Consider the following 119,951-nt stretch of genomic DNA (forward strand, 5'->3'; position numbering starts at 1 on the left):
TCTGGTTAAACCCGCAACATTGTGGAGACCATCGATGTAGGTTTACTCAAGTTACTTTCTCGAGTTATTTTTGTCAAATTTATTTTTTTCACTTTTGGCCTTCAATATTTGGTTCATTATAATTGAGCTATCTAATTTGTTTTTGTTTCAATATGGGTTCCATGATTTTATCATGATCACATTACCCATATCGCTAGTTATATAGGTTGATCCAGGTTGATTTATATTTTTTAAAAAAATATATTTCATCCAATATGTAACATCAACTAACCCTCATCAGTGTAGCTAAAAAAACTAGTTAACAAAAAATTTAAAACCCATGAGAGTTTCACCATAGCCTAAGATACAGTTTATTGTGGATTGTTATAATAAAATTACCATTTTTTTGTTGAGTGGAAAAAAATGAAGCCTTGAGGGGGGGTGTCTTGGTCTTTTTCTGTGGCTCATTGGTCATTAAAAGATTCTACGAGGGTGTTTATATCTTTTTCAATTTTTATCACAATAAAATACTATTTTACCCCCAAAGTAAAAAAAAATTAAAACAGTTGATCAGGGGCTTTCTTGACTTTTTATAAGCTTCTTAACAATAAAATACTTATTTGCCTCCAAGGTTAAAAAATTATTAGGCTGCTAAATGAGGGTTTTATGAGGTATTCAAATGTCCATGTATAGTTAAAATATGTCTTTAACCTTGGAAAATACAAAAAATAAGTTTTGCATTAGTGGGGTTTTTGTAATTTCACACGAGTATTTAATGTAATTGCCAGGGTTATTGGGGCATTTTGGTATTTTCATATTATTTTTGAATTTTTAAAAGAGAAAAGCTATTGGCGCATGTTGAACACGTGCTAACAAGTGTGTGGCGTCCGCGCTTTTTAGGCAACATGTGTAATGTTACCCGGTGGCCAAAATGAGCCTTCCATCGTCTCCTTAAATACGCTATCGTGTCCTTTTCTGTGTGGAGTGGCACGTGGCAACTGACTGTGGTCGAATTGTCATTGGTGGTTGTTTAATTTTTTTTCTTTTTCTTTTCTATCTCATGACAAGTAATGTACATCACTGTCCTCTTTGTTTCTTACTTTTCAATTCCAATCTTCATTCTCTTTGTTTCTTATTTCATTCTTTTTCCATTTATAGAAGTTTTTTTCTTCTCAATTTAGTCATTCAATTAATATTTCTTATATGTTTTTTTCAGTTATCATTCTCTTAATTTTTTATTTCATTCTTATTTCTTTTATAAAATTTTTTTTTTCAATTTAGTTCTTTAATTGCAATTTCCTATATGTTTTCTTTTTCATTCGGTCCTTTTTTTTTCTTCTTGACACTTTTGTTGAAGTTTTATTAGCTTTCAATTTCATCATTCAATCAATTTTTTTGTTGTTTTTTTTTCTAGTTTGACCATCTTTCCTTTGATTTGTTTTTCTTTCTATTAAATCTATTTTTCAATTCAATTTAACTCTTCAATTGAAGATTTTTATCCCTCTAATTAATTTTTTTTCACGCTCAATTTTTTAGATCATTGTGTAATTGAATTTTATTACTGGTTTCTTCTTTTAACATTCAATTTATTGGGGATTTGACTTGGTAATATCTTATCGTTCTATAATAGTTTTTTTGTTTAATATTGGTTTTGTGATTATTCCAGTCTCATGATTTAGGTTGCGAGTTTTGCATGTTTTTTTTAATATAAGTTTTTTTTAGTTTTTCTATTTTTGTTTTATTTTTAAGATATTATTCCAATTCATCTATAATTGTTTTTTTTCAAATAAATTTTATTTTTCAAAAAAAATATTCATTTTTCAATAATATCATTGATGTGTTCAGCCTTGCGTAATATTTTTATGGTTTGGTTTTATTTAGTCAATTTTATTTGTATTTATTTTTTAAGTCATGAGTTTTTCAGGGTGTGAATTTATCTTTCATTGATTTAAATAAATAAGTTCGATGCACACAATCAGAAGTCTTATTTTATGTGATTGAATATATGGATTTACTTTCATCTCTCATTTTTTTCAGTTTTTTTCTAGGTTATTATTAATGAATTTTTTTATTTACAAAAATTGTTATCGATTTATTTAATTAGATATTTTTATAGGCCTTTCAATTTATACTTTAAATTTTTTAATGTAAAAAACATTTTGAAATAGCATGTGAATCGCAAGTTAAATGGCTACTAATTACTATTTGTGAATGTGGTGGCATGCTTCTTGTGATAGATTATGTAGTTGATTGGACCAGTTAATAACATTAGTAAATATGTTCGGCTTTGCATAATATTTTTTTATAACTTGAGTTTATTTAATTAATTTTATTTATATTTATTTTTTAAGTCATGAGTTTTCATGTTGTGAATTTATCTTTTATTGATTTAAATAAATAAATTTGATAAACATAATCAGGTGAAAAGCCTCATTCAATATAATTGAATATATTGATTTAGTTTTATCTCTCAATTTGTTTTTTAGTTTTTTTCTTGATTATTGTTAATAATTTTATTTTTATTTATATAAATAATTATTAATTTATTTAATTAAATAACTTAATAATTTTTATTTTGAATTTTTTTATATAAAAAACACCTCGAAAGATTCCCTGATATTTTTAAAAAGAATTATAACTCAGCAAGTTAAACGGCTAGTAATTATTATTTGTGAATATGGTGGTATGTTTACCGTGATAGATTATCATTATGTAGGCAGCGTTTGGGAACGTGGCTGCGGCCGCGTTCCCAAAAAATTTAATTTTTTTTTTGTTAAAATTTAATATAGTTTGTATGTTTTGGATCGTTTTGATGTGCCGATGTCAAAAATGATTTTTAAAAAATAAAAAAACATCATTGGCATTCATTTTGATACGAAAAGTTATTTGAAAAGCACTCGTAACCACACTGTCAAACACGCTCGTAGTTGATTGGACCGGCTATAAGCTGCGGGCCACCAATTAAGACACTTGGCATGTGATTACTGATTGATTTTTTTCTAGTCATGTTCCGAAAAGGTGGCATGTATAATAATGACTGGCCACTATTTCAATGACCAGCATATCCCTTCTTGTCTTCACTTCAACGGACAATTAACCTCTCTTGATTAACTTCCTACTTAATTATTTATAAACTTAACTTTTTTAATATCTCACCTACCAATAGTGTCCCTCATCGCTAATGTTATAAACAAAAGCTATTTCTAGTCAGGTAGTATTTGTCATGTCTGAAAGTTCTTTTTTTAATTTTTTTAATTTGTAAATTAATATTTTGTTATATTTTTGAATTATTTTGATATATTAATATTAAAAAGAAAAATAATATATTATATACAACACATGTGATGTCAATAAAAGAATTTAATCGATAAAAGAAATTGACTTGTGATGTCACATCATCTTTGTATAGCCACGTCATCAGAATCACCTTGTCTTTTTTATGACGTGTAAGCGTTCTTGATAATGGAATCCAATAGAACTTTGACTCATATTATGATAATTGGTTCTGCCTGTTTGCGTTTTGGTTTGGTATCGATCAAATACGTGCATGCATTTTGACAAGAAGGCCCACTTTAGAATTGTGTTGCAAAACGTGTTTTATAAAAACTTAAATTTTCATTTTAAATATATTTTTATATATTTTTTATCGTGTTAAGATACTAATATAAAAAATAATTTAAAAAAATATTATTTTAATATATTTTTAAATAAAAAACACTTTGAAAAGTCACTTTGCAAAACATGTTTTATAAAATATAATTTTTTTATTAAAGATTTATTTTTTAGATTTTTATCGTTTTAAAGTTCTAATATAAAAAATAATTTTAAAAAATACTATTTTGATATATTTTTAAATGAAAAATACTTTAAAAAATAATCGCCACCACACTCTCAGACACTCCCTAAGTGTTTGACTTGATGACAGTATTTGTTTTTTAAAGTGTTTTTTTACTTAGAAATGCATAAAAATAATAGTTTTTATTATTATTTTTTTAAAAAAATTTCAACATCAATATATCAAAACAATCCAAAAACACACAAAAAATTAATTTGAAATTTTTTTTTTTCAAAAGCATGGTTTGACAATAAAAACTAACACTAACAAAATTTATTATTTCAATAATAAAAACTTAACATCAACAGAAAAGAAACTATTGGTTATTCATATAAATATTGTATGTTAATTTTTTTAATATATCATGTGATCAAAATATCTTTATCACCATCACTCTATCATCGTCAATTCAATTTTTATTGGAAAACTCGTGTGTTAAAATAAAAACTTCATAATGTGTTGAAACAATGTTGTATTGCAAGGAATTTTAGGGTTCTTGAATATCATGCATGCAGTGAAAATAATAAAACAAAATTATTCAGGAGTTTCTAATATCATGTTAGACGGATCTAGAGTTGTTTAGCGATTTATTATCTGAAGATTTGATCTTCTTGAGTTTTGAATAATTCCTTAAAGGTTGGGTTATCACAATCCACAAGGCGTCATATTATCTGGTCTCTAACGATAATTCACACGAACTACTAGTGATAAATCTCATAAATCCTTATTCAGGAAAAATAAATTATTATGTCTAAAGTGCTAGCTCTCTATTCTATGACTTATATAATTTTACTGTTTAACAGATAACCATAAAAAAATAAAAGGTGCCATAATCCATTTTTTGTTCCCCCCTCTAAACTTACCCTTTTCCTTTCAAAAAATAAAAATAAAAAAATAATAATAACAAGAAGATTGACAACTTAGCAAAAACATGTTCAGGAGAGTTTCAAAAATGTAGAAGAATCATGTTGGAGTTTTGGATGAAATTAGAAGCCTAATCATACCCCATTATACCCAAGACTAAAGAGACAATATGTATTCAAAGTCAAATTAAATGATTATTGAACGAATCTGCATAAAAATTAAGATCAGAGACTTAATTAGATTTTTAATAGGCCGATTTAACTTAATCATTGGCCAAATTAAAATATTTAATTAGGTGTAAGGATTTAATTATACTTTTGATAGGTCAGATTAATTTTGTTAGGGACTTAATTAGTAAAAAACCAAAAAGATTGGAATTTTAGAGGATCAAACTTAATTTTTTTATGAAGAATTGATTAAAATCAAGGATAAAATTGCAAGAAAATCAAAGTTTAGGGTCAATTACAGGTTAAAGTGAAGAAATTCACAACCAAAAATCTTTTTGAAAAAGGCTTTAAACTTCAAAGATTCAATTTGATTGAAAACATAGGTGAAATTAAACCAAATTAAAAGTTTAATGGTCAATTAAGAATCAATTTGCATAAATCCAGAACCAATTATCAAAATGAAAAGGAACTAAACTTTAGGGTTGATATTTGAGTTCGCATGAAATTAAAAGTTTAAAATCAATTAGGGATGCAATTAAAAAATTAAAGTATAAAAAAACTAAATTGAATTTTAGTCAAATCCCTAAGGATGTAAAAACAATTTGTTTTGGTACAAAACGACGTCATTTTTACCAACATAAAAACCAAAAAAAGGATGTCAAATGAATTGTCATTTGACAACTATACATCATCTTCAACCTTTTGTACCCGAAAGACTGCTCGGATGACTACTTTTTTAGGATATATAATGCCTCAACTCTCCACCAAACAAGACAAACAAGACACTACTCTGATATCCTGACACCATACAATACCCCAACATAATTCTTGTTGGCTGGTTGTCTTTATAGCCGCCGTCTTAAAGAGACTAACCCGATCAACCTTTTGCAGCCAAATTTCACAGCTTATGATGATGACTTTGGGCCAACGATTAAGATCCTTCTCGTTTGAATCAAGGGTCAAAATTTGTTCCCACTATAGACAAGATGTCTCTTTTTCATACCCTATAAATACAAGTGAATTTTGAGATTAAGTAAGGAGAACTCTGAAGAGACAATAAGCTAGAAAGTCAGCGTTTTTAACTGCCCAGCCAACCACCCTTCCTCATCTCCTTTTTCACCCCCTTTAACCAAACCATCAAAGACAACCAGCTCCTCTCCTCCACCTTATCCACAAACAACAACAACATCGCAAGCTTCCTTTTCTTCCTCTTCACAATAACCTCCAGCAACGATGCCAGGAGCACTCCAACAACATCTCAGCCACGCCAACAGACCAGTAGCAACATCGATTCTTTTCCTCTGCGCCAGGTAGTCATCCTCCTTTCCTGTGATTTTACTCCTTCATTACATGCAGGAAATGAATTAATTCACGTCATACAGCTGCTTGCTTTTGCTAACAAAGACCAAGATAGGCTGAGCCTATTTCAGCCCACCCAACATGCTTGGGAAGGGTCTAACCAATTTTTTTTAAAGGAAAAGAAAATATTGTTGGGCCTTCAGTCAGGCTAACTCGACCGCGTCGAGCTTGGGACTCGGGCCAAAGTAGCCCATCCTAAATGTCATAACTCAATTCTGGGTTATTCCCTCAAAATCAATTTTTTTTTCAAAATAAAAATCAAAAAATAAAATAAAGGTTGGCAACGTGGAGAAAGCAGACCGGGAAATCAAGCTGCAATTTTTGAAGCAAAATTCAAGGCCTAATTATACCCCATTATGCTTTTAGGATCCAGGTGTAGACTTTAATATTTGTGAGGTGTAAAATTACATGATAAAGTACACCCTCAAGTATTAAAGATAAAAGGTGTAAAAATACGATGCTAAAATTCAGACTTTAAAACGCTTAGGATTTAACCCGATCAGGTAGAGACTCTCTCATGAAGAGAGATCTGCCTTGAGCCTTAGAAAAGACCAACGAATGGAAACCTGACTTAGAAAAAACAGTGAAACAACAATGCAGCTTACCTTAGGTAGGGTGCACTGGGGTGATGCGTCTTCCCCTTGCACAACCAGTCTCTTACCTAGACTCTCGCAGACCATAGGTTCCTAGTGACCATAATACTAGGTGGTGACTCCTAAACATTAATTATAATTTTATGATTAAATCCAAAAACCCTTCCCAGCACACAATACCTCACAACAGGAGGCACGACAGAAAGCCTTCGCCGTCTCCAGACGACATCGCGCTCCCCCGCGACACTAAAAATGGAAATTGTTGGGCCTTTAGTCAGCCCAACACAATCAGACCGAGCTCGGGCCTCGGGCCCAACCAACCCATTTCTTAGACTAAGGGTGTGTTTGCCTAACACACCCTAATGCCTTTCCTTTACTCTTTTTATACATCTTTGTTTTAAGGTTTAACCAAACAAGCCTAATAAAAAGCCAAAAAAAAAAACTAAAAATTTTTAAGGACCATTTTAAAATCATTTAAGTTCGTCGCATGTTTTTTCTAATAATTTTGCCTAATATCGTGTCGTAAACTTACACTGTAAGATACATTTCTAATATAAAAAATATCATATTTTCTTTGAAATTTCAAAAAAATCAAAAAGTTTTTAAAAAACCTTCATTTCAAAAACAAAAAATATTTTGTTTTTATACATATGGCTAAATCCTAAAGTATTTTCATGCATATTTTCTAAGAAGGATAAAATCACATTTTTTATCGTGTTTTAAAAATGCAAAATGGATATTATAACTGGTTTATAATTATCCATTAGGGTTTGATCAAAATACCAAGAATCTCACAACAATTAGTTTTTTTATTCAGAGAGTTATAATTTAGCTGTAAGACTTTAATATTTGAGAGTATAAAATTATACTGTAAAATATACCCTTAAGTATTAAAGATACAATAGATAAAATAAATGTGATGCTAAATATGGGCCTTAAAACGATTAAGATTTAACCCATCAAGTTAGAGACTTCCTCACGAAGGGAGATTTGCCTTTAATCTTAGATGAGACCAACGAATAGAAACATGATTTAGAAAAATAATCAATCAACAATGCAGTTTACCTTATGTAGGGTTTATTGAGGGTGATGCATCTTCTCCTTGCACAACTAATCTCTTTACCCAGACTCTCACAGACCATTAGATTTTATAATGATCATAATACAAGCTGCTGATTCCTGAACTCTATAATTATAACTTTATGATTAAACCCAAAACGCCCTTAATTCTAGGAGGCAGATCCGTCACACGACGTTGTCATGATAGGATGGTAACTCCACAGGGGACTTGTCGGGTTGTGCTAAACTTTGTTTGTTTGATTATTTGCCTAATTATTTTGTTGGCCTGTTTAATTTAACTTAGGCATATTTTTTTTACTGCTTTAGTATGCATTTTTATATATTTTTCATGCATAAGTACATCGGGTATAGATTAATGCCTTTATGCATCTTAATTTTTGAATAAACCGAACTCTAGGTTAAGTGGAGAGTAGCGGTCTGTTGCATGACTTTCAATCGGGGTTCAGATTCATGAAACATCCAACTATGAGTTGAGCGTTTACTTGATAACGACGGTCGCACTATGCCCCAACCATTTCTTGTAAACCCTTATACTGCCTTCATGAAAGGTGGTCACTAGATAGATCATAAACCCTTTTGAGATCTGATAGTGAACTTACCCCTCATTTAATAACCTAGAACCTCCCTTTAGGGTATGGACTCCTTAATAATTCATTTTGCATTAGGGCAAACCTGGTTAAAATCTTGAACTCTACATGGGTTTTTGAGCTAAGACTATGACTTCCATAATTTTCTCTGAGTATGGGGAAAGATTCGAGATGATGCAATTAGTTGAAGAGGATTGCCCAATGACCGAGGTCGGGGAACTATCACACATGACCAAAGTATATTACTCCATGGACAATATAAAGAAGCTTGTATCAGTCTTGGAGTACGTGGATGAGACTTTGTTTGAGAAGAAGTATAAGAGAATTGCCCACATAATAAAGATCTCAATTCAAATTTCAGCAAGTCAATACATTTTTGGAATCTAGGTTATATATGTTTCACCTTCGGAGCCAATGACATGATCCTTACCATTGAAGAGGATGCCCATATTTTAAACTTCACAAATAACCCTCACAAAGTATATTTCAAATAAAAAATTGAGAACAAAATTGTCGAGGTCGTAAAATTAATACATCTAAACCAAGTTGATCAATATAGGACGTCTAATGGAGGATTTTAGTGGAAGCTGATTGAGAATAAGTTGAAGACAGATAAAGACAATGGAAAGCTAGGAGAAGAGAAATACCAAGTAGTTGATTTCGCCATCTTCAAGTTAGTTTTGTTTCCTTCAGAAGCCGTTGGGATCATCAGTATTGAAGTTGTCAACGTCTTCATTGAGTATAAATGGATAAAGAATAACTTCATCTTAGTTATCTTAACTGAAACTCTCTTATCCCTAAACCATTATATACTGAATGGAAAAAGAGCGATACGGTGTTGTGTTCCTCTACTATTTATATGGATAGTCAATTACTTAGAGACATCGAGAGAAGTTTTCAATAATTTTTTTGTTGTTCAATATTAGGCTGATTTGAAGCAAAGAGTGGAACAACCTAGATGAGAAGGCATGAGTGAAAAAATATTACGCACTCTATCATAGTAATTTCATGTGGATAGCTTATTGGGTGGACAATTCGTCATATTTTATGAGCTGTGGTGACAAATGATGGGTCCGATTGATTGGTTTAACTACTTATATTAGTTACTCACCCTCGTTACTTATACCAAAAACCGGGGGATTAGCCAAGTATCTAGTTTGTTCAAAGAGGTTAATTTTTTAGTTGAGCTAGACGCCACCAGATGTAATTGGGGTAGCTTATTTTAGTCTATAGAGAGGAACAGTAAAAAAATCCTCAACCAGCCCCAATTACTTAATATTGAGGAGTGGTGAATTATTTATGGTGCTCGGAAGCACAAGAATGAAAAGCCAAAATTTAGTCAGTAAGGAGGGATCATACACCATAATGGAACCCAAGGGAAAAAGGGTAAATAATGTTACTTGTAACCAACCGATTGACTATAAGATATAATAAACTAACAAGAATACCATAAAAGAGACTGGTCAGGTAGCCCTTATGCTTATAATCAGTCCTAGTCTTGTCATGTGAGCCACGAGCTAAGCTTAATGTTAATGGAAACCCGATTTATATATGGTGAGGCCACATCAAATTAGAGAAGGTTCAATGGCTGCTTTCTTCTAGGCTCCGTTTGATTTTGTGTTTAAATTATGTTTGAGGGCGTTTTAAAATTATATTTGTTTTAAAAAGGTATTAAATTGTTTTTTTAATATATTTTGATGATTTTAATACGTTGATGTCAAAAATAAAAAAATCAAAACAAATTTATTATAATGTATTTTTAAACTACGAACACTCTTAAAAACACAATGAATCGCAATAACAAACATTACTTCGAGGATGTTGGAGAATATAGTAGCGGTTATTTTTAGTGTTTTTTTTTATTTAGAAATGCATTAAAGTAATATTTTTTTAATTTTTAAAAATTTATTATTGATATAAGCACATAAAACAATTTAAGAATATATAAAAAAATAATTCTAAACTAAAATAATTTTTGATACCGGATAATGTCTTCCATGACCCGCGGTGGCATAAATTTCAAAGTAAAATCATCTTTCTTTTGTAGTTTTGCGCTCATGGAATATTCTGGAGCCCACAATTATTTTTCTTTAGTCTTTTGAAGCACTTCAGGCTCTTTCTCCTTTCCAAATCGATATATTAATAAAGCACTTTAACAGAGAAGGATAAGGAATGACTGGTGATTAAAAACGTGATCAAAATTGTATTTTTTTTAAATTTAATTTTTCAAAACTTTTTATTTAAAATTAATTTTTTTATGTATTTTTAAATCATTTTTATATACTAATATTGTTGAAATAATTTTTAAAAATAAAAAATATTATTTAAATATATTTTAAAATAAAAAATACTTTAAATCACAACCATTATTATACTACTAAAACCTATTAATATTTTATAAAGCACTTGGGACACATGCCATGTGCTGGGGGTGGGCGTGCATGGAGCATAATTGACCATCACCAAACTAATGTACCTTAGGATAGATACAACACAACCTTTATTATAAAGCGGTGTTCATAAATATAATTCTGTGAAGCAGGTTTGATATTTCCAACACAATTTTTAATGTTTTGTAAATTTCACCTATTTAATTTTGATTTATACTCGATCGAGTTAGATATATCTAATATATTTGATTAGGTTAAATATTTTATGAATATTATATACATTTACAAGTTAAGTTTATATTGTTAATTTTTATAGATTGAGTTTAATTAAAACTAAGATTTATGCTCAATAAATTAACTTAAAACCAATTGTAAGTTTTAATAAATAATTTAGATTTCATGCATCAATTGAATCAATTAACTAAAATGAAAAAATCAACTGTAAAAAAATATAAATAAATAAATAGCAAGACATATAACAACAATTATTTAAGTTTATTGTTATAAGATATACATGTTAGGTTGAGTTTTCTGATTAATAATATCTATTTTTTAGATTCTTTTACTAGTTATCGTCTATAATATTTATTTAATTTGACTTTAACAGGTTAGGTCAAGTTAGATAATGTAAATATTATAAATGAGTTGGTTTTTTAAACATCTCTACTTTATATTGATTTTTTTCATAGTATAGATATTTCAAACGATTTTATACATAGAATGATTTTTTATTTTGAATAGTTTTAAGAAACAATCCATTATGTTAACCTAATACATTAAGAAAAATAATTTTTAAAAAAAATAAATGTTAGTATCAATTTCTTTAACCCTGGCTATCCTTTAGCTTAACCTTTGAATTGATTAACAAAATAGAAGGTGAGATGTGCACATCAAAGATTGTTGGGTCAGCAGTGACGATATAGTATTACGATGGTTGCATCAAGTTTCCACTCCCAAGTCCACATTTCCTCATCTTATTGGTCTAAAAATGCAAGGACAATTAAATTCAGGCCTCACATGTCTCAGATGCATGTATTTATCTTAATTAAATTAGCCCCCCCTCCCACACCTCTATATATATACTCTCAGTATTTCCATCGTCTCATCGGATCAAAGCATACACAAAACCATGGAAGAAACGGTATGATATATATTTGTGTGTGTTAATTTATCTTTTAATGCATCGATCCTCTTAATTTGGCTTCTCTTCTTTTTACGTGGAGGTCCTATATATGTACAAGTTCTTGATATATAATCTCTACAGCGGATTCTTCCATGTCAGAACATGTTTTGAGTTCTTCCAATCTTTCTGTCTATAAATTTATCATGACGACGTTTTTTTATGTTTTCTATTGGGATTAATCATGGTGCGGTCCTATATGAAATGCATGCACTAACTACTACTGTAACAGAAAGTCACAACGATGGAGATTAAGGTGGTTGACCTTGGATGCGAAAAATGCCACAAGAAAATCAAGAGAGTACTGTGCGCTATCCCTCGTGAGTCTTTCTTTTTTTCTCTTTAAGAACAGTGCCAGGTTTGAGTTGTTTTTATTACCAGAGGAAGTGACTAAGTTTTGTGGATTTGATGATGTTAATTAATTAATGAACAATAGAAATCCAGAACCAGGAATATGTCGAGAAGGAAAACACAGTGACAATCACTGTGGTGGGTTGCTGTCCTGAAAAGATCAAGAAAAAAATATACTGCAAAGGAGGTCCAACTGTCATGTGCGTGAAGATCAAGCCACCTCCGGATGAAACACCAAAACCAGTGACAATCACAGTACCTGTTGTCATCACTTTTGTATGCAATCACTTTTGTATGCCAACACCTCCTCCATATTGTAGATGGTCAGAGTGTGATCTATGGGGAGATGGATGTTGTAGTTGCCGAAGTGCATATGTCTGTGAAGACTAATATCCCTCGGCGCCATGCACAATCATGTAAAGGGAAATCAAGTTTCAGAAGACCGATGGTTTGAGTCAACGTCCAACATCAACCATTGGATTCAAATCCAGTGGTCATGATGGGCCTTAGTGTTGTTGTGTTCATAATATCATCCAGTGGTCATGATGGGCCTTAGTGTTGTTGTGTTTATAATATCATCCAGTGGTCATGTTTGGTCAGCAAATATGGGAGGCTTTACTACATAGTCTTTGTTTTCTATGCTATCTTATCCTTGTATAGTCCTAGGATTTTGTCCCTTTCGATGGATGTTTTCTTCCAAAGTGCTATATATTATCTGTTTCAAAAAACCCCTCGATCTCCATCTATTCTCTCGTCATTTTTTTGCCGGATGAAATGCCCAGATACAACATCATTCGACCGTACTTTGGCAATGATGGTTTTCTTATAATATTTTTTTGTTTTAAAATATAATTAAATAATATTTTTTAAAAAAATAAAATTATTCTTGATATAAAATATTAAAAATATCTGAAAACACACAAAAAAAACTATTTTAAAAAAAATAAATAAAAAACAAAATATGTTAAAAGTTGATGTTTGAACTGCACACATGTTTTAAATATTAATATATTAAAATATATTTTTGATTTAAAAACATATAGTCATATATTGCACTGTAATGATGCCCATGTTCCTAACCAGACTCAAAATAATAAAATAAAAAACCCAAAACCTCACTTTTATAACTCCATTAAAAAGGGCCAAACTGGCTATTCATCCAAATATAATAAAATAAAAACCACCCAAAACCTCATTTCCATGGTGATGGTGATGGTCCGTGCACCTGTAACTCCATTAAAAACACAGGTTGCACCGTCGTGGTGCCCGTGTTCCCGACCAGACTCAAAATAATAAAACAAAAACCCAAAATCTCACTTCTGTAACTCCATTAAAAAGGACCACGCTAGCTATCCATCCAAAATATAATAAAATAAAAACCCCAAATAGATCTTAAATCATTTTTCAAACAAAGTCTTCAAAGAGAAACTCTTTTCACTATCTTAAATCTTCAAACCAATCAAGAAAAACATTCAAGTTGGGGTTCCAATTTGCTTCCCCGTGGATACAGTCAGTAAGCAACTGCCTGTTTTGCAGGACGTCTAATTAAAAACTGGCTATGGTGGTATTATCCCAACGCAAATTTTGTTAATTGATAATATATTTTTCATTCCATAAAACCTTATAGATAAACTCATATAATTTATAATATTTTACGCAGAGAGACCATCTTCTGTGATTAAACAATAAGGTCACCAAGGTTGGTGAGATGTATAAATATTATTGTAGGGTCACGTAAGTACTTACAATTATTGCAAATAAAAGCAAAAGGTTCCATTTTCTATGGTGATGGTGATGGTGCTGGTGCTGGTGCGTGCACCTTTATTTAGTTTTTAGTTGGTTCTTATAAAAATGATAATATTTTTATAATATATGTAATCGTGTATAAATTATGTTTTTATATTTTATTTAATTATTTTTGTATATAAGTTAATTTTTATTATTGTTTGATTAAATACAATATTAAATCTAATAAATAAAGTTACCAAATATAACTAGGTATATGGTTCATGTTACTAGATATATAGTTGATTTATTGAAATCATTCTAACTTAGTCATATAGTACACGACATATAGTTGTTAATTCCTACTAATATACCTTGTATTATTTTAAAAAATAAAATAAAATGTAATAAATTTTATCTCAGGATATATCTTGAATCTTTTCAAATTTCTTATTTAAATTCTAACCAAGCATATTAACAAAACACTAAAATAAGTGGTTAAATCATTATAGCACATACAAAAAATACAATTTTATCATTAAATATTAGATTGTTTTAAAAATTATATTTCATAAGTTTTTTTAAATTTATTTCTATTGAGTTATATATCGGTCTTATAGATTTAGTTTTTTTTTCCTTTTCAATTTCAACCTTTAAAATTAATTGAACCTAATTATTATGGGAAAAGTACTACTATATAATACACGTGATTCAACGTGTATTGGAAGAATAAATTTATGCTTTACCCTTTAAAAAATCATAAAGAACTAGCTTTCAGGGTAAAATGGTTTTTTCACAGGACTCACTTGTTATTTTAGAATTTTTTTAGGGGCATCTCAGTCTTTTCATAATTTTGCATAATTAAATTACTTGATTGCTTTTAAAAACAAAACAAAAACACTTAACTATAGTCTAGGGGATTTTATTATATTTTACTTTTTTAAGTACATTGTAATGACTCTATGACCTTTAAAATCAAAATTCTTAAAGTTTTATTGCAGTGACTTATTAGTCATTTCACACGGGTATTTTCATAGTAATTATTTGGTCCTAGACATAATGTGGTATTTTGATAAATAAAAAATATGTTGATGTGTGTGTTGCATGTGTCATTTGCTCCACGGTTTTTTGGTAGCGAGTGTGGCTTACTCTAGTGGATGAAACCATTTCTTCATTGTGTCATTCGATTGATCGTCTTGGATACCTATTCCTCGCTAAGTAGTGTGTGTGATCAATGAACCTAGGTTTGACGTCGAAAACCTTTTTTTTCTTTTATCTCTTCTTCTAGAGATTCATGTTTGACCCTCTAGATTTTTAGATTAGCCCTTCAAGTCTTTTTTTTCTATGGAATTGGTCCCTGTTTTTTTTATTGTAATTAATTTTGAAAATTAAATTTTTTACCAACTTTATCATTCTTCAATTTTTAGCCTGTTAAATTTGGTTTTTATTCTTTTGATTGTTAATTTTTTTTTTATTTGAGATAATTTTGAATTTTATTTTTAAATTTCACCCCTATTCATTTTTTTCCCTTTTGATTTCATGTTAATTCTTTTTATTGCTATTTTTTCTTTGGTAAATTTTTAAGATTAATAGCATATTTTTTTCAATTTCATTCTTAAATATTAAATTGGTTGAGAATTGAGATTTATAATTGAACTCAAGTCTATAATTTCACATGTTGTGAATTTGAGATATTAACCTAAGTTTAAAATATTTGCATGAGATTACTTGTTTTTTTTTCATATTATTAAATTAACTGAATTTATTAAACTCAGTCAACTTAATGACTTGAGTCTTAATTTTTTTTTACTTCTTTAGAAATTCTAGTGTTGCTTGAACTTTTTTCTTTTTCCTTTAAGAAAAATTTGGTTAGACCCGCGGTATTGTGTAGACAATCAATGTAGGTTTACTCTAGTCACTTTCTTGGGTTATTTTTGTAAAATTTAATTATTTTTTTTCAACTTTTAGCCTTCAATATTTGGTTCATTATAATTGAGCTACCTAGTTTGTTTTAATATGGGTTCCTTGGTTTTAACATGATCACATTACCCATATCGCAAGTTTTATTGGTTGAATCAGGTTGATCTAATATGCCGCCGTTTTAATATTTTTTTAAAAAATATATTTCATCCAATACGTAACAATTTAAATATTTTACAAGTGTTTCAGCACTGTGCATCGAGTTTATAACTTTCTTATGTATTTATATTTTTAAAAGTTGAAAAAAATTGAACTGACCCTCAACAATGCGGCTAAAAAAACTAGTTAACAAAAACTCTAACACAAATGGAAGTTTCACCTTAGCCTAAGATGCATTTTATCATGGATTGTCATAATAAAATTACCATTTTTTTCTTGAGTGGAAAAAAGTTGAAGCCTTGAGGGTGAGGTGTCTTGGTCTTTTTCACTTGCTCATTGATGAGTGTTTAAATCTTTTTCAATTTGTTTTTATAATAAAAATATTTTTTTACCCTCAAAGTTAAACAAAATTAAAATTATTTATCAGTAACTTTTTTGACTTTTCACAAGCTTTATTGCACATCACCTACCTGAGCACGGTGTGATATACTAGTCTTATCAGAATTTTACAAATAAAAAACTAATTGCAACTAAAAAGAATATTACCACTCCTAACACATCCCATAAAATAAGATAAGTGGCTTCACATTTGGTTTAAAAATTTAAAATTTTAAGTAAATTCTTAAAACTTTAATAAATCAATTATTAAATCTCAAAATATATAAAAACTTATACTTTCACAAAAAATACAACATAATTTTATTTGTTCTTAAAATAACCCATATACAAATTAAAACACTTAATTCTTTTTTCTTCTTTTTATTATTTTTGTTTTTTTATAATTTTAACATATAAAAATACATAAAAGAAAATACAAACCCAAACATCCCTTTTTATTATGTTTTTCTCATACAACCACATTTACATTTACATGTTAACAATTACCAAAATTCACCCCTTTTTATTATATTTTTCCCATACACCCACATTTACATGTTAACAATTACCCAAATTCAAAATAAATCAAACAGTAATATAAATATACACATCAAAATCTGAAAATTACAAAAAAAAAAAAAGAGCCTTGGGAACAGTACTGGAAGGCTTCTGGATCGCGGAAACAGTGGCGGCGCGTCTCATCCACGCGTCACCGCGAGAACAAACCGGGAAACATGGGGACTCTTACACCTTCTTCCACTCTTCACTTTACTGCCGGTGGTGAGGAATCCCGTCACCAGCAACAAAAAGAAAGCGCACAAACGGCAATGGGTTTTAATCGTTTCCTTCTTTTAGATCTGACCATCCTCTGTCTTCTTTCTTCCTCCCGGTTCGTTTCCCTCTGCTGGTGGCAGATCCGGCCGTTGGTTCGCGGTCCAGATCTGCTTCGTGGGGTTGAACCGATGAAGAAGAGTCAGTTGATGAGGAAAGGGACGATCTGTGAGTTCACCCGTGTGTGGGTTGCCGCTGTGTTCGGGCCGCTCCGGGTTGGTTTCGGTGGAGGCCGGTTAGCGCCGATGAGGGACTGCGGGCAACGGTGGAGCTAGCTGGAGGCGGTGGCTGGCTTCTGTGGATGCTAATCTGCGGGGAGATGAAGAAGAGAACGGGGATTGCCGGGTCTTCACCAGCTGGCGGCTGGTTCAGGAGAATGGGCTGTTGGGTCTGGAAATGGCGATGAGTAAGAGAGAATGGCGCTGGGGAAGAGAGCGGAGCTATGGAAGAGGGAAGGTGAGAGGTGGAGATGGAATGGCCGAGAGGTTTTTTTTCAAAGGAAAGGGGGGGAGGCGGCGGCTTCTGTGTATTTGTGTGGGTTCTCTGGTTTGCTTTGCCAAGGCAAAAAGGGGGGGAAGTGGCGGCTGGTGTGTAGCTCAGCTTAGGTTAGGGTTTTTTCTTTTGTTTTCTCCGCTCCTATGCCTCTAAATTTTTTTCCTCCCTTTTTTGTACTGTAGACTGGTATTTACAGGAAAAGTGTGGCTTTGCCACAATCATATTAGTCCCTTAATGTTTTTTTTATTTTAAATTTATTTTAAAACCAAACAACGTTAACATTCATTCAATAAAAAAAATTAATGATTGTAAAATTTACACATTAAAAATTAAAAATGTTTAAAATATTTTTGAAAATTTAAATTCTTTTAAAATAATATTAAAAATGTTAAAAACAATGCAAATATATCAAAAGTGTATTTTTTTGGGGTTTTACTATTTTTTTGCTATTTTTGATTTTTTCTAAAAATTTATCAAAAACATGGCTCAAAAATTAGATAGCAACAAGCTTCTTAATAATAAAAATACTTATTTGTCTCTAAGGTCAAAAAATTGTTGGGCTGCTAAATGAGGGTTTTCTGAGGTTTTAAAATATTCATGTATAGTTAGGCATGTCTTTAACCTTGAAAAAGATGAAAAATAAGTTTTGCATTCAAGAGGGTTTTGTATTTTCACACGAGTATTTAATGTAATTGCCAGGGTCATTAGGGCCTTTTGAAAATTTCATATTATTTTTGAATTTTTAAATGAGAAAAGCTATTAGAGTGTGTGGTGTCCGTGATGTTTAGGCCGTATATATGATGCAACCTGGTGGCCAAAATCAGCCTTCCATCATCACCCTAGATACATTATCGTGTCTTTTCCCCTATGGAGTAGCACATAGCAACTAACGATTGTCGAATTGTCGCTGGTGGTTATTTGATTTTTTTTTTCTTTTCTATCTCCTAACAAGTAATACACACCATTATCCTCTTTGTTCTTTACTTTTCAATCTTAGTCATCATTTTCTTTATTTCTTATTTCATTATTCTTCCATTTAAAGAAGGTCTTTTCTTTTCAAATTAGTCCTTCAATTAATATTTCTCATATATTTTTTTTAATTTCAATCATCATTCTCTTAATTTTTATTTCGTTCTTATTCCTTTTGTAAAAGTTTTTTTTCAATTTAGTCCTTTAATTGCAATTTCTTATATGTTTTGTTTTTCATTTAGGTCCTTTTTTTCTTCTCCTTGGCACTTTTATTGAAGTTTCATTTGCTTTCAATTTCATCATTCAATTAATTGAAAGAATCAGTGCATTTCGACTTCTAGAACTCGAGATATGATCTGAACACTGAACAGTGTCTGCGCTGCAGGACAAATTCTGACTTCTCTGTTGTTGCTAAGATTTGGACTTCCAAACAGCAGAATTGAGTCTTGGACTTCCATGAATATTTTAAGCTTATGTTTTAGCTTTCTAGCCATGTAAACCAAATTGAAATCCAAGATCTACAACTCCAGATATGACCCAATGACTAAACAATGTTCTAATTTGGACTGAACCACCATCTCTTTTCTAAGCTTAACCCTCTTTTTGTCTTCTCAATTTCAGTAGTTAAACTCATCAATCAATCCTTTGATTTATGTGATAGGCCTGCATTTAAGATGAATATTTACCATAAATTAAAAGTATCTTATATTATTAGATATGTTATTATAAAACATGCTTTAGTTAATAAGTTATTGATACTTCAAGTGCAGAATGATGATATAAAACATTGATAAAAATACACTTTTAAGTACTAATCATTCAGCTTCATAAAATTTTATCTTTCTTCATTAGTTTTTTTTTTAATATTAATTTTGTGATTATCTTCAAGTTTTTTATATGGGTTTATCTCAGTCTCATGATTTATGTTACAAGTTTTGCATGCTTTTTTTTAATATAAGTTTTTTTTTTAGTTTTTCTATTTTTTTTATTTTTCAAGTTATTATTCTAATTCATCTATAATTCTTTTTCAAATAAATTTTATTTTTTAAAATAAAACGTATTCATTTTTAAATAATATTGCTGATGTGTTCGACCTTGCATCATATTTTTATTGTTTGGTTTTATTTAGTCAATTTTATTTGTATGAAAGTCTTATCTTATGTTATTGAATATATTGATCTACTTTCATCTCTTATTTTTTTTAGTTTTTTTCTTGGTTATTGTTAACAATTTTTTTTTAATTTACATAAATAACTATCAATTTATTTAATTAGATGCTTGCATGTATTTTTCAATCTACATTTTGAATTTTTTATATAAAAAACATTTTGAAATAACCTATATACCTAGTATTTGTTTTTCTTAAATTATAGCCCACAGAGAATCGCAAGTTAACTGGCTAATAATTACTGTTTATGAATCTGATGGCGTGCTTATCGTGATAGATTATGTAATTGATTGTACCGGCTAATAATATTGTTGTTGTGTTCGGTCTTGCATAATATTTTTTTTATAGCTTGAGTTTATTCAGTCAATTTTATTTATGTTTATTTTTTAAGTCATTAGTTTTTTAGGGTATGAATTTATCTTCTATTGATTTAAATAAATAAAATTGATAAACATAATTATGTTAAAGTCTCATTTTATATAATTGAATATATTAATTTATTTTTATCTCTCAGTTTTTTTCTTGATTATTATTAATGATATTATTTTTATTTACATAAATATTTATTTATTTAAATTGCTTTTTAATTTATATTTTGATTTTTTAATGTAAAAAACAACTTGAAACAATCTATATATCTAATATTTTTAAAAAGAATTATAACCCAGCAAGTTAAACGGCTAGTAATTAATATTTGTGAATATGGTGGCATGTTTATCGTGATAGATTATGTAGGTGACTGGACCGTCTAGAAGCTTGAAATGAGCTGTGGCCCACCAATTAAGACACTTGACATGCGATTATTGATTGATTTTTTCCAGTCTTGTTCCAAAAAGGTGGCATGTATAATAATGACTAACCAGTATTTCAACGACCAGCTTAGCAGGACATTAAAACCCCGTTGTTTTTTAAAAATTATTAAAAAAAGCTATTTTTTTAAATTTTTTTCTTGAAATTAAAATTTTTAAATAATTTTAGATTATTTTAATATATTAATATAAATTTTAAAAATAAATTTTTTTATTTTAATGTATTTTTAAGTGAAAAGTATTTTGAAAAAAAACTACTACTATAATACCGGTAATTTTAAAGTGTTATTTATTTATAAAAATATAAAAATAATATATTTTTATTTTTTAAAATTTATTTTTAATATAGCATATTAAAATATTAATAAATATTTAATTTATATAAAAAATTAATAAATGTTTTCAAAAATATTATTTGGACCAATGATGTTATAGCAAAGGATGGAAATAAAACAAAATGAATAGCGTAAGATTCAATCAATAAAAGAAATTGACATGTGATGTCACATCATCTTTGTATAGCCATGTCAACAGAATCGCTTTGTCTTTTTTATGACGTGTAAGCGTTCCTGATAATGGAATCCAATAGAACTTTGACTTCTTCATGTTATGAAAAGTGGTCCTGTTTGCTTTTGGTTTGGTATCGATCAAAGACCGGGACGCATTTTTGACAAGAAGGCCCCCTTTAGAATGGTGTTGCAAAACGTGTTTTATAAAAAAATATTTTTTTATTAAAAAATAATTTTAATTTATTTTTTTCATTTTGAGTTGTCCATATAAAAAATAATTTAAAAAATATTATTTTGATATATTTTTAAGTAAAAATTACTTTAAAAAGCAACCACTATCATACTCTTAGACACCCCCTAAATGTTTATATTAAAGTAGTTTTTAACTTTGTGGTAGTTTTTGTTTTTTAAAATACTTTTCACTTGGAAATGTATCGAAATAATATTTTTTATTATTATTTTTTAAAATTTATTTTTAATATCAGTATATCAAAACCATCCAAAAACACACACAAAATTAATTTAAAGCAAAAAAAAAATTTAATTAAAAAAAACACATTTTGACAATAGAAACAAACACTAATAAAACTTATTATTTCAATAATAAAAACTTAACATCAACACAAAAGAAACTACTGGTTATTCTTATAAATATGGTATTTTAATTTTTTTAATATATCATGTGATCAAAATACTTTATCACCATTACTCTATCATCATTAGTTCAATCCTTATCGGAAAACTCATGTGTTAAAATAAGAACTTCATAATATGTTGCAACAATGTTGTATTGCGAGGAATTTTAAGGTTATTGAATATCATGCATGTAGTGAAAATAATAAAACAAAATTATTAGAAAGTTTTTAAGATCCTGTTAAACAGATCTACAGCTGTTTAGGGATTTATTACCTGAAGATTTGATCTTCTTGATTTTTGAATAATTCTTTAAAGGCTGGGTTGTCACAAACCACAAGCCGTCCAATTGTCTGGCTTTTAACGGTAATCTACACGAACCACTAGTGATAAATCTCATAAATCCCTAGTAAGAAAAAAGGGATTGTTATGCCTAGAGTACTAGTTTTCTATTCTGTGATTTATATAATTTGTTTGTCTAACAAAGAACCACAAAAAAATAAAAGGTGTCATAACCCTTTTTTAGGTTCTTCCTCCCCAACTTACCTTTTTTCTTTTAAAAAATAATAATAATAAGAAGACTAATAACTTAGCAAAAACAGGTAGATGAGGGTTTCAAATATGTAGAAGAATCAAGTTATAGTTTTGAATGAAATTGAGAGCCTAATCATACCCCATTATACCCAAGACTAAAGAGACAATACAGATTCAAAGTCAAATTAAATGATTATTGGACGAATCTGCATAAAAATTAAGACTGAAGACTTAATTAGATTTTTAATAGGTCAATTTAACTTAATCATGGGCCAAATTAAAAGATTTAATTAGGTGAAAGGACTTAATTATACTTTTAATGGGTCAAATTAATTTTATTAGGGATTTAATTGGTGAAAAATTAAGTTTGGGACTTAATTGGTAAAAAACCAAGACGTTTAAAATTTTAGAGGACCAAACTTAATTTTTACGAAGTGAATTGATTAAAATCAAGTATAAAATTGCAAGAAAATCAAAGTTTATGATCAATTAAGGGTTAAATTGAAGAAATTCACAATCAAAGACCTTTTTGAAAAAGGCGTTAAACTTAAAGGATTCAATTTGGTTGAAAAAAAAGGTGAAATTGAACCAAATTGAAAGTTTAATGGTTACTTGAGGATCAATTTGTATAAATCCAAAACCAATGATCAAAATAAAAAGGTGCTAAACTTCAGGGTTGATATTTGAGTTTGGCAAGGTTAAAATTGCATGAAATTAAAAGTTTAAAGTCAATTAAGGATGTAATTAAAAAAATCAAAAGATAAAAGGACTAAATTGAATTTTAGTCAAATCCCTAAGGATGTAAAAACAATTTGTTTTGGTACAAAACAACGCTATTTTGACCAACACAAAAACCAAGAAAAGGATGTTGAATGAATTGTCATTTGACCATTGTTTATCATCTTCATTTAATGTTTTATCTCTCCACCAAACAAGACAAACAAGACACTACTCTAATAGCCTGACACCATACTACACCCTAACATAATTCTTGTCGGTTGGTTGTTTCTATAACCGTCACTTTAAAGAGGCTAACCCGATCAACTTTTAATAGCTAAATTTTACAGCTTATGACGATGACTTTGGGCTAATGATTAAGATCCTTCCTATTTGAATCAAGGGCTAAGATTTGTTTTCAAAATAGACAAGATGTCTCTCTTTCATCCCTTATAAATAGAGGTGAATTTCGAGCATTAAACAAGGAGAACTCTGAAGAGAAAGTAACCTAGAAAGTCAGCCTTTTTAACTGCTCAACCAACCACCCTTCCTCGTCTCATTCTCCACCCCCTTTAACTAAACCACCCAAGATAACCAGCTCATCTCCTCTATCTTATCCATAAATAGCAGCAGCATCACAAGCTTTTTTTTTTTCTCTTTACAATAATCTCTTGCAACGATGTCAAGAACAACTCCAGCAACATCTCAACCATGCCAACAAACCAGTATTAGCATCGTTGCTTCTCTCCTATGCCAGGTAATCACCTTTCTCTCATGTGTTTATACTCCTTCAATGCATATAGGACCTGAATTAATTCACGTCCTGCAGCTACTAGCTTTTCCTAAGGCCAAGATGGGCTGAGCCCATTTCAGCCACCCAACATGGTGGGGCTAGGTCTAGCCAATTTTTTTTTAAGGAAAAGAAAAATTGTTGGGCCTTCAATCATCTTAACCCGACCAGGCCGAGCTTGGGACTTGGGCCAAAGCAACCCATCCTAAAAATGAAAATTGTTAGGCCTTCAGTCAGCCCAATCTAATCGGACCAAGCTCGGGCCTTGGGCCCAACCAACCCATTTCTTAGACTAAGGGTGTGTTTGCCTAACACACCATAATGCCTTTCCTCTTTCCTTTAGTTTTTATATATATATATATATATATATATATATATATATATATATATATATATATTTGTTTTAAGGTTTACCCAAACAAGCCTAAAAAAATAAACAAAAAAATTAAAAAAATTTAAGGACCATTTTAAAATCATTTATGGGTTCATCACATGTTTTTTCTTATATTTTTGCCTAATATGAGGTCGTAGACGTACACTATAAGATACATTCCTGATATAAAAAATATCTGATTTTCTTTGAAATTTCAAAAAAAATCACAAAAAATTAAAAAATCTTTATTTCAAAAACAAAAAATATTTTGTTTTTATGCATATGGCCAAATCCTAAAATTTTTTTATGCATATTTTCTACAAAGGATAAAATCATTTTTTTATTGTATTTTAAAAATGCAAAATGGATATCATAACTAATTTATAATTATCCATTAGGGTTTGATCAAAATACCAAAAATCTCACAACAATTAGTTTTTTTTATCTAGAGAATTATAATTTAGTTGTAAGACTTTAATATTTGATAGTATAAAATTACATTGCAAAATATACCCTCAAGTATTTAAAACGGTTAATGTTTAACCCAATAAGTGAGAGACTTCCTCACGAATGGAGATTTATCTTGAATCTTAGATGAGACCAACGAATAGAAACATGACCTAGAAAAACAATCAATCAACAATGTAGTTTACCTTATGTAGGGTGTACTGAGGGTATTGCATCTTTCCCTTGCACAACTAATTTTTTTACCCAGATTCTCACAGACCATTAGTTTTATAATGACCAAAATACTAGGTGGTGACTTCTAAACTCTATAATCATAACTTTATGATTAAACCCAAAACCCCCTCAATTCCAATAGGCAGCTCCACCACACAACGTTGCCACGATAGGATGGTTACTCCACATAGGACTTGTTTGGTTGGACTGAACTTTGCTCGTTTGATTATTTGCCTATTTATTTTATTGGTCTGTTTAATTTAACTTATGCATATTTTCTTTTTTTTGCTTTAACATGTATTTTTATATATTTCTCATGTATAAGTATATCGGGTATAGATTAATGCCTTTATGCATCTTAATTTTTTAATAAACTGAATTTTAGGTTAGGTGGGGAGTAACGGTCTGTCTCATGACTTCTAATCGAGATTCAGATTCATAAAATATCCAACTATGAGTTGAGCATTTACTTGATAATCACGATCACACTATGCCCTAACCATTCCTTGTAAACCCTTATACTGCCTTCATAAAAGGTGGTCACTTGACATATCATAAACCCTTTTGAGATCAGATAGTGAACTTACCCCTCATGTAATAACCTAGAACGTGCCTTTAGGGTATGGACTCCTTAATAATTCATTTTGCATTAGGGCAAACCTGATTAAAATCTTGAACTCTGCAGGGTTTTTGAGCTAAGACCATGACTTTCATAACTTTCTCTGAGTATGGGGAAAGATCCGAGATGATGCATTTAGTTGAAGAGGATTGCCCAAGGACCTAGGTCGGGGAACTATCGCACATGACCAAATTATATTACTCCATGGACAATATAAAGAAGCTTGTGTCAGTCTCGGGGTCTGTGAATGAGATTTTATTTGAGAAAAAGAAAGAGAGAATTGCCCACCAAATAAGGATCTCAGTTCAGATTTCAACAAGTCAATATATTTTTGGAATCTAGGCTATATATGTTTCACCTTCAGAGACATTGGCATGACCCTTACCATTGAAAAGTATGCCCATATTTTAAACTTCACAAATGACCCTCACAAAGTATATTTCAGATAAAGAATTGAGAGTAAAATTGTCGAGGTCGAAAAATTAATGCATCTAGACCAAGTTGATCAATATAGGATGTCCAATTGAGGATTTTAATGGAAGTTGATTAAGAATAAGTTAAAGACAGATAAAAATAATGGAAAGCTAGGAGAAGAGAAATACCAAGTAGTTGATTTCACCATCTTCAGGTTAGTTTTGTTTCCTTCAGAAGCCGTTGGGATCATCACTATTGAAGTTGTCAATGTCTTCATTGAGTATAAATGGAAAAAGAATAACTGCATCCGAGTTATCTTAACTGAAACTCTCTTATCTCTAAACCATTATATACTGAATGGAAAAAGAGCGATACGGTATTGTGTTCCTCTACTGTTTATATGGATAGTCAATCACTTAGAGACATCGAGAGAAGTTTTCAATAATTTTTTTGTGGTTCAATATTAGGCTGATTTGAAGCAAAGAGTGGAACGACCTAGATGAGAAGACATGAGTGAAAAAATATTAAGCACTCTATCATAGTAATTTCAGGTGGATAACTCATTGGGTGGACAATTCATCTTATCTTATAAGCTGTGGTGACAAATGATGGGTCCGATTGATTGGTTTAAGTGCTTATATTAGTTACTCACCCTCGTTGTTTATACCAAAAACCGGGGGATTAGCCAAGTATGTAGTTTGTTCAAAGAGGCTAATTTTTTAGTTGAGCTAGATGCCACCAAATGTAATTGGGGTAGCTTATTTTAGTCTATAGAGAGGAACAATAAAAAAAAAATCATCAACTAGCTCCAATTACTTAATATGGAGGAGTAGTGAATTATTTAGGGTGCCCGGAAGCACAAGAATGCAAAGCCAAAATTCAGTCAGTAAGGAGGGATCATACACCACAATGGAACCTAAGGGAAAAAGGGTCAATAATGTTATTTGTAACCAACCAATTGACTATAAGATATAATAAACTAACAAGAATACCATAAAAGAGACTGGTCAGGTAGCCCTTATGCCTATAATCAATCGTCACCGTGTCCTATGAGCCACGAGCTAAGCTTAATGTTAATGGAAACCCGATTTATATATGGTGAGGCTATATCAAATTAGAGAATGTTCAATTGCTGCTTTCTTCTAGGCTCCGTTTGATTTTGTGTTTAAAATTATGTTTGAGTGTGTTTTAAAATTATATTTGGTTTAAAAAGGTATTAATTTATTTTTTTAATATATTTTGATGATTTTAATATGTTGATATCAAAAATAAAAAAAACAAAATAAATTTATTATAATATATTTTTAAACTACAAACACTCTTAAAAACACAATGAATTGCAATAACAAACATTACTTTAAGGATGTTGAAGAGTATAGTAGCGGTTATTTTTAATGTTTTTTTATTTAGAAATATATCAAAATAATATTTTTTTTATTTTTTAAACTTATAATTGATATCAGTACATAAAACAATTTAAAAATATATAAAAAAAAATTTAAATTTTTTTTTATACTGAATAATGTCTTCCATGACCCGCGGTGGCATAAATTTCAAAGTAAAATCATCATCTTCTTTTTTAGTTCCACGACACAGTAAATTGACAATAATTGTAAATTGACAAAAAGAGGTTAGGAAGTTGGATTGAGTGGATAATTTCTTTTGGAGTTTTGCACTCATGGACTCTTTCTGGAGCCCACAATTTTTTTTCTTAACTTCTCCCCCTTGTGCCCCCACATGGCAATTGGCAGATAGCAATTGGCAGACAGCCACCCCTTTAATTCATTTACCATCGTCGCCTAATCACTTCAGTCTCTTTCTCCTTTCCAAATCGATATATTAATAAAGCACAGCATGGAATATTAAAAAAATCACAATTATATATTAAAAAAATGCCATTCCATAGGAATTAAGGGTGTTAGAATCTGTTTTCTTAAAAATTTTAAAAAATTTCTTTATTTTTTGATTAAAATTAAATTTTTTTTATATTTTTTAAAATCATTTTTATATACTAATATTGTTAAAATAATTTTTTAAAATAAAAAATATTATTTTAATATATTTTAAAATAAAAAATACTTTAAATCACAACCATTATTATACTACTAAAACCTATTAATATTTTATAAAACACATGCCATGTGCTGGGGGTGGGCGTGCATGGAGCATAATTGACCATCACCAAACTAATGTACCTTAGGATAGATACAATACAACTTTTACATCAGCGGTGTTCATAAATATAATTCGGTGAAGTATGTTGCATATATCCAACTTAATTTTTAATGTTTTATAAATTTAATTTTTTTTTTAATTTTATTAATATGAATGTCTGGATTAGTTTGTGTGCATCTCGACTAATTTCACAGATCCTGAAGTTAACGACCATGTAAACCTTCAATAGCTCTGAGATTTGTAAGATTCGAACTGGTGATCTTTATAAAGTAAATTCAGGGTCTGACCAATTGAGCTACACCACTCAGAGTTTACTTAATTTTTATTTATACTTAATCTAGTTGGATATATCTGGGCAGGTTAAATATTTTATAAATATTATATATAGTTACAAGTTTAGTATATGTGCTAATTTTTATGGATTGAGTTTAATTAGAACTAAGAATTATTCTCAATAAATTAGCTTAAAACCCGTTATAAGTTTTAACAAATAATTTAAGCTTAATATATTAACTGAATTAATTAACTAAAATGAAAGAATTAATTGTAAAAATAATAAAAATAAATAAATAACAAGACATATAACAATAATTATTTAAGTTTATTATTATAGAATATACATGCTAGGTTGAGTTTCCTGAACTGTGATATCTATTTTTTAGATTTTTTAACTAGCTATTGTCTATAATATTTATATAATTTGATATAACGGGTTAGGTCAAGTTACATAATGAAAATATTATGAATGAGTTGGTTTTTTAAAACATTTCTATTTTATATTGATTTTTATTTTCATGGTATAGATATTTTGAACCATTTTATACATAGAATGATTTTTTATTTTGAATAATTGTAAGAAACAATCCTTTACATTAACCTAATACATTAAGAAAAATATTTTTTTTAAAAAAAAAAAGTTGCAATCAATTTCTGTAACCCCGGCGGCTGTCCTTAGCTTAACCTTTGAATTGATTAACAAAATAGAAGGTGAGATGTGCACATCAAAACCATCTCTTGCTGATGAAAGATTGTTGGGTCAGCAGCGACGATATAATATTACGATGGTTGCATCAAGTTAATTTCCACTCCCAAGTCCACACATTTCCTCATCTTATTGGTCTAAAAATGCAAGGACAATTAAATTAAAGCCTCACATGTCTCAGATGTATTTATCTTAATTAAATTAACCCCCCCTCCCACACCTCTATATATATGCTCTCCATATTTCCATCGTCTCATCGGATCAAAGCATACACAAAACCATGGTAGAAACGGTATGATATATATTTGTGTGTGTTTATTTATCTTTTAATGCATCCTCTTAATTTGGCTTTTCTTCTTTTTACGTGGAGGTCCTATATATGTACAAGTTCTTGATATATAATCTCTACAGCGGATTCTTCCATGTCAGAACATGTTTTGAGTTCTTCCAATCTTTCTGTCTATAAATTTATCATGACGACGTGTTTTTATGTTTTCTATTGGGATTAATCATGGTGAGGTCCTATATGAAATGCAAGCACTAACTACTACTGTTACAGAAAGTCACAACGATGGAGATTAAGGTGGTTGACCTTGGTTGCGAAAAATGCCACAAGAAAATCAACAGAGTACTGTGCGCTATCCCTCGTGAGTCTTTCTTTTTTCCTCTTTAAGAAAAAATGTCTGTTTGAGTTGTTTTTATTACCAAAGGAAGTGACTAAGTTTTGTGGATTTGATGATGTTAATTAATGAACAAGAGAAATCCAGAACCAGATATATGACAAGAAGGAAAACACAGTGACAATCAGTGTGGTGTGTTGCTGTCCTGAAAAGATCAAGAAAAAAATATACTGCAAAGGAGGTCGAACTGTCAAGTGCGTTAAGATTCCACCTCCACCTCCACCTCCACCTCCACCACCAACTGTCATATGCGTTAAGATTCCACCTCCACCAACAACTCCACCACCATGCACATGCACATGTTGTGAAAAATGCCGCCGAGGCCCATGTTGTCATCACTTTTGTACGCCAACAGTACCTCCATATTGTCCTGTACCTTGTAGAAGGGCGGTGTGTGATATATGGGAAGACGGTTGTTGTAGTTGCCGAAGTAGGGGTTACTCTGTGTGCAGAAGTTTATATGTTTATGAAGAGTACTATCCCCCGACATGCAAAATCATGTAAAGGGAAATCAAGTTCAGAAGACCGATGATTTGAGTCAACGTCCAACATCAAACATTGGATTCAAATCCAGTGGTCATGATGGACCTTAGTACTGTTGTTGTATTTATATGAGATGTATAAATATTATTGTAGGGTCACGTAAGTACTTACAATTATTGCAAATAAAAGCAAAAGGTTCCATTTTCCAAGGTGCTGGTGATGGTGCTGGTGCGTGCACCTCCGTTTCTTTCACTTTCAATTGCTTTCTTCAATCCTTGAATATCATTTGATTGCTTCTGTGGTGTAAACGTGATCATGCTTGTTTCCTGGAAATTAAAAATGGTGCAGGCTCAGCTATGCCTGATCCAAACGAGATAATGGAATTTGGATTATTATCTTATAATCTGGAGATTATCATTGGTTGACGTTATTTGAATGGGTTTATCCATATGATATAGTGAAATTTGGATTATTATTTTATAAATTAGGATTGTACTTGGAGGGAAGAATTAATAATCCCTTTATCAACATATATAATAATCGAAGACCAATTTCCTTTTCATGATGTATAAATAGTTTTATATGAAGCCATGGAAAGCTCTCTTAATCTAGAGATTATCATTGGTTGACTTTATTTGACTCGTTTCTTTTCTATCCTCCTTTACACATTAATTAATTGGTGGGGATGACAGAAGAAGAATGCTACCATGGGATAGGTTAGCGAGCTGTCAATGAAAATGTAAGGACGCAATGGAGATTTTGAAGGGGTTAATTATGGAAATCCCCATTGACTTGTACGGAAGGAATAGTTGTTAATTATACCCTATTGGTTCATTCATAAAATTCTTGATTTAAAGATGTCAAGTTGAAGCAAAAACAAAATATTGATGTGACTAAATTCGTTTAATCAGACTATGTTATTAATAATTTGATTTACTCGGTCAATTCCTATTAAAACTTAACTGGGTCAACGTCATTGTTTTAAATAATAAAACGACATGCTTTAATAATAATAATAATAATAAATCAACCGCAATTAACTTGATTATTTAGTTTTTAGTTGGTTTTTCCATAAAATAATAATAATATTTATTTTTATAATTTATGCAACCCTGTATAAATTTTATTTATTTATTTTATTTTATTATTTTCGTGTGTGTCAATTTTGGTCAGCAAATATGGGAGGCTTTACTACCCAGTCTTTGTTTTCTATGCTATCTTATCCTTGTATAGTCCTAGGATTTTGTCCCTTTCGATGGATGTTTTCTTCCAAAGTGCTATTATTTGTTTCAAAAAACCCCTCTCTGTCAATTCTCTAGTCATTTTTTGCCGGATGAAATGCCCAGAAACAACATCTTCGACCGTCCTTTGACAATGATGGTTTTCTTATAATATTTTTTTAATTTAAATATATTAAAAATATATTTTTTAAAAAAATAAAATTATTCTTGATATAGAATATTAAAACTCTGAAAATACATAAAAAAAAAACTAATTTTGTTTAAAACACTTTTTAAATAAAAAACAAAATCTTTTAATCTAGGAATCAAAAACAAAATATGCTAAAAGTTGATGTTTGAAATGCACGGTGTAACTCGTATTTTCAAATAAAAAATACCAAAACATATTTTTGATTTAAGAACATAAATTGCAGTGTTTCCAACCAGACTCAAAATAATAAAATAAAAACCCCAAATAGATCTTAATCATTTTTCAAACAAAGTCTTCAAGGAGAAACTCTTTTCACTATCTTGAATCAATCTTCAACCAAATCACGAATAACATTCAATTAAGTTGGGGTTCCAATTTGCTTCCCGATAGACACAGTCAGTAAGCAACATGTTTCGTGGGACGTCTAAAGACTGGCTATGGTATTATCCCAATGCAAATTTTGTTAATTAATTGATAATATATTTTTCATTCCATAAAACCTTATAAATAAACTCATATAATTTATAATATTTTACGCAGAGAGACCATCCTCTGTGATTAAACAATAAGGTCAACAAGGTTGGTGAGATCTATAAATATTATTGTAGGGTTACGTAAGTACTTACAAGTTACAATTATTGCAAATAAAAGCAAAAGGTTCCATTTTCCATGGTGATGGTGATGGTGATGGTGATGGTGCTGGTGCGTGCACCTCCGTTTCTTTCACTTTCAATTGCTTTCTTCAATCCTTGATCGTTTGATTGCTTCTGTGGTGTAAACGTGACCATGCTTGTTTCCTGGAAAATATGGTGCAAGCTCAGCCATGCCTCATGATCCATACGAGGTAATGAAATTTGGATTATTTATTATTTTATAAATTAGGATTGGACTTGGAGAGAAGAATTAATAATCCCTTTATCAACATACATAATAATCGAAGACCAATTTCCTTTTCATGATGTATAAATAGTTTTATATGAAGCCATGTACGTAAAGCTCTTAATCTAGAGATTATCATTGGTTGACTTTATTTGACTCGTTTCTTTTCTATCCTCCTTTACACATTAATTAATTGGCGGGGATGACAGAAGAAGAATGCTACCATGGGATAGGTTAGCGAGCTGTCAATGAAAATGTAAGGAAGCAATGGAAATTTTGCAGGGGTTTCGGATATCTCCATTGACTTGTACGGAAGGAATTGTTGTTAATTATACCCTATTGGTTGATTCATACAATTTTTTATTTAAATATGTCAAGTCTTTCAAAAACAAAATATTGATGTGACTAAACTCGTTTATTCCGACTATGTTATTAATAATTTGATTTACTCGGTCAATTCCTATTAAAACTTAACTGGGTCAACATCATTGTTTTAATTATTAAAACGGTATGCTTTAATAATAATAAAAAAAACCGAAATCACTACCAGAAAATCGATAAATACAAACGGAAATACCGAGGGAATATTTTCATCGATAAATTTCCGAGGGATTTTACCGACGGACATATTCCCTCGGTATATACCGAGGGAATTACGAAGGGAAAAAAATTAAAACAAAGCAAAAAAAAATGATGTCAGGATTTACCATTGGAATTACCGACGGAATTTATTCCGTCGGTAAAATCCGTCGGTAAATCCGTTGGTAAACTTGTTTACACTGTTCATCATGTCAATTATAAAGAGAATCACTGACGGACAAAACCCGTCGGTATTTTCCAGAGAGCTCCAGAACTGTTCACTTTCCAATTGCACTGTTAATTGTTGTTCTTTACGGATAAAATCACCGACGGATTGAAAAGTCGTCAGTGTTATTTGGCGGTTTTCTGAAAAAATTCAATTGATTTACAATTTTCATTTAAATATTACAGACGGAATCACCGACGGACTGAAAAATTGTCGGTTTCTGAAAACTTTTTAGGAAATTGAAAATTTAAATTAAATATTACCGACAGAATAATTAAAAAAATATTAATATTCAATTATCCGTCAGTAAATCCGTTGCTAACGCGCCCCAATAAAAAGCCCGAATCCTTTATTTCACAAGAGACAAACTGATTTCTTCTTCTTCTTCTACTTCTTCTTCTTATTCTTCTACTTCTTCTTCTTCTTCTTCTTCGCTATATGTAAAAAACATCAATATCTATTTCTTTCTCTCCTCATCTCCTTCTTTTTTTGTCCATGCTCGGGTATGTCTTCTTCTTCTTTCTTTTTTTATCTTCTTAGTTTTTTTTAATTAATATGCTTTACGAAAAAAAATTTCTCTCCTTAGCTTCACTTGCAACTACGTTAAGGTAAGATTTTTCTTCTTTTTTCATGATTTTTAACCCTTTATATTTGTTTTTTATTTTATTTTTAATTGTTTTTGTTCTTAATAATTGTATAAATGTTGTTGTGAGATTTTTTTTTCATATGAGATTAATTTTTAGTTGATTTATTTATAGGATTTTTAAATTTTTAGCAATTGCAACTTCATTTTTTCATATGAATTTTTTTAGTTGATTTTATTTTTTCATTTTATTTATTTGTTGCAAATTTGTTTGAGTTGATTTTCTTATTTTTTTTCAAGCATTTTGAGTATATATTATACAATGTTGATTTATGTTAATTTAATTATTTTATAATTTTATAAAATGAATTTTTTTTAAATAATTACCGATGGAATTACCGACGGAAATTCTGCCGGTAAATTCGTTGGTAATAAAAAATATTATTACCGAGGGATATACCGACGAAATGAAGCGGGTAATTTTATTTTTTTTTATTTCCGACGGATTTACCGACGGATAAAAAATTACCGATGAAGGATTCACCGACGGAGCATTTCCGTCGGTGATGTCGTCGGTAAATTAATTACCGACGGAATATGTGTCTTACGCTGACGGAAAAATTCCGTCGGTAAAACTGTTAAATCTTGTAGTGAATTAACTTGATTATTTAGTTTTTAGTTGGTTTTTTTTCATAAAATAATAATATATTTTTTTATAATTTGTGTAAATTTTTATTTTATTTTATTCAATTATTTTCATGTGTGTCCATTTTTATTATTGTTTAATTAAATAGAAGATTAAGTCTAATAAAAAAAAGTTATCAAACACAACTAGATACATGGTTCATGTTACTAAATTAAATATATTAATCTATATCTATTTCTTAATTTTTCAAGTTTAGTCTTTAAGTATTGTTAATGATTTTTTTTATTGGTATATATACATAGATTTTTTTTATTTATAATCAGAATTTCTTACATTAAAAGATATAACGAAAAAACTTATATATATTTATTGTTTCTATTAAAAATAATAATATCTAACCCGCAGCAAAGTGATAGCCGGTATAAACTGCATAAGGTGTTACTTGCAGCCCTGTTTTAGCCTCTGGGCTTCTAGCCAGTCCTGGTATAGCCACGTAAGTGATGGGCTGATTAATACATAGATAATGGATAATGGATTGGTCCATGGCTTTCCTTGGATTCTCTACTTTCATGAGCTGCAGAGTTACGTCACCTTCGTCTGTGCCTACTGCCTAGCTAGTATTTTGAAGTCCATGTTGATGGCTTGTTACACGTGTTGGATTGGAAGAAATTACCAGTCAATGTTGATGGCTTGTTACACGTGTTGGATCCTCTTTGTTTTTTATGCTCTCTTTGTCCTATGCAAAGTGTTATTATTTGTTTCAAATTAAAAACCAAGAAACAACATCATTCGAGCGTGCTTCGGCAATGGTGGTTTTCTTTATAATACTTTTTAAAAATATATTGAAGTGATAATTAAAAAATATATATATTTTTAACCATAAACATAAAAAAACAATATTTTTTGAAATATATTAGAATAATATTTTAATTTTTTATGATTTATTTATTACTCTTAAATATCAAAATAATTTAAAAATATATAAAATTTAAATTTAAAAATAATTTTTTTAAAAAAATATAGTTCAATGCAATTTCAAACCTTAAAAGGTGTAACTTAACTGGTTAGATTTTAAGTTTGTTCTTTATAAGTTATTAGTTCGAGTCCCATACATTTTAAAGTCTCTGGAGATTTACATGATCGTTAATTTCAAGACTCGTAAAATTAATTAAGATAAATATAAATTAGCCACACAACTATGTTAATAAAAAAAATAAAAAAAAAAGAAAGAAGAAAAAAATTGACATACGCAATTTATGGACCCACATTTTGTTAACTTTCTTCTCCATGTCCACACATAGGGATGAGGAGGTAGCCATCCCTAATGTATCGTTAGAGAACATGAATCATTGGGTTTCTTTCTCATTTTCATATCTTTATAAATATTTGATGTTTGTCGTTTAGATTATATGAGGTATCCTAGGGTGATGATAGGAACTGGTAATATTTTATTAGTTATTTTATAAGATTTAATTTTAGAAAAAATATAAATTAAAAAGAGAATAATAAAAATTATGTGTTGTTAGTGTAGGACGGAGGATAAAAATAAGAATATAAAATAAAATTGTTTATGTAATAATTTTAAAATAATTTTATATCTTTTCAAAATAATAAATAAAATGATTCATGTTTTCTATGCCTCCTCAATGTATTTTTATTATCTTTACTTTTTTATTTTTATCAGGAAACAACGATCAAACACCGGCTAAATTCTTTTAAACATGAGATACGGAAATATTAATTGAAGATTTTTAATTTTATGTGGGGAATTTTTTGGGGACACGTGTACGGTTCTCATGGGGGTTGCATGGCTCATTTATTGACTTGACTAAACTAATGCACCGTCGGATGCACTACAACTTTCGACATGATTAACAAAATAGAAGGTGAGATGTGTCCATCAAAGCCAGCACATTCAAATGCAGGTTTGGAGGGTCAGCAATAAAAAATGCAACGACAATATTACGTCAGGCTTAACAATCCCACGTGTTCTCTTCTTATTGGCCACTTGATGCACGGTATTTAAACCATGGTCTCACACTTCTACGACTTAAGTTGTGATCAATCTTAATTTTTAGAAGCCTCCTTTTGATATCTCCATCTCCCTCTGGTCCGTTCCTTCACTCTGCTCTCAATTCTATCATCTCATCAGGTTCAGATCAAAGCTTAGACAAAACCATGGCTGAAAAGGTATGTGCATGGATGGATGTGGGGATTTTGATATATTTTCCTTGTTCTTGGTTTAGATTTATCTTTTATTTAGCTCATTCATTTGGGTTTTTCTTCTTTTTATGCGGTGGTCATTGTTTTTGGCCCTATGGACCTCATCTTCTTGTTCATTATCTTTACTGATCAATATCCTTCCCTGTCAGAAAGTGTTCCAGTCCTTTCAATATTCTTTTTGGCTTAGAAATTATGTCCTTGTTTTTATGTGCTCCTATTGCAGAAAGTCACAACAATGGTGATCAAGGTTGACCTTGAATGTGAGAAATGCCACAAGAAAATCAAGAAAGTACTGTGTAGAATCCCTCGTGAGTGCCTCCTTCTCAATGTATTATAACTTAGTTTGAGCTGTTTTAAGATGAAAGGAAAGTGGCTAAGTTGTTAATTTTTGTGGATTGTGAACAAGAGAAATTCAGAACCAGATATATGACAAGAAGGCAGGCACAGTGACCATCACTGTGGTATGTTGCAGTCCTGAAAAGATCAAGGAAAAGATAATATGTAAGGGAGGTGAAGCTGTCAAGAGCATTGAGATCAAGGTTCCAGAGAAACCCAAAGCACCAGATCCGAAGAAGGACGGAGAAAAGAAGAAGGACGAAAAACCGCCCAAAGCACCGGAGAAAAGCAAACAACCGGACAAGACAGCAGAACCAGTTGATGGCAATGGCAAGCCCAAAGGACCAGACAAGCCGAAAGCGCTTATTGTTGAACCAGTCCACCCAATGACATGTTGTGCTGAATGCTACCAAGGGATTAGTGGAGGCCCATGTTATCATGACTATGGTAGGCCGGCACCCCCAAGTTATGTAATTTATGGAAGGCCAGTGCATGATAGTTGGGGTGGCAGCGGCGGCTGTGGTTGCCAAAGAAGCAGTTCCTATGCGTGCAGATGTGAATATGTTTGTGAAGATAATCCCTCGTCATGCACAATCATGTGAAAGCATCAAGAATGTCGATGCTTTAAGCCGATCTCCACCAAAAATCACTGGATTTGGACAGTAGTATGGTGTCGATATGATCAAATAAAACAATAGCATTACTCATGCTCATGTCATAACCTTGTCTAGCTAGCTAATTGTCTATGTAGAAATGTTGGGGTCAGTTTTGGCTGCATATTGGGTCTTCTTCCTTCGTTATAAAGATTTTATGTGATACAATAAGGTTGGTGATCATGTGGGAACAATATTTTATTACAAGAGACGTTAAGATTTTTAATAAATTAATATAGGGGATTTTAAAAGCTCCATAATAATTGGTATTTGTATATTGATGGTGCGTCTCAGCATCTCCTTTGCAGTCACTTTCTATTAGCTTTGTAAACGTTATCAAGCTTCGCTGTCAGAAATTTAGGTCATGCGCGATCCATCTAGATAATGGAATGTGGACTGTCATGATCCTATCATTGTTCTTGGCGATAAGATTTTTCCCTTGAATTTATCACAGAATCATTGAATTGAGCAGTTCCCTTCCTTCTCGTGATTTGTTGACATATGAGATTATGTAAAGTTGTCGACTACGAAATTTATATGAGTTGCTCTCTAAAGTCTAAACACTAATATTATTGATTAGAAGAGTGAAATTCTTGTGCAATTCACAATAAAAAAAAATATGGGATTCCTATTCTCTCACATTTTAAATAAATGTTTAATGGGTTAGAAAGTTTATTTTGTTTACATTAAAAAATATAATAAAAAAACATCTGTATTCATTTTTTTCTACTAGAAAGAGTAATATTTGACACGCAGCAAAGCAATATGTGTTGCATGCAGCCCTGTTTTAGCCTCTGGGCTTCTTAGCCATTCCTGGTATAGCCATGTAAGTGATGGGCTAATTAATTCGCCCTGTAAAACATGGGCTAAGCTCAGTGTTAATGAAACCCAGTTTGTCATTGAGAAAACATAGGCAATGGACTGGCCCATGGCTTTCCTTGGATTCTCTACTTTCATGAGCTGCAGAGTAGAGGCCCAAACTTCAAATTAGATTCATGTGATTCCTCTCAGTAACTCTGGAAAGCAATAATGATTTTGCTGGGATTGTTTTTTTTTTTTAAGATTTATTCTTCATGCCATCGTATTAAAACAATCTAAAGATATATAAAATAAAAATTTAAAAATAATTTTTTAAAAGAAATGCAGTTGAACGCAATTTCAAACGGTTAGTTAAACCAGCCTCAGCTTTCAAAGTTGGCACTCATGGACGCAACTTCCGGGCCCGCAATTTGCTAACTTTGTTCTTTATGTCCACACATAGGGATAAGATAAAACGGTGAGCTACTTGCTTTACGACTTGGGCTTCTAATTTCTAATTTCTCATTTTCATATTCATGGTAAAATAATAAATACAATAATTCATGTTTTATATGGAAATATTAATTGAAGATTTTTAATTTTTTATGGGGAATTTTTTGGGGACACGTGTACGGTTGTCATGGGGGTTGCATGGCTCATTTATTGACATGACTAAACTAATGCGCCGTAGGATGCACTGCAACCTTCGAAATGATTAACAAATTGAAGGTGAGATGTGTCCATCAAAGCCAGCACATGCATGTGCATGATTGGAGGGTCAGCAATTAAAAATGAAACGACAATATTACGTCAAGCTCAACACCCAATGCCACGTGTTCTCTTCTTATTGCCTACTAGATGCACGGTATTTAAACTATGTCCCCACACTTCTACTACTTAAGTTGTGATCAATCTTCATTTTATAAGCCTCTTTTTCGTATCTCAATCTCCCTCTGACCCTCTGACCCTCTGGTCTGTTCCTTCACTCTGCTCTCAATTCTATCATCTCATCAGGTTCAGATCAAGGCTTGGACAAAACCATGGCTGAAAAGGTATGTGCATGGATGGATGTGGAGATTTTGATATATTTCCTCCTCCTTCTTTTCTTGGTTTCGATTTATCTTTTATTTAGCCCATTCGTCTGGGTTTTTATTCTTTTTATGCGGTGGTCCTTGTTTTTGGCCCTACGGACCTCATCTTCTTTTTCATTATCTTTACTGATGAATATCCTTCCATGTCAGAAAGTGTTCCAGTCCTTTCAATATTCTTCCTGGCTTAGAAATTATGTCCTTGTTTTTATGTGCTCCTATTGCAGAAAGTCACAATAATGGTGATCAAGGTTGACCTTGAATGTGAAAAATGCCACAAGAAAATCAAGAAAGTACTGTGCAGAATCCCTCGTGAGTGCCTCGTTCTCCATGTATTATAACTTAGTTTGAGCTGTTTCAAGATGAAAGGAAAGTGGCTAAGTTGTTAATTTTTGTGGATTGTGAACAAGAGAAATTCAGAACCAGACATATGACAAGAAGGCAGGCACAGTGACCATCACTGTGGTATGTTGCAGTCCTGAAAAGATCAAGGAAAAGATAATCTGTAAAGGAGGTGAAACTGTCAAGAGCATTGAGATCAAGGTTCCAGAGAAACCCAAAGCACCAGAGAAACCCAAAGCAGCACCAGAGAAACCCAAAGAACCGGAGAAGCCGAAAGAACCTGAGAAGCCTAAGCAACCAGAGAAGCCCAAAGAACCGGAGAAACCCAAAGAACCAGAGAAACCCAAAGAACCAGAGAAGCCCAAAGAACCGGAGAAACCCAAAGAACCGGAGAAACCCAAAGAACCAGAGAAACCCAAAGAACCGGAGAAGCCTAAAGTGCTTATTGTTGAAACACCAAAACCCAAAGAACCCGCCCCAAACCCTGCTCCAAACCCTGCTCCAAACCCGGCACCACCACCACCTAAAGCTCCGGAACCAGTCCACCCAAGGACATGTTGTGCTGAATGCTACCATGGGATTAGTGGAGGCCCATGTTATCATGACTATGGTAGGCCAGCACCCCCGAGTTATGAAGCTTATGGAAGGCCAGTGTATGATAATTGGGGTGGCGGCGGCGGCGGCGGCGGCGGCTGTGGTTGCCAAAGAAGCGGTTACTATGTGTGCAGATGTGAATATGTCTGTGAAGATAATCCCTCGTCATGCACAATCATGTGAAAGCATCTAGAATGTCGATATTGCCTTAAGCCGATTTCCACCAAAAATCACTGGATTTGGACAGTAGTAAGGTGTCGATATGATCAAATTAAACAATAGCATTGCTCATGCTCATGTCATAACCTTGTCTAGCTAGTCAGTTTTGGCTGCATATTGGGTCTTCTTCCTTCGTTATAGAGATTTTATGTGATACAATAAGGTTGGTGATCATGTGGGAACAATAATTTTATTACAAGAGTTGTTAAGATTTTTAATAAATTAATATAAGGGAGATTTTAAAGCTTCCATAATCATTGCTATTTGTATATATAGTGATGGTGCATCTCAGCATCTCCCTTCCATTTGCTTTCCATTTGCTTTCTTTAATTTCTGACAGTAACTGATCGATGGTTTTTGTTTTGTAAACGTTATCGAGCTTCGCTGTCAGAAATTTAGGTCATGCATGATCCATCTAGATAATGGAATGTGGACTGTCATGATCCCATCATTGTACTTGGCGATAAGAATTCTACCATGAATGAGCAGTTCCCTTCCTTCTCTTGATTTGTTGATACGAGATTATGTAAAGTTGCCGACTACGAAATTTATGTGAGTTGCTCTGTAAACACTAGCATTATTGAAAATATATTAAAATAAAATATATAATTTTTATTTTTCAAGATTTATTTTTCAAGATTTATTCTTGTACCAGTATATCAAAACAATCATATATATATATATATTAAAAAATTAAAATTCTTAAAAAATACAGTTGACCGTAATTCCAAACGATTAGTTAAACCTGCCTCAGCTTTCAAAGTCGGCACTCATGGACGCAACTTCTGGGCCCACAATTTGTTAACTTTCTTCTTTATGTCCTAGCACCTTTATGGTTAAAGTGATGAGATAAAACGATGAGCTACTTGCTTAACGACTTGGGTTTCTAATTTCTGGTTTTCATATCATTATATATATAATTATACAGATTTTTGTCGTTTATATTATATGAAGTATTCCATGGTGATGATAGGAATTAGTAATAATTTATTAATTATTTTATAAGATGTACTTTTAGAAAAAAAAAAAAAATACAAGAGAGAGTAATACAAATATCTCAACTTATTAATTATTTTTTTTCTTATTATCTTTTTATTAAAAAATACAACTAATTACCTTACATGTATCATAAAAAATTAATCGAATTTGGACAAGTTGTTAAAGAGATATGTGTTCTTATGTTTACTTTATTAATTCAAATTTTGAAACAGAGGAGCTCGTTAATTAGAATTATACCTCTTCAAATTATGTGTTGCTAGTGTAGAACGGAGGATAAAAATAAGAATATAAAATAAAATTGTTTTTTGTAATATATTTAAAATAAATTTATAATTCAAGTTTTCTATGTTTTTATCAGGAAACAACAATCAAACACCGGCTAAATTCTTTTAACATGAGATATGGAAATATTAATTGAAGATTTTTAATTTTTTATGGTGAATTTTTTGGGACACGTGTACGGTTGTCATGGGGTTTGCATGGCTCATTTATTGACATGACTGAACTAATGCACCGTAGGATGTGTCCATCAAAGCCAGCGCTTGCAACGCAGGTTTGGAGGGTCAGCAATAAAAAAGAAAACGACAATATGACGTCAAGCTCAACACCCAATCCCACGTGTTCTCTTCTTATTGGCCTCTAGATGCACGGTATTTAAACTTTGGTCTCACACTTCTACTACTTAAGTTGCGATCAATCTTAATTTTATAAGCCTCTATCTCCCTCTCACCCTCTGGTCTGTTCCTTCACTCTGCTCTCAATTCTATCATCTCATCAGGTCCAGATCAAAGCTTCGACAAAACCATGGCTGAAAAGGTATGTGCATGGATGGATGTGGAGATTTTGATATATTTTCCTTCTTCTTCTTTTCTTGGTTTAGATTTATCTTTTATTTAGCCCATTCATTTGGGTTTTTCTTCTTTTTATGTGTTGTAGTCATTGTTTTTGGCCCTAAGGACCTCATCTTCTTTTTCATCATCTTTACTGATCAATATCCTTCCATGTCAAAAAGTGTTCCAGTCCTTTCAATATTCTTCTTGGCTTAGAATGTCCTTGTTTTTATGTGCTCGTATTGCAGAAAGTCACAATAATGGTGATCAAGGTTGACCTTGAATGTGAGAAATGCCACAAGAAAATCAAGAAAGTACTGTGTAGAATCCCTCGTGAGTGCCTCCTTCTCCATGTATTATAACTTAGTTTGAGCTGTTTTAAGATGAAAGGAAAGTGGCTAAGTTGTTTTTGTGGATTGTGAACAAGAGAAATTCAGAACCAGATATATGACAAGAAGGCAGGCACAGTGACCATCACTGTGGTATGTTGCAGTCCTGAAAAGATCAAGGAAAAGATAATCTGTCAAGGAGGTGAAGCTGTCCAGAGCATTGAGATCAAGGTTCCAGAGAAACCCAAAGAACCACCATCTAAACCTAAAGAACCGGAAAAGCCGAAAGAACCTGAAAAGCCTAAGCAACCGGAGAATCCCAAAGAACCGGAGAAGCCCAAAGAACCAGAGAAACCCAAAGAACCAGAGAAACCCAAAGAACCAGAGAAACCGGCACCAGTCCACCGAAGGACATGTTGTGCTGAATGCTACCATGGGATTAGTGGAGGCCCATGTTATCATGACTATAGGAGGCCAGCACCCTTCCTAATCCCAGCTCTAATCCCGGCACCACCACCTAAAGCTCCGGAACCAGTCCACCCAAGGACATGTTGTGATGAATGCTACCATGGGATTAGTGGAGGCCCGTGTTATCATGACTATAGGAGGCCAGCACCCGCCCCAATCCCAGCTCCAAACCCGACACCTCCACCACCACCACCACCACCACCTAAAGCTCCGGAACCAGTCCACCCAAGGACATGTTGTGATGAATGCTACCATGGGATTAGTGGAGGCCCGTGTTATCATGACAATGCTAGGCCAGCACCCCCATGTTATGAAGCTTATGGAAGGCCAGTGTATGATAGTTGGGCTGGCAGCGGCGGCGGCTGTGGTTGCCAAAGAAGCGGTTACTATGTGTGCAGATGTGAATATGTCTGTGAAGATAATCCCTCGTCATGCACAATCATGTGAAAGCATCTAGAATGTCGATATTGCTTTAAGCATTTGGTCAGTAGTATTGTGTCGATCTGACCAAAATAAACAATAGCATTACTTATGCTCATGTCATAACCTTGTCTAGCTAGCTAGTTGTCTATGTTGAAATGTTGAGGTCAGTTTTGGCTGCAATTTATTGGGTCTTCTTCCTTCGTTATAAATATTTTATGTGATACAATAAGGTTGGTGATCATGTGGGAACAATATTTTATTACAAGAGATGTTAAGATTTTTAATAAATTAATATAGGGGATTTTAAAGCTTCCATAATCATTGCTGTTAATTTGTATAGTGATAGTGCATCTCAGCATCTTCCTTCCATTCACTTTCCATTTGCTTTCTTTAATTTCTGACAGTAACTGATCGATGGCTTTTGTTTGTAAACATTATGAAGCTTCGCTGTCAGAAATTTAGGTCATGCATGATCCATCTAGATAATGGAATGTGGACTGTCATGATCCCGTCATTGTACTTGGCGATAAGAATTCTCCCATGAATATCACAGAATCATTGAATTGAGCAGTTCCCTTCCTTCTCGTGATTTGTTGATATATGAGATTATGTAAAGTTGTCGACTACGAAATTTATATTAGTTGCTCTCTAAACACTAATATTAATGATTAAAAGAGTGAAATTCTTGTGTAATTCACAATGAAAAATATGGGATTCCTATTCTCTCACGTTTTAAATAAGTGTTTTGTGGTCAGATCTGATTTCGAATGTGTTTGATATTATGGTAATTATTATGATTATGGTTTGAAAATTAGTTTTAGTTGAGGTTGGTTTGAAAAAATAGGTGTTTGGTTAAAACTGTAGTTAAAATTGAGGTTGAACAAAAAGTAGTTTAATGTGTTTGGTTAATAATGCTTTTAAAATTGAGGTTATAAAATAATTTTAAAAAATATATATTAATATTGATAGTTTTTAATTTAAATATTATAGATTTAACTATTATTATTACATCATGAAATAAATAAATCTTTATATAAAATACTTTTTATTGGTTCATTAAAATATCTACATTTCCATTACATATGAAATACATCCGACAAGGACTACAATTTTTCGAATAAAATACAATTAAAAATAAAAATAATTTTTATTTTTTATTTTACTGGGTCGGACCCGGTTCAATACATTTTGAGTTTTGAACTGGATCCGGTCCGACCGAAACAACATGCTACATTGTTCAATGCTACACTGTTCATCTTGCCTGGCGTTTATAGAATGAATGAATTAGCATGAACAACATAGCATGCTACACTGTTCATGCTAATTAACAATGTAGCAACGAGAGGCAGGAACGCAAGAAGCATGAGAGAGGTAGGAACGCAGTGAGAAGTATGGAATTTCAGCTTCAACAAAACAACGTTTTCAACACTGATAATGATAGGACCTACATATAAAAATCACAGCTGATTTTATAACCAAACATTTCAATGCAACTGTTACATACTAAACACAACTACAAACGTTGAGCCAAACGGTCTTTAATAGAATCTGAAATGTGAGTTTGTTATATTAATTCACGGGCCTGTGAGTCAATTTATGTATATTATAAAATAATATTATTTTGGTTAAAAAAATTTAAATAATGGTTTTTTTGAATAAAATTTTTAAAATATCTAAGTAATTGACCAACTTTAGTCTCATAATCTTGGATTGATTCAACATCCATTTTAATTAAAAATAAACAACTTGGCTCGAGTAAGGTTTTAAATCAACTATCATTATATATATTATTAATTATTATTGTTATGTCGTTAAATTTAATGATTCATTGAAATTTGCCAAGTGTTTATCATTTTTAATATAAACTAAAATAATACCAAATTATTTTTTAATTTAAAGATTTAGATATAAAAAACATGAAAAATGCAAAAGCAGTTGTACCAAAATAAGTGGCGTAAAAAGAAAAAGAAATTTTAACGTGGTTTTTTCCATCAGAAAAAATGTACTTTTCTAACTAATAAAGGGAGATTGACGTGGCAAAGGATGCCCTTTTTTTATTTCACCCAAAAAAAAAGGTATTTATTTGCTTTACTAACCAGTCTCGACACAGAAATTGAGCTTTGTAACCCATTGGAGCCACCAAACTTTATGAATGATGCTAGCTTTATATGTAAAAAAAAAAAAAAGTAAGATGTTTGATCATTTTACAGTACATTAAAGTGAATTTCACACGTCTTTTTTCTTTTTAAAGTATTTTTTAATTTTTTTATTTGAAAAAAAATTAGATTATTGTTTTTATATACAATGAAATGATATTATATGGATAATTTTTTTAAAAAATACTCTTAAAACATATTATATGGTAGGTGGCAGTCATCATTGAAATACAATGAAATGATAAAATCAATAGAAATTTAAAGGGATTAAGTCCCATCTCATGAACTTGCCTACCAGTAGCTTCGAGTGGAAGGAAGCTCCGGCCATACCTAAATGGCTTTATTTTGTGCTTTCAACTTTTGGAAACCCTAGCTACCATGCCAACCACCTACTTATCGTCTTGGTTAAGCCTTACATATATAAGCATGGAATCTCAACAAAGTTGTTTGTATCTTTCATGGCTCAAATAATCTTTCAATGGCCAGATGACAAACACAAATTATTATAATAATCATATATGGTGGGATCTGAAAAGATTTGCGCCAAAGAATACATCTCAATCATTTATTTAAAAATATTTGAATAATTACTATAATTTTATATCGTTAGCGCTAAAAAAAAACCTTCTTAAAAACATTAGCTAATAAAAAACTATGATTTTTTAGCTTGTTATTCTTAAAATTATAGTTATAAAAACAATCACAGCACAGTGGCCTTCCTTTAGAGACGTACGGAGTGCATGCATGGATCTTAAAAGTGCCGGCCATTGAAATCCTTTGAAATTGAATACAGCTTATAAGAATGTGTAGCCAAAACCGTTGTCGGCAGACCTGGCCATGAGCTGTGACTAGAGCCATTGGGAACACAAATATTTGACCAATCTTGAAGAACATGGTATTGTGGAGGAGCCTCCTGGCTTATGCGCGCCATATGGTCATGGTTTTTAATTATTTTCAACAAAAAAGAAAAGCTTTATACATTTAATTATTTGTTTGCCAATCAGGGCTTCACAGAACATTGATTATTGAGAGAAATTATTTTATTTAAAGTGAAAGGAATATAGTCATGATGATCAGAAAATCAAATAAGTGATGATCGGTCAATAAAATCATTAAAAAGTTATCCTCTTTCTGCGTCAAGCCTTTTGGATCTCCAATAAATCATCTTGTCCTCCTTGAACTCACCAATACTTTGAGTTGAAGGAAGCAGCAGTACTCATCTTTTCCCACATCGATTGCTTCACTCTCTTCTTTTCATTGCTACGAAGCAAGCCTCCACCTTTTCCCTCCAAGTAAACCGACATTTTTTTAGCAACCACGCTTTAGATTTCTTTTGATAATGTTTTAGGACTTTTTATAATTTAAAAAGTTATTTAATTTTTCACTGCTTAAATTTGCTTTTCATCTTAAATAATAGTAAAAACTTGAATTTAAAAAGGTTTAATTTATAGACAAAAAACAATTATATATTTATGTTCTATATATAGTTCAATCAGCTTTTAATTATTTTTTAAAGTGCCTTTGAAATTGTTTTTTACTTAATGATTTTGTAAATACTTTTCAATAATTTGTTAATACAAATAATAAAATTAAAAATTATTTAATATATTTGTAATTTAAAAATATTTTTTTAAAAGAACCATTTATCTCACTATCAAACATAAATTTAGGTAACATTTGGGAACGCGGTTCAACCTGCGTTTCCAAAAAATTTGATTTTTTTTTTTGCTAAAATGTAATATGATTTGTATGTTTTGGATCGTTTTGATGTGCTGATGTTAAAAATAAATTTTAAAAAGTAAAAAATATCATTAACATATATTTTAACACGAAAAATTATTTAAAAAGCACCCATAACTACACTAACATACAATTTCTAACCTCACATACGAGGATTCTTGTGCACTATTTACGGTTTCAACATAAAAACAGTATGCATGTTCCATAGACCAAACGCTACTTTCTATAGCTAGAGGACAAATACAAATTATTATAATATCCATGATGGGATCTAAAACGAACTGAGGTCAAAGTCAAGACTAAAATGCTCGTAAGAATAAAAAAATAAATAAAAGTTGTTCATAGCTAAGGAGAAGACTGTATAAAAAAATCCAAGATATTATTATGAGAGGTTCTAATATGAAATTAAACGCCAATTAAGGTATAAATTCATTGCCATACATATTCTATTTTGAGGTTAAAATAATATAAGTTTCATTTGTTATTAAAAATTAAAATATCAAAACCTAATAATAAAAAAAATAAAAGATTGGAAGACTTATTTTCAACGATTTATCTAACAAAAACACGCAAGAGCTTTTTTTTTTTTAAAAAAAAAATCTGGAAAAAAAACCTCTAAAACTTGGTAAGTGAAAATGGGCCGAAGCCATGAGATACATAAAGCACAAAGCCTAGAAACTGCAGAAAAGCAACATGAAAACTAAGCCCATATGATTGAAAAGCAGCCCAGTCTCATTTTTGGACAATTAGAAGCATCTCATATTATTACAACAAGAGAATAATTTCTCTCTTTTTTGTATGTAACATGGTTTTTATCTTGTTTCCAAAAAAAAAAAAAAAAGTTAGTATTCTTCACGGAATAATAATAGTCGTATCTATATTTAATTTGTTCTATTACCATACTTTGATCCTAAAAACTCCAATTTGAATCTTATTATAAACACAAAATCAAAATGTTGCAATTTAATCGTATTATTCTTTTTTCATAGTTGAAAATTGGGGAAAAAATTATAATTGAGACAATTAAAATGATCGAGAAAGATGGTTTATAAATCATGGTAAGATTCAAAGCGAAAACAATATAAACTATATGATTAAAAAAATAATAATTTTGGTTAGTGTAGGTTATCAACATTTGTTCTGCAATGATGTTATACCTATTTGCTATCGGGTCCAAGAAAGAAAGAAAGCTATGTACTTCTACGGTTTTTACTTACTAAAATCCAAAAATACAAAAATACAAAATACAAGGACCAAGTTGTATTTTTATCAAAATATTTTGCGGGGTTCTGCCAAATTCTCTATCACCACCACTATCACCTCCTCCTCCTCCTTGTTTTAACAAGTGTCTAAGCTAAAACTCCAATTTCTCTATTATCGCCTTTCTAATTAATTTTGCGTTTCAAAAATATTTTTTAAAAAAATTAAATATTTTTTTATTTTTTTATTTGCTTTAAATTAATATTTTTAGATGTTTTTAGATTATTTTGATATAATGATAACAGAAATAATTTTTTTAAAATAAAAAAATATTATTTTGATGTATTTCTCAGTGAAAACACTTTGAAAAACAACTACAATCACACTCTCAAACACCCTTAAAACACTAAAAGGTCTGGGATTATTGTTCTTTCATCTGCATTGTGGATTTACTATGCCCATGAATATTTTTTTATTTTGCTTTGTAAGGACCTAATTTAGGGCTAATTTAGCTAAAATTATCAAGGAATGGTGCAATTGAAGGAAAGAGGATTAAAATGAAACACGCGGAGAAGATGAGTGGTGTTTTAATTTTTTTTTGCAAAATGTGCAACTTAGTCATTCTTTATGAATTATAACAATTGGGTCCCTCTAATTTTTAAAAGTCATGGTTTATTTTTTAATTCTTGGTTTGAGAGAGGAAAGAGAAAGTTGTTGAATTCCAATAATAGAGAGAAAATTATTGTTGATATTGATTTTGATTACCAAAATAATTGATTTTTATGTCAAATGATTCCATTTGATGAAAAAATTTACAACTAAGATGTTTTTTACTTTAAAATTACCTAAAAAAAATATGAGTTCGAGAAGATTTTTTGTTCTGGGTTGATCTCGGGTTTTGGGATAGTTTTTTGAAGACATAAATAAGTTTATCAAGATGTGTAAGGTATTTTCAAAGTATTTTGGGTAAAAAATTAGTTTGTTGTCTTCTTTGTTTTCAGATTTTACAAAATTGAAGTATCTAAGAAAAAAAATCTTCCAAAAAGAAAGGAAGCATACTGTCTCAATAAATAATTAATAAATAAGAAAAAGCTTACATTGGGTTAGTGCTTATTTTTTAAAAAAAATTAATTTTATTGCTTGAGAAAAATTAAAATGTTGAGGAAATTAGTGAGGCAAAAGAAATGGTTTTTTTAGTTGTTGTTTATCACTAGCCTTTTTGGAATTATTTTTCCTTCATAATTCTTTCACTTTTATTTTAGTTCTTTTGATTTAAAATTTTTATATTTTAATCCAAAACTTTATTTTCTTCACTTTTTAATTTCTAAGTTTTTTTTTTAAAAAAGGTCGCTAGAAAATAATGAAGGAAAGTGAAAGTTCTCGATAAACCACATTCTAACAACAAAAAGGTCAATTTTGATGACATTGGGTTTCAATGACGAGATGAGGTCTATTGAGGTGTTTTTAATATTTGTTTTGCTAGAAAAAGTAGATCGATGTTAAATAAATAAATAATAGCTTACAAACAAAAAAAATAAAGATACTAAACCTATTTGAGTTTATAATTCGGGTTATGAATTTAACAAGTTAATTAATTTTTTTTTCAAAATATAAAAATTAGATAAGATGTAAAAATTAAGAGCAAAATTATACTTTATAACATGTTTGAATAAAGAATTGATTTTTCTTTTGAGAATGAAGAATGTGTTGAGCCTTAGTGGGCTAAATTTGCTTGATTTTTTAATTTATTTTTTACGCATGGCAGAATTAGCATCCTTCATTCAAATCAATTAAGATATTTAGTCATCGATCCTGGAGATGGGGAGATGGTTTAAACCAATTAAAATCAATAGTAAAAAGGGAGAGTATTTTCGGTTTGATTCAATTCTGGATTAAAAAAACTAACCAACTGAAATTGAGGATTGTTGATGGAAAATGGTGAAAGGTTATGATCTCATTGATGATGCCTGGATTCAGTCCTTGTGTGCCGATCGCAAGCATAAAATATTTTTTTGAGAAAGTACGTGAACAAGAAAACAACAATGAAAGAGTTTGCAGAGAAGCGCACAAGGAAGCTTAAGTAATGGATAGAGAAAAAGAAGAAGCTCTTGCTGATTTTAACACATGGGGTAGGAAGCCATCTTTGAAGTCTCCATCGCCATTTGAAAAACAATTGTCAACAATCTATACTTTCGAGATCTTTAAGAAGGTTCCGAGCTGGAATTCTTGATGTTATTCCTTGAAAGTAAGAGGTGAAGGCACAATCTCGATATTTAATGTCGTTCTTCTCAGTACAAGGGGATGATCTGTGGACATGTAGTGTGTGCCTGTGCTCCATAGCTTAGGCATTTTTCAAATTCCATCTCGATGTGCAGAAAAGATTACAAAATACTATGAAAATATCCGAGTACGTGCAATCTAAGGAGAGTCGATGTGTGTGTGTGTGTGTGTGTGTGTGTGTGTATCTCTGTGTGTGTGTGTTTGCTAACTACACAAATTAAAGAAGAGGCATGTTTTTGAGATGGGACTTTGCATGTTACAAGAAGCTATGAAAACCTGGGCTGCTGTTAACAAGTCCAGGAGGCAATGCACCAGATGCATGATTATGAGCAATGTGATGATCATGCATAGTATTGGAATATATGGAGATCGAATCGCAATGATAGATATCCTCCTATTAATTTCAAATGCACCAAAGGTGCTCCTCGAAGATGAAAATTAGTATCAAGTTTCATTAAGTTAATATATAATTAGTTTATTTAAAAAATCACTTGGAAACAACCTCGAAATTCCAGATTTATTACTAGATTGACTGCCTTGATTTAATCTATTTGGCAGTGTGGTTTGATGTGATGTTATGTGATTAAAATTGTGTTTGCTCAATTATAATTTTAAAAATATTTAGTTAATTAATATATACTATAATTTTATATAAATCTCACTCAAAACTCTTTCTTAAAATTCTAATTACAAAAAATCTATAATTCAAAGTTTTTTCTAATCTATTTTTTAAAATAATAACCTACAGTTATGCCAAACATCCACTAATCACTGTGGTTACAGCACTGCGATAAATTTGGTAAAACAAGAGAGAAGGTAGATAGAGAAGGTAGCTGCCACCCCTAAAATATCATTCGTGCTGCTAGTCAAGTTGATAAGGTCCCTCTTCTTTCCCTCTCCAAAACCAAAACACAGACACACAAATGGCATACAACCTCTGCTCTTCACCTTCTTCTCTCTATAAACCTCTCTGCAACACCCCTTCATCTTCTTCAAGATACTCAAAATCAAGAAACCTAAACAACTTCTACCATTCTTCGAAGATAAACACTCTCTCTTCTCAATCAAGAGCAACCTCTCTTCAAATAACCAACGTCTCATTGCAAGACGAAGAACTGCCACGACAAGAAACCTCAAAAGATTCAAACTTTAAGGAAAAAACTGGGTCTTCTTCAAAATCTTACATCTGGGTCAACCCCAAAAGCTCTAGAGCTTCAATTCTCAGAAAAAGTTCCTACGATGCCAAGTATACTTCACTTGTTAATGCAGCTAAGTATCTGAATTCTTGTAGCCCAAATAAAGATAATGTCCTTAATGTTTTGAGTGAACTTGATGGTAAATTGTTAGAGCAAGATGCCGTTGTTATTCTTAATAACATGTCGAATCCGGATACTGCTTTGTTGGCTCTTAAGTTTTTTCAAGAGAGGTTGAAGTTTAATAGAGAGGTTGTTGTTTACAATGTGACTTTGAAAGTTTTTAGGAAAGGAAGAGATTTGGATAAAGCCGAGAAGTTGTTCGATGAGATGCTTGAGAGAGGTGTTAAGCCTGATAATTTTACGTTTTCGACAATAATTAGTTGTGCTAGGTTGTGTAATTTAGCTGATAAGGCAGTTGAGTGGTTTGAGAAAATGCCGAGTTTTGGGCTTGAACCTGACGATGTTACCTTTTCGACTATGATTGATTCGTATGGGCGGGCTGGTAATGTTGAAAAGGCATTGAGCTTATATGACCGTGCTAGAACGGGGGAGTGGCGGCTAGATGCAACGGCGTTCTCTACATTGATTAGGATTTATAAGGTTGCTGGGAATTTTGATGGGTGTTTGAATGTTTATGAAGAAATGAAGGCTTTAGGTGTTAAGCCAAATTTGGTCATATACAACATTTTGTTAGATGCCATGGGAAGAGCCAAGAGGCCTTGGCAGGTGAAGAAATTCTATCAGGATATAATTGACAATGGGTTGTCACCAAGTTTTGTGACATATGCAGCTCTTCTGCATGCGTATGGTAGAGCTCGTTATGGAGATGATGCGTTTAAAATTTATAGGGAAATGAAGGAAAAGGGGTTGGGATTGAATGTAGTTCTTTATAATTCCATATTGGCTATGTGTGCTGATCTTGGCCACGTGGATAAAGCTGTTGAGATTTTTGAGGACATGAAGAGTTCTGGAATCAAGCCTGATAGTTGGACATTCTCATCCATGATTACCATTTTCTCATGCTGTGGGAAAGTTTCTGAGGCAGAGAATACGTTGAATGAGATGTTCGAAGCAGGCTTTCAGCCAAATATTTTTATCTTGACATCACTTATCCAGTGCTATGGAAAAGCCCAACGCATTGATGATGTTGTGAAGACATTTAACCGAATTTTTGAATTGGTTATAACTCCAGATGATCGGTTCTGTGGCTGTCTTCTGAATGTGATGACTCAAACACCAAATGAAGAGCTCAGCAAGCTTGTTAAATGCGTTGAGAGGGCTAATCCGAAGCTTGGTTATGTGGTTAAACTTTTGGTAGAGGAGCAAGACAGTGAGGGGAATTTTAAGAACGAAGCTACTGACCTGTTTGATAGTATTAGCACTGAAGTAAAGAAAGCTTACTGCAATTGCTTAATTGACCTCTGTATCAAGCTCAATATGTTGGAGAGAGCTTGCGAGTTGCTTGACCTTGGATTGACACTTGAAATTTACACCAATATAATGTCCAGAACTTCAACCCAGTGGTCCCTAAATCTAAAGAGTCTCTCCCCCGGGGCAGCTATGACAGCATTACATATTTGGATGAATGACTTGTCCAAGGTACTGGAGGCAGGGGAGCAGCTGCCACCATTGCTTGGAATTAATACTGGGCATGGGAAACACAAGTATTCTGAGAAAGGTTTAGCCAATGTGTTGGAGTCATATTTGAAGGAACTAAATTCTCCATTCCATGAGGCTCCTGATAAGGTTGGCTGGTTCTTAACTACTAAGGTTGCAGCTGAGTCATGGTTGGAATCTAGAAAATCAACTGACGCAGCAGCTGCTTAGGTGCCATGCTCATGTAGATTTTCCTTTTTTTATGTCCATAAATGGTACGTGCCCGCCATAATCTTTTTTCCTTTTCTGCTGATATTTTCTCTCTTGATAGGGAGTTTTTGTGTCGTTATGTTAAGAAAGGATCAACAATATTTCACGTTTACGTAATGTATTAGGAAACATATGCTGTCAAGGACATCTATTCCTATTGTAACACTTATTCCAAAAATACCTTAGCACAATATAGGAAAATATTTTTGTATATAGCTGCTGCGACAGATTCAATGTAAAATAATTTTGAGTTGGCAAATCTTTTCTTTCTCTGAATTTGCACGTTAAGAGAAAGCATTATATTTAGCCATTGAATCGTCATATAGCTGATCAGATTCTAAAAATCTAAATCATGTTGCTTTGACTGGTTGTGCGATGATTCATGAGCATCTCTTTAGCTAGTCTGCATAATTGAGGCAATTATTCGGCGAGGGAATAGCATGTACATTGCATTTTTGGGATTGAAATTTAAAGCTATTTAAGATTGGATCAAAATCCATTTCATATGCTTGTGTGATCCGACAGAACATGGCTTGTTTGCTGTCTACAGTGTCGGCAGTGCTAAGTGACTGCCTCGTCAAATCAACGAGAATCGAGCATTTGCTTACAATGAACCAATTGCCATGGTTGCTTACGTCAAAAGAGTAACAAAGATTTATTTTTCTGTAGATAGTTCTTTCGTTGGTTGCTCAAGGACAGATATCAGCTGATTAAAGAAAAAATAATAATGAAGAAGAAAGAACATAGGTGGCATTACACATGAAAAAAAAGAATAAATTAACTAGAAGTAGGTTTTTACTAGTTTTTTTTTTTACACTGACACGTTTTCTCACGGGTGGAATAAATTTTTTTAGAAAAATATGTATTCAGATTTTTATGATATGTTTTTTTACATAAAAAAAATCAAAAAAAATTATTAAACTTAATTTCTACCCAGCAAAGTAAATTAGACTTTAATGACCTGAAAATCAAGCTAATCTTTATCAAACAAAAAAAAACTATTTTTAACTCTGGCGCCTAAGATTTAAAATTCTCAATCAAGCTTCTATTCAAAATTCTCAGTCGCCTAAGATTTTTCCCTCGCACATCATTTTATTGAAAAATCAACATTTTTTATCAAGAAATTCTAACAATGAAGATAAAATTAGGGTTTTTAAATTCTAAGGTTACGGACACAACCATATAGAAAAATCTAGTTAGATTTGAATAATATTCTCTAATAAAAAATGAAACACCCAACAACTTTTAGGTTTAATTTTGGAAAATCAAACGGTTCAATAAATAAGATATTATCTTTCCATAAAATACAATCTTGAGAACCTCCTAGAAAAATTTGAGCAAGAACTAACATTTGGATCTTCTATTATATTATTGTTTTTTGTTAGACTGTTCATTTAGATATTTTCTTAGATATTTTCTGTTTTTCAATTAGATCCATCAAATCTTGTGATAATTGTTCCACATCACAATTCTAATTAAGAAATTAAAATTAAATTAAATTTGGTCTCTGAAAATTTCAATATTCTTAATTAAATCCAAATTGAACTTCCAAACTTAATTTTTCACTAATTAAGCCGATAATAAATTAATTTGACTCATTTAAAGTACAATTAAGTTCTTGCACTTAATTAAATCCTTCAATTGGACCCAAATTAATTCTTAAACATAATTAAAATTTAATTTGACCCATAATAAAATCAAATTGGCCTATTAAAAATTTAATTAAGTCATTGGACTTAATTTTTATGCAAATTCATCTAATAATTATTTAATTTTACATTTAATTTATATTTTTTTTCTCTATTTTTAGGCACAAATAGGGTACAATTACGTCTTGAATTTCCTTCTAAATCACAGCTTGATATTTCCTGTATTTTTTTGAAATTCTTTCCGATCTACTTTCTTCACATTACCAGCTTTTATTTTATTGTTTGATTTTTACTTTTTTTAAAAGTGAATTTTAAAAAATAACCCAAGTGTAAATTGCTGACTTTGATGACCTTTTTTTTATCAATCAAGTGGGCCTGGTAGTGTTGGCGAGTCACAACCAATTCATAACACTAATCATTTGGACTTTTTTTATCTGCACGCCAATCACACCCCTAAAATCATTTGTTACACACACACACACACAATCACATAATAATACATTGTCTGTAATGCACAACAAGTCAATATTAATTTCTTTTAAATGTAAACAAATATTAAAAGTATAGATAATATTTTAAACTTCTTGGATCAGGTAATTATATCATACTCAAGTAAATTGTATCGGACAATCATGTAAGATCTAAGAGCCTTGAGTATGAAGGTCATGCCAGACCTAAAAGATTTAAATATTATTTTTTAATTTCTTTTTTTTTAATTAATCCTTCAATTTGATTTGCTAGTGATTGAGCTTTGAATGTTTTTATTTTTTATTTTTCTCTTTATGAAATTACCCTTTCTCATACAATTTTTTCTTTGTTATCAAATAAAATTGTTGAGACTTTACAAGAATAACTAAAGGGTATCTTTTCATGATATTGACAAGAATTTATTTATTTTATTATTCATTGTAGTTTTTTATAATTATATTATTAAATTAATCAAGTTTATTGAACCAAATTCTAAATTTTCATTAATCTTCTAAAAAGAGTGTTATCATTTTTTTACCTTTAAAAAAAAATTAACATGTCCCGCAACATTGCGAAAACCAAATCATTTGTTGATGATAATATTAATTCCATATTCTAGAGTAACATGAGTGGAAGTTGATTGAGAATAAGATGGAGACAAATAAAAATAATGGAAAGTCAGGAGAGGAGAAATACTAAGTAGTTGATTTCGCCATCTTCCAATTAGTTTTTTTTTTCCTTCAGAAACCATTGGGATCATCAATATTAAAGTTGTCAACATCTTCGTTGAGTATAAATAGACAAAGAATAACCTTATCTCAACTATCTTGGCTAAAACTCTCTTATCTCTAGCCCATTGTAGATTGCATAGACAGAGAGTGATATTGTGTTGTGTTCCTTTACTATTTGTGTGGATAGTTAATCACTTGAAAATATCAAGAGAAGTTTTCAATAATTTTTAGTGGTTCAATATTGGACTGATTTTAAATGAAAAATGGAATGACCTAGATGAGAAAGCATGAGTAAGAAAATACCAAGCACTTTATCATAGTAATTTTAGGTGGAGAGCTCCTTGGGTGGGCAATTTGTCTTATCTTATGAGTTGTGGTGACTGTCGCACCTTTAACCAGAACTAAAAGAAATGTATGGTTGGGTTAACATGAGATCCCATCTGATGACCTCCTTTAACCAAAACTAAAGGAACTATATATGACTGGGCTAACCTGAGATCCCTTTTGGCGATCTTCTTTAATCATAACAAAAAATATGTGTGTTCTTCATGACAACATGGTTTAAACTTGCTTTTACTTTGGGAATTTCATAATTGTAGGGTTCCTCTCACTTTGTAAGGATTACCACTGGCAGGGTTGATCTTCTCGTTTCTTTGAGATTTTTCTAATGATAGGGTTCGCCTCATCTTCTTCTCATTCGAGGGTCAAAACTGTGTTTCTTCGTTATTATTAAATCAATGATTCTTTTTTTGTCCACAATCTTACTGAATTTCATTAAGGATTTTTCCTGTAACAATTCAAAAATATATGTGCAATGCTTTGAGGTTAGATGACATGCATGCCTTTTTACCTGGTTTGAAATATAGGTTCCCCCTCTCTTTAATGTTTCATTGTCATAGGGTGTCTTTGTTTATTACCTAAAGCTTTCTTTGTTCTTCTTACTAACTAGCTCATTCACATGCTAGTCTTCCATTCAAATGTAAGTGTAGTGTCCATTCGGGGTTGTCTACAACGATTACTATTTTTGTTGTTTATCAAGCTTAACAATGCCTCCAAGTGTGGTGTTGCTTGATTCATCATGAAAAAGCTTAACAAGTCATTAATCTCCTAGACTCTCTTGAGAATTGTTCTCTAATTACTTGTGTGCATCCTACTAACACCCATCAAGAAGTTTTCTAGTGTCGACCTTATTTTAGATTGCTAATCAGCCATAGACTTGCCTTCAGTTGAAACAATACTCTTCACGTATACATTATCATCAAACTTCTTGGAAACTAGTCAGTCTTCCAAAATGCTTCTCATATCTTGCAATAAAAGGCTCTTTGTTGTATATTCAGTGTTTTTATCAATGAATTCCTCTCAACTTGTCAAATCAGATTATGAAAAGAAATGCATTGGCATTATCAATTATATTCAATTTGTTATCTATATTATACGATGAAGTACACCTTGGGCTTCAAAGCAGATGGTCCCATAATTAGTCTTGATGGTGTGCATCATTTTGATATTCATTCAAATGCCACTATACGATAATGTTTGTTAGGAGTCATAGTTATGTTTCAAAGGGAAACCTAAGATGACCATATGAAAATGTCTTTTAAATGCAGTATTGTCCCACAATCAATATTGATGGTGTTCATCCTTCCGATATTCATTTAAAAGCAGCCATATGATAACATATTTTAGGAGTTATAACCATGTTTCAAAGGGTAAACCCAAGATAAAGATATGAAGATGTTCTTCAAGTGCAACATTGCTCTCAATTACTGCTAGAGTTGACTAGATCATAGATTGTTCTTGAATATCATTGCCCCTAATTGATCTGAGTATGCTTGTTCTTCTGTCTATAATCAAGAGGCTTTTTTCATTGCTAGATAATAAACATAACTTTGATGGACTTTGCTAACTCATAATTTAATTCTTTCTTTGCCCCAAGTTGATCTAAATATTGTTCGTTTTCCTTTTCAGGATCCACTGTATTGCCCCCAGGTGGTTAAATTTTCAAGCATGAGCAAGAAGTGTCAATGTCATCTCTGTCAAGGATTGCAAACTCGATCAATGTTCTTCTTGTTTGACGAACTTTCTTATTATTATTTGATTTGATTTGAAGAATAAAATTAAAAACTATAAGAGTTTGGGTTAAACATGTTTAATGTTATTATTAATATTATAAATATTATTATTGTCATTATTATTAATATAATTATTAATAATTTTTTTAAAAAATATTATTACTATTGAAAAAAAAACCATAGATTTGATTTGAAGAGTAAAATTAAAGATTATTATTGTTGTTGTTGTTTTTGTTGTTGTTATTGTCGCACCTCGCGGCGGAGCACGGCGACCCTCGATTTATTTCAGGTTTTTTTTATTTGTGGATAAAGGAGTTGCCACCTAGTATTATGTTCACTAGGAAACCTAATTGGTCTTTTAGAGATTTTAAGGCAAGAGACTGGTTGCGTAAAGGAAATGTATTAGCACCCTAATACGCCTTACTTAAGGTAAGCTGCTTGGTGTTTGGTTTGCCTTATAATTGCTATGGTGTTGGTGTTTTTTCTAATCCTATCAGTTTTCCTAAGATATGTTTTGCTATGATGAACAAACTTGGACTGAAAGTCTAAAAAGAAAAAACCCTTGGTCAATGTGGATCACACCCTTAGATATGTCTACAAAGTACAAAGAAGAACTAATGCAGATCTCTTGAAATCTGTGTTTGATTCAGACTAAATTTATTAAGATAGAAATTCAAGGAGATTCCATGTGCTTTAAAAACTCATTTTTCCCTTAGTATTTCCAGTGTCCGCGACTCGTAAATCGCAAGGAAAAGGAACAAAGATTTAGAAATCTAAGGAAATTCAGAGCGCTTTGAAAGCCTCGTTTTGCCTTAGTGTTTTATACTTTTACGTCTTGTAAACCGCGGAGTCGAAAATTGAAATGTCCTCAATTATAATCGAGACTTCTTTTTTCAAGGATGTGTGATGACTTATTATTTTTAGAAAAATATTTTGGCTATTAACCACTTGGGGTTTCTTTATCCAAACATTAACAACGAATAATAATAAGTTATTCCTAATAATATTTTGGATATTCATCCCTTCAGGATTTCTTTATCTAAACATTAACAGTGAATAAGATTTTTGTATCTTTTTGGAATATTGGCCAATATCTTTTGGAGTTTTACAAACATGTTGGAGTTTTACAAACATGTTGTAAAATCCAGAAATGCAAGAAAATAATTTTTTTTATGTTTAAAAAATCTATGCGAAAAAATATTTTTGAAACTTCAAATATTTGTTTTTTAAAAAAAAAACATTCAAAACATGTTTGGGTATTGACCGTATACAACATACAAAAAAATTATTTTTGTATTCGGTCCAAATCACAAGTATCGCAATTAAACACAAACATCACGATAAAAAGTAGCAAGCCATCATATATATATATATATATATATATATATATATATATTTATTGTAAGATTTACAAGAAACTTAAAACAACTCATTAAAAAACCGTTCAAAAGCCAACTAAAGCTAAAATAACTGGAAAAGGAATACATCTGTATGCGCAAAGGGGAGCCAAGGTTCTGGCACCAAAGTTTGAACTAAAAAACCTGATGCAGTGCAACCATACTAATTTCATACGAAAGGAGAGGAACTTGAGTAGCATGCCTCTATTCCCCATATATTAAAGACTAAGATTAAAGAAATAAATGGCAGCTACCTCGTTTTAAAGAAAACAGAAACAAGTTTTCAAAAAGAACGAACAACAGACCCCAACTATGCATACTGCAAAGAAGAAAAAAAACCTGAGGCTCATACCTGCTCTGATATTGCTGTCTCCTAACACAGCGACGAGGACGCAACGGTTGGCCGCCTGATGAGCCTCACTCTCTTTGAGAAATGATGTGCGCTACACCACTAGCCTTCTTCCATACAACCATCAGAATATCTGCTTACCAGGGCGATGCCCCTTTCTTCTTTTAAGCTTCATAAGATTCTTAATTTTGTAAATGTAAAAGATGATGACGTGCAAGCCGATGGACAAAGCTTCTGCCTTCTCGCCTCTGGTAACCAAGGAAAGCCTTCCTCCTTTGTTCTCTTGGTTTTTTATTCTCAGCCCTCTTCTTGTTCCCTCTGTTTCCTTTCCCTTTTCTATTTTTTCTTCTCGCCTCACTTGGTTTTCTATCTCCTCTCTCTCTTTACTCTTCTGCTCTGTTTTCTTTTCTTTCTCCCTTTCTTTCCCCGTTCAGTGAACGTTTTTTTGGTAACCAAAGGATGAAAGAAAAGCCCCTGCTTGTTTTGCCTTTGGTGATCTGAAGAAACCTTATTCTTCTTTCGTTGTCTCCTTCTATCTCCCACTCTGTTTTCTTTTTCAAGTCAGGGGGGTGGCTGCTTCGTTTTTAAAAGATGAGAGGGGCTACGGCTCTCTAGTGAGGGTTTAGATTTAGGTTTTTTTTCCTTTGTGTTTCCCTCACTTTTCTCTTGAGGTTCACATATATGGAACCTCTACACATGATATTTATGGAAAAATTCTAGTAATTATTGAAGAGATTCTCTTCTATAAACAGCCCCCACAATTCTTATGTCTATAATCTTTTATATTGCAGTGATTTATTTTCCATAACCAACACCCATCAATTCTTACATCTATATTATTTTATATTACAGTAATTGTTTTCCATATATGGTTCCTTAATATTAGCCTTGAGGATCTATGTTACCGCCACACATTCTTTCCTTTTTTTCCCTTGCAAAGCCAACTGTTTCTACAGTTGTTTAGGCTTGGAGACCAACTCTAATGTTCCCTTATCTTGACCGTGTGTGCAGCAGGAATGGTTGCAGAAAAAGGAAAGAAACTGCAGACCGGGGGGGCACTATACTCAAAACGCAAATGAACAATACCGTGCTAATTATTTCAACAATGAGGCTGTTTCATATGCAATGTGCTTTGTTAAAAATGAAAAGTTGCAAAGGCGTTGTTTGGAAGCAAAAATATTCCCCTAGCGTGGCCGCAAAACAAATGAAATTATGACGACATTTTCCAATCCAGTCCTTTTTTTCAAATCCTTCAATGAAACCACATAACGTCCTAAAAAATGGTCTTTAATTAACCCGATAAAATCTTGAAACATTAAATCGGGTCCCTCAAATCAAACCTGCAAACTCAGGTCAGAAATCCTTCTTGCGGCAGGATTCTTTACTTTTCCACTAAATGTTCAAATGAGAATATCTTGAGCTCATGATATTGAAATCAAGCGATTCAAAAGCTCAAATTCATCAGCACGTACATGACTAAAACTTTCATGAAGGATTTAAAGTGAGATAAAATCGTTTTGAAGAAAAGAATTGCAACAAAACTTGGCTGGAAACCATCTCGCGACAAGATTCTTTACTTTCACATTAGATATTCAAACGAGAATATCTTGAGCTTCTGTTATCAAAATCAAGCGATTCAAAAGCCCAAATTCATCTATGCGTCCAAGACTACAACTTTGATGAAGGATTTAAAATGAGATAAAATCTTTTTAGAGAACAGAATCTGGCAACAATCTGGTTGGTCAAAAAAGGTTTCCTGATCTGACAATGCTAAGCATCCAAATCTGACTGAGAATCTGCCATAAGAACAGTGAGCCCTAGGACCCAATAAAGGTGTAGGTCAATTCTTCAACAGGTCATGAGTGACAGAATATAGTTAGGATGGTCATATCGTACGAAACCAAATCAGAATCAGAGCCTAAGTTGGAACAAAAAATTTGCGATAACAGCATAATCAGTTTTTTAGTGCAAATTCTGAGGGATTTATCCAACCTTAAAAACAAGATAAAGAAGGAATGAATTTAGCATTATGAAGACTCCTAGTCAGTTTAAGAAACCTGAGGATTTTGGCAGCAAAGGGGAAGGATAAAAAGGGCAGAAAATAACTTAAACATGGTTCGACAAACATTTCTTTCTTCTCTGCTTTTGTCAATCTTGTAGCAAACATGAGTTAAACTCCTGCACTCGGTTCAAAAGGAGTACACACTATCTTCAGCACGTGGGGTCCAAAATGAGTAACAACAATTATGATTATTAGTGTTATTCTCATTCTTAATGTTGTTATTATTATTAAATTTGAAAAAGAATTATTACTATTAAAAAAATTATATATTTGATTTGAAGGGATTAAAAACTTTAAGAACTTGGGTCAGACAAATTTATTATTATTATTGTCGCACCCGACATTGCGGCGGCCTTAAAAAATTAAATAATCTTTGGAAAGAATGGATTTCTAGCATCCTGTTCTTTAATGGGGATATTCTTTGTTTAAGGAGTCGCCACCTAGTATTATGGTTACTAGAAACCCTAATTGGTCAACAAAGATTCTATGGTTCGGGACTAGTTACCTAAAATGAAAGATATTATCACCCCTTAAACGTCCTGCCTGAGGCAGGCTGCATTGCTAGTTTCGTCTTAAATTGCTAAATGTTTATTAGTTTATACTATGATGGTTTGCGTGTAATATTCCTGACTTTGACACTAGTGAATATTCAACCACGGATACTTCCAACTCTGGCGTTGGTAAATATTATGTAGCTATATAAACAAAATAAATTTAAATCAGTATTTTTATTCCTGACTCTGACGTCAGTGAATAAAAAAATAAAATAAATTTATTTTTACACAAACACAATTTGTTTTATTTTTCTAGCTAAATAAAATAAAATACAACGAATAAAAATAATATAAATTTAAACCGATATTTTTATTCCTGACTCTGGCGTTAGTGAATAAACCAATAAATTTACATTATTTTTATTCATCTAAATAAAATAAAATATAACAAATAAAAATAATATAAATTTATACCAGTATTTTTGTTCCTGACCCTGGCGTCAGTGAATAAACCAATAAATTTACATTATTTTTATTAATGCATACACATTTTTTTTATTTATTATTTCTTTCTACTTTTTTTATTTTTCTGTTTTTTTTTTATTTTTTGGGCTGGGCCGAGCTCAGCCCACATGGGCTGGGCTTGACCCAGTTGACGAAGTTGGGTCACTGGTCTAGACCAGTGACCCGGACGGATGGCAAGCGTGCGTAACGCACGCCTGCCTAGTGAATTATAATTCACTGCTACTGTAGCAGTGAATTAAAATGCAAAAGAAACGGGGCTTACCTCAATGCAGGAACAGAGGTGATAACTAAAGCGTGGTGGTCGTCTGTTCTCTTCTCCTCTGCTTTACTATGCCTTTGATTCTCGTTTTCCTTTGCTTTCTCTCCTGGTTCTGGAAACGCTGAAGGCAGTAGCAGCGATCTCGTGACTTTCCTCTGCTTGTGTTCTTTCCTTCTGCTGTTTTTCTTTGTTTGCGTTTTGTCTCCTCTGTTTTAAGATGAAGGAAACTAGACAATGGCGATGCCGGTTGTCAATAGTCCTTGATTCTTTGTTGTTCTTTTTCTGCAGGGACGAAGAAAAATATAGCAGGGCTGATCTATGACCCTCCTGTGCCTTTCTCTCCTTCTCGGTGTAATCTCTGTTTATTCTACTGCCCCTGCTTTCCCCTGGGTTTTTTCATCTGGTTTACTCCTCTGTTGCTGAGACCTCTGTTTTATTGCTCTGGTTTTCGGTTTCTGTTTTGTTGATTTTTCCGGTCCCAAAATCCTGTATATTTCTTTTTTTTGGGTTGATTTCTGCTAATGGCCTTTTTCTGGGGGTTTTTCTCTGTTTCTCCTCCTCCTTATCGTCCTTCTAAGATATGTATTTATAGTTCCAGAGAAAGATATGTATTTATAGTTCTAGAGTCCCTTCACGTGTGAGAAATCAAGTTTCAATCAAACTCATTCTTTTTTTTAAAGTTTGAATTTGATTAAAAATCAAATTTGAAAGCGGATAACTATCATTATCTCGAAGATAAAGATTATCTCGAAGATAGGGATTATCTTGAAGATAAAGATAGAATGATAGAAGCACATTGTAGTCCTTAATTTTCACGGAAGTTGACAAATCATACTTTTCATCGAAATAAATCTATGATCTTTTAATTTTTCATTTTAAAACCCTGTAAAAATTAAATTAAAAGCCAAAGGGCCAAAATTAGGTTATGACAGTTCAGGCGTGCATTACGCACGCTTGCCATCCGTCCGGGTCACTGGTCTAGACCAGTGACCCGACTTCGTCAACTGGGTCAAGCCCAGCCCATGTGGGCTGAGCTCGGCCAGCCCAGAAAAATAAAAAAAACAGAAAAATAAAAAAAGGTAGAAAGAAATAATAAATAAAAAATGTGTATGCATGAATAAAAATAATGTAAATTAATTGGTTTATTCACTGACGTCAGAGTCAGGAATAAAAATACAGGTTTAAATTTATATTATTTTTATTTGTTATATTTTATTTTATTTAGATGAATAAAAATAATGTAAATTTATTGGTTTATTCACTGACACCAGAGTCAGGAATAAAAATACCGGTTTAAATTTATATTATTTTTATTCGTTGTATTTTATTTTATTTAGCTAGAAAAATAAAACAAATTGTGTTTGTGTAAAAATAAATTTATTTAATTTTTTTATTCACTGACGTCAGAGTCAGGAATAAAAATACTGATTTAAATTTATTTTGTTTATATAGCTACGTAATATTTACCAACGCCAGAGTTGGAAGTATCCGTAGTTGAATATTCACTGGTGTCAACTCCTTAAATAAAGAATATCCCCATTAAAGAACAGGATGCCAGAAATCCGTTCTTTCCAAAGATTATTTAATTTTTTAAGGCCGCCGCAGTATCGGGTGCGGCAATTATCATCAGGGGAACCAAATCCCAGAAACATAGGTCTAGTTGTGGCGTCAAATCCAAGTTTATAATCTTCTTATTGTTATTATTATTTCTATCATTATGATTATTAATAATTTTTATAAAAAATATTTTTACTATTGAAAAAAGGCCATAAATTTAATTTCAAGGGATAAAAAACTATAAGAACTTGGATTAGATAAGTTTAATATTATTATTAATATTAAAAATATTATTATTTATATTATAATTAATATTATAAATATTATTTTTTAATCAGCCATTGCAGTCAGATACCAGACTTTTAAATTTAGTTTTATGAATAGACCTAACCCTTTTGAATATTAATATTTTTCATGTAAAAAAAAACAATTACTCCACGGGACACCCACAGACCCACTACGGATGCCATGTGCTGGGTGTGGGCGTGCATGGAGCACAATTCAACATCACCAAATTAGTAATTTTTATATATATATAAATGCCACTATCAATTTCTTTAACCCCGGCGGCTATCCTTGCTTAACCTTTGAATTGATTAACAAAATAGAAGGTGAGCTGTGCACATGAAAACCATCTCTTGCTGATGAAAGATTGTGGGGTCAGCAGCGACGATGTTTATGATGGTTGCATCCAGTTTCCACTCTCCCAAGTCCACATTTCCTCATCTTATTGGTCTCAAAATGCAAGGACAACTAAATTAAGGCCTCACATTTAATTTAATTTATCTTAATTAAATTAGGCCGCCGCCCCCCACCAGCTCTATGTATATATATATACACTCTCCATATTTCCATCGTCTCATCGGATCCACGCATACACAAAACCATGGTAGAAACGGTATGATATATATTTGTGTGTGTTTATTTATCTTTTAATGCATCCTCTTTGGCCCTTTTCTTCTTTCTACGTGGATGTCCTATATATGTACAAGTTCTTGATATATAATCTCTACAGCGGATTCTTCCACGTCAGAACATGTTTTGAGTTCTTCCAATCTTTCTGTCTATAAATTTATCATGAGATTTTCTTTGTTTTCTGTTGGGATTAATCATGGTGGGGTCCTATATGAAATGCATGCACTAACTAGTACTGTTACAGAAAGTCACAACGATGGTGATTAAGGTGGTTGACCTTGGATGCGAAAAATGCCACAAGAAAATCAAGAGAGTACTCTGTGCTATCCCTCGTGAGTCTTTCTTTTTTCTCTTTAAGAACAGTGCTAGGTTTGAGTTGTTTTTATTACCAAAGGAAGTGACTAAGTTTTGTGGATTTGATGATGTTAATTAACGAACAAGAGAAATCCAGAACCAGATATATGACAAGAAGGCAAACACAGTGACAATCACTGTGGTGTGTTGCAGTCCTGAAAAGATCAAGAAAAAAATATACTGCAATGGAGGTCCGACTGTCATTTGTGTTAAGATCATTCATCCACCTCCACCTCCACCTCCTCCCCCACCTCCACCTCCACCTCCACCTCCACCACCACCACCACCTCCACCTCCACCTCCACCTCCACCTCCACCACCACCACCACCACCATGCACATGTTGTGAAAAATGCCGCCGAGGCCCATGTTGTCATCACTTTTGTATGCCAACAGTACCTCCATATTGTCATGTACCTTGTAGAAGGTCAGAGTGTGATCTATGGGGAGATGGTTGTTGTAGTTGCCGAAGTAGGGGTTACTATGTGTGCAGAAGTTTATATGTTTATGAAGAGTACTATTCCCCGACATGCAAAATCATGTAAAGGGAAATCAAGTTCAGAAGACCGATGATTTGAGTCAACGTCCAAGATCAAACATTGGATTCAAATCGATCCAGTGGTCATGATGGGACTTAGTGTTGTTGTGTTTATAATATCATCCCTTTTGTGTTGCTGCTGTTGTTTTGACCTCTTTCATCTAGCTAGATGACGCACGACTTTGTGCCTAGCTAGTATTTTCAAGTCAATGGTCACAGTTTTTCCATTGTTGATGGCTTCTTACATGTTTGGTCAACAAATATGGGAGGCTTTACTACATGGTCTTTATTTTTTAAGGTATCTTATCTTTGTAAAGTCCCTTTGGATGTTTTCTTCCAAAGTGCTATTATCTGTTTCAAAAAACCCCTCGATCTCCATCTATTCTCTCGTCATTTTTTTGCCGGATGAAATGCCCAGATACAACATCATTCGACCGTACTTTGTCAATGATAGTTTTCTTATAATATTGTTTTTTTTTAAAATATATTTTTCATTCCATAAAACCTTATAAACAAAATATAATTAAAGACTGGCTATGCAAATTATGTTAGTTAATTGATAATATATTTTTCATTCCATACAACCTTATGAATAAACTCATATAATTTATAATATTTTACGCAGAGAGACCATCTTGTGTGATTAAACAAGATGTATAAATATTATTGTAGGGTCACGTAAGTACTTACAATTATTGCAAATAAAAGCAAAAGGTTCCATTTTCCAAGGTGCTGGTGATGGTGCTGGTGCGTGCACCTCCGTTTCTTTCACTTTCAATTGCTTTCTTCAATCCTTGATTGTTTGATTTCTTCTGTGGTGTAAACGTTACCATGCTTGTTTCCTGGAAAATATGGTGCAAGCTCAGCCATGCCTCATGATCCATACGAGATAATGAAATTTGGATTATTATTTTACACAGAGAGACCATCTTATGTGATTAAACAATAAGGTCAACAAGGTTGGTGAGATGTATAAATATTATTGAAGGGTTATGAAAGTACTTACAATTATTGCAAATAAAAGCAAAAGGTTCCATTTTCCATGGTGTTGGTGATGTTGCTGGTGCGTGCACCTCAGTTTCTTTCACTTTCAAATGCTTTCTTCAATCCATGATCGTTTGATTGCTTCTGTGGTGTAAACGTGACCATGCTTGTTTCCTTGGAAAAAATGGTGCAAGCTCAGAGGGATAATTATTTTTTGTTCGGTTTAGTTTGATTTTTATAAAAAAAAATTAATTAAACTAAAATTATTATTTTTTTAAATCAAAACCAATTCAAACTAACCGGTTTCGGTTTGGTTAGATTCAGTTTTTTAGGACAAAAACCGGTTCAAACCGGTTTGACTCGGTTTTTTTCAGTTTGGCTCAATTTTTTTGTTTTGGCTCGGTTTTTTTCTGGTTTGAGTTCGGTTCGATTCGGTTTCAGGCTTATAAAACTGAAACCGAACCGGTCGGTTTTTTTTAAATTTTAATCATTTGAATCGGTTTATCCATATGATATAGTGAAATTTGGATTATTATTTTATAAATTAGGATTGGACTTGGAGAGAAGAATTAATAATCCCTTTATCAACATACATAATAATCGAAGACCAATTTCCTTTTCATGTAAAGCTCAGCCATGCCTCATGATCCATGTATAGTTTTATGTGAAGCCATGTAAAGGTCTTAATCTACAGATTATCATTGGTTGACGTTATTTGACTCGTTTCCTCCTTTACACATTAATTAATTGGTGGGGATGACAGAAGAATATGCTACCATGGGATAGGTTAGCTTGCTGTCAATGAAAATGTAAGGAAGCAATGGAGATTTTGAAGGGGTTATGGAAATCTCCATTGACTTGTACGGAAGGAATAGATGTTAATTATACCCTATTGGTTCATTCATAAAATTTTTGATTTAAAGATTGACTCGGTCAAGATGAAAAAAAAAACTGATGTGACTAAACTCAATTAATCCGAATATGTTTTAAATAATTTTAAACAAAAATAGTTTTGGGTACCGAACAATGTTTTCCATGGCCCGTGGAGGCATAATATTTCAAAGTAAAATCACCTTCTTGCACGGTGAGACCACGACACTGTAATGATGTTTTTTAAGAATAGTTAAAGTAACTCAGAAATTCTAGAACCAATAAAATTAAATTTATTAATATTTAATTAATTGGTTGTTTATTTTTAATCATTTAATTTTATTTCATAAATTATCTCATTCGATTCCTCAAACAGATCATAATTTAAAAGATTTTGGTAATTAATAGTAATTTTTACAAATTCTTGTGGGACAATACTCTACTCATCACTTTATTACTTGTTACCATTTGTGTACTTGTTAAATTAACCAATAGTAATCAAGGTGGTCAAGTGTGTCGCGGGGTGCGCGAGCGCCGCGACGTCGTCTGGGGACGGCCAAGGCTTTTTGTTATGCCTCATGTGTAAAGTGTTGTGTGTTGGGAATGGTTTTTTGATTTAATCATAAAATAATATCTAGGAGTCGTCACCTAATGTTATGGTCACTAGGAACCTATGGTCTGGGAGAGTCTAGGTAAATGATTGGTTGTGCAAGGGGAAAACACATCACCACCAATGCACCCTTCCTAAGGTAAGCTGCATTGTTGTTTGATTGTTTTTTTATAAGTCGGGTTTCTATTCGTTAGTTTTTTCTAAGGTTCAAAGCAGATTTCTCTTCATGAGAAAGTCTCTATATTATTAGGTTAAATCCTAACCGTTTTAAAGTCTGAATTTTAGCATCGCACCTTGTATCTTTAATACCTGATAGTGTACTTTATCGTATAAGTTTACACCCCAAAAATATTGAAGTCGACATCTTTAATACCTAAAGTTTTTGATATTTTGGTCAAACCCTAAATGATGATCATAAACTGGTTATGATATCAATTTTTGGATGTTCAAAACATGAAAAATATGCAATTTTTTTAATGAAAATATGCTTTGAAAATTTTTAGGATTTGGCCGTATGCATGAAAACAATATATATATATATATATGTTTTCTTTTTGAAAAGGGAAATTAATTTAAAAGTTTTTTGAGATTTTTTTAAAAATGTTTTGAATTTGTTTTGAAATATTTCGGAGAAAATCGGGTATTTTAATACCGGATTTGTATTTTACAGTGTAAATATACAACTCAATATTATACAAAATTGGTAAAAAAATATTTGAGAAAATAACAATTTTTTTAAATGATTTTTTTAATTTTTTAATTTTTTTGGGGCTGGACGGGACCCAGCCCACCCATTGGGCTGGGCCTAGCCCAAAGGAGATGTTAATTATTTTGCAGAACTTGAATAGTAGTTCATGTTCTGCATGCAACTATACAGTTGTAGACGATGAGAGTGAAAATGGGAGGCGACCTGGTAAAGGGGATGGAGTTGCTGTTACTGGCCTGGAGTGAAGTGGGCGGAGGTGCTGGTGGCTGAAGTCGGCTTTGGAAGGAAGAAGAAAAGGTTGCAGAGGAGAGAGAAAGGCTGGAAGGAGAAGAGAGAGAGCCGCGGTGGCTGCTTGGTGGTCGGTCGGTGATTGTGTTGGCTTTCTGTGGTGAAGCTGGAGGAAGAAATGGCAGCTGCAGGAGGGCCAATGGAGAAGAAGAAAACATTCATGGCGATGCAAGTGGGCTGCTGCCGCGGTGGAGGAGGAAGGGGAAGCGAATGGTGGAGACTGTGGTGGTGGCCGCGGTTGGCTGTTGGGACGACGGAGAGAGAGAGAAAGACAGAGAGAACGTGGTAGAAACCAGGAAAAGGCTGCTTTTTTTGCTTATTTTGGACCCGATTTTGCTCCTCTCCTTGAGCCTAAAATCCACCTCTATTTATAGGAAGTGGAAGAGGGCAATCTTGTCTACACCGGGGAAAAATATCAGCCCTTGATGCAGTTAGGAAGGATCTCAACCGTTGGTTCAAAGTAGGCATGGTGCACTGTCAAATCTGCAGGAAAATACTGACCGAGTTGGCCTCTTTAGGCCGACGTCGGGGCCAACATGTTGTCATTCCACCTGAACGGACTATACCCGGAGATAGAGGGATGTCAGTTGATCATTTTCGTGTAAGTTTTGTCAAATTTGGTGGAGTGTAGAGGAATTAAATGCACCTGCAAAGTAGGTAACCTAGGCAGTTATTTTAGAGAAAATTAAAGAAGAAAATGAACAGTACTAGAGTTCTGTATTTGGCCAAAGTTCATTTTAGTCCTCCCTCTGTAAATTTGATTTAACTGCACCCATAATTAACTCTATACTTTTAATTTAGTGCAATTTAACCCCTACAGAACTCGAATTAGAACCCTAAATTTACGCGGCTTTTGCATTGTGGTCTTCGTAGTCTCGATTTTATCCAATTTAACCTCTAATTGACCATTAAACTTTTAATGTCTTCAATTTCACCCCATGTTTTTGTCAATTAAGCCCCTATAGTTTGGTGCCATTTGCAAATTGGCTATTAGCTATGAATTTTGTCAATTTAACCCTAATTGACCTCAAAACTTCAATTTTTTTGCAATTTTGCCGTTGATTCAATCAATTAGCTTGGTAAAAATTAAAATGGTCTCTTGAAATTCCAATCTTCTCAATTAAGCCCAAATTAGGCCACCAAACTTAATTTTTCACCAATTAAGCTCCAAATAAAATTAATTTGACCCTTTTAAAGTATAATGAAGTCCTTCAGTTGGACCCAAATTAATTCTTAAACATAATTAAAATTTAATTTGGCCCATGATTAAATCAAATTGGCCTATTAAAAATCTAATTATGTCATTGGACCTAATTTTTATGCAAATTCGTCCAATAATAATTCAATTTGACCTTGAATTTGCATTTTTTCCATTTTTTAGCATACTAGGGTACAATTAGGCCTTAAATTTCCTTTAAAATTGCAGTTGTATTCCCCGGCCTGCTTTCTTCACTTTTCCAGCCTTTGTTTGATTGATTTTTTTTTTTGAAAAAAAAAGAATTTTAGACCCTGTTTGTTTCCTGGAAAGTAACAAATTTTACAAATTAAAAAGTTGAATGAGAATGAAATTGAAAAAAAAATTAATTTCTTAAATTATCTCAAATAAAATAAACAATAATTAAAATAATATAGATCAAATCTAAAAAATAAAAAAAAATGAAAGATGAAGAAATTAAAATAATAATATTTATCATTTCATAAATTATTTCAAATAAAATAAGTAATAATTAAAAGAATGAGGATCAATTTTGATAGATAAAAAAATTCAATTAAAAAATGGTAAGGGAAAAAAATAACAATTATAAAAATGAGGATTAAAGTTAATACAAAAATTAAATTCTAAGGGATGAAATTGAAAAAAAAATATTCAAAATAAAATATATATAGCAATCAAAAGTTTGAAGACCAAATTTGATATAATCAGCAAATAATATAACATTTCTAATTTTTTCACAACTTCCGGAAAGTGTTTTCTGACCAAAATAAAAGGAAAACACTTTCCTGGAAACCAAGCTAAATTTTTCTTTGACTGGAAAGTGTTTTCTGTTAACCAACTTTCTAATGACAAACAAACACAAGAAAGTTGGGAAAGTGGTTTCCCGGAAACCACTTTCTAGGAAACAAACGCAACCTTAAGGAATAACCTAGAATTGGGTTATGACAAAGTGTGTGGACTAGGAAGGAGTGGTTGGTAGGTGGGCTATCTGTTTAGATTTTGCAAGAGGAAACACACCTTCATGAAAACAAACATGACAAGAGACATATATACGTTGAGATGTTAAATCGAGACAATGATAACTAAGATGAGAGTAACTATAACCTAAGAACACACAAGTAGATGAACAGAAATCCAACTTATAAGTATGGTATGGACGCAAAAACAGAAAACAAAGACACCTAAAAGTACGTAGAAAATAATAATTAGGAGTATAATGAAACAGACATTCAAAAGAAGACTGATTTTGGAGGACATGAGTAGGCATGCGATTGATTATATATATTGATGATTCAAATGTATAATTCCAAAATCATAACGGAGCACCACATTGGCCTAAGAAAGTAAGACCAGTTTCAACAATATGACGACGACGACGTTCAACACTGCTATTTTGGTCATGCATATGAGATAGATTAACCTGTGATGAATACTAATAGTTTGAAAGAAATTGTTTAACTTACAATATTCACCACCCCAATCAGTTTGAACAGATTTAATTTTGTGGGAAAACTGACACCAAACAAGCACTTGAAAATGTTGGAATATAAAAAAAACATCGGATTTTGTAACAAGAGGATAATACCATATATATATATAACAAAGTACCGAAAACCATTAGAGGAAAACATAGGAGCAGGGCCTCAAACATCACTAAATATTAAATCAAGTAGGGCAGCAATTTTGTGACCCGTAGGTCACAATGACAGATGTGAAGACTTTTCAAGTGGACAAGCTTGACATTGAATAAGAGAGCGTCTAGAAATACACATTATTTTATTTTTGGAGAAAATATAGGAAGTAGTGACTTTGAAAGTTTTTAGGAAAGGAAGAGATTTGGATAAAGCCGAGAAGTTGTTCGATGAGATGCTTGAGAGAGGTGTTAAGCCTGATAATTTTACGTTTTCGTCGATAATTAGTTGTGCTAGGTTGTGTAATTTAGCCGATAAGGCAGTTGAGTGGTTTGAGAAAATGCCGAGTTTTGGGCTTGAACCTGACGATGTTACCTTTTCGACTATGATTGATTCGTATGGGCGGGCTGGCAATGTTGAAAAGGCATTGAGCTTATATGACCGTGCTAGAACGGGGGAGTGGCGGCTAGATGCAACGACGTTCTCTACATTGATTAGGATTTATAAGGTTGCTGGGAATTTTGATGGGTGTTTGACTGTTTATGAAGAAATGAAGGCTTTAGGTGTTAAGCCAAATTTGGTCATTTACAACATTTTGTTAGATGCCATGGGAAGAGCCAAGAGGCCTTGGCAGGTGAAGAAATTCTATCAGGATATAATTGACAATGGGTTGTCACCAAGTTTTGTGACATATGCAGCTCTTCTGCATGCGTATAGTAGAGCTCGTTATGGAGATGATGCGTTTAAAATTTATAGGGAAATGAAGGGAAAGGGGTTGGGATTGAATGTAGTTCTTTATAATTCCATATTGGCTATGTGTGCTGATCTTGGCCACGTGGATAAAGCTGTTGAGATTTTTGAGGACATGAAGAGTTTGGAATCAAGCCTGATAGTTGGACATTCTCATCCATGATTACCATTTTCTCATGCTGTGGGAAAGTTTCCGAGGCAGAGAATACGTTGAATGAGATGTTCGAAGCAGGCTTTCAGCCAAATATTTTTATCTTGACATCACTTATCCAGTGCTATGGAAAAGCCCAACGCATTGATGATGTTGTGAAGACATTTAACCGAATTTTTGAATTGGTTATAACTCCAGATGATCGGTTCTGTGGCTGTCTTCTGAATGTGATGACTCAAACACCAAATGAAGAGCTCAGCAAGCTTGTTAAATGTGTTGAGAGGGCTAATCCGAAGCTTGGTTATGTGGTTAAACTTTTGGTAGAGGAGCAAGACAGTGAGGGGAATTTTAAGAACGAAGCTATTGACCTGTTTGATAGTATTAGCACTGAAGTAAAGAAAGCTTACTGCAATTGCATAATTGACCTCTGTATCAAGCTCAATATGTTGGAGAGAGCTTGCGAGTTGCTTGACCTTACCACTGTCTTCAGACCAATAGCATAGAGCAACTGAAGCCCCATAACTGGGCACACAACCAGCAACATGCTTTCCACCAAGGGGAGCAGCAGCGGAAACAAACCTCATCAACAAACCGGCCATCCGCATATGACAGAGAGGCCAACCGAATTAGACCAGCAACCCAGCGGCGCAAACAACAGGCCTCGGCCATCATAGCAGCAGGCAAGAAACATCCAGCAGAATGAGCAGCAACAGCCTGCAACCCAAAGCAGCAAGATGAAATATCACAGTAACAGGCAGAACAATGACTGCACCAACAGAAAGACAGGCCTACAGAGGCACCACCTGAACAGCATCCAAGCTACCCCAACAAGCAGCCCGAAACCAAAACAGGCTTCCCAGAAGGGAAAACTCCCACAAAGCTCAGGACCCAGCAGCCAGAAACCAGAGGCAACAAGCCAACAATAAAATGTAAAGCCAGCAAACAGAACCAACAGAGGGAAACCGTCTTCAACCAACTAAAGGAAGCTGAAAAAGAACCAAATCGAGAGGCTATAGACAGGGCTCAAATAACCCAAAACAGCAAAGCAATACAACACAGCATAAACTGCAACATATAAGACAGGCCTATGAAGGCAGCAACAGGATACCAGACAAGCAAAATCCAAAATAGACACAAGGATATATTCCTTGGCCAATATTCTACAAGAGCATAATATTTCAAAGGGAAGAGGAGGGAGTAGAAGTGGTGCTGCCCTGAATCCTGGAGTCAGCCAAGGAGTGTTTGGAAGGTTGGCCACACCGTCCTAATGACTTCCCTGGTCGACTAAAGGTAGAGTTGGCAGCAGCTTTGCTTCTTGTCAAGTATTGCCTCTTTAGAGGCGATGTTGCGGCAGCTTCAATGCAATCTTCAGATACCTGAACCACTTGAGGAGAGCCAGAAGGAGCATCAGGGGATCCTGGTTGTGAAGCCAACTTTGCCCGCTTGCGTACAGAACGCCCTGTACTCTTATCAACAGCCACAACTGCCTCAGCATCCATTGGGTCAATTGCTGGTTCACCTTGAACTTCCTTCATGGGTGGCTGTTTTTCAACTGCTTCAGTGTCAGCTGAGGTATTAGAACAACCAGAGGGAGCAGGAGGTGGTGGAGGACTCTTTTTGCGTTTATGACTGGAAGCTTTATTGCATGCAGAAGTGGAGTGACCCAATGTTTTGCACTGCTTGCAGAACCTGGGCAGTGATTCATATATCACTGCCTGTGATTTGGTAACACCATGGGGAGGGTGATATCAACCGATGATGACAACTCAGCAAGCAAATCAATATCAATCAACACTCGGGCATAGGAAAGCCGAGTCATGGAGGTTGTTGGAGAATCTGAGTGCACTGGTTTCCCAATCACGCTGGCCAGTTTAGAAAGACATAATGGTGACCAGTCCTGAAGGGGAAGGTTAGGAAAGCGAACCCAAACAGGCATCCGGATCAGATCAGAAGTATCAAAATCAAAATAGTCAGGCATAGGTTTCAATATCAATAGTCAGCCATAGACAGAGTAAGGCCCTCCATTAAGCACTGCATTTATGTCCGATTCAGACTCAAACTTGAAAATGAGCCAACCAGAGTCGTGCATGGAGAAATTTACATTACATTTCCTGGCAGAATTAACATACTGAGAGAGGGACGTATAGCCAGGAAATTTTCCAGCTATGAACCCAATTAAACTAGACCTCCTGTAGTTTATGACAGAAACAAATTGTATAAGAACAGGCAAGAACTCAGCAATAAGATAAAGATATAATGTTATAAATAGAAGAATACATTCTTTATTGATAAATCACTCTTTTATAGAAGAGTTTGATAACAGAATTCCGAAAAATATTGAGAAGATAAAAGCAGAGAAAGAGCTGATCTATGACAGCTTTATTTGCAACTAACATCCTAACAATCTGGAACCAATCTTGACTGAATCTTCACAGCATCGAAGACCTCTTCTTCAGCAGCAAATGAGGCAACTGTCAACACTCCTCCTTGCATCTTTTGCTGCAGACTCCTATCTTGTTCCTCAAAGTTTCAAACCTTGCTTTTGGCAATGGCTTGGTTAATATATCAGCAAGCTGGTCTTCTGTCTTGCAATAAATCAGTTGCAGTTCTTCATTTTTCTGAACTTCTCTCAGAAAATAATACTTGAGCTTGAAATGCTTTGTTTTCCCATGGAAAATTGGATTGTTAGATATTGCAATTGCAGCTTGATTGTCAACATTAACTTTAGTAGCTTCCATGTCCAGATCTGCTAGGATTTTTCTAAGCCATAAGACTTGATTTGCAGCTGCAGTAGCTGCAACATACTCTGCTTCTGCCGTTGATTGAGCAATAACTTCTTGTTTTTTGGAACACCAGGAGAAAATTCCTGATCCAAAACTAAAACAATATCCAGACGTGCTCTTCATATCATCACAGCTGCCAGCCCAATCACTATCTGCATATCCTTGTAGCTCGAAATTTTCAGTACAACTAAACTGAATGCCATAGTTTAGTGTACCTTTTATGTATCTCACCACTCTTTTTGCAGCCTTGAAGTGTATTTCACTAGCACAATGCATGAACCTCGATAATAAGCTCACTGCATGCATGATGTCTGGCCTTATTGCCGTAAGGTACATAAGACACCCAATTAAGCTCCTGTAAATTGCTTCATCCACCTTGTCTGCCCCATCTTCTTTACTGAACTTCTCTTTCAAATTCATAGGCGTGGTCATTGATTTGCAGTCTTCCATTTTGAATTTCTTCAGAATCTCTTTGGCATACTTTTGTTGGCCAACAAAGATCCCAAGCTGATTTTGCTGCACTTCCATGCCAAGAAAATAGGACATTTCACCAAGGTCTGTCATCTCAAAAACTTCCATCATTTCACCTTTGAAGATGTCTATCATGGTTGAATTGTTACCTGTAACAAATAAATCATCCACATAAAGTGAAACAGCCATAAAACCAGTGTTTGAACTCTTGATATAAAAGGTCGATTCACTCAAACTTTTGTTGAAGCCATGTTTGAGTAAATGCTCATCAATCCTGCTATACCAGGCTCTTGGAGCCTGTTTCAGTCCATATAAAGCCTTCTTCAATAAGTAAACCTTGTCTTCTTCTCCTTCTACCATGAAACCTTTAGGTTGTTCCACGTAAATCTCCTCCTGCAGGTAACCATTCAAAAATGCAGACTTCACATCAAGTTGAAATATTTTCCAACCTTTGTGAGCTGCAATTGGTAGCAACATTCTGATGGTGTCAAGACGAGCTACTGGGGCATATGTTTCTGAAAAATCCACACCAAAGACTTGTGCATAGCCTTTGACCACAATTCTAGCTTTGTGTTTGTTGATAGTGCCATCTGCATTCAATTTTGTTCTGTAAACCCATTTTACACAAATGGGTTTTTTGTGTGTCGGCATATCCACCAATTCCCATGTTTGATTCTTCTCAATCATGCTTAGCTCTTCTTTCATTGTTGTGACCCATCTTGGATCATTTTTGGCCTCCTCATATTCTGCAGGTTCAAGCACAGCTACATTGAAGCTTTGATAAATGTCTGCAAGAAGCCTGGTACCTCTGACTGGTGTGTCATCAACATCTTCATCAAAATCTTGCATGATCTCCTTACTTACATTGCTTGTTGTATCTTCAAAATTCCATTTTTCAGCTTCAACGAATTTGATGTCTCTGCTGATAATGACTTTTTTTGTTGCAGGTTGATAAACTCTATAGCCTTTTGTGACATTGCTATAGCCAACGAAAATTCCAGCTTCAGCCTTCCTGTCAAGCTTATCTCTTTTCACCTGAGGTATATGAGTGAAACATAAGCATCCAAACACTTTTAAGTTTTGAAGTGAGGGTTTATAACCATGCCAAGCTTCATAAGGTGTTTTGTGTTGTAATGCTCTTGTTTGCAGCCTGTTTAACAAGAACACAGCAGTGTTCACAGCTTCTGCCCAGAATTTCTTGGGCAAATCTTTCTAAAATAATAAGCATCTTGCCATCTCCATGATTGTCCTGTTCTTCCTCTCACTCACACCATTCTGCTGAGGTGTGTAAGGTGTAGTGTATTGATGTTCAATCCCTGCATCATGACAAAACTGGGCAAACTTGTTTGAAGTATATTCTATGCCATTATCAGACCTCACAATCTGAATTTTATGACCACTTTGATTTTCAATCCAGTTTTTAAACCTCAAAAAAACACCTGCTACTTTAGCTTTGGATTTTAAAAAATACACCCAGCACATTCTTGTATAATCGTCAATGAAAGCAACATAATACCTGCTTCCATTTAACGAATCTGTCATCTGAGGGCCTGCAACATCAGTGTGAATAAGCTGAAGTTTTTCACTTGCTCTCCAAGCTTTGTTTTGAGGAAATCCAAGTCTGTGTTGCTTGCCATATTGACAAGAAACACAAACCGTGATTTTTTTTTCTAGGCTGGGCACCCTTCTCACCATATTCCTTCTCTGCATATGAACCAAAGCTGCTTGATTGAAGTGGCCCATCCTCTTATGCCATAAGTCAGCTTCATTTGTTGTGTTTGATATTGCTGCTGTCTCCTCTTCCATCCAATCTAGAGAAAAACTTTTCCCTTGCATTTTTATGGTGAAAATCTCTAATCCAGTAGGATCAGAAATTAAACAGTGCTTGTTCTTGAAAACAACCGAGTATCCTTTTTCAAGAAGTTGGCCAACACTCAACAGGTTTTGATCGATTTCAGGTACAAAAAGGACATCTGAAATGAGTTTAATACCTGAATTCCCTTCGATAGCCACTGTCCCTTTTCCTTTGACAGGAATATATTCGCCATTACCAATTCTGACTTTTGAGACACTTGATTTATCAAGATGTTTGAACAAATTCACATAATTTGTCATGTGATTTGTGCAACCACTGTCTATCAACCAGCAATCACTTGCATGTTTGCTTACAAAACAGATGGCCACAAACAATTGTTCCTCCTGTTGTTGATCAGCAACTTGAGCCTCTTCATGTTGTTGATTTGTTCTGTTCTTGCAGATTTTTTCCATGTGTCCCAGCTGATTGCATTTCCTGCATTTAACATCAGGTCTCCACCAACAGTAGTTTTGTGAGTGATTTGTTTTCTTACAGTGTTGACAAGGAGGAAAGGTTCCAACTCTTCGATTGCTACTGCCTGCTCCCTTGTATTTGATGTTCTTCCTTTTCCCTTTGTCACCTTCTTGGACTTGCACCTTTGCTGGAAAAGCTCCTTCCATGGATTCTTCTTGCCTTATAGTTCTCCTTTGTTCTTGAGCTTGTAAGGCATTTAACAATTCTCCCAAAGATATTTTTGACAGATCTTTGGCTTCTTCTAATGAGGATATCTTTGACTCAAACCTCTCGGGTAAAGTCACAAGGATCTTTTCAACAACCCTTTGATCAGAAAGCTCCTCTCCCAATAGTCTTATTTTGTTGACTATGGAGAGTAATCTATCAGAAAAATCTCTGATAGTTTCTGAGTCCTTCATCTTCTGCATTTCAAACTCCCTTCTCAAATTCAAAACCTGCATTTGAATCGTCCTCTCATTACCATGGAACTCCTCCTTGAGATAATTCCATATTTGTTTCCCTGTATCAAAAGCAATTATTCTTGGAAATATTGCTTCAGAAACAGCAGCATAGAGACAAGTTTTGGCTTTGAACTTCCTTGATCTCTCCTCACGATTATTTCTGATTTGGGCTATGGTTGGATCTGCAGGAAGAGGCTGAGGTTCATGTTCTTGTTCAACAGCATCCCATAAATCGCAGGCTTGTAAGTAAGTTTTCATTCTCACAGCCCACATTTGGTAGTTCACACCAGTAAATACTGGTGGTGTTGCAAGAGAATAAGTGTTGGATGCCATTTGAAAGAATGATGAAAGGTTTTGGTTTTGGTGTGGAAGAAGGGTTTCTCACAGGTTGCTCTCTTTCTCACAAGCTGGTCCCTTTAAAATCAATGTGCTCTGATACCAATTTGTAGTTTATGACAGAAACAAATTGTATAAGAACAGGCAAGAACTCAGCAATAAGATAAAGATATAATGTTATAAATAGAAGAATACATTCTTTATTGATAAATCACTCTTTTATAGAAGAGTTTGATAACAGAATTCCGAAAAATATTGAGAAGATAAAAGCAGAGAAAGAGTTGATCTATGACAGCTTTATTTGCAACTAACATCCTAACAATCTGGAACCAATCTTGACTGAATCTTCACAGCATCAAAGACCTCTTCTTCAGCAGCAAATGAGGCAAGTGTCAACACCTCCACAATTCTTTGTGTACACCCAAGTCAGTTTCAAGGAATTGGCAAGATGATGTAGCAGTGAAATCAGGGAAATACACAGGTTGGCTGGTTCTTAACTACAAAGGTTGCAGATGAGTCATGGTTGGAATCTAGAAAATCAACTGACGCAGTAGCTGCTTAGGTGCCATGCTCATGTAGATTTTCCTTTTTTTTTTATGTCCATAAATGGTACGTGCCCACCATAATATTGTTTCCTTTTCTGCTGATATTGTCTCTGTTGATAGGGAATTTTTGTGTCGTTAAGATAAAGAATTATATTTAGCCATTGAATCGTCATATAGCTGATCAGATTCTAAAAATCTAGATCATGGTACTTTGACTGGTTGTGCTATGATTCATGAGCATCTTCTGCACAATTGAGGCAATTATTCGGTGAGGGAATAGCAAGTACATTGCATTTTCGGGATTGAAATTTAAAGCTATTTAAGATTGGATCAAAATCCATTCCATATGCATGTGTGATCTGACAGAACATGGCTTGTTTGCTGTCTGCAGTGTCGGCAGTGCTAAGTGACTGCCTCGTCAAATCAACAAGACTCGAGCATTTGCTTACAATGAACCAATTGTCATGGTTGCTGCTGAAGTCACAACTGCATAAATGGTATTCGTGCAGCGAAGTTCTACTGCTTCACTATAGGTTAAATCAATTCTGGACATCGAGCATATATAATCTGCACTTCTTGTGCAATGCAATGCCAGACAACTGTTGTTACAAGCTTTGATTTGATACTGTACATGACAGAAAAGTTTGCACCATTGTTTATAGGAGTTTCCTTACCAGTATGGCTGGTTTTTATGGTTCCCTATAGCCCAATATCAATGTAGAGAAGTCCGTGAGCCTGGTCAAAAGACAAAAAAAGATTTATTTTTCTGTAAATAGTTCTTTCGTTGGTTGCTTAAGGTCAGATACCAGCTGATTAAAGAAAAAAAAAATTAAAGAAGAAAGCACATAGGTGGCATTACACATGAAAAAAAAAAGAATAAATTAATTAGAAGTAGGTTATTACTAGCTCTTTCACCAGAGTTTTGCCGTGGATGAAATAATATTTTTTTTAAAAATGATATATTCAGATTTTTGGGACATGTTTTTGTACATAAAAGAACTTAAATAAAATTTAAAAATTTCATGTATTCATCTAATTAAGTAAATTAATAACTATTTATTCAACCAAACAAATTATCAAGCTTCATCTCTATACAACTGAAATAAACTAGACTTTTATAACTTGAAAATCAGGCTAATTTATATCTTTATCCAATTGAAGTAAACTAGACTTTTACGATCTGAAAATAAAGCTAATTTATTTCAGGCAAAAAAAAAAAACATATTCTTAACAATATTTGAACTTGAAAAAAACCAAAAAATCACTCTAAAAATAACTTCTAATAACCCAAAAATTATATCCAAAAATCATTAATGAACCCGAAACCATAATTTTTTTCGAGTTCCAATCCATCATTCCAAGCAAGTTTAAGGTAAAAACAACATATTGTCTAAGCTTTACTTGTCAAAATTAAACCATTAAAACTAAAATCACCTATTTTTATGGCTGAAATCGGTCTCAATTAGGATTTTTTTTTCTCTATAACCGGAATCTAGCTACTTTTTCTTTTGTCTCTCAAATCAGAGATTAAAAAATAAGAAAAATAAAGTTTAGGATCAAAATTGAATTTCATAAATTATTAGGGACTGAAAGCATATAATCTAAAAAGTTGGAAGACTAAAGTATATGTTTAGCCCTAGTTTTAGCAAAAGCATTTGTTTGTTGTATTTTTCGTTTTAGTCCTCTAACTTTAATCTTTCTTTTTCTTAATAAAAGTATTTTAATTGGTCATCGATTTAGGCTTATGAGATTGCAGTTAAAAAAAAAGGTTTATAAAAAAATCACAATGCACAGCGGTTTATTTTTTTGCTGAACAGTCAACACCTTTTATTAGAGTATTGCTTAATACATTTGAATTTTTGGGCACCAAATGAAAAGAAAAAAAAAAAGAAGGGCAAACCTAAAAAATGCCCCCAACTATTTAGGCAGTCTTGATTCTTCCTTCGTACAAATTTTCCATCAACTTTGTCGCCTAAGATTAAAAAATCTCAGTCGCCTAAGATTTTCCCCTCGTACATCGTTTTATTGAAAAATCAACATTTTATATTAAGAAATTCTAACAATGAAGATAAAATTAGGGTTTTAAAACTCTAAAGTTAGACATAACCATAGAAAAATCTAGTTAGATTTGAATAATATTCTCTAATAAGAAATGAAACACCCCAAGTGTTTATATAAGAGCTCTAAAAACCAACCAAAATAAAAAACACAAAATAAATAGAAATTAAATAATTAAAATCTGAAAATAAATAAAAAAACTTACTAAAGTAGTCAAAACAACAACTTTTAGCGATCCAACCGTTTAACAAATAAGAAAGTAGTTTTCCATATAAAAAAAACCTTGAGAACCTCCTAGAAAAATTTGAGTAAGAACTAACATTGGATCTTTTGTTATTATTATTTTAAGATAGATTGTTTGTTTAGATATTTTCTTGGATAATTTTTTTTTTTTCAATTTGGTTCATCAAATCTTGTGATAATTGTTCCACATCAAAATCCTAATTGAGAAATCAAAATTAAATTAAATTTTGTTTTAAAAATTTCAATCTTCTCAATTAAATCTAAATTAGATTTCCAAACTTAATTTTCACTAATTAAGCTCCTAATAAAATTAATTTAACCTATTTAAAGTATAATTAAATTCTTACATTTAATTAAATTCTTTAATTGGATCCAAATTAATTCTTAAACATAATTAAAATTCAATTTGACTCATGATAAAATTAAATTGGCTTATTACAAATTTAATTATGTTATTGGACTTAGTTGTTATGTAAATTCGTCCAATATTTATTTAATTTGACCTTGAATTTATATTTTTTTCTCTATTTTTTGGCATAATAGGGTACATTTAAGTTTTGAATTTCCTTCAAAATCATAGTTTGATTTTTTTAAAAATTCTTCTTGGCTTGTTTTCTCCATGTTGGTAGCTCTTATTTTATTTTTTTTATTTTTATTTTAAAAAATAAATTTTAAGAAATAATCCACGTTGTAAATTGCTGACTTTCATGGCCTTTTCTCTTGTCAATCAAGTGGGCATGGTATGGCAGGCCACAACCAATTCATTACACTAATAATTCGGACCTTTTTTCCTGCATGCAAATCACACCCCTAAAATCATTTGTTATATATATATATACACACACACACACTACAGTGTCCATAATGCGTAACGAGTAAATATTAAAATGTAAAAAGATATTAATAGTGTAGATAATATTTTAAGTTTTTTAAATTTAATAATTATATCAAATCTAAATAAATTAAATTAAATAGTCAGATCCAAGAATTTTGAGTCTGGAAATCATATCAGATCCAAGAGATTTTAACATTATTTTTTAATTTTTAATTTTTGTAATTGATTATTTAGTTTGATTTACTAGTGATTAAGTTTTGAGTGTTTTTTTTCTATGAGATTGCTCTTTTTCATTCAACTCTATTTTGGTTATCAAATAAAATTGTTGTTTTTTTATGATATTAACAAGAATTTATATTTTTATTAGTCATTGTCCTTTTTTTATAATTATATTATTAAATTAATTAAATTTATGAAACCAAATTCTAAATTTTCATAAATCCTCTAAAAACAATATCATAATTGTTTTACATCTAAAAAAATTAACATGTCCGGCGACATTGCGAAAACCAAACCGTTTGTTGATGATAATATTAATTCCATATTCTAGAAGCAACACGAGAGCCACATAGCATGCTCACCGGTCTCCTCCACCCCTTTAATCTTTTGTAGCACCATTCATTTATCATCGTCGCTTAACCACTTTTGTCTCTTTCTCCTTTCCAAATTGATATAAATGCTCAGTAGGATTTTAAAAAAAATTGTTAGTAAGATTGTTTTGGGTCAAGTTAGAAAATGCAAATATTATAAATGAATTGATATCTTTCTCCTATTTTATATTAATTTTTTTTCACAGTATAGATAACCATTTTATACATAGAATGATTTGTTTATTTTAAATAGTTTTAAGAAACAATCCTTTATATTAACCTAATACATTAAAAAAAATAATTTTTCTTAGCGTATTAGGTTAACCTTGGAATTGATTAACAAAATAGAAGGTGAGATGCGCACATCAAAACCATCTGTTGCTGATGAAAGTTTGTGGGGTCAGCAGCGACGATATAATATTACGATGGTTGCATCAAGTTAATTTCCACTCCCAAGTCCACACATTTCCTCATCTTATTGGTCTAAAAATGCGAGGACAATTAAATTAAAGCCTCACATGTTTCAGATGTATTTATCTTAATTAAATTAACCCCCTCCCCCAACCTCTATATATATACTCTCCATATTTCCATCGTCTCATCGGATCAAAGCATACACAAAACCATGGTGGAAACGGTATGATATATATTTGTGTGTGTTAATTTATCTTTTAATGCATCGATCCTCTTAATTTGGCTATATATGTACAACTTCTTGATAATCTCTACAGCGGATTCTTCCATGTCAGAACATGTTTTGAGTTCTTCCAATCTTTCTGTCTATAAATTTATCATGACGACGTTTTTTTATGTTTTCTATTGGGATTAATCATGGTGCGGTCCTATATGAAATGCATGCACTAACTACTACTGTAACAGAAAGTCACAACGATGGAGATTAAGGTGGTTGACCTTGGATGCGAAAAATGCCACAAGAAAATCAAGAGAGTACTGTGCGCTATCCCTCGTGAGTCTTTCTTTTTTTATCTTTAAGAACAGTGCTAGGTTTGAGTTGTTTTTATTACCAAAGGAAGTGACTAAGTTTTGTGGAATTGATGATGTTAATTAACGAACAAGAGAAATCCAGAACCAGATATATGACAAGAAGGAAAACACAGTGACAATCACTGTGGTGTGTTGCTGTCCTGAAAAGATCAAGAAAAAAATATACTGCAAAGGAGGTCGAACTGTCAAGTGCGTTAAGATTCCACCTCCACCACCAACTCCACCAACAACTACACCACCAGCTTCACCACCAACTGTCATATGCGTTAAGATTCCACCTCCTGTCATATGCGTTAAGATTCCACCTCCACCAACAACTCCACCACCATGCACATGCACATGTTGTGAAAAATGCCGCCGAGGCCCATGTTGTCATCACTTTTGTACGCCAACAGTACCTCCATATTGTCCTGTACCTTGTAGAAGGGCGGTGTGTGATATATGGGAAGACGGTTGTTGTAGTTGCCGAAGTAGGGGTTACTCTGTGTGCAGAAGTTTATATGTTTATGAAGAGTACTATCCCCCGACATGCAAAATCATGTAAAGGGAAATCAAGTTCAGAAGACCGATGATTTGAGTCAACGTCCAACATCAAACATTGGATTCAAATCCAGTGGTCATGATGGACCTTAGTACTGTTGTTGTATTTATATGAGATGTATAAATATTATTGTAGGGTCACGTAAGTACTTACAATTATTGCAAATAAAAGCAAAAGGTTCCATTTTCCATGTTGATGGTGATGGTGCTGGTGCGTGCACCTCCGTTTCTTTCACTTTCAATTGCTTTCTTCAATCCTTGAATATCATTTGATTGCTTCTGTGGTGAAACGTGATCATGCTTGTTTCCTGGAAATTAAAAATGGTGCAAGCTCAGCTATGCCTGATCCAAACGAGATAATGGAATTTGGATTATTATCTTATAATCTGGAGATTATCATTGGTTGACGTTATTTGAATCGGTTTATCCATATGATATAGTGAAATTTGGATTATTATTTTATAAATTAGGATTGTACTTGGAGGGAAGAATTAATAATCCCTTTATCAACATATATAATAATCGAAGACCAATTTCCTTTTCATGATGTATAAATAGTTTTATATGAAGCCATGTAAAGCTCTCTTAATCTAGAGATTATCATTGGTTGACTTTATTTGACTCGTTTCTTTTCTATCCTCCTTTACACATTAATTAATTGGTGGGGATGACAGAAGAAGAATGCTACCATGGGATAGGTTAGCGAGCTGTCAATGAAAATGTAAGGACGCAATGGAGATTTTGAAGGGGTTAATTATGGAAATCCCCATTGACTTGTACGGAAGGAATAGTTGTTAATTATACCCTATTGGTTCATTCATAAAATTCTTGATTTAAAGATGTCAAGTTGAAGCAAAAACAAAATATTGATGTGACTAAATTCGTTTAATCAGACTATGTTATTAATAATTTGATTTACTCGGTCAATTCCTATTAAAACTTAACTGGGTCAACGTCATTGTTTTAAATAATAAAACGACATGCTTTAATAATAATAATAATAAATCAACCGCAATTAACTTGATTATTTAGTTTTTAGTTGGTTTTTCCATAAAATAATAATAATATTTATTTTTATAATTTATGCAACCCTGTATAAATTTTATTTATTTATTTTATTTTATTATTTTCGTGTGTGTCAATTTTGGTCAGCAAATATGGGAGGCTTTACTACCCAGTCTTTGTTTTTTATGCTATCTTATCCTTGTATAGTCCTAGGATTTTGTCCCTTTGGATGTTTTCTTCCAAAGTGCTATATATTATCTGTTTCAAAAAACCCCTCGATCTCCATCTATTCTCTCGTCATTTTTTTGCCGGATGAAATGCCAGAAACAACATCATTCGACCGTACTTTGTAAATGATAGTTTTCTTATAATATTGTTTTTGTTTTAAAATATATATATATATATATATATATATATATATATATATATATATATATATATATATATATATATATATAGTGCATCTCAGCATCTTCCTTCCATTCACTTTCCATTTGCTTTCTTTAATTTCTGACAGTAACTGATCGATGGCTTTTGTTTGTAAACATTATGAAGCTTCGCTGTCAGAATTTAGGTCATGCATGATCCATCTAGATAATGGAATGTGGACTGTCATGATCCCATCATTGTACTTGGCGATAAGAATGTAGGGAATTCTGACCAGTAATGTTCTGATATTTGTCCATTGGAGGCTAAGCACACTGACACAATATTTAACGTGGTTCGGCAAACCGTCTACATCTACAGGAGAAGCCATTGATTATATAGGGAGAGAACAAGATTTACAACAATAGAGGAGGAGGAATCATCCCCTCTTTAGCAACTCTTAACCTCACTCTATTTCTTTCTTCTCAGTGCTGCAATGGCAGCTACTGCTGGCTGTCTTGGCAGCCCACTCTCCCCTACATTTCTCACATCTTTGGCTCTACTTTCCTCTCTCAACTCTCTCATTTTGCTCTCTAACTTATGCCTCTATTTATAGGCATAAATGAGAGAGCAAAATGCAAGAGAGGGGTGAGAATGTGAAGAGTGTAGAGAGAAAGTGAAGGGCTGCAATGGCAGCAGCCTTGCTGCCATTGCAGCAGCTGCAAGTGCAGCAATGAGAGCTGTGAGTAGAGTTTGAGTGAAGTGATCCTCCTCCTCTATGTATTTGTTTTGTATCCTTTCTCTAATCTCTAATAAAATGGACTCTCTCCCGTGGATGTAGGCGGTTTTGCCAAACCACGTTAAATATTGTGTCAGTGTGCCTTACCCTCCTTTGAGCAACTATCAGTACACCACCGGTCCGCGCATAGGGAGCTGGAATCCCCTAACAATTGGTATCAAAGCATATGGTTTAAGTGGTGTTTGATATTGCTCAAAAATGAAAGTTGTCCAAATTGTGTTTTGACTATACCATTGTGTAGAGGAGGACAAGATGAAGCCACTGTTGAAAACCGCGTCGAAATTGGACATCGGAATCATCCGCACGCGCCGGCGAGGAGACTGCCCATGCGCACAGACGCGCGTCACACGCGTCTTCTCCACCCGGATAAGCCGACCCGACCCGAATACCAGACGACCCGACCCACGTGCCAGACCCGGATAATGATGACGTCATCATGACACCAGCATACACAGTCAATATGCCATGTCAGCGTCCAGTCAGCAGACACGTCAACATAGTGGGACCCACCTGCCACGTCACCAGCCGCGAGCTGAGCTGGGCCGAGCCGAGTTGAGCTGAGCCGTTTTAGAGCCGAGCCGAGCCGCGAGCCGAGGGATAAGATTCTGTGAAGCAGAGTCTACGTGCAACCAGATCTGAGATTGAATCTGGGCCGTTTATCAGGCCAGAATTGTTTTGATCAAATCTTAGCCGTCTGAAATGCGATTTGGATGATTTCAGACTTGTTTCCAGCTAATTTGATCGTTTCGAATGCAATGGTATGGTCCGATCATTAAGATTTGAGACCGAAAGTGGTGGTGGTGAATTATTAAAGAGAGATTGCCCGATCAGGAGGCATCCGATGGTCTTTATGGTGGTCGATGAAGATGAAGAAGAAGGTGCATATGTTTACCCAATTACATGTGCTTGACTGCTAAGTGGGCAGAATTTTAACTGCCTTGAGGGAAGGCAAAATTGGGTCACTCTGGACACCCGATCATGTGGACAATTTGAGGTGAAGAATGGAAATTGACGAAGATCAATCTTGACGAATCTAAGCACTGGTAGTCTCGCCAGATATTGAGAAATCATGTATTAAACTAGTATATTCCAGATCATTTATAAAGGAAAGCCGCAATAAAGCTTGCAAATGGTTGTATATATGGAAAGACAGTACGATGGATAGATATGGCCTGAGAAGTTCTGTCTAGGAGATTGGGTTTTAAGCGGGACCAGTGTGACCCCTCCAATCTTTCCTGGGAACTTGCTTAGTGGAAGGATTATCCATATGGTACTATTTTCCTATATATAACAGTTTGTAATAAAACGGTTGAAGACTAGCAGGATGACGGCACAAGAGAACAGTTGGGTTTCGAAGGATCAAAGATCTGATGGAGTGGTGATTTCTCCAAAGAAGTTAGATTCGGTGACTGTAATTTCTCGATGGGAGAATTGATGAAGACCCTGATAATGGAAGAGAAATACAGCAAGGGATAAAGATTGACACCCTATTTTAACTTGGACAGGTGTTGTGACAGGATGAGCTGTTGTCAAACATAAGCAAGGAATAGGGGAAAATCTGGGGAACAAAAATTGCACGAGGGCACACGGAGATTGTGCAGGAGTACCCGTAGGATCTAACGAGGTACTGTAATGAGACAACAGGTGCAAGGAGAAGAAGAGTTCCTAGATGAAGCTCAGAGCAGAGATAGTGTGTAAGAAGTTGTACAACAAGAATTCTCTTGTGCTCTTGATAAAGGCAACAAGCGAAGACCTTTCTAATGCATGCAAGGATGGAAATAGAGCTGTTGTGGAGGCACCTAATTGAGGGGGTGCAAACGCCTGTGTTAAAAGGCGACCGCCTATGATGAAAGGCGAAGACACCAGAGAGAGTTGGTGTAGATGGAGCTGTCAAGCAGGAAGACGTAGAAGCTCCAAACATAGAAATCGAGGTGGAGGATTGCGAGGAGTATACCGCAAGTTTCTCTTTCTATGTAATGAGTGGCAATGATCTCCCATGGTGCATATGGTGGTAAAGAATTTTGTTTTGAAGCCACTTTGAAGCATCTCAGTTGAAGAAGGATGCAACCGCCTATGAAAGGCGAAGACACCTTAAAGAGAAGGTGTGAGGGCTATGATAGGAGCCCCAGTTCAGACTGCCTCATGACAACAGGCGAAGACACCTTAGAGAAGGTGTGAGGGCCATGATAGGAGCCCCAATTCAGACCGCCGCATGACGATGAGCGGAGACACCTAAGGAGAAGGTGTGTGGGCCACGATATGAGCCCCAGTTCAGAACGCACCAGAGCCAATATGATGGCTAGATATGAGTGGACAGGTGTATAGCCAATGAAGTGGCTATGATGAGTATGGAGACAAATGCAGGATTGACTTTCATGGATATTGCCCCCATGCTAAAGATCAATGAGCTAGAATATATTTTCCTTAGACAATAAGTGTGTGACTTGTGGAGCATTAAGACGCGGCTGCTATGAAGGAGCAGAGGGCATGCGCAGGTTCCGGGAACAAGTTGACTATTGTCAAGGTGGTGAGCTCGGTGAAGGCATTGTAATACTCAATATCAAGACATATATGGATCAACCTTTAATGGGTTGCTCCCATTGTTAAAGATGGAGAGCTACCTGGACTCTTACGACTAAGAGCGAGAGACTCACGGAGAAGTAAGGCGTGGTTTCTAGGGTGGAACAGAGGACAGGCGCAACTCCTGGATAAGTAGACTTTTGGAAGAGTGGTGAGCTCGTGATCATATTAAGATACTCAGATAATGACTGTCGCACTTGGAAATAGAAATTTCCGTTTGAGGAGGTGTTGTAAGCCTTGGTGTAAGGCTTGATGAATGATTCCGGACCGAGCATGGTTGATACGCTCGAAGGGAAATGCAGTGTGTCCTAGAGACAAGCGTTAACACTCTTTAGACAAGCGTTAACCACGTTAAATATTGTGTCAGTGTGCCTTACCCTCCTTTGAGCAACTATCAGTACACCACCGGTCCGTGTATGGGGAGCCCGAATCCCCTAACAAAGAATTCTCCCATGAATATCACAGAACCATTGAATTGAGCAGTTCCCTTCCTTCTCGTGATTTGTTGATATATGAGATTATGTGAAGTTGTCGACTACGAAATTTATATTAGTTGCTCTCTAAACACTAATATTAATGATCAAAAGAGTGAAATTCTTGCACAATGAAAAATATAGAATTCCTATTCTCTCAATTTTAAATAAATGTTTTGTGATCACATCTGATATAGAATCTAAAATGTGAGTTTTTTATATCAATTTGCGGGCCAGTGAGTCAATTCATATATATTATAAAATAATATTATTTTGATTGAAAAAACTTAAGTAATGTTTTTGTGAATAATTTTTTTAAAAAATCCAAGTAATTAACCAACATTTGAGTCAGGTTTTAGATTGACTATCATTATATACACTATTATTATAATTATGTCATTAAATTTAATGATCCATTTAAATTTGTCAAGTTATTATCATTTTTAATATAAACTAAAACAATACCAAATTATTTTTTAATTTAAATATTTAGATATAAAAAACATGAAAAATGCAAAAGCAGTTGTACCAAAATAAGTGGCGTAAAAAGAAAAAGAAATTTTAATGTGGTTTTTACTCTCAGAAAAATGTACTTTTCTAACTAATAAAGTGAATAAGTTTTACTCATGCTAGCTTTATATGTAAAAAAAAAGTAAGATGATTGATCAGTTTACAATACATTAAAGTGAATTTCACACGTCTTTTTTATTTTTAAAGTATTTTTTTATTTTTTTTATTTGAAAAAACATTAGATTAATGTTTTTAAATGTTTTTTTATATTTTTAATATGCTGATATTTTTAAAAAAATATATATTATTTTAATATATTTTTAATTGAAAAATCCTCGTAAAACATATTATATGGTAGGTGGCCGTCATCATTGAAATACAATGAAATGATAAAATTAATCAATAGAAATTTAAAGGGATTAAGGCCCTTTTCACGAACTTTTTAATGATTTAAAGGGATTATTGGTTTTTAATTATTTTCAACAAAAAAGAAAAACTTTATACATTTTGTTTGCCAATTAGGGCTTCACAGAACATTGATTATTGAGAGAAATTATTTTATTTAAAGTGAAATTAAGGAATATAGTCATGATGATCAGAAAATTAAACAAGTGATCATCGGTCAATAAAATCATTAAAAAGTCACCTCTTTCTGCGTCAAGCCTTTTGGATCTCCAATAAATCATCTCGTCCTTGAACTCACCAATATATACTTTGAGTTGAAGGAAGCAGCGCAGTACTCATCTGTTCCCACATCGATTGCTTCACTCTCTTCTTTTCATGGCGACGAAGCAAGCTACCACCTTTTCCCTCTTTAAATAAACCGACATTTTTTAAAAAAGAAAAATTTCTTTAGCAACCACGCTTTAGATTTCTTTTGATATTGTGACGTAGTGTAATTGAACTTATTATAATTTTAAACGTTACTTAATTTTTCAGCGCTTAAATTTGCTTTTCATCTTAAATAATGGTAAAAACTTGATTTTAAAAAGGTTTAATTTATAGATTTTTTAAATCATAGTCGCAAAAAATATACAAAAAACAATTATATATTTATGTTCTATATGTGTGGTAACATATATAGTTAAATCAGCTTTTTAGAGTGTTTTTTAAATTATTTTTTATTTAATAGTTTTATGAATACTTTTTAATAATTTTAATGTGTTTGTTAATGCAAATAATAAAATTAAAAATTATTTTAATATATTTTAAATATAAAAATATTATTTTAAAAAAACTATTTATCTTATTATCAAACATGAACTTAACCTCACATACGAGGATTCTTGTGCACTATTTACGGTTTCAACATGGTCCATAATCGACATAAAAATAGTATGCATGTTCCATAGCCCCAGGTCGTCAACTTTTCAAGCATGAGCAAGAAGTGTAAATGTTATCTCTGTCAAGGATTGCAAACTCGATCAATATTTTTCTTGTTTGATGAACTTTTTTATTATTATTTAATTTGATTTGAAGAATAAAATTAAAAACTATAAAAATTTAGGTTAGACATCTTTAATATTTTATTAATATTATAAATATTATTACTGTCATTAATATTAATAAAAAAAATATTATTACTATTGAAAAAAACCATAGATTTAATTTGAAGAGTAAAATTAAATATTATTATTGTTGTTGTTGTTATTGTTGTTGTCGTCGTCATTGTTGTTCTTATTTTTAATGTTGTTATTATTTTATTATTATTAAATTTAAAAAAATTATTACTATTAAAAAAATAATAAATTTGATTTGAAGAGATTAAAAACTATAAAAACTTGAGTCAGATAAATTTATTATTATTATTATTATTATTATTATTATTATTAGGGAAACTAAATTCCAGAAACATAGGTCTAGCTGTGGCTTCAAATCCAAGTTTATAATCATTAGTAGTATTTTTATTATTATTATTATTATTAGATCATTAATAATTTTTTTTTAAAAATATTTTTACTATAAAAAAATACCATAAATTTAATTTCAAGAAATAAAAATCTATAAGAAGTAATTATCTGTTTGTATAGTCCCTTTGGATGTTTTCTTCCAAAGTGCTATTATCTGTTTCAAAAAACCCCTCGATCTCCATCTATTCTCTAGTCATTTTTTTGCCGGATGAAATGCCCAGAAACAACATCATTCGACCGTACTTTGTAAATGATAGTTTTCTTATAATATTGTTTTTGTTTTAAAATATATTTTTCATTCCATAAAACCTTATAAACAAAATATAATTAAAGACTGGCTATGCAAATTATGTTAGTTAATTGATAATATATTTTTCATTCCATAAAACCTTATAAATAAACTCATATAATTTATAATATTTTACGCAGAGAGACCATCCTCTGTGATTAAAGAATAAGGTCAACAAGGTTGGTGAGATGTATAAATATTATTGTGGGGTCACGTAAAAGCAAAAGGTTCCATTTTCCATGGTGCTGGTGCGTGCACCTCCGTTTCTTTCACTTTCAATTGCTTTCTTCAATTCTTGATCGTTTGATTTCTTCTGTGGTGTAAACGTGACCATGCTTGTTTCCTGGAAAATATGGTGCAAGCTCAGCCATGCCTCATGATCCATACGAGATAATGAAATTTGGATTATTTGTTATTTTATAAATTAGGATTGGACTTGGAGAGAAGAATTAATAATCCCTTTATCAACATACATAATAACCGAAGACCAATTTCCTTTTCATGTAAAGCTCAGCCATGCCTCATGATCCATGTATAGTCTTATGTGAAGCCATGTAAAGGTCTTAATCTACAGATTATCATTGGTTGACGTTATTTGACTCGTTTCCTCCTTTACACATTAATTAATTCGTACCATGGGATAGGTTAGCGAGCTGTCAATGAAAATGTAAGGAAGCAATGGAGATTTTGAAGGGGTAATTAATAGTAATTTTTACAAATTCTCGTAGGACAATACTCTACTCATCACTTTATTACTTATTACCATTCGTGTACTTGCAAAATTAACCAACAGTAATCAAGGTGGTCAAGTGTGTAGCGGGGTGCGCGCGCACCACGACGTCGTCTAGGGACAGCCAAGGCTTTTTGTCATGCCTTATGTGTGAGGTGTTGTATGTTGGGAAGGGTTTTTTGATTTAATCATAAAATATTATTTAGGAGTCGCCACTTGCTATTATTGTCACTAGGAACCTATGGTCTGGGAGAGTCTGGGTAAAGGGTTATGATCGCACCTTGTATCTTTAATACCTGATGGTATACTTTATCGTAAAAGTTTACACCCCAAAAATATTGAAGTCTACATCTTTAATACCTGAAGGTTTTTGATATTTTGGTCAAACCCTAAATGATGATCATAAACTGGTTATGATATCAATTTTTGGATGTTCAAAACATGAAAAATATGCAATTTTTTTAATGAAAATATGGTTTGAAAATTTTTAGAATTTGGCCATATGCATGAAAACACTATATATATATATATATATATATATATATATATATATATATATATATATATATATATATATTTATTTATTTATTTTTGAAAAGGGCAATTAATTTAAAAGTTTTTTGAGATTTTTTTTTTAAATGTTTTGAATTTTTTTTGAAATATTTCGGAGAAATCGGGTATTTTAATACCGAATTTGTATTTTACAGAGTAAGTATACAACTCAATATTATACAAAATTTGTAGAAAAATATTTGAGAAAATAGCAATTTTTTTTAAATGATTTTTTTAATTTTTTTAAATTTTTTTGGGGCTGGGCCCGGCCAAAAGGAGATGTTAATTATTTTGCAGAACTTGTGTAGCGGGGTGCGCGCGCACCACGACGTCGTCTAGGGACAGCCAAGGCTTTTTGTCATGCCTTATGTGTGAGGTGTTGTATGTTGGGAAGGGTTTTTTGATTTAATCATAAAATATTATTTAGGAGTCGCCACTTGCTATTATTGTCACTAGGAACCTATGGTCTGGGAGAGTCTGGGTAAAGGGTTATGATCGCACCTTGTATCTTTAATACCTGATGGTATACTTTATCGTAAAAGTTTACACCCCAAAAATATTGAAGTCTACATCTTTAATACCTGAAGGTTTTTGATATTTTGGTCAAACCCTAAATGATGATCATAAACTGGTTATGATATCAATTTTTGGATGTTCAAAACATGAAAAATATGCAATTTTTTTAATGAAAATATGGTTTGAAAATTTTTAGAATTTGGCCATATGCATGAAAACACTATATATATATATATATATATATATATATATATATATATATATATATATATATATATATATATATATATTTATTTATTTATTTTTGAAAAGGGCAATTAATTTAAAAGTTTTTTGAGATTTTTTTTTTAAATGTTTTGAATTTTTTTTGAAATATTTCGGAGAAATCGGGTATTTTAATACCGAATTTGTATTTTACAGAGTAAGTATACAACTCAATATTATACAAAATTTGTAGAAAAATATTTGAGAAAATAGCAATTTTTTTTAAATGATTTTTTTAATTTTTTTAAATTTTTTTGGGGCTGGGCCCGGCCAAAAGGAGATGTTAATTATTTTGCAGAACTTGAACAGTAGTTCATGTTCTGCATGCAACTATACAATTACAGACGATGAGAGAGAAAAATGGGAGGCGACCTGGTAAAGGGGATGGAGTTGCTGTTACTGGCCCGGAGTGAAGTGGGCGGAGGTGCTGGTGGCCGGAGTCGGCTTTGGAAGGAAGAAGAAAAAGTTGCAGAGTAGAGAGAAAGGCTGGAAGGAGAAGAGAGAGAGCCGCGGTGGCTGCTTGGTGGTTGGTCGGTGGTTGTGTTGGCTTCCTGTGGTGAAGCTAGTGGCTGAAGGCGGAGCTGGATGAAGAAACGACAACTGCAGGAGGGCCAATGGAGAAGAAGAAAACGTTCATGGCGATGCAAGTGGGCTGCTACCACTGTGGAGGAGGAAGGGGAAGTGAATGGTGGAGAGGGTGGTGGTGACCGCGGTTGGCTGTTGGGACGACGGAGAGAGAGAGAGAAAGACAGAGAGAACGTGGTAGAAACCGAGAAAAGGCTGCTTTTTTTGCTTATTTTGGACCCGATTTTGCTCCTCTCTTTGAGCCTAAAATCCACCTCTATTTATAGACAGTGGAAGAGGGCAATCTTGTCTACACCGGGGAAAAATATCAGCCCTTGATGCAGTTGGGAAGGATCTCAACCGTTGGTTCAAAGTAGGCATGGTGCACTGTCAAATCTGCAGGAGAATACTAACCGAGTTGGCCTCTTTAGGCCGACGCCGGGGCCAACGTGTTGTCATTCCACCTGAACGGACAACACCCGGAGATAGAGGGATGTCAGTTGATCATTTTCGTGTAAGTTTTGTCAAATTTGGTGGAGTGTAGAGGAATTAAATGCACCTGCAAAGTAGGTAACCTAAGCAGTTATTTTAGAGAAAATTGAAGAAGAAAATGAACAGTACTAGAGTTCTGTATTTGGCCAAAGTTCATTTCAGTCCTCCCTCTGTAAATTTGATTTAACTGCACCCATAATTGACCCTATACTTTTAATTTAGTGTAATTTAACCCCAACAGAACTCGAATTAAAACCCTGAATTTACGCACCTTTTGCATTGTGGTCCCTAGTCTCGGTTTTATCCAATTTAACCCCTAATTGACCATTAAACTTTTAATTTCTTCAATTTCACCCCATGTTTTTGTCAATTAAGCCCCTATAGTTTGATGCCTTTTGCAAATTGGCCATTAGCTGTGAATTTTGTCAATTTAACCCTTAATTGACCTCAAAACTTCAATTTTCTTGCAATTTTGCCGCTTATTCAATCAATTAGCTTGGTAAAAATTAAAGTGGTCTCTTGAAATTCCAATCTTCTCAATTAAGCCCAAATTAGGCCACCAAACTTATTTTTTCACCAATTAAGCCCCAAATAAAATTAATTTGACCCTTTTAAAGTATAATGAAGTCCTTGCACTTAATTAAATCCTTCAATTGGACCCAAATTAATTCTTAAACATAATTAAAATTTAATTTGGCCCATGATTAAATCAAATTGGCCTATTAAAAATTTAATTATGTCCTTGGACCTAATTTTTATACAAATTCGTCCAATAATAATTCAATTTGACCTTGAATTTGCATTTTTTCCATTTTTTAGCATACTGGGGTACAATTAGGCCTTAAATTTCCTTTAAAATTGCAGTTGTATTCCCCGCCCTACTTTCTTCACTTTTCCAGCCTTTGTTTGATTGATTTTGTTTTTTGAAAAAAAATGAATTTTAGACCCGGTTTGTTTGCTGGAAAGTAACAAATTTTACAAATTAAAAAGTTGAATGAGAATGAAATTGAAAAAAAAAAATATAATTTCTTAAATTATCTCAAATAAAATAAACAAGAATTAAAATAATAGAGATCAAATCTAAAAAATAAAAAAATTTGAAAGATGAAGAAATTAAAATAATAATATTTATCATTTCATAAATTATTTCAAATTAAATAAGTAATAATTAAAAGAATAAGGATCAAATTTGATAGATAAAAAAATTCAATTAAAAAATGATAAGGGGAAAAAATAAGAATTATAAAAATAAGAATCAAAGTTCATATAAAAATTAAATTCTAAGGGATAAAATTGAAAAAAAATATTCAAAATAAAATATATATAGCAATCAAAAGTTTGAAGACCAAATTTGATATAATTAGCAAATAATATGACATTTCTAAATTTTTCACAACTTCCGGAAAGTGTTTTCCGACCAAAATAAAAGAAAAACACTTTCCTGGAAACCAAGCCAAATTTTTCTTTGACTGGAAAGTGTTTTCCGTTAACCAACTTTTCTAATGACAAACAAACACAAGAAAGTTGGGAAAGTGGTTTCCCAGAAACCACTTTCCAGGAAACAAACACAACCTTAGGGAATAACCCAGAATTGGGTTATGACAAAGTGTGTGGATTAGGAAGGAGTGGTTGGTAGGTGGGCTATCTGTTCAGATTTTGTAAAAGGAAACACACCTTCATGAAAATGAACATGATGAGAGACATATATACGTTGAGATGTTAAATCTGTTAAATAATATTTATCTAGTCTTATTTATTAAAGGTAGAATGGTATTTTCAATTTAACCTATATATAATTCCTTTGTATTTAGGTTAACTTAAGCACTCATAATAAATAGATTATTGAGAATTCTCTAGCCTCCTTTTATGTTTGATCTGAATTACTTTAACATGGTATCAGAGTCTGGTTGGTCAAACCCTTGTTTTGCTAATTTTATGGAACTCGTTGCTCCTGTAGAAATCTTGTTCACCAATGTCAGAGCCACTGCTGGTATCAAAATCGTTATCATCATCCACTTCATTCCCTGTAGGATGTTCCAGCACACTCAATGCATTCCTTTGAAGCTTAACTTTAGATCCATTTTTCAAAACATCAGACATGAGTTGTTTGACCTATTAAAAGATGGAGGATGAAGATCAAGTTCTGTGCTTGCAGTTGAAGAATTAATATTTGAACCTTTATTTTGGATTCTTCAGCTTCTGTAATTTGGTATTTCTGTTCTGTCTTTGCAATTGTTTTGGTATTTCGTCTTCTCTTCAGTTTTTGCAATTTGGTATTTGCATTCAGTTTCTGTAAAAAAATAATTTTTGAGTGATATTTTGTCTTCTGCTTCTGCAAAATCTGGTATTTCGACATTCCTTCAGCTTCTGCAATTTGGTATTTTTGTTTTGTCTTTGCAATTGTTTTGGTATTTCTTCTTCTCTTCAGTTTCTGCAATTTGGTATTTGCGTTCAGTTTCTGCAATGTTTTTTGGAGTGATATTTTGTCTTCCGCTTCTGCAAAATCTGGTATTTTGACATTCCTTCAACTTCTTTAATTTGGTATTTCTGTTCTGTCTCTGCAATTGTTTTGGTATTTCGTCTTCTCTTTAGTTTCTGCAATTTGGTATTTGCGTTCAGTTTCTCCAATGTTTTTTGGAGTGATATTTTGTCTTTCGCTTCTGCAAAATCTGGTATTTCGACATTCCTTCAGCTTCTGCAATTTGGTATTTCTATTTTGTCTCTGCAATTATTTTGGTATTTCGTCTTCTCTTCAGTTTCTGTAATTTGGTATTTGCATTCAGTTTCTGCAATGTTTTTTGGAGTGATATTTTGTCTTCCGCTTCTGTAAAATCTGGTATTTCGACATTCCTTCAGCTTTTGCAATTTGGTATTTCTATTTTGTCTCTGTAATTGTTTTGGTATTTCATCTTCTCTTCAGCTTCTGCAATTTGGTATTTGCGTTCAGTTTCTGCAAAAAATTTTAGGAGTGATATTTTGTCTTCCACTTCTACAAAATTTGATATTTCGACTTTCTTTCAGCTTCTGCCATGACATCTACTACTAAAGAGATTGTTTGGTTACGTTGGTTACTTGCTGATATGAGAGTTTTCTTTTCTCATCCTACTCCTATGTATTGTGACAACCAGAGTTCTATTCAGATTACTCACAACTTGGTTTTTCATGAGCGAACTAAGCACATTGAGATCGATTGTCATCTTACTCGTCATCATCTCAAGCATGGCACCATTACTTTGCCTTTGGTTCCTTCTTCCTTGCAGATTGCAGATTTCTTTACCAAGGCGCATTCCATCTCTCATTTTTGTTTTCTAGTTGGCAAACTCTCGATGCTTGTAGCTGTCGCATCGTGAGTTTGAGGAGAAATGTTAAATAATATTTATCTAGTCTTATTTATTAAAGGTAGAATAGTATTTTCAGTTTAACCTATATATAATTCCTTTGTATTTAGGTTAACATAAACACTCATAATAAACAGATTATTGAGAATTCTCTAGCCTCCTTTTATGTTTGATTTGAATTACTTTAACAAAATCGAGACAATGATAACCAAGATGAGAGTAACTATAACCTAAGAACACACAAGGAGATGAACAGAAATCCAACTTATGAGCATGGTATGGATACAAAAACAGAAAACAAAGACACTTAAAAGTATGTAGAAAATAATAATGAGTATAATGAAACAGACATTCAAAAAAAGACTAATTTTGGAGGACATGAGTAGGCATGCGATTGATAATATATATTGATGATTCAAACGTATAATTCCAAAATCATAACGGAGCACCACATTGGCCTAAAAAGGTAAGATCAGTTTCGACAATATGCCGACGACGACGTTCAACACTGCTATTTTGGTCATGCATATGAGATAGATTAACCTGTGATGAATACTAATAGTTTGAAAGAAACTGTTTAACTTACAATATTCACCACCCCAATCAGTTTGAACAGATTTAATTTTGTGGGAAAACTGACACCAAACAAGCACTTAAAAATGTTGGAATATAAAAACACATCAGATTTTGTAACAAGAGGATAATACCATATATATGTTATAGCTGGATTGTTACAGCTAGATTGTTGTTACAAGGAGGTTGTGTAGGGCACTTGTGTAAGGCCGTTAGAGTCAGTTAGAAGTTAGTTAACCATAGAAATAAACGTGTAAAGCATGAGAAGGGTAGTATAAATAGACAGTGGAGTTTACGTATACAGCACGAAAAAATTAATAACAGAACTTCTCATTCATCTGTTCTTCTCTCTGCTTCTTTTTCTTATTCTTGTTAAGCTGAGCTTAACAATTGGTATCAGAGCTTGCAACAAGCTGCGAACCTCATTCGACAATGGTGGACGGTAACAAATTCAAGATAGTGGATGAACATTGCAAAAGGTTAGACAACCAGCTGCAGACTTATCATCTAGAATGGCAGGAGTCCATGGCAAAAAACAAGGAGCAAGGGGCCAAGATTGAGCAATTAGTCATACAAATGGAACTACTATCCTTACAGTTCCAACAATTTGTAGTTGCCCAAATAGCAAGGACAGAGATGGCGGGAGGCCATTCCAGAGGTATCCTAGCAACACCAGGAATGGACAGGAACGTAAGTGAATGCATCTACGAGAAAATAACACCAGGACTTAGAACTCAGAGTCGAGGTGAGCAGATGACAGGGCAAGATTTTTATAAGTCAGGGTTCCATATACCATTGTCAAGGATGGAGTTGTCAACCTTCAGAGGAGAGGATCCTCGAGGATGGCTGCGAAAATGCAAGAAATACTTCAGGATACACTCGATACCTGCACATCAATGGATAGAGGTGGTCTCGTATTACTTGGAAGGCAAGGCAGATGTGTGGTTTGAGGGCTTGGTACGAGGTAGTGATTCACATATAGAATGGGAAGAGTTTTCTCAGGATCTTTGCAAGAGGTTTGGAAGCAAGGATGACATTGTTGAAGAATTCAACAAACTGATCCAAGACGGGAACATGGATGACTATATAGAAAGGTTTGAGGAGCTGAGATCACTGATGGGGGTTCTCAACCCACTGTTGCCAGAAGCTTACTATGTCTCCAGTTTTATTAGTGGATTGAAAGATGAGATCAAACTGGTGCTCAAAATTTTAAAACCTGCAAGGGTGTTGGTGGCATTTGAACAAGCCAAATGGCAGGAGGAGGCTAACAATGCCTTAACCAAGAAGACTCGATCACTGCAACGAAGCAATCCTCCACTTCACAGTGGTAGAATACCAGGCACTGTTCCCTCCAAATATTTTGGTCCATCCAGGACTGAAGGAGTGAAGCCACTTTCAGATAGTCTCTATGAACAACGAAAGAAATTGGGACAATGTTTTAGATGTGGGGATAAATACATGCCTGGGCATAGATGCAATTCCAAAATTTTACACATGATAGAAGGCGTGGAAGGAGGAGAAGATAAAGAAGTAGGAGAGTTCGAAGACAGGGGAATGATCAGATAGACGAATATGGTCTGTCATTAAACGCATTAGCAGACAACGACACTTACAATACTATCAGGATTAAAGGAAACTGTTAAGGGCAGAACCTTATCATCCTCATCGATAGTGGGAGCACCTATAGTTTTATTAATGAAAGCACAATCAAGGCGTTGAATGCTACCACCAGTAAAACTACATTGTTGGCAGTTATGGTGGCCAATGGAAATGTCATGCTATGTGAGACACATTGCCCTGCATTCACTTGGTTTATGCAAAGCTATGAATTCAAGTCAAACTTGAGGGTGTTGGAATTGGGTAGGCATGATCTGGTGCTGGGAGTCGACTGGTTGAAGAAGTATTCTCCAGTGTTATTTGATTTCATCAAATTGCGGCTGTCATTTAGAAAAGATGGCAGGATGATTGAGCTAAAAGGCATTTCACAGGGGGCTGAATTACAGATGATAACCACCCTGAAAGAACATAGAAGCTTCAAGGATGTGATTGGTGGGCTAGTAGGCCAGTTCTTTGTAATGGACAGTGGGAAGGAAAATAAGCCAACTGAAACAAGGGCTGAGATTAAATCTCTGTTGGCGGAATTTGCTGGAATCTTTGAGGAGCCACGAACCTTACCTCCAGCAAGGCGATTCGATCACAAGATACCTCTGAAACCAGGGTCACAACCTATTAACATCAGGCCTTATAAAAGCTCATTCATTCAAAAAGGAGAAATAGAGAAACTGGTGAAGGAAATGATATCTAATGGCGTGATTCAGCACAACGTTAGTCCTTTTGCATCCCCGGTGCCGCTGGTTAAAAAAAAAAAGACAATCCATGGAGATTCTGTATTGATTACAGGCAACTCAATGAACAAACCATAAAAAACAAGTTCCCCATTCCTCTTATTGATGATCTTCTGGACGAACTGCATGGCTCAAGCTTCTTCTCAAAACTGGACCTGAGGTCAGGCTACCATCAGGTTAGGATGCACGAGGAGGACATTGAGAAGATAGCATTCAGGACGCATCATGGGCATTATGAGTTCAGGGTCATGCCATTCGGCCTTACCAATGCGCCGGCCACCTTCCAGGCGTTAATGAACAGCATACTGGAGCCTTACTTGCGCAAGTTTGTGCTGGTTTTCTTTGATGACATACTCATTTACAGCCCAACATTTGAGAGACACTTGTCCATCTCCGGCAGGTTCTGGAGACCTTAAGTAATAACCAGCTGTTGGCCAAGAGATCCAAATGTGCCTTTGGGGAACTACAAGTGGAATACCTGGGGCATGTAATTTCTATAACAGGAGTATCAACCGACTGGAAGAAAACCGAAGCAGTGAACAACTGGCCTGTTCCACAAGCTTTGAAAGAATTAAGGGGGTTCTTGGGATTGGCTGGGTACTATAGAAAGTTCATCCGACATTTTGGAGTTATCAGCAAACCCCTCACAGAATTGCTGAAGAAGAATAATTTTAGGTGGAATGATCAATCTCAACAAGCTTTCGATCGTTTGAAGAAAGCCTTGTGTGAAGCACCAGTCTTAGCTCTACCTGATTTCTCTAAGACCTTCTTCTTGGAGACCGATGCTTGTGATTCAGGATTGGGGGCAGTCTTAAGCCAAAAAGGTCATCCTATAGCTTATTTCAGCAAAGCCTTAAGTCCAAAACATATGGGGCTATCCATAAACGAAAAAGAATACTTGGCCATCCTCATGGCTGTGGAGAAATGGAGACATTACTTAGAGCAAGAGCAATTTGTCATACAGAAGAAAGGTCTGACCAAGCTCCTAGGGTTGCGTTATACCATACTATACCGAAAGGGCAGGGAGAACATTGCTGCCGATGCACTATCCAGGAAGCACAACAATAGTTCGTTGGTCACAGCTGTTAGAGAGTTGCAGGCAGTAACCAATATACTACCAGCTTGGTATGAGGAGGTTCATGCATCCTATGACAAGGATCCTAAGTTGCAGACCATTATCATGGGCAAAATGATGGGGGACACAGGAAATAGTGATTACACTTATGCAGAAGGGGTGTTGAGGTACAAAGGCAGGATAGTTGTGGGACAAGAAGGGGAACTCAGAGCTAAACTGGTTAAATCTGTGCATGATTCTTATGTGGGAGGGCATGCGGGTATACAAAACACATTCAGGAGGCTGAAGGCCAATTTCTATTGGTCAGGAATGAAGGCTATAGTGAAAAGAACAGTGGAAGAATGCGATGTTTGTAAACAAGCTAAGGCAGAGAGAGTAGCTTATCCAGGCTTATTACAACCATTACCAGTTCCTAATGGAACGTGGGAAGCCATCACCATGGACTTTATAGAAGGGCTGCCAAGTTCGGATAGAAAGAATGCTATTATGGTAGTCGTAGACAGGTTTACTAAATATGGACATTTCATCGCGCTCAGTCATCCTTACACGGCACAAGGTATTGCGCAGCTATTCCTTGATCATGTCTACAAGTTTCATGGACTACCGGCTGTTATTATCACCGACAGGGACAAGATCTTTACTAGCATTTTTTGGAAGGAATTGTTCAAAAAATTAGGAGTTCAGGTGTTGATGAGCATGGCTTACCACCCACAGATGGATGGGTAGATCGAGAGGGTGAATCGGTGTTTGGAAACGTATCTGCGTTGCATGACCATGCATCAACCAAAACGCTGGTTTCATTGGTTATCGCTGGCACAATGGTGGTATAATTCCAGCTATCATTCAACATTGGGCATGAGTCCCTTTCAAGCCCTCTATGGCTATCTTCCTCCGCAGAGAGAGTGGATTGCTCAAGAATCGACACCAGTGGCTGTAGTGGAAGATGTGCTACAACGAAGGGCCAACATGGACCTTGAATTGAAGAAGCAGCAAGGCATAGGATGAAGCAAGTGGATGATAAGCACAGGTCAGAGAGGGAGTTTTTGGTTGGAGACTTGGTTTTTCTTAAGCTTCAACCTTATCGACAAAATAATATGGCATTAAGAAGGAACCTCAAACTCAACCCCCGATATTATGGACCCTATCCAATTATTCACAGAATCGGGATGGTGGCTTATGAGTTGAGGCTGCCAGAAGGAAGTTTGGTACACCCAGTGTTCCATGTCTCCTTACTCAAGAAAAAGATTGGTGACACAGCAATCGCTTCTTCTAAATTGCCATTGACTGACAAAGAAGGACGGATGCAGATTGTGCCAATAGCCATATTAGATAGGAAGATGATGAAGAAGGACAATCGGGCAGTAACAGCAAGGTTAATTCAATGGTCCAATATTTTTCCCGAAGATGCTACATGGGAAGACCTGGAGGAACTACAAAAACAGTTTCCAGAATGCATTGCACCACTCTTGGCAAACACTACTTAGCATTCATGAGACAAGAATGCATTCAAGATGGGAGTATTGTTACAGCTGGATTGTTACAGCTGGATTGTTGTTACAAGGAGGTTGTGTGGGGGCACTTGTGTAATGCCGTTAGAGTCAGTTAGAAGTTAGTTAACCATAGAAATAAACGTGTAAAGCATGGGAAGGGTAGTATAAATAGACAGTGGAGTTTACGTATACAGCACAAAAAAATTAATAACAGAACTTCTCATTCCTTTGTTCTTCTCTCTGCTTCTTTTTCTTATTCTTGTTAAGTTGAGCTTAACAATATATATATAACAAAGTAACGAAAACCATTAGAGGAAAACATAGGAGCAGGGCCTCAAACATCACTAAATATTATCAAGTAGGGCAGCAGTTTTGTGACTTGTAGGTCACAATGACAGACGTGAAGACTTACCAAGCGGACAAGCTTGACACTGAATAAAAGAGCGTCTAGAAATATACATTATTTTATTTTTGAAAACTAACAAATTAAAAATATAGGAAGTAGTGACTTTGAAAGTTTTTAGGAAAGGAAGAGATTTGGATAAAGCCGAGAAGTTGTTCGATGAGATGCTTGAGAGAGGTGTTAAGCCTGATAATTTTACATTTTCGACGATAATTAGTTGTGCTAGGTTGTGTAATTTAGCTGATAAGGCAGTTGAGTGGTTTGAGAAAATGCCGAGTTTTGGGCTTGAACCTGACGATGTTACCTTTTCGACTATGATTGATTCGTATGGGCGGGCTGGTAATGTTGAAAAGGCATTGAGCTTATATGACCGTGCTAGAACGGGGGAGTGGCGGCTAGATGCAACGCCGTTCTCTACATTGATTAGGATTTATAAGGTTGCTGGGAATTTTGATGGGTGTTTGACTGTTTATGAAGAAATGAAGGCTTTAGGTGTTAAGCCAAATTTGGTCATTTACAACATTTTGTTAGATGCCATGGGAAGAGCCAAGAGGCCTTGGCAGGTGAAGAAATTCTATCAGGATATAATTGACAATGGGTTGTCACCAAGTTTTGTGACATATGCAGCTCTTCTGCATGCGTATGGTAGAGCTCGTTCTGGAGATGATGCGTTTAAAATTTATTAGGAAATGAAGGAAAATGGGTTGGGATTGATTGTAGTTCTTTATAATTCCATATTGGCTATGTGTGCTGATCTTGGCCACGTGGATAAAGCTGTTGAGATTTTTGAGCTAAATAATATTTATATAGTCTTATTTATTAAGGAAAGAATAATATTTTTAATTTATTCTATATATATATATATTATTTGTATTTAGATTAAGATTAAGTATTCATAATATAGAGATTATTTAGAATTCTAACTTTTATCTTATTTTAACAATGAAGAGTTCTGGAATCAAGCCTGATAGTTGGACTTTCTCATCCATGATTACCGTTTTCTCATGCTGTGGGAAAGTGTTGGAGGTAGAGAATACGTTGAATGAGATGTTCGAAGCAGGTTTTCAGCCTAATATTTTTATCTTGACATCACTTATCCAGTGCTATGGAAAAGCCCAACTCATTGATGATGTTGTGAAGACATTTAACCGAAATTTTGAATTGGTTATAACTCCAGATGATCGGTTCTGTGGCTGTCTTCTGAATGTGATGACTCAAACACCAAATGAAGAGCTCAGCAAGCTTGTTAAATGTGTTGAGAGGGCTAATCCGAAGCTTGGTTATGTGGTTAAACTTTTGGTAGAGCAAGACAGTGAGGGGAATTTTAAGAACGAAGCTACCGACCTGTTTGATATTATTAGCACCGAAGTAAAGAAAGCTTACTGCAATTGCTTAATTGACCTCTGTATCAAGCTCAATATGTTGGAGAGAGCTTGCGAGTTGCTTGACCTTGGATTGACACTTGAAATTTACACCAATATAATGTCCAGAACTTCAGCCCAGTGGTCCCTAAATCTAAAGAGTCTCTTCCCCGGGGCAGCTATGACAGCATTACGTATTTGGATGAATGACTTGTCCAAGGTACTGGAGGCAGGGGAGCAGCTGCCACCATTGCTTGGAATCAATACTGGGCATGGGAAACACAAGTATTCTGAGAAAGGTTTAGCCAATGTGTTGGAGTCATATTTGAAGGAACTAAATTCTCCATTCCATGAGGCTCCTGATAAGGTTGGCTGGTTCTTAACTACAAAGGTTGCAGCTGAGTCATGGTTGGAATCTAGAAAATCAACTGACGCAGTAGCTGCTTAGGTGCCATGCTCATGTAGATTTTCCTTTTTTTTTATGTCCATAAATGGTACGTGCCCACCATAATAATGTTTCCTTTTCTGCTGATATTGTCTCTGTTGATAGGGAATTTTTGTGTCGTTAAGATAAAGAATTATATTTAGCCATTGAATCGTCATATAGCTGATCAGATTCTAAAAATCTAGATCATGGTACTTTGACTGGTTGTGCTATGATTCATGAGCATCTTCTGCACAATTGAGGCAATTATTCGGTGAGGGAATAGCTAGTACATTGCATTTTCGGGATTGAAATTTAAAGCTATTTAAGATTGGATCAAAATCCATTCCATATGCATGTGTGATCTGACAGAACATGGCTTGTTTTCTGTCTGCAGTGTCGGCAGTGCTAAGTGACTGCCTCGTCAAATCAACAAGACTCGAGCATTTGCTTACAATGAACCAATTGTCATGGTTGCTGCTGAAGTCACAACTGCATAAATGGTATTCGTGCAGCGAAGTTCTACTGCTTCACTATAGGTTAAATCAATTCTGGACATCGAGCATATATAATCTGCACTTCTTGTGCAATGCAATGCCAGACAACTGTTGTTACAAGCTTTGATTTGATACTGTACATGACAGAAAAGTTTGCACCATTGTTTATAGGAGTTTCCTTACCAGTATGGCTGGTTTTTATGGTTCCCTATAGCCCAATATCAATGTAGAGAAGTCCGCGAGCCTGGTCAAAAGACAAAAAAAGATTTATTTTTCTGTAAATAGTTCTTTCGTTGGTTGCTTAAGGTCAGATACCAGCTGATTAAAGAAAAAAAAAATTAAAGAAGAAAGCACATAGGTGGCATTACACATGAAAAAAAAAAGAATAAATTAATTAGAAGTAGGTTATTACTAGCTCTTTCACCAGAGTTTTGCCGTGGATCAAATAATATTTTTTTAAAAAATGATATATTCAGATTTTTGGGACATGTTTTTGTACATAAAAGAACTTAAATAAAATTTAAAAATTTCATGTATTCATCTAATTAAGTGAATTAATAAACTATTTATTCAACCAAACAAATTATCAAGCTTCATCTCTATACAACTGAAATAAACTAGACTTTTATGACTTGAAAATCAGGCTAATTTATATCTCTATCCAATTGAAGTAAACTAGACTTTTTCGACCCGAAAAAAAAGCTAATTTGTTTCAGGTAAAAAAAAAACATATTTTTAACAATATTTGAACTTGAAAAAAACCAAAAAATCACTCTAAAAATAACTTCTAATAACCCAAAAATTATCTCCAAAAATCATTAATGAACCCGAAACCATAATTCTTTTCGAGTTCAAATCCATTATTCCAAGCAAGTTTAAGGTAAAAACAACATATTGTCTAAGCTTTACTTGTCAAAAGTAAACCATTGAAACAAAAATTATCTATTTTTATGGCTAAAATCAGTATCAATTAGGATTTTTTTTTTCTATAACCGGAATCTAGCCACTTTTTCTTTTCTCTCTCAAATTAGGGATCAAAAAATAAGAAAAATAAAGTTTAGGATCAAAATTGAATTTCATAAATTATTAGAGACTGAAAGCATATAATCTAAAAATTTGGAAGACTAAAGTATATGTTTACCCTAGTTTTAGCAAAAGCATTTGTTTGTTGTATTTTTCTTTTTAGTCCTCTAACTTTAATCTTTCCCTTTCTTAATAAAAGTATTTTAATTGGTCATCGATTTAGGCTTATGAGATTGCATTTAAAAAAAAAAAGTTTATAAAAAAATCACAATACACAGCGGTTTATTTTTTTGCTGAACAGTCCACACCTTTTATTAGAGTATTGCTTAATAGCATTTGAATTTTCGGGCACCAAAAGAAAAGAAAAAAGGGGCAAACCTAAAAAATGCCCCCAACTATTTAGGCAGTCCACAAATTTTCCATTAACTTTGTCGCCTAAGATTAAAAAATCTCAATCAAGCTTATATTCTTCAAAATTCTCAGTCGCCTAAGATTTTCCCCTAGTACATCGTTTTATTGAAAAAACAACATTTTATATTAAGAAATTCTAACAATGAAGATAAAATTAGGGTTTTAAAACTCTAAAGTTAGACATAACCATAGAAAAATCTAGTTAGATTTGAATAATATTCTCTAATAAGAAATGAAACACCCCAAGTGTTTATATAAGAGCTTTAAAAACCAACCGTAATAAGAAACATAAAATAAATAGAAATTATTTGTTAAATGCGTAACGAGTAAATATTAAAATGTAAAAAGATATTAACAGTGTAGATAATATTTTAAGTTTTTTAAATTTAATAAGTATATCAAATCTAAATAAATTAAATCAAATACTTATGCAAGATCCAAGAATTTTGAGTCTGGAAATCATGCCACATCTAAGAGATTTCAATATTATTTTTTAATTTTTAATTTTTATAATTGATTATTTAGTTTGATTTACTAGTGATTAAGTTTTGAGTGTTTTTTTTCTATGGGATTGCTCTTTTTCATTCAACTTTATTTTGGTTATAAAATAAAATCGTTGTTTTTTTATGATATTAACAAGAATTTATATTTTTATTAGTCATTGTCATTTTTTTATAATTATATTATTAAATTAATTAAATTTATGAAACCAAATTCTAAATTTTCATAAATCCTCTAAAAACAATATCATCATTGTTTTACATCTAAAAAAAATTAACATGTCCGGCGACATTGCGAAAACCAAACCGTTTGTTGATGATAATATTAATTCCATATTCTAGAAGCAACACGAGAGCCACATAGCATGCTCACCGGTCTCCTCCACCCCTTTAATCTTTCGTAGCACCATTCATTTATCATCGTCGCTTAACCACTTCTGTCTCTTTCTCCTTTCCAAATTGAACATCACCAAACTAATGCACCTTAGGATAGATACAATACAACCTTTATATTAGCGGTGTTCATAAATATGATTCGGTGAAGTAGGTTTGATATTTCCAACATAATTTTTAATGTTTTGTAAATTTCACCTATTTATTTTTTATTTATACCCGATGGTTAGATATATCTTGCTAGGTTAATTATTTTGTGAATATTATATATATTTACAAGTTAAATTTATATTGCTAATTTTTATGGACTAAATTTAACTAGAACTAAGAATTATGCTGAACAAATCAAAACATGCTATAAGTCTTAACAAATAATTTAGACTTAATACATCAAATAAATTAATTAACTAAAATGAAAGAATTAATTGTGAAAAAATAAAAATAAATAAATAGCAAGACATATAACAATAAATATTTAAGTTTATTGTTATAAGATATACATGTTAGGTTGAGTTTCTTGACCCGTGATGTTTATTTCTTAGATTTTTTAACTCACTATTATCTATAATATCCATATAATATGGCTTTAATGGATTGGGTGAAGTTGGATAATGCAAATATTATAAATGAATTGATATTTTTAAACATCCCTATTTTATATTGATTTTTTTTCACAGTATAGATAACCATTTTATACATAGAATGATTTGTTTATTTTAAATAGTTTTAAGAAACAATCCTTTATATTAACCTAATACATTAAAAAAAATAATTTTTGTATTAGGTTAACCTTGGAATTGATTAACAAAATAGAAGGTGAGATGTGAACATCAAAACTATCTGTTGCTGATGAAAGATTGTTGGGTCAGCAGCGACGATATGATATTACGATGGTTGCATCAAGTCCACACATTTCCTCATCTTATTGGTCTAAAAATGCAAGGACAATTAAATTAAAGCCTCACATGTTTCAGATGTATTTATCTTAATTAAATTAACCCCCTCCCCCAACCTCTATATATATACTCTCCATATTTCCATCGTCTCATCGGATCAAAGCATACACAAAACCATGGTGGAAACGGTATGATATATATTTGTGTGTGTTAATTTATCTTTTAATGCATCGATCCTCTTAATTTGGCTATATATGTACAACTTCTTGATAATCTCTACAGCGGATTCTTCCATGTCAGAACATGTTTTGAGTTCTTCCAATCTTTCTGTCTATAAATTTATCATGACGACGTTTTTTTATGTTTTCTATTGGGATTAATCATGGTGCGGTCCTATATGAAATGCATGCACTAACTACTACTGTTACAGAAAGTCACAACGATGGTGATTAAGGTGGTTGACCTTGGCTGCGAAAAATGCCACAAGAAAATCAAGAGAGTACTGTGTGCTATCCCTCGTGAGTCTTTCTTTTTTCTCTTTAAAAACAGTGCCAGGTTTGAGTTGTTTTTATTACCAAAGGAAGTGACTAAGTTTTGTGGATTTGATGATGTTAATTAATGAACAATAGAAATCCAGAACCAGACATATGACAAGAAGGAAAACACAGTGACAATCACTGTGGTGTGTTGCTGTCCTGAAAAGATCAAGAAAAAAATATACTGCAAAGGAGGTCGAACTGTCAAGTGCGTTGAGATCAAGCCGCCTCCGAAGCCAAAACCAGAAACAAAACCAGAACCAGAAACAAAACCAGAAACAAAACCAAAACCAGAACCAGAACCAGAACCAGAACCAAAACCATGCACTTGTTGTGAAAAATGCCGCCGAGGCCCATGTTGTCATCACTTTTGTATGCCAACAGTACCTCCATATTGTCCTGTACCTTGTAGAAGGGCGGTGTGTGATATATGGGAAGACGGTTGTTGTAGTTGCCGAAGTAGGGGTTACTATCTGTGCAGAAGTGCATATGTTTGTGAAGAGTACTATCCCTCGGCGCCATGCACAATCATGTAAAGGGAAATCAAGTTAAGAAGACCGATGATTTGAGTCAACGTCCAACATCAACCATTGGATTCAAACCCAGTGGTCATGATGGACCTTAGTACTGTTGTTGTATTTATATCATCTGTTTTGTGATGCTGCTGTTGTTTTGACCTCTTTCATCTAGATGATGCACGACTTCATTTGTTACATGTTTGGTCAGCAAAATGGGAGGCTTTACTACATAGTCTTTGTTTTCTATGTTATCTTATCCTTGTATAGTCCTAGGATTTTGTCCCTTTCGATGGATGTTTTCTTCCAAAGTGCTATATATTATCTGTTTCAAAAAACCCCTCGATCTCCATCTATTCTCTCGTCATTTTTTGCCGGATGAAATGCCCAGAAACAACATCATTCGACCGTACTTTGGCAATGATGGTTTTCAGAACCTTGTCATAACCTTGTCTAGCTAGCTAGTTGTCTATGTTGAAATGTTGGGGTCAGTTTTGGCTGCAAATTATTGGGTCTTCTTCCTTCGTTATAAATATTTTATGTGATACAATAAGGTTGGTGATCATGTGGGAACAATATTTTATTACAAGAGATGTTAAGATTTTTAATAAATTAATATAGGGGATTTTAAAGCTTCCATAATCATTGCTGTTAATTTGTATAGTGATAGTGCATCTCAGCATCTTCCTTCCATTCACTTTCCATTTGGTTTCTTTAATTTCTGACAGTAACTGATCGATGGCTTTTGTTTGTAAACATTATGAAGCTTCGCTGTCAGAAATTTAGGTCATGCATGATCCATCTAGATAATGGAATGTGGACTGTCATGATCCCGTCATTGTACTTGGCGATAAGAATTCTCTCATGAATATCACAGAATCATTGAATTGAGCAGTTCCCTTCCTTCTCGTGATTTGTTGATATATGAGATTATGTAAAGTTGTCGACTACGAAATTTATATTAGTTGCTCTCTAAACACTAATATTAATGATTAAAAGAGTGAAATTCTTGCACAATGAAAAATATGGGATTCCTATTTTCTCAGTTTTAAATAAATGTTTTGTGATCACATCTGATATAGAATCTGAAATGTGAGTTTGTTATATCAATTCGCGGGCAGGGAGTCAATTCATATATATTATAAAATAATATTATTTTGATTGAAAAAACTTAAATAATGTTTTTCTGAATAAAAGTTTTTAAAAATCCAAGTAATTAACCAACATTTGAGTCAGGTTTTAGATTGACTATCATTATATACACTATTATTATAATTATGTCATTAAATTTAAATTTAATGATTCATTGAAATTTGCCAAGTTATTATCATTTTTAATATAAACTAAAATAATACCAAATTATTTTTTAATTTAAAGATTTAGATATAAAAAACATGAAAAATGCAAAAGCAGTTGTACCAAAATAAGTGGCGTAAAAAGAAAAAGAAATTTTAACGTGGTTTTTTCCATCAGAAAAAATGTACTTTTCTAACTAATAAAGGGAGATTGACGTGGCAAAGGATGCCCTTTTTTTATTTCACCCAAAAGAAAAGGGTATTTATTTGCTTTACTAACCAGTCTCGACACAGAAATTGAGCTTTGTAACCCATTGGAGCCACCAAACTTTATGAATGATGCTAGCTTTATATGTAAAAAAAAAAAAGTAAGATGTTTGATCATTTTACAGTACATTAAAGTGAATTTCACACGTCTTTTTTTCTTTTTAAAGTATTTTTTAATTTTTTTATTTGAAAAAAACATTAGATTAAATGTTTTTTTATATTTTTAATATGCTGATATTTTTTAAAATATATATATTATTTTAATATATTTTTAATTGAAAAATCCTCGATCGTAAAACATATTATATGGTAGGTGGCAGTCATCATTGAAATACAATGAAATGATAAAATTAATCAATAGAAATTTAAAGGGATTAAGGCCCTTTTCACGAACTTTTTAATGATTTAAAGGGATTATTGGTTTTTAATTATTTTCAACAAAAAAGAAAAACTTTATACATTTTGTTTGCCAATTAGGGCTTCACAGAACATTGATTATTGAGAGAAATTATTTTATTTAAAGTGAAATTAAGGAATATAGTCATGATGATCAGAAAATTAAACAAGTGATCATCGGTCAATAAAATCATTAAAAAGTCACCTCTTTCTGCGTCAAGCCTTTTGGATCTCCAATAAATCATCTCGTCCTTGAACTCACCAATATATACTTTGAGTTGAAGGAAGCAGCGCAGTACTCATCTGTTCCCACATCGATTGCTTCACTCTCTTCTTTTCATGGCGACGAAGCAAGCTACCACCTTTTCCCTCTTTAAATAAACCGACATTTTTTAAAAAAGAAAAATTTCTTTAGCAACCACGCTTTAGATTTCTTTTGATATTGTGACGTAGTGTAATTGAACTTATTATAATTTTAAACGTTACTTAATTTTTCAGCGCTTAAATTTGCTTTTCATCTTAAATAATGGTAAAAACTTGATTTTAAAAAGGTTTAATTTATAGATTTTTTAAATCATAGTCGCAAAAAATATACAAAAAACAATTATATATTTATGTTCTATATGTGTGGTAACATATATAGTTAAATCAGCTTTTTAGAGTGTTTTTTAAATTATTTTTTATTTAATAGTTTTATGAATACTTTTTAATAATTTTAATGTGTTTGTTAATGCAAATAATAAAATTAAAAATTATTTTAATATATTTTTAATATAAAAATATTATTTTAAAAAAACTATTTATCTCATTTTCAAACATGAACTTAACCTCACATACGAGGATTCTTGTGCACTATTTACGGTTTCAACATAGTCCATAATGTGTCGTCAACTTTTCAAGCATGAGCAATAAGTGTCAATGTCATCTCTCTCAAGGATTGTAAACTGGATCAATATTTTTCTTGTTTTATGAATTTATTTATTATTATTTAATTTAATTTGAAAGATAAAATTATAAATTATAAAAATTTAGGTTAGATATCTTTAATAATATTATAAATATTATTATTGTCATTATTATTAACATGATTATTAATAAAAAAATTAAAAAAATATTATTACTATTGAAAAAAATCATAGATTTAATTTGAAGAGTAAAATTAAAGATTATTATTATATTATTATTGTCATCATCGTCGTTGTTATTCTTATTTTTAATGTTGTTATTATTTTATTATTATTAAATTTAAAAAAAATATTACTAATAAAAAAATTATAAATTAAATTTGAAGAGATTAAAAACTATAAAAACTTAGGTCAGACAAGTTCATCATCATCATCATCATCATCATCATCATCATCATCATCATCATCATCATCATCATCATCATCATCATCATCATCGAAACCAAATCCTAGAAACATAGATCTAGTTGTGGCCCCAAATCCAAGTTTATTATTATTAGTAGTATTCTTATTATTCTTATTTTTATTATTATTGTTATAATTAGATCATTAATAATTTTTTAAAAAAATATTTTTGCTATTGAAAAAAGACCATAAATTTAATTTCAAGGAATAAAAAACTATAAGAACTTGAACTAGACAAGTTTAATATTATTATTAATATTAAAAATATTATTATTTGTATTATAATTAATATTATAAATATTACTTTTAACAGCAAGTATTACGGTATACTCAAGACTTTTAAATCTAGTTTTATAAACTTTTAAATCTAGTCTTAAATATTAATATTTTTTATGTTATGATGCTTGTGGGGTCAGCAGCGACGATGAAAGATTGTGGGGTCAGCAGCGACGATGTTTATGATGCTTGCATCAAGTTTCCACTCCCAAGTCAACATTTCCTCATCTTATTGGTCTCAAAATGCAAGGACACCTAAACTAAGGCCTCACATTTAATTTAATTTATCTTAATTAAATTAGGACCCCCCCCCCCCCCCCCCACACCTCTCTTTATAGATATATATAAATATATATACACTCTCCATATTTCCATCGTCTCATCGGATCCACGCATACACAAAACCATGGTAGAAACGGTATGATATATATTTGTGTGTGTTAATTTATCTTTTAATGCATCCTCTTTGGCCTTTTTCTTCTTTTTACGTGGATGTCCTATATATGTACAAGTTCTTGATATATAATCTCTACAGCGGATTCTTCCAATCTTTCTGTCTATAAATTTATCTTGAGATTTTGCTTTGTTTGAAATGCAAGCACTAACTACTACTGTTACAGAAAGTCACAACGATGGTGATTAAGGTGGTTGACCTTGGCTGCGAAAAATGCCACAAGAAAATCAAGAGAGTACTGTGTGCTATCCCTCGTGAGTCTTTCTTTTTTCTCTTTAAGAACAGTGCTAGGTTTGAGTTGTTTTTATTACCAAAGGAAGTGACTAAGTTTTGTGGATTTGATGATGTTAATTAACGAACAAGAGAAATCCAGAACCAGATATATGACAAGAAGGCAAACACAGTGACAATCACTGTGGTGTGTTGCAGTCCTGAAAAGATCAAGAAAAAAATATACTGCAAAGGAGGTGAAGCTGTCAAGTGCATTGAGATCAAGCTGCCACCAACTCCACCACCATCACCACCACCACCACCACCAACTCCACCACCATCACCACCACCAACACCACCACCATGCACATGCACATGTTGTGAAAAATGCCGCCGAGGCCCATGTTGTCATCACTTTTGTATGCCAACAGTACCTCCATATTGTCATGTACCTTGTAGAAGGGCGGTGTGTGATATATGGGAAGACGGTTGTTGTAGTTGCCGAAGTAGGGGTTACTATGTGTGCAGAAGTTTATATGTTTATGAAGAGTACTATTCCCCGACATGCAAAATCATGTAAAGGGAAATCAAGTTCAGAAGACCGATGATTTGAGTCAACGTCCAAGATCAAACATTGGATTCAAATCGATCCAGTGGTCATGATGGGCCTTAGTGTTGTTGTGTTTATAATATCATCCCTTTTGTGTTGCTGCTGTTGTTTTGACCTCTTTCATCTAGCTAGATGACGCACGACTTTGTGCCGAGCTAGTATTTTCAAGTCAATGGTCACAGTTTTTCCATTGTTGATGGCTTCTTACATGTTTGGTCAACAAATATGGGAGGCTTTACTACATGGTCTTTGTTTTTTATGGTATCTTATCTTTGTAAAGTCCCTTTGGATGTTTTCTTCCAAAGTGCTATTATCTGTTTCAAAAAACCCCTCGATCTCCATCTATTCTCTCGTCATTTTTTTGCCGGATGAAATGCCCAGATACAACATCATTCGACCGTACTTTGTCAATGATAGTTTTCTTATAATATTGTTTTTTTTTTAAAATATATTTTTCATTCCATAAAACCTTATAAACAAAATATAATTAAAGACTGGCTATGCAAATTATGTTAGTTAATTGATAATATATTTTTCATTCCATAAAACCTTATAAATAAAAACATATAATTTATAATATTTTACGCAGAGAGACCATCTTATGTGATTAAACAATAAGGTCAACAAGGTTGGTGAGATGTATAAATATTATTGAAGGGTTACGAAAGTACTTACAATTATTGCAAATAAAAGCAAAAGGTTCCATTTTCCATGGTGATGGTGATGGTGCTGGTGCGTGCACCTCAGTTTCTTTCACTTTCAAATGCTTTCTTCAATCCATGATCGTTTGATTGCTTCTGTGGTGTAAACGTGACCATGCTTGTTTCCTGGAAAAAATGGTGCAAGCTCAGCCATGGAAAGGGATAATTATTTTTTGTTTGGTTTAGTTTGATTTTTATAAAAAAAATTAACTAAACTAAAATTATTATTTTTTTAAATCAAAATCAATTCAAATTGACCGGTTTCGGTTTGGTTAGATT

The 119,951-nt window shown here is 33.0% G+C and overlaps 8 protein-coding genes and 2 pseudogenes across 14 annotated transcripts; all 10 read left to right on the forward strand.

The window, feature by feature from the left end:
* Positions 1-11,857: 11,857 nt before the first annotated feature.
* LOC133688732 (uncharacterized) lies at positions 11,858-12,989 on the forward strand. Its single transcript, XM_062108323.1, has 3 exons — positions 11,858-11,995; positions 12,267-12,354; positions 12,471-12,989. The coding sequence occupies exons 1-3, from the start codon at positions 11,984-11,986 to the stop codon at positions 12,773-12,775; spliced, it is 405 nt and encodes a 134-aa protein (XP_061964307.1). The 5' UTR covers positions 11,858-11,983; the 3' UTR covers positions 12,776-12,989.
* A 16,461-nt stretch (positions 12,990-29,450) lies between these two features.
* Positions 29,451-30,638, forward strand: LOC133690293 (protein PYRICULARIA ORYZAE RESISTANCE 21-like). The gene is made up of 3 exons (XM_062110533.1): positions 29,451-29,558; positions 29,826-29,913; positions 30,026-30,638. Exons 1-3 carry the CDS (start codon positions 29,547-29,549, stop codon positions 30,448-30,450), a joined length of 525 nt encoding a protein of 174 aa, XP_061966517.1. The 5' UTR covers positions 29,451-29,546; the 3' UTR covers positions 30,451-30,638.
* Positions 30,639-36,809: 6,171 nt separating this feature from the next.
* On the forward strand, positions 36,810-38,168 carry LOC133688318 (heavy metal-associated isoprenylated plant protein 6-like). Its single transcript, XM_062107755.1, has 3 exons — positions 36,810-36,963; positions 37,220-37,304; positions 37,405-38,168. Exons 1-3 carry the CDS (start codon positions 36,952-36,954, stop codon positions 37,932-37,934), a joined length of 627 nt encoding a protein of 208 aa, XP_061963739.1. The 5' UTR covers positions 36,810-36,951; the 3' UTR covers positions 37,935-38,168.
* A 1,509-nt stretch (positions 38,169-39,677) lies between these two features.
* Positions 39,678-41,280, forward strand: LOC133688951 (pollen-specific leucine-rich repeat extensin-like protein 2). The gene is made up of 3 exons (XM_062108617.1): positions 39,678-39,835; positions 40,099-40,183; positions 40,284-41,280. The coding sequence occupies exons 1-3, from the start codon at positions 39,824-39,826 to the stop codon at positions 40,988-40,990; spliced, it is 804 nt and encodes a 267-aa protein (XP_061964601.1). The 5' UTR covers positions 39,678-39,823; the 3' UTR covers positions 40,991-41,280.
* Positions 41,281-42,698: 1,418 nt separating this feature from the next.
* On the forward strand, positions 42,699-44,393 carry LOC133688950 (protein PYRICULARIA ORYZAE RESISTANCE 21-like). 2 transcript variants are annotated; one of them, XM_062108616.1, is made up of 4 exons: positions 42,699-42,841; positions 43,104-43,188; positions 43,285-43,701; positions 43,849-44,393. In XM_062108616.1, the coding sequence occupies exons 1-4, from the start codon at positions 42,830-42,832 to the stop codon at positions 44,097-44,099; spliced, it is 765 nt and encodes a 254-aa protein (XP_061964600.1). In that variant the 5' UTR covers positions 42,699-42,829; the 3' UTR covers positions 44,100-44,393. The 2 variants fall into 2 exon arrangements, with proteins under 2 accessions (XP_061964600.1, XP_061964599.1); XM_062108615.1 differs by having other exon boundaries at positions 43,285-44,393.
* Positions 44,394-52,262: 7,869 nt separating this feature from the next.
* On the forward strand, positions 52,263-54,772 carry LOC133688244 (pentatricopeptide repeat-containing protein At4g16390, chloroplastic-like). Its single transcript, XM_062107669.1, has one exon. The coding sequence runs from the start codon at positions 52,375-52,377 to the stop codon at positions 54,472-54,474; it is 2,100 nt and encodes a 699-aa protein (XP_061963653.1). The 5' UTR covers positions 52,263-52,374; the 3' UTR covers positions 54,475-54,772.
* Positions 54,773-66,913: 12,141 nt separating this feature from the next.
* Positions 66,914-87,458, forward strand: LOC133688713 (uncharacterized). 4 transcript variants are annotated; one of them, XM_062108287.1, is made up of 3 exons: positions 66,914-66,974; positions 67,236-67,323; positions 67,435-68,230. In XM_062108287.1, exons 1-3 carry the CDS (start codon positions 66,963-66,965, stop codon positions 67,887-67,889), a joined length of 555 nt encoding a protein of 184 aa, XP_061964271.1. In that variant the 5' UTR covers positions 66,914-66,962; the 3' UTR covers positions 67,890-68,230. The 4 variants fall into 4 exon arrangements, with proteins under 4 accessions (XP_061964271.1, XP_061964274.1, XP_061964270.1 ...); XM_062108286.1 differs by lacking the exons at positions 66,914-66,974; positions 67,236-67,323; positions 67,435-68,230 and adding exons at positions 86,200-86,355; positions 86,598-86,685; positions 86,798-87,458; XM_062108290.1 differs by lacking the exon at positions 67,435-68,230 and adding an exon at positions 86,798-87,458 and having other exon boundaries at positions 66,937-67,323.
* On the forward strand, positions 71,459-75,591 carry LOC133688122 (pentatricopeptide repeat-containing protein At4g16390, chloroplastic-like; annotated as a pseudogene).
* A 19,187-nt stretch (positions 87,459-106,645) lies between the features above and the next one.
* Positions 106,646-109,397, forward strand: LOC133689491 (pentatricopeptide repeat-containing protein At4g16390, chloroplastic-like; annotated as a pseudogene).
* A 3,692-nt stretch (positions 109,398-113,089) lies between these two features.
* LOC133688039 (protein PYRICULARIA ORYZAE RESISTANCE 21-like) lies at positions 113,090-119,161 on the forward strand. 3 transcript variants are annotated; one of them, XM_062107417.1, is made up of 3 exons: positions 113,090-113,230; positions 113,473-113,560; positions 113,672-114,735. In XM_062107417.1, exons 1-3 carry the CDS (start codon positions 113,219-113,221, stop codon positions 114,112-114,114), a joined length of 543 nt encoding a protein of 180 aa, XP_061963401.1. In that variant the 5' UTR covers positions 113,090-113,218; the 3' UTR covers positions 114,115-114,735. The 3 variants fall into 3 exon arrangements, with proteins under 3 accessions (XP_061963401.1, XP_061963403.1, XP_061963402.1); XM_062107419.1 differs by lacking the exons at positions 113,473-113,560; positions 113,672-114,735 and adding exons at positions 118,318-118,405; positions 118,517-119,161 and having other exon boundaries at positions 113,091-113,230; XM_062107418.1 differs by lacking the exons at positions 113,090-113,230; positions 113,473-113,560; positions 113,672-114,735 and adding exons at positions 118,045-118,115; positions 118,318-118,405; positions 118,517-119,161.
* The last annotated feature ends 790 nt before the right edge of the window (positions 119,162-119,951 follow it).

Source organism: Populus nigra, chromosome 3 (assembly GCF_951802175.1).
Source record: "Populus nigra chromosome 3, ddPopNigr1.1, whole genome shotgun sequence".
NCBI lineage: Eukaryota > Viridiplantae > Streptophyta > Magnoliopsida > Malpighiales > Salicaceae > Populus > Populus nigra.

What these genes read in the sequence shown, in the direction of transcription:
- LOC133688732 (XM_062108323.1), top strand. An exon ending in AGTACTGTGCGCTATCCCTC is followed by an intron (nt 12,355 to 12,470) that starts GTGAGTCTTTCT and finishes AATGAACAATAG; the next exon opens with AAATCCAGAACCAGGAATAT.
- LOC133690293 (XM_062110533.1), top strand. An exon ending in AGTACTGTGCGCTATCCCTC is followed by an intron (nt 29,914 to 30,025) that starts GTGAGTCTTTCT and finishes AATGAACAAGAG; the next exon opens with AAATCCAGAACCAGATATAT.
- LOC133688318 (XM_062107755.1), top strand. An exon ending in AGTACTGTGTAGAATCCCTC is followed by an intron (nt 37,305 to 37,404) that starts GTGAGTGCCTCC and finishes TGTGAACAAGAG; the next exon opens with AAATTCAGAACCAGATATAT.
- LOC133688951 (XM_062108617.1), top strand. An exon ending in AGTACTGTGCAGAATCCCTC is followed by an intron (nt 40,184 to 40,283) that starts GTGAGTGCCTCG and finishes TGTGAACAAGAG; the next exon opens with AAATTCAGAACCAGACATAT.
- LOC133688950 (XM_062108615.1), top strand. An exon ending in AGTACTGTGTAGAATCCCTC is followed by an intron (nt 43,189 to 43,284) that starts GTGAGTGCCTCC and finishes TGTGAACAAGAG; the next exon opens with AAATTCAGAACCAGATATAT.
- LOC133688244 (XM_062107669.1), top strand. Translation starts at nt 52,375, where the DNA reads ATGGCATACAACCTCTGCTCTTCACCTTCTTCTCTCTATAAACCTCTC.
- LOC133688713 (XM_062108286.1), top strand. An exon ending in AGTACTGTGCGCTATCCCTC is followed by an intron (nt 86,686 to 86,797) that starts GTGAGTCTTTCT and finishes AACGAACAAGAG; the next exon opens with AAATCCAGAACCAGATATAT.
- LOC133688039 (XM_062107417.1), top strand. An exon ending in AGTACTGTGTGCTATCCCTC is followed by an intron (nt 113,561 to 113,671) that starts GTGAGTCTTTCT and finishes AATGAACAATAG; the next exon opens with AAATCCAGAACCAGACATAT.